At 40.1% G+C, this 144,179-nt stretch overlaps 2 protein-coding genes across 2 annotated transcripts in view; one reads left to right on the top strand and one right to left on the bottom strand.

The window, feature by feature from the left end:
• Nucleotides 1–87,900: 87,900 nt before the first annotated feature.
• Nucleotides 87,901–117,938, top strand: STMN2 (stathmin 2). The gene is made up of 5 exons (XM_060775522.2): nucleotides 87,901–88,250; nucleotides 109,384–109,479; nucleotides 109,986–110,158; nucleotides 114,389–114,580; nucleotides 116,393–117,938. The coding sequence occupies exons 1-5, from the start codon at nucleotides 88,232–88,234 to the stop codon at nucleotides 116,450–116,452; spliced, it is 540 nt and encodes a 179-aa protein (XP_060631505.1). The 5' UTR covers nucleotides 87,901–88,231; the 3' UTR covers nucleotides 116,453–117,938.
• A 21,682-nt stretch (nucleotides 117,939–139,620) lies between these two features.
• Nucleotides 139,621–144,179, bottom strand: part of HEY1 (hes related family bHLH transcription factor with YRPW motif 1) — a 9,052-nt gene continuing 4,493 nt past the window's right edge. The window contains exon 5 of the mRNA XM_060775523.2: nucleotides 139,621–141,865. Within this exon, the coding sequence (XP_060631506.2) occupies nucleotides 141,282–141,865 (584 nt within the window). The 3' untranslated portion in view covers nucleotides 139,621–141,281. The remainder of the gene's footprint in view (nucleotides 141,866–144,179) is intronic.

The following is a 144,179-nucleotide window of genomic DNA, read 5'->3' as shown; positions in this document are numbered from 1 at the left end:
CATTTCTCTATAATATCCCTATATGAAAGACAAAGCACTGTACAAAATGAGGGTTGTGCACATGGAAGTCAATAACTCTGTTCCTTGGAAGTGGAGGAGAGTGCTTCATGAGCCTCCATTCTGGGAAGAAAAGAGTTATTGTCTTCCATGTGCACAAGCCACTTTTTGGATAGTGCTTTGTATCCCCCCCCCCCTCATCTGAGGAGTAAAGTTAGTGACTTCAATGTGTACAAGCCCCTAAATGAAAGAAATTCCAGAGAGTAGAACTATTAACTACTATGTATGCAGGCCTTTTTTTTTTTTTTTGAGAATGCTTCCAGGAAGCAGAATTATTTACTTCTACATGCACAAGCCCCTCAGTTTCCTCTTTCTTCATCTCTATACTCCTTGGGCAATCATAAATATTATAATATTATAAAGGTAAAGGTTTCCCCTGACATTAAATCTAGTCAAGGCCAACTCTGTGGGGTTGTGCTCATCTTTATTTCTAAGCCAAAGAGGCGGCATTGTCTGTAGATGTCTCCAAGGTCATGTGGCCAGCATGACTGCATGGAGCACCATTACCTTCCCGCAGAAGCAGTACATATTGATCTATTCACATTTGCATGTTTTCTAACTGCTAGGTTGCCTAACAGCACAAGCTCATTCTGCTCCTTGGATTCGAACTACCAACCTTTCAATCAGCAAGTTCAGCAGCTCAGTGTTTAAATTACTATGCCACCAGGGGCTCCTATAACATAATAATAAAATACAAAATAAAATCAGAAAAGAGGGGTTTAAAAACAATGGAAAAGCCACTTTCCCCTCCAAAACACTAGAAATGATCTGAGGCTTCTTTGACAGTGATTTCATTGGAACTCCTCTAGGGAGTACTAACCTGACTGCACCCATAAAATGCCCAAAAATGGATTATTTATGGAAGAAATCCATTCCCAAAATGGTTACAGAATTGATGCAGGAAAGCAGGAGTTAGGAACAGCTTATTCCCAAACACATTTTCAAAAATCTTGCAACAAAACAATACCTGGAGAGAAATGAGATCATGTGATAAGGCTGAGACAAGAATAGAATTAATGCATCACTATCATGCTATGATGATGTGATAATACCCTTTCTCTGTAAGAACATCAGACCAAATTCATCAAAAGAACATATCAACAATTGCTGACATGGGCAACGGAGACAGAACAAGTTAAACAAAACATGATCCAGTGGTCTAGAGATATAGGCAGGCCAATAAAAATGTCAGAATGGGAAGAGGTCTGGCGCCAAAAAATTAAATACAGATATTCGACCAATATGAAAGAAAACTGGTATAAATCATTTTACAGATGGTACTACACTCCTGAAAAGATATCCAAATTTAGCAGAGGGAAAACCAAAAATACATGCTGGAAATGTGGGAAACATAAAGGAAGTTATATCCACACATGGTGGAAATGTAGAAAAATAAAAAACTTCTGGCAAGAAGTCAACAAAACGATACAGACAATACTAGGAGAGAGAATAACATTCAAGCCGGAAACCATGTTGCTGGGAATCACAGACCCCCTCCAAAATAAAAATTCAGACAAACTACTCTTCTATTTTACAACTGCAGCCAGAACAGTTATAGCCAAGATCTGGAAATCTCCAGAAATTCCAACGATAGATCAATGGATGCTAAAAGTATGGGATATAATGAACATGGATATCCTAACCCATAAAATATCCCAAAATATGCCTAAACCTCCCAAAACTAACTGGGAAAGCTTTATAGATTACGTTAAAAGATGCAATAATGAAATTGATATCAGTATGGAATAACGAAAGCTCTCTAGGGAATGATATTAAACATCCGACGTATGATAAATAAACAGAATAGAAAGGAGACAATGCCCATTACGATAATAACTGTCCAGAACATCCTTGGAAGTGCTTTTAATGTCACTAGGGGTATTTTAGGTGGTGGGATTTGATGTAAAGGGAATTCACAATCTGCCCCCCCCCCCTAGGGAATTTAATCCTAAGATCTGAAATGTTACATGGCTTTCCTTTTTTGAACCAATATACCCAAACCCCCCTGCATATTCGATTTCCCTACCCCCGAACCACCGTCCCCACCCTACTATCTCCTAATAGCGTTGGAAAAGAGGAAGTGGAGAGAGGGGAGGTGAAAGTGGAAAAGAAATAAGAATAAAATACACGAAACCATGTAATAAGTAAAATTAACCATGGGGGGAGCAATGGGGGGATACCTCGGAATACGAATAAATATATTTATGTGTTAACTTGATGCCTTGCACAAAAACTATGCTACATTTACTATTATTCTGTCTGTCTTGTTCGTTATATGCACATGTATGTCGTGTTATTGCTACATGTCTACTATAGATACATAATTAATAAAAATTTAATTCAAAAAAGAACATCAGACCAAAAACCTCATCACATTGAGAGGGGAAAGCATGAGGGTGCTTCCTTTTAGCATAGAAATTCACCCCTCTTATATCATCAGTAATCCTGTTTTGAGTTCTGCCTCCCCATCACACACACATGGAAATTTAAGAGCTGGCAATACATTGTTCTTACATTCATCACACGGTCAGTATTACTTTTGTTTAATCAGGAAAAACAACAATATCTGAAAGCCAAGAGATCCCTCGTCCTGCCCAAAGCCCCTTACATTAAAGGAGACTGACATCAGTTTTAAACCACTACTTTCCATGGTATAAAAATGTTCTGCATCATATGATACAATAGACAGTGATCTAGGTCAAAAACATTTCTTTGAATGGGATAATATTGTTCTGTGCCAAATCCCATATGATACAAGAGACTGCTGAGACCATGGCAATGAAACAGGATGGGCAATTTTGATGGTTCCCATCCCACTTGTTTTTTCATTGGAACAATGGGTATAAAGCACAATAAGAGGTAGAATCTCTGAGCACGATTGCTGGCTCGTGTTCAGGGTTCCTTTCTTTCAGGACATTTCTGCCTCTTTTCAACCCCAAAACATGTGATCTCTCAATGCTTGAAAAGAGCCTGAAGTGTTCTATGAGGGGGAAATTTCTCAATGTGATAAGGTGGCAAGAGCTAATTTTGTCCAGCTTATTGACCCCTAAAATGACTGGCCACGTGATTACAGAAAAGCAGGGCATGAAAACAATGGATCTCAGCTGCTATTTGGCCTTTTTGCATCCTTATCCCAGAAAGTACCAGGTGAATGCTTTAGTGATAAATCAAATTCAGCCCCCCTCTCTCTTTCTCTCTCTCTCTCTCTATATATATATATACACACACACAGAGAGAGAGAGAGAGAGAGAGAGAGAGAGAGAGAGAAACATACAGACACACCTTTCTTCCAAAAGCAGGGGGGAAAGGAAAGTGAGTGGGTGGGTAAATAGTTAATCAACAACTTTTCTGTTGAAACAGCAAAAATGGTAACTAATACCTTTGATCTGCAATAACGGAAAACCTAATTGAAACTAACCCAGAACTAAGCCTTGGGTGTGCAAAGATCAAAATACGTTGAATATTTATTTTAAACTCTGTACAATGATATCTTTGGGGAATATACTGTGCTTCAAAAGACTTTTCCCAGCAGTGACAAAAACTGACTTTCTGTTGAAATTGAAGAATTAAAGAATTAGTTGCGGATGCAGGTTCTGAAATATTTATCACAGAAAGTCTTAATATTAACTATAGTATGATGGGGGTGATCAAATGGCAACAAATCCATAGCTGGAACTCGTACTTTTTGTTCCTTTCCCAAGGACTATATCTGAGGGGCGGTGATATTTCTAAATAATTGTCTGTACCATTGATTAGAATGGAAGTTGGAACTAAAATGGGAAGAACAGGGCAGATGGGTGAAACGTATCACATGCTATTCGCTGGCTTTGGTGTTCTCACTTATCTATCCCATTACCATTTTGAATTTCATTATGTATTTGAATTTTTCCATGAATGTGAATAATCTCAGATCAGTATACTTGTATATCAGCATTACACACCTCTGCATAACAGGATGGCTAAAGACACCTTAGGAGGAAATATGTATATTTGCATCTATGACCGGAAGAAAGAAAGCAAAGATGCCACTGTCATATGGGAAATAATTCCTTCTCACAAGAATGGAGTAAAGGCATCACCATTTATACTTTTGACCTATCCTTTGTGGTGAATTGAAATGTACTAAAGGCCTATCTTACACCTGGGGGAAAAACCCTTATTTCCTTTATATTTTCCAGATCCACATGGACCCCATGTTTGCCCCATTAGCACCATATGCAACAATCATATATTGGTGAGTTCATCCTAAACAGCTACATGTGTCCATTGGGAAAGTCATCTCAATATGAACTCACATCAATATGAATGGGAGGATAAACTCTTACCATTTGCATATTTGGTGGCCATATGGCAGTGGTGAGTTTGCCTTCCCCCTTATCATCAATGCAAGTATATGTTTTCCACTAAAGCATCTTGTTATGCAGAGGTAAGCAATACTGATAAGTATACTGATCCGAGATTATTCACATACATATTCATTATATCAGTAGAGAATTTAAAATTAAAAGGTCAGCAATGACCAAACCCATTCCTTGGACTAGGTGATCATGTGATCTACTGGCCCTTGTCACCCTCCACCAACCTGTTTGAACCACCCCTAACTCCTCCTCCAGTTCCAATGCAAAGCTGCTTATTGGGGATGGGCACACACAGAAATAATGCAGATCTTTAGCCAGAATGTGGGGTAAAAAGCCATTCTTTTTAAAGAGGCTTAAGGGCTAAAAACTGTTTTGGGATGTGAATTGTCATGAACATCATGTGCCAGGTACTGTTAGTAGCTAATAAGAGGTGAGTATGATTTAATTTTTAATGGGGAAAGTGTGGCCATGTAGACTCAGCCATAGACTTGCTTCCTGCCTAGATTGAATGTCTTTACATCTATTCTAGCATAATATAATGACAGCTGATTCTAAATCATATGGTTTTATTTATCATTTATTTATCTCTCATTTGGTATCAACCATTGGTTGAGGTTCTGGGTTTGAGCCTGCCACTTTTGGACTCTCGCTTGCTGAGGTGTTCCAGCGAGTGTCTCTGTAGATCTTAGAAAACTATTTCTAGATTTAAGTCGTTGACGTGTTGGCTTGAAGAGAAATAATAATAATAATAATAATAATAATAATAATAATAATAATGTTTTCTTTTTCCTCTCTTTCTTTTTTCTTCTCTTTTTTCTTCCCTAGCTCATACACCCACATCCCAGAGCACCACCCATCTTATCCCTTCCCAATCTTTTCCAACCCCTTTTCTCCCTTACATTTTACAGTTGTATATAAAATTTCTAATAAAGATATAGGAAAAAAATAAACTTTATTTATACCCCGCCACCATCTCCCTAAGGGGACTCGGGGCGGCTTACATGAAGCCAAGCCTGACAATATAATACATCAGTATAAACCAGCACAGCAATAAAATAAAACAAAAATAAAAATACAATACAAAACCATAATAAATAACATATCAGCAATAAAACACAACATTTAAAAAACACAAAAATCCAACACTGTGGGCAGGGCCTATTCTAATAGATTAAAAAAATTTAAAACACTGGGTGCGACAGCAATAAAATGAGTCTGAATAGAGGTTTTGAGGGTGAGGTAGGGTTGATTGCCCCAACAGGTAGAATAAAGTGCTTCAGAGGACATTTTGCAGAGAATTGGTCAGATCAGAACAAATGAAAATCTGAAAATTAAACATATTCCTATACATCAACATGCTTGTTCCATGACAAATGTCTACAATATACTAAACTGACTAAAGGATGCCATTGCCTTTCCTGTTGGACACTGGCTCAACTCCTTTGTGTCTTGTCCTTAAATGAAAGATGACTTTCAGTACCAAAAACACCCCATTTTGCTCTTCCTTTGTGCTATTATGTTCAATCATTGTGAAATGTCATCCCCCTCTTTTGTAGTTTGCTGCTTTTTCTCATTTAATGCACACAAACAAAAGATGTAGTGAATAACTAACTGGACATGAGTTTCCACTAGGGATTGAGGACTATTAGTAATCAAAATTCATCCTCTCTGGAAAAGATACCATGCCTTCTGAACCACTTTCCTGTCTTTATCCCTCCTATTTTGCAATTGCTGCCATTGTCTCCATTATGTGAGAATTTAAGATTTCCAAGATGAAAGATGTATTGTGAAGAAAAGAAATACTTCTGTTCTGCAGTACAGAGATAAAAACAGCATTCTTTATTAAGCAAGTACTCTTACTGAATGGTTTAATCTTTACACAAAATATTGAAACCTATCTTCCTAGGGCTAGAAGTAAATAGTAAAACAGAGTAGTGGTTAATGTTCTTCCTAGGAATAGAACTAATATTCCAACAATTATAAAGAAAAGAATGAGGCTATGGGAAGGATATCATAATGTAACCACAGAGCAGCATTTGCAATATCAAATCAGCACAAATCAAAGTGACTATTGGCCTACATAACACAACCTACAGAAATCCTATAGGTATTTGCATTTCAAGAATGTTTTTCTTAAGCTTATTATTATAAATTCACCATCCTTAGGAGATTTGTTTATTCCAAATGCTGCAGAGTCTTTATCATGTAGAAAATTCATGTTATGCAACCTTATCATTATAGGATTACATTGGATGTAATTTGGTTCTAGGGCTAAACTATAGATCAGGGTGGACATAGTCAAGCCTACAGGAAACACATGATCCCAGGACCACTCTTTTGTGATCCTTGAAACCCACCAACAGTACCCCAAAGCCTTCATTCCACCATCCACCCCATGTTGATATGAACTGGAGACACTTTTGCCCCAGAATCACACAGGAACTGTTGCGGTTTGTTAGTTTATATTGAAATTACACAGCAGTCTTCCCAGCTCCAGGCCCCAAGTTGAAGTACACAGGATTACAAATCAAACTTTTGTTGTTCACTATATGCTGTGAACATCCAGAGTCCACGTAAAATATGCCTTCATCTGTTGGACTCCCCTGGGACTTCACAATGCTGACATGCGAGGAACTCCTCCTCTGGTTCACCTTCTTCCATCCTTGCTTCTTCTGCTGCTGCTTTGGACAATTCCTCTTTAAATGTTTTGGAGACCCACGATTGAAGCACCTTCTCACCACACAAACTTTCTCTGTCTCCTCCTCGAGTGCAACTCCAGCTGACTGCTTTCCTTGAGAACGCCCTGCTGTATTTGCAGTCTCCAGGCAACGATCTCTTCGCCTTTCGCAATCAGCAAGAAGTCTAGCACAAATATATTGGAGGTTTAATTGTGCTTGTGGCAGTGATTCCAAGGAATTTACTATCCCGTCAAATGAATCATCCAAGGATGACAGGACAATGAAACATTTGTTTGGCTCTGTGAGATGGAAATCTCTCTCCTCCAATTGCAAAAACAAACTCTGCAATATCTGCAAATGGTCTTTCAGACTTTCATTCTTCTCCAATCTCTTCCTGTAAAGTCATCTTGCCAGTACAGCCACTGTTGCTGCCGAACTGGAAGTATGTACTTCTCTGAGTCTCACCCAAATTGCATTGGGAGTTGGCAGACTGCTTATATGAACCAATTGTTCATCATCAACTCCTAACATTAGAGTAGACCTTGCTCTTTCCAGAGCTCTCAGCTGCTCTGCTGTAGCTGGCTGCTGCACTGGGTTCTCTGTGCATTCCCACAAGGATTCTCTCCTCAAATAACTTTCCATTCTGACTTTCCAAATGGAATAGTTATTGCCATTTAACCTGGCCATAGGGAAAGCAAAATTCATTCCAGTATCCATCTTCTTGCTTTGCCAACAAAACACACAACGCAAAACCAAAATGTCTTCAAAACTGGAACTGGAGAAAAATAATATCCAACTGGGCAATCTGGTCAGACTGGGCAAACTGGGCAAGCTGGGCAGACTGGGCCCATAACCTGTTGCGGTTTGTTAGTTTATATTGAAATTACACAGCAGTCTTCCCAGCTCCAGGCCCCAAGTTGAAGTACACAGAGTATAAAAGAAAAATGTCTTTACTCTTGAGTAGTTGACACATGCAGCTTTATAAAGCAAAATACAGTAGCCTTGAAAACACATTGTCCATCATTGTCCATCACAGAAGAAAACAAACTTACAAAACAATGCATTAATCTGCTTCTTTCCAGCAAACCTTGTAGTGTAGTTCCATCTCTGATTGCTTCATTTCACCCACTACCTGCATCAAGAAAACTTCACCTGATATACATCCTAATCAGGGAGTGGTTCTTCCTCAACACACACATATACTCAAGAGATGATTCTTGTCAAGACTTACAAAACCATATACTGTAACAGGAACCACTCCCCCCAAATGTGTAAAAACGTATGAAAATGCCCGCATTCCACTAACACTTCAGAACACCATAGCACTCCTTGTATACTTCTGGAGTCTCTCAATTAACCTGGAAAAATTCATTTTGGGGGGGGGGGGGGTTGTTCTAGGAATTTCTTAAGCCCTTCAGGAGCTGCACTTTGGGGTCCCAACTAGTGTGTGCGGCCCATGGATCACATTTTGCCACTTTTGCTGTTCATGATGATTCTTGATTGTAGTATTGCAACCTGAGCATATTTACCTCTCCATTCCAGCTGGAGAACAGATGAGCACACCACCCATCACACAACATAAATGAAATTCCTGTGGAGGTCCGTTCTCCAACTGGAGGAGAAGTTTTGTATGATGCTTCCCTCTCAACACGGGAGCTAGCTCATTTCTGTGCCACCTGAGTGACTCCTCCCATGTGTGATGGAGGAATGGTCACTGCAAAGGAACAGCGTGCAGGGTGACAGTTCTGCCCCAGCTGTCCCTAATTCCAGTGGCAAAGCCAAGCAAATCAGGACACTTCACCTGGCTAATGTGATAAGGTGGTTGGTGTGAATACCAAAATTCCACATTAAGAGCTAACTATATGGGTTGTTTTTTTAAGATCACTCATTATAGCTGACCATAATTTTCTTTCCCTAGAACCTTGGAAATTCAAGAGAAGATTCATGAAAAGAAGTAGAGTTGGAGAAATGTCTAATAGTATCAGTGTACATCACAGTGAGCAGTCAGGATGGATAGGCAGAGAGAAGGACAGGTTACTCAGACTATATAATTCACTGTGAGGCATTCTTTTCTCTTCAGTTTCTGTTGCATTTACAACAGAAACATCCTAGGTCATGAAACACATATAAACTTGTAGCTGTCTTCCCCCTTGCCTAATTTTGTAGAGTTCTTGAGAAGTCAAAGTTGGGGCCAAAGGAAACCCATGTATGCCACCTTGAGCTTGCTAGTGGAAAGGCATGGTATATATGTAAGAAATAAACAAGGAAAATTAATATTCAACAGTGAACATAAGTGTAGCCACTTCTGCAACTCCTTCTGATACAAGCCTTACAGTATATAAATACTGTAAATAGTAAGAATAATGACTGTTAAAGTGGAAATAAAGGCTCTAATTGTGTAGTGTAAAAAGGCCCCTGGTCTAAGGCCCCTGGTTTAAGAAACATGATGCAGGAAAGTGTTGAGAGTGTGGTCAACCCAAGCAACATCCAACTACATTTAAACTATCTACACAATAGTTTAAATGTAGTTGGATGTTGCTTGGTTTCCACTACCCAATTGTAGAATTATCTTCCAAATGTTCTCTCCTAACCCACAGCACCAATTGCTCTCTGGCAAAAAAAAAAATTCTAATGACCCACCAATCTAAATACTCCAGGATTCACTAGGTTTCAAAGTGGCAAAATTATGCAGTGTACATCCACTGTAAGTATAATCAGTACTTACATGAGATTGTCTTGATATATATTGCCTTGTGTTTCTAATGAAACAAGATGTAAAGTGACAAACAATATTCCTGATACCAGTGTTGGGTCAGAGTTGTTATAACATCATTGCCAGAGAGAGAGAAAAAACCTCTAATATCTAATATTCTGGGAAAGGTTAAGCACTGTGCAAATAAATTAAAAGGTAAAATAGAAGAGTCTCTAACCCTTCAACCACCTTGAACACCAAATTGCTCCAGCAAAGGACTGAACAAGGATTATATGCACTGTTTGAATAATTTCATGCCAAGTGATTGAATCTTCCTTTTAAAAATGGCATGCTTTTATTTCATCAGTACATCTCTGTCTTAAACGCATCAGTGCTGTTAATATAGTAGCTATCTCCTGTACCATATTGAGAGAAATGGCCTTTTATTTTCCTGCTATCAAAGCAATAACTCAACCAGACCAAACGTAAACAGAAAATCTTCATAACAGATTTTGTCCCTTTGCTCTTGAAAATCTTTTATCCCCTCTCCCTTTCAAAAAAAAAATAGTTTGCTTTTGCAAAGAAAGGAAGGCAGGCAGGCAGGCAACAAGCAAGCAAGCTCTCCTATGGAATAAAATGGGGAAACCGAAGAAACTCAGAAGAGTGTGTTGAGTAATTATTTACAAAAAAAAATGAGTATTCTTCTTCCATTTAGGTTTTTAATGTGTTCAGATCAGGGGCAGGAAAGCATGATCTCTGTATCCACTGGGGCTATTTTCAAGGTCCTTATCTCATCCAGGTTACTGTGTTTGGACTGGTTTAGATGCTTCCTCTGAGGCCTGGCTTCCTTCACAGTAAAAACAAATGAAGTTATAGCTTTCCAACACTAGCCTAGTACTAAGCTCTTGTAAAATGAATGGTGAACAGGGGAACTTCACAATTGCAATTATCCAGCTGTTTTAAGAAAGCCAATCTACTAGTGCCTGTAGAATTCTAAAAGGGTGATTAGGATACTTATTGATACTAGTAAAACAAAGCTTTATTTAAAAAGCTGCTAATATTCATTTATCAGTATAAGAGCTTTTAAATTGCATACAGCTATTCATGTTCAGATCTATTATTGTTGCTGAGATTAGTTTAAATACTGAGAGAATGCTCTCTATTATTTTTTTCTAAAATAATCAATAGTTCATTCCAAACAATAAAACAAGTAGAATATATTTCCTGGAAGATGTTCAAAGATTCTGATTTATTATTTCTCTTTTTTATGGGCCTTCAAATATAAATTTCCTACTATTATTTTAAAGTTAGTGATAGAAAAACTTCAATGAATGTGGCTGAAGCAAAAGGTAGTGCAATATATACATCACACAAGCCTTTAAGCAGATCACAAAGCTGTAATAAATCACCAAAAATAACAGTGTAATATGTTCCAGCTGATTGATATTCAAAAGTGTATGTTAAGAATGTTCTCTCCCTCCCTCCCTTCCTCCCTCCCTCTCTCACAAATCCTTTCCACGGATTAAGAAAAACCAACCTTAGAAATGGCAGCAGGATTCCACAAATGCATCCATAGCCAAACGGAATATTGTATTTTCTTCTTTACATGTATGCTTTCTTTTTCCTGCAGGAAGCCTTCTTATCATTGTGCCCAGAAACTGAAATGTAGAGACCATCTCCAGTGATCATTATCTCTATTTAAACCAGAAATTGGCTTATTGGAATTCCTGGAAAAAATGCAAAGTATTATATGAAGCTTTTTGTGAATTTGGAGATTTTGCACTTCTAAAATCTCAGCATCTATCATTCTCACTTCTGATGCTACCTGCTATGTGACTCCTATGCTCACAGATATGTCCAAAAGATGACACACTGTGGTTGATGGCATCCCCAAATCCATATTTGTAATATCTTCATTGTTTATATGTGTAAGTCACCTGTAAGCCCCATGAATTTCATGGCAATTTCTTAGGCAAATAATACTGAGAGATGGTTTTGCCTGTTTTCCTCCGAAATGTAGCCAATGACAACAATTAGTCATTGGCAGTCTCCCAGCCAAGTATAAACTAGGGCTGACCCTGCTCAGTTTCTAAGAACAGCCAGATCTGGAGCCCTAAGAGCATTTAGTAGACATGTGTGTGAAATTCATTCCTACCATTTCTTTTGTGTCTTCCCTTTTTTGGAAGCATGAAATGGGAAGCCCCCTCCCCATACAAAAATCTGCTTGATACAAAAGCCTGCTTTCATGTGCATCTGAACTTGCCTCCTTGCCTTGGAAAGAGAGTGCATGTGTGGCGGGGTGTGCAAGCAGACCTGGAGCACACCTGCAACTGAGCTCCAGGCCTGCCTGCCTGTACATCCTGCCACACACGCAGAAAATGTGGTGGGGCATGTGTAGCGGGGCATGCAGGTAGGTCCGGAGCAGGCCTGCAGCTGAGTTCTTACTCAAGAGTAAGAGGTGCTCTGCTGCAGATACTGGCAGACATGCACGCTTTGCATGCCTTCACGCCCTACCACACATGCACTCTCTTTCCAAGGAGAGTTCATGTGTGGCGGGGTATGCAGACAGGTCTGAAAAGCATGCATGCCTGCCAGTGCCTAAAGCTAAGTGCTTCTTATTCTAGAGTAGAAACAGCAGGTGCCAGGTAGAAAAATACACACCAGGAAAGAGTGCCAGTGGGTGGGAATCCCCCTCCCCCAAAGGTCCATTTTTGGGCCCAGAAATGAAAGAACCAAAAACAACTCTCCCAGTTTTGACAGGCTTACAAAAAATGGATCAGGGGCCCCAACAAAAGCAGGACACAAAATGGGACAAGGCTTATCCCAAATGCACATGTCAAGTATTTAGTCAACCAAAAAAAGCATTAAAAACACTGAAACATTGCAGGACCAAAGATCCTTTCAACCAAGAGGGTTTGTTTTTTTTAAAAAAAAGGAAATGGGAACTTAGGAATGTACATTATGCTGAATCAGACTGATGGCTCATCTGGTCCATTATTGTCAGTTCTGCTTGGCATTGGTTCTTCCATATTTCAGATAGGATCTCTCTTAGTGCTCTATGGAGATCTCCCTGCTGGGCTCCATACAAGCGGCACTCTACATAGTGTCAAAATCAGACAGAATTGTGTTGTTGTAGGTTTTTTGGGCTGTATGGCCATGGTCTAGAGGCATTCTCTCCTGACGTTTCGCCTGCACTTTGGCAAGCATCCTCAGAGATAGTGGGGCCTCACTACCTCTGAGGATGCTTGCCAAAGTGCAGGCGAAACTTCAGGAGAGAATGCTTCTAGACCATGGCCATACAGCCCGAAAAAACCTACAACAATCCAGTGATTCCGGCCATGAAAGCCTTCAGACAGAATTCTTTTAGGATTCAGGGTGATATGGCAATTGAAAAATGATATGAATATGATATTGTATTGAAATGCTGTGGAATGAGGGGTTTTCAAAATGCTAGATAAGGCTTGCTGGGAACAGGAATGTCAGCCAACCTTAATTCTCCTTTTTGAAAATTCAAACACTTTAAGTTTTTGAGACTGAAAAGGCAAGATCCAGCATCAGAATATGCATTTTGATACAAGATATGCATTTCTCAATAAAACTCACCTTTCTAATGTGGCAGCCCCCATGGCAGTGTTGTGAAGATCTTGCTTCTGCCATTTCATCAACTTAGTCTTCAGATACTATCCTATTCAATATTTATCATGTTGCTATCTGGATTTCTCTATTAGCATGGTGTAGCATTCAAATCTCAATTCAACTAGGCGTCCTTGGGCAAATCACAGTATCTCAGAGAAAGATAAAGGAAAAGAAACACTGTCAAGAAAACTTCCTAATGGGGTTGCCATAATACAGAAATGACTTGAAGGCACACAACAAAATTGAGACTTATATGTGGTGCTGACTGATGACACATCCCACTCTCTCTCAGAAGCAGAAAGTGATGTGACAGACAACGACAAGGATATCTATGAGAGGACACTCTGGTGTTATAGTTACTACGTTCCACAATACAGGATCATCATTTCCTTTGATGTCAGCCAAATAAATACAGAAAAGTAAACACTTTCTTTTCTCTTTGTTCACAGTTAGTAGCTATCTTATGTTCTTCTTTTTTCCATTTTCATTTATCATATTTTAAGCACTGTTGAATTAAATATTAAAAATAGCATGCAACATCTAGTGTGATAAATGTGGTCTATGCAACTTCCTAATTGTATTTTGCTTGTGATACAAAATTTTAATTCATGCTGACCTAAATTAAACTGAAACACATCAAAAATCAAACACAGAAGAACATTACTATTATCTCGTTGGTTGTATTTAGAGACTTCAATATTCTTTCTTACTGGATTTTTTCTTACTACTAGATAACAATTATTCAAATAGCTTACTTTTATGAAAGAAATGTACTTGCTAAACTAGAGCATTTGCAGATTGTGTGTTGCAAATATCATGTCAAAAACTTAGTTTTCGCAGTCATTATTTTAAAAAATGATACTTGCTCAAAGGCTTAACAATGGTAGCTAATATAGCAATAGAATGTCTAAAGATGTGCATCTCCAGAATATCTCATTAGCTATTGATCTTTTCTTTTTCACTGCCAAGCAGTTTCACAGAATACTTGGTTAGCCAGGGTTCTCCCCTCACAGTTTGTTCCCCCCAAAAATGTATACTTGTTTTACAAAACAGTAGAATACAAAGTAGAAATAGCTATTCAGTGCTATCCCTGCTATTGGATATATTTGCAATTTAAGAATGTATGCTTAAAGACCACACTAACTATTATTATCCTTGGCTACCTATTAATATTAATGGAAGGCAGGCAATTAAAAGCTGCTTCCTACCCCTCCTGACCAATAAACAGCAGCAAGTGCCTCTCTTAGAGCTGGAGAGTTGCTAGAAATAGAGTGGGTATGTAACTGCACGGATAGATTGTTATAATCTGCCCACTCAGTGCAGGATCTCAGTCGTAGTTTACAATTCTTCAGGTGCTATTTTCATAGACTGTCTCCATCAGAGGTATCATCCTGTGCAGATGATATGATAAAATGTCACTCTACAGGATTGTCAGTAGACAACAAAAGATATTTTAAAATGAGCTTAAAGTTAACCTTTAAAAATGTGGAATAAACACTGAGAATTGGGAAGCCCTGGTCCTCAAGGATTCTAACTGGAAGTCGGCTATTACCAACAATACTATGGATTTTGAAGAGGCACAAATAAAGGACAAAATGGAGAAATGTGCCAAAAGGAAGGCACATTACAGTGACTGCTTTCCATCTGGAAATCTATGTCCTCATTGTGAAAGACCTTGTGGATTCTGAATACGTCTCTACAGTCACTTACAGAGCCATTACCAAGACTCTACCCTGAGAAGACAATCATACCTGCATTGAGTGATTGCTGCTACATGGATTGATGGATGGACAAGTGGACAGACAAACAGACAGATCAGTGTTCTGTAAGGAAGCATAAATTTTAATGCTGTTGCCAAAATTTGTACATCAAGAAGGGCCATGTTGGTCCAAATGACTCAGACCCCATCAACAACTGCCATATAATCCAGTTTATGAATACAGATTATCTGCATTGAACTGGATTAGTTTTGTCAGGAGTAATTTGATGGGATGAGGTGGTGGTGGTGGTAGACTGGATGATCCTTGTAGTATCTTCACACTCTAGGATTAAGCAATTTTATGAAAAAGATTCCTAGAGTAACGTTTTATTTCACCAACAACTTCTTTTTATGTTATCTATTCTGCTGTCCAAACAAAAATCTAGACTTTTTTTAACATCCTAGGAGTGACTGGTTGTAAAGCAGGCTTACCTGTTCTCTGCTTTCCTTTCTTTTTTCATATCCATATATGCTCAGTAAGGGATTTAGAAGCAGCTACTGTTTACCTGGAAGCTAGGCACATACGGCCAGAATAGGATTAGCTACAATACAATCCTATATTTTCCCCCTTAATCTTTGTTTAGTCATTCATCTATGGCAGACACAATGATGCAACCAAATGCCAAAGTTTTTGGCCCCACTTGCACAGCCATATAATCCAGTTTCTGAATCCAGATTATCTGCTTTGAACTGGATTATATGGTAATGTAGACCCATCCTATCCAGTTCAAAGCAGACAATCTGGATTCAGAAACTGGTTTTTATGGCAGTGTACATCCAGGCTTTGTTTCTCCTCTTATTCTTCAAATTCACAGTGACAACAATGATAAAAATAATAACAGGGTGAGGGTATTAGCCTTTCTTTCAGATGCATTGTTAACCGAGATGTCCCTGTACATTGTGGGAAACATGCATTTCCAAGGGCAGATATATTTCCTATGAGGAAATAATTATAGTAGAAAACCAATTTTTCAAAGTGAAGGAATAAAATATGCTTACAATCCTAACATATCATAATCTTGAGGAGAGTCCACATCTTAAACCAATGCAACTGAGCCATACAGTATCAGTACACTGCAAGATTTAACAGATATCCTTCTATAATGTTTATACCTCAATACCATAAATTTTATGTAGCAGCACAAAGAAATTGATCACAGTTTATTAAAAAATAAATTTGCAATTGGACTGCAGCATAATTTATGTACAAATATATATTTACAGTTGATCCAGATGAAAGTTTAAAAATGAAAGTCAGTCATCATTATTACTCTCATAAACCACAGAATGTTAAGTGTGGAGGACAAAATAATCACAAAAAAGAGAAACACTCTTTCTTAATAAAATTCACTTTTCTGTCTCACCTATAAACAAATAAATGATCAATAAAATAATTTCACTACTACTATTATTTTCAGCATGGGGATTCTTATTATCCTATCCATTTCCCAGAGACCCTTGGCTTTTCTTCCTTTCATTCAGTGTAAAAATCTGAATTGCACCTGATGGAATCATTTACTGAGAATGAACAGGTTGCTTGGCGATGTGCCTTGAAATTTTGTATAATATAAATAAGGAATGGAAGAGTGAATAGTTCTTTTGTGAAGAGTACAGGAATACTAACACTAGTTGTTTGACTATTTCTTGGGAAATTTAGGCTTATCTTTCATGTCGAATCCATCCTTTCTACCTAATATGAAACTCAAATCTGGTCACAGTACTATAATGATATCTATCATCTTTGTGTGTGTGTGTGTGTGTGCATGTGTGCATGCCCTTGTCTTTTTTCTGACAACACATCTGGAACATTCTAGAGGGCTCTTCAACATAGCTACATTATTTATTCTGAGCAAACCCCCAACTTCATTAAAATGAAACTGATTTTCTCTTTTTGTAGGAAGAGAGAGGTACTACTGCAGAGAGACTGATTAAAATATCACTGCTGCACAGCATCCTGTGTTTTGCATTGTATAACGTTTGAAATAAAAGGTCAGCATTGTGTATAAAGGGAATTTGTGGCAGCATTGCCAATTGGTCATATTTCCCCCTAACTTGCATAATAAAACATGAGTCTGAAAGAGCAACTGGACAAAGGAACATGTTAGGTAGTTTTCAAAACCCATTTTCTCATTCTTAGCTCTAGTTGTCATCACTGTCATCATCATCATCATCAGGGTACATGGAGCTTTACATTGTTAGTTTGGCAATTATCTTCCGCAGGCTTACAATCTAAAAAGACATACCACATAAGGAAAAGAGAATAGAAGTGAAGAAACAGATGAAGTCCAGCAGATTCTGCCTGCTTTTTTCTCTCTGAGCAACTACAGCACTGCAGTTAGGGTGGAAGGAGGGCCCTTCACCAGCTGCTAGATCTAACCATGATGGAGCTCTAGCTTCCAGTCCCTCTCTCCCTTAATGGCTACAGCAGTAGCAGGTGGGATGGAGGGAAGCTTTCCTGTGCTTCCCTCCTTGACACATTATAGCAGTACAGTATTCCCTCACTACTTCGCAGTTCACTTTTAGTGGACTCGCTGTTTCACGGGTTTTTGAAAATGTTAAATATTTACATCCAGTGGAGGCCAGAGAGGCCAGGGACCCCAGAAGTGCGGTGGCCTGAGGCACATCGGGGAAGACCTGCCTCCCTGGCCTGCTGCTGCCTGTATGGCTCTGGAGGCTCTGCGGAGGCCAGGGAGGCAGGCAGGCCTCCTTGGGATAGACTGGGAGGCAGGTAAGGAAAGGTGGGTAAGAAAATAATATATAATATATATAAAATAATGTATAAATATTAACATTAATATAGCATCCCTACTTTGCAGATTTTCACTTATTGCGGGTGGTCCTGGAACAGAACCCTCATGATAAGTGAAGGAACACTCTAGTGTTTGTGATGGATTGAGGGCCTTTCACCAGGTGGTAGACCTAGACCTGCTGGTTCTTCTCTCCTTAACAGACTGTTTTATTTATTTATTTATTTATTTATTTATTTGCTATATTTTTATCCTGTCCTCACCCTGAAGGGGACTCAGGGCGGCTCATAAGTAGGCAACAATTTAATGCTGCATAATTTACATAGCAATGGTAGTTGTGATAGATAAAGGGCCTTTCATCAGATGCTAGACCTGGACATGATGGAGGTGTGGCTGCTGGTTCTTCTTCCTCTTAGCAGCTACAGCATTGGCAGGTGGATCCCACTGAAATTGTCCTGTTCCCCTTTTCTTTAGATGCTACAGCCTTGATGATCGGGATGGTTAGAACATCTTTCATCAGCTGCTAGACCTAGGCATGATGGAACTCTGCTTGCTGGTTCTTCTGGCAGTTGGGATGAAGGGGTACTTTTTTTAAAAAAAAAAACCCTCATGAGACATGAGTGACAAACTAGTTTTAAAGTATGATGTATATATGGGGGATGAAATTAACCATATTTTAAAATATGCAATCAAACATTATTTCCTGCACTACTTTTAAAAACAGGGTCATATATGCAGAAATGAAAGGCGGCAAGGCCTGAAAACAAACTTGGGAAAGAGGGGTTAAAAGTCAAAATATAGATTACACTGAAGTTCCACTGAAGCCTTTGGAATAATTTCAGGGGGGAAAAATTACACAGGATTTTCACTCTGAACTATTAATATCTAGTCTTCTTTTCAAAATATATGTTTGCTTTACATTAGACATGTATAGTGCTAAGCTGTAAACATATTGCAGTTTGCTTTTGGGTTTTTTAAATCTGACTATTTGCAAACTAAGGTCTTTCATTCTGCTTATAAGTACATTATCTGAATATTTTCAGGTGGTGGGAAAGCTTCCCGCCAGGCTGCTGGCCAGCCAATCAGCAGAGGCCTCCTTCACCCCCTGATTTGCTGGGACCAGCCACCCACGAGCAGCAGGCTGCCTTTTTAAGGCCACTCATGGGCAACATGCTTTTTTATGTCCCATCCCACCCACCCTTCATGTTCTTTGGATTGATGGTTTTCATTGAGCTTTGTTCCTTTGTCATAACTTGCAGGAGTGCAGCATGGGTCCTGGATCTGGCTTGCTTATTCCCTCCTCCCATTGGAGGGGGTGGGAGCACCTGGTGGTTTACCAGGGGTGCAACAGTAATGGTGTCTCGGTATTGTGCCAGTTAGAAACAGCAGCACCCCCTGGCATTGTTAAGCGGGATTGGTCAGCAACGGGCTACCCTGATCCAGGGCCCATGTATGGCGGCCAACCCTGATTCTCTTTCATAAGCAGTAAACAAGTTGTGACCTTTTGGGTATCCCAACACTGTGTGTGTGTGTCATAATTAGGTTGCTAGCAGGAGGCAGTGTCGCGCATGTCCACACAATATAGAAGGATGGGTGCTTTGTTTTGCAGTTTGATTTGGGATGGCATTTAATTTTGTTTTACGATGTACACTGACAATAAAGTTGTTCTCTCTATTCTATTCTTTAAAATTAATTATGGAGTTCTCTGTTAAGAGACTATCATCACATTTTGACTAAGCAAGTCAATGCACTGGACTATAAGGATTTTTTAATCAACATTTTAACTTGGTAAAGGTAAAGATAGATTAGGTACAAAAATAGATACCCTTTATCATTTTGTCACTTAATTACACTTGACTTATGGACATAGTATTATATTTAGCAGCAATCAGATTTTTAAATGAAGACAAAGAAACTATCTGAAAAATAATACATTCACTGTGCCTACGATTAAACAAATGCCTACATTGTTTCATCAAGTGCATTTTGCAATATCTTTTTTCATGGTTTTCAGTTATGTCATCTATTAATCTAGTTCCTAAGCTTTGACCTTTCAAGATTATATTAAAAGTCTAATCTATCACATTATTTCCAGAAGAAGGTCTATTGGAAGTGTGACTAGCCCCCTTTCCCCAAAGATGGAAATGGGAGGCCAGCAGCAAAAAGTTTTAGGTTTTTGGAGTATTTCAGATTTTGGATTTATGGACAAGAGAAACTCAGCCTGCACTTCCTTTTATTTATTTTTTTCTATGGCAGCCTCTGCCAAGATGGTATCCTCTTGATATGCTAGATGTCAATTCCCATTGCACAGTGCTGTCACAAACTGGGTATAATGGGAATAGGGATCTATTATATTTGAAAGTGGCCAATTTGTCTTCTCCAACAACTAGTGGGTTTTTGGCAATCTTTTTATTATCCCTGACCCAGCATCTTTATACAGACTAATTGTTCCAGAAGAATATCCCATTGACTACTATTTTCTCTACAAAATAAACAGCCTGGATAGGAGAGAGGATAATGAAACTTTATGATAGTCATATTCAGCTATCTGAAGGGCTGGCATGTGGAAGAGGGAGCAAGCTTGTTTTCTCTTGATAGAATTTGACCCAATGATTGACATTAGAAGAAAGGAGATTCCAAATCAGGAAGGACTTCTTAATACCAAGAGATATTGGGTGGAAAACATTAATCAGATCTCATTAATGATGGACATGTGTGTGTGTGTGTGTGTTACACACACCTCACTTTTCCAAGTGGTGAGAAGTTCCAAGGGCTTTGACCATTTCTATTAAGTTTCTCTTAGAAGGAAAAAAGTTTGCTCCATCAAGTAACTTAAGTCCACAATAACTCCTTAAAATAAGACCACAAATTCAATTCATTCAACAACAGCCTAAAACCCACCACACAATCTAGATCAGGTGGGTGAGAGTTGCAAGGGAGAAGACAAACTTTCAATCTCTTCTCAACTATAGGAATGGCCCTGCCATTGAGTTGTATTTCTCTTCTATCCCATCCATCCTGGCAGGAAACACACTTATGAAAAAAAAAACCTTGGTGTGACATGTGCTGTGTTATGGGGAGCTGGAGTAGGCGATGTCATATAAAGTCTGAAAGGATGCCGTGAATCAATTATTCTCTATCGAACCCTTGAATACAACCCAAATCGTACAGGATAGGACACCATTCTGATACATTTTAAGAAGATTCACAAAGCTATTGGGAAAATATAATTTCTTGCATAAGCATACTTCCAGCTGGGTGGAACCTAATCTTTGTTTAAGTGGGATAAGATATGCCACAAAATGCCTTGATGCAAATGTTAGCACAGCTGATGGATATAAAGATTTCTATGTTCTGAAAATAACTACTGCATAATAAATATGTTGGGGAGGGTGAATAATAACAGCAAAATATTTAGCCAGGAATTTGTATGATTTATATTCATTGGCCATGTTGTATAGAAACTAAGAGAGAGAGAAAGCAAGACAACTGTTCCCAAGATTAATACTCTCATAGCTCGTTGCAGTATTGTAACTGGACAGTCATAAAACAAAATCCTAGCATAAAAGAAAAAAGATATATAAACAATTTAAAGTAAATTTACAACCCTCTAGATTAGTAATTTTTTCCCTCATTATTCCTTTCCTCCTCTTTCCTTTGCTTGCCTGAGAGGTTTAGACTGTAAGTTCCTTGGAACAAGGAATCATTCTCTTGCAGTTATGTATTTTGTGTAGTAAATTCGTATATGCTTCTCCATAAATAATTCTGAATTGATATAGTCTGAAAAATGTTGTGCAACCAGAGAAAATGGAGAGAAAGAATAGGAGGAAAAGATCATGATTTCCCCCTGTTTCATTTCTTAAAAGTTCTGTAGATATTATTATTATTATTATTATTATTATTATTATTATTATTATTATTATTATTATTACAACTATTTTTATACCCCACCACCATCTCCTTGAAGGGGCTCAGGGCGGTTTACATGTGGGACAAAATGTCCATAAAACATAAAAGCAAAACAATCCATAAAATAAAACGCAATAGAATAGGAGCATCATGAAATACAACAACCAAGATAAAACACACTAAACATAACAGAATAAAACAGATTGCATTAGAGCTCCTGTCAGACCGCTGTCAACATAAACCAATGACTGAATTTCTAATATGGGCATGACCAAGCTCTATGAGAACTGGACAAAGGATAGTGCAAATATCCTTGGTTCCTTCACATTTTTCCACATCATTGAAACTGTTTGAAAATATACATAGTTTCACTATCTCACTTTTAAGAAACTCCCATCAATGAAGTCCTTTCTTATTTAGTATTTTGACCACAGGGCCACACCCACTATTTCTCTACATTTACTGAAATCGGTATTCTTAAAGCCTTGAATGAATGTTGACTATGCTTGGCTTCCTCTTTCTGCTATATAATCAAAATCATGAATATGATTATTCTTAAGGTTCCTATCAGTTTCAGCACATCAACCAGGTCATCAGAATGAGATCTAAAATGGCTGATAGCCTGGATGTTTCTTCCAACTTTTGGACAATGTAGAAAGCATGGGTACATCTACACTGTAGAAGTAATGCAATTTGACACTACATGAACTGACAAGCCTCAATGCAATGGAATCATAGTTTGGTGTGGTGTGGTGCTATTTGTACAAGAAAGGTAAGAACCCTGTAAAACCGATTCCATAGCACTGATCTTGGCAGTTAAAATGGTGTCAAACTGCATTAATTATACAGTACTGTTCCATTCACATCTCGCTTATGGGCTTTCCATAGGCAACTGGTTGGCTATGTGTCAACCGAATACTGGACTACAGAAACCTGAGGTCTGAACCAGCAGGACTTTTCTCATATAGTTACGACACTTATGTAAAATAGTAAAGTGGCTGAATCAGTAAAATGTATTAGCCAGGAAAGCCACAAATGCTCTTTGTGTAGTCTCATCTAGCAACATTTAAGCAAATACTTATTATTTATTCCCCCCATTTTGTTCCTCAGCATGACATTTCTCTACAAGGCAGAACCAGTCATAGAAAGCTGAAGGTTTCACAGTTTAAAAAGACAGCCAAGTCAGCCGTAACATTTGAACACATCCTCTCCTCCCCTGAAAAAATGACAGCTTCATTTATGTTCAAAGCATCCCATCAGACAGCTTAGTGTTCAGCAAAACTCAGAGCAACAGATCATCTACAAATAACAAAGGAGAATAGAAATGACCTTCTGCTACATTTTTTTCCTTTTGCAAATCTTATTGTTTGAGGCACATCGATGGCTTCGAAGTGACCTCTGACTGCAGACTGAAGCATACCAAGAACTCAAGGCAACGGTGTTGTCATGGTAACACTGAAGAAGTGGTCCCAGGCATTTAGAGACTTACAAACAGGTAATTAAATCTACCCAGAAATGGGTTCGCCAACGTAGGAGGCCCTCCCTAATGTAATCCCTGAATCAAGGCAGCTTTTTAACCTCTCACCTTTGCATTGATAATATGTGGCTTGCAATTTTGTCCTTGTTTACACAGATTAATTTCTGATTGGTTTTCTACAAGGACAAACATCATATCTCAGTATTAGAATGACTGGGAGGTGATGATGGACAAAAGTTAGCTACATGGCTGTGTTAATCCATTTCTTACCAAGAACCTTGTTCATTCTTTAGAGTAGAAAATTTGTCCACAGCTGGTGTGCAACTAGTTCATGGCCATATGTGTATATCTATGTGTATACAAACATACACACTCATATCCAGTTTTCATATATATATAGAGAGAGAGAGAGAGAGAGAGAGATGCTTAATCACGCGAAGTGTTTGAAAAAGTACATCTCTGAGTAAATGAACCCTGTATCTGTGAAGGCTACATTTCTGAACTAACTGTGGAAACAGTAAACCATAGATAATAGCTAAATGTATTGAAATGAATGGATCCCCGGTGGCGCAGTGGGTTAAACTGCTGAGCTGCTGAACTTATTGATCGGAAAGTTGGTGGTTCGAATCTGGGGACATGGTGAGCTCTAGCTGTAGCCCAAGCTTCTGCCAACCTAGCAGTTTGAAAACATGCAAAGGTGAGTAGATCAATAGGTACCACTCTGGTGGGAAGGTAACAGCACTTCATGCAGTCATGCCAGCCACATGACCTTGGAGGCTGGCTCTTCAGCTGAGAAATGGAGAGGACACATTTCATTGGATATGGATAGGTGAAACCACAAATACAACTCAGGAGTTATACTAGATTCTTCTATGTCTTGGTAATTTTCCAACTCTGGGATGCAGAAGTTTTTCACTGGTTGTTCTTCACAAACAGTTCTCTGAAAGCTTATTTGATCTCTCATTAAACACTTCAGCTAGCCAAAATTTTACAAGTCTATAATTAAGGATAAAATATCTGCCACAAAGACACTCTGAGTTCAGTACTTCGCTTCTAAAACATTTCTGCATAAAAGACATATACACATTGCATGAATTACTTTTAGCCGTATCAGTTCAGAGCAGCACTCTACATTTCCAGCAACTCGCTTTGCCACCAACAAACAAAAGGCAAACTTGTTTGCATGTATATCCTAGCTTGCCTCAGAAGTTAAGAGCAATAGACAAGTGAAGCCTTACAGGCATCGTATTACTGGTATGACATTTTGATACATTTCACACAGAGAAAAGTGCTTTTGATTTGCTTTTAAACAAATGACAGGAAAACATTTCATTCTGACACTTTCTTCTCTTTAGCTTGGCAAGGCAATAGAGCTCCCTGGCTAAGAATGCTAAATACATCTCCCCTAAACTGCAGATCCCAAGACTCCATGGAAAGTTGCATTGATAGTAAAGAGCAAATCTGTGACCTCTTCACACAGCCTCTGGGGCCATGCCATTTTGCTGGAAGTTGCTGGTGAAAGGGAAGGTGTGCTAGGTGCCTCGTGGTACCCCATGTGCCCTCTCTCCTTCTCCCATCATATGGTAGGAACAGGACATGGTGCCATCAGATAAGAGAAAGGGTGGCAATGTGCATTGCCATGTCTCACATCATATGGGGAAAGGGGGCTACCAAAAAAAAAAACTCTCACAGCGCTTCCCCTCCATTTTGGGAGGAATGTGGGCTGGGTCTGCTGAGCATCATTTGATGATGCTCAGCAGGCCACATTCAGGCCCGGCCAAATCTGGGGGGGAAAGGGTTGAAACCCCCCTGTGTGAAGAAGTCCATAGTATCCCAGGCCCCGTCCACATTGCCATATAATGCAATTTCAGAATGCAGTTTAACTGCTTTGAACTGTAATATATGCAGTGTAGCTGCATTCTGAAATGGCATTATTTGGCATTGTGGATAGGGCCCCAGATTATTGTAACTCAATTTTGTGCCGTGGTTTTTATCCAGTGGTGCCATTCCAATACAACAAAACCTTTCCCTCTTGCAGGAATCCCATTTTTATCCCTACACAAGTGACAAAATCAATACTTTACCCATACTGTGAAGAAAGAGCAATCCTTAGAGATGTTTAGTTCTGTGTCAAAAAAATTCTAAGAACTGGGAGTAAGATCTACTAATTGGTGTAATGGCATTCAGATGAGTTCAAAAGGAAAAAGGCATGATTTCTCACAAAACTGCTCAATGTGAGAATGATGTGGCTATTCAAAATCACTCATTTTTCTAATGGAAAACAGAAAAAATGTCCTATGTTCAACAAAATCAAGACATCCCTCCCAAAACAAGCCTAACCCAATAGGTAACCGGAAATGATAGAAACGTTTTCCCACAGGGCAGCTACAATAGCCTACTGCACCCCTCCAGATATTTTGGAATCTCAGTTTTGTATCATGGGTTCTCTCCAGTGGTGTCATTCCAATAGGTAAAAAAACACCTTTCTCTCTTGCAGAAACGCTGCTTTGATCACCACACAAGTGACAAAAACTAATACTTTGCTCATACTGTGAAGAAATAGAAAGTCTGAAAATCAGGTACTATAAGCCTCCAGGTCCTAGAATCATGTCTTCTCTAGTTTTACATCATAGCCAAACTGTTGTTTTTTTTTTCTATACAGTGATAATAAACATCCTTCTTTAGAAATACTGTGTGTGTTAGTTATTTCATAGATGACTTGATACTAAATCCATCACCTTGCTGGCCTCTTGGCACATCTCTACTGAACACAGCCACTGGAACGTTTTGCCAATGAGACTTTGGATGCAGTTGCCTTTTGTCTCCTTTCATGGATGGTGTCCATGTTCTGGCTGTTCCCAGACCCAGTCTGAGATGAATACAACAGTTTCCATTAACTAAAGAAGGGTTTTTTTCTGTTCCTGTCCTGATTTAATCTTTGTTTTAAAGGGATATGATTTAACTTCAATTGTTAATTTAGTACTGTTTAATGTCAGCTTTTGTATGTTTTAACCATATGTGGAGTTGAAAGAGACAAGAGCTATCCAGACCAATCCCATTCTGCCATGCAGGAAAATACAATTAAAGTACTTCTGACTATCACCACTCAGCCTCTCTTTTAAAATTCCCATATAAGGAGATATCACATTCACAAACAGCGTATTTCACTTTTGAACAGTTCTTCCTAATATTCAGGTGGAATCCCTTTTCCTAAGGTAGTCTAATGTAACTGTGTGTCTTTAATAAGCAACCTTGAATCACAGTCTGAGAGGAATGTGGGATATAAAGTGATGAATGGCAGTGTGACCACTTTGCAGGGTTAGTATTCCTGAAAATCAATATGTAATTGTATGGGTTACTGGAAGCAACTATGAGTGTCTTCGACAGGCCTTCTTTGTTTGTTTCTTTTCACTGCTGAGATTTTTGGCACACACCACTGCATAAGCTGTTTTTCCAGTTATTCCCTTAAGCTGTTTCAAAAGCCATTAGTTTTATGCAACTAATTTTGACAGCAAGGGTATTTATTTATTTATTTATTTGCTATACTTATATACTGCCGTTTCTCAGCCTAGCCGGCGACTCAACGCGGTTTACAACAACTTATAACAAACAACAGTATACAGTTTAAAAGCATAAAAACACGATCCACAATACATATATCAATAAACAATCCAATTTATCTCTTGACTAAAATCGCGATCCAGTTTCGTCGTCCAAATTGCCAGTCCTTCAATCATTACACTTATTGCATTGAGTTAACCAAACGCCTGCTCGAACATCCAGGTTTTTAGTCTTTTCCGGAAAACCATCAATGAGGGGGCTGATCTTACCTCCATGGGGAGGGCGTTCCATAGCCGCGGGGCCACCACAGAAAAGGCCCTGTCTCTCGTCCCCGCCAGCCGCACCTGTGAAGCAGGCGGGATATGTTTGAGGAGCATAATCGGAATCTGAACTACATTATACAAGCAGGTTTCTGAAGGAAACAGATAATACACATACTAATATGGGATCTAATAGTAGGGAATATGCAGAAATTGATGTCTCAGACACTTTGGTTGTCAAAAACAGTGAGTGATAATCAATGTTCTTCATTTTATAATAAAAAGGTATTATCTAACTAGAAAAGTAGGGTTTCTCCTCAATCAGGGTTAGCAAACATACAAAGCTGGTATGGTAAGGAAACAGTATAGTTTTCTGACTCTGTGTTGGTGCCTGTAAAGGATATTCCCAATTATGTCTGATCAGAATTCTTGAATTCTTGTATTCATGTATTCTGTTTAGAGTATTTTGTTTCCTATAAACAAGGACAAAGACATACTTCACCAAAAAAAAAACTTTGCCTCAAATAGTTAAAATATATTGCTGCCCATCTTATAATACATTTTTAACATATCAATCATTTCAACTTTGAAAGATGGATGCTTTCCGATCCCCGAGTTTCCAAACTAATACAAAAAATGCATTTTAATAGCAGCAGAAGAGATTGATCTTCATGTTTTATACAGGAGTGTTTCTTGGCAGTGTCAGATGGGAGATTTACAAACCCTGTAGGCATTAGGAGAACAGCTATACATTTAGAGAATCTTTAAATGTCACACAAGCTCTGCTGCAATTCCTAATTGCAATCAGCCTTTTAAACAAGCAACCTACATGTCAAGAAGATCAACATGGCTGGGTCTGCTTTCATCTGTAGCACTGAAAACTGTCAGCCCTCCACATTAGCTGGAGATAAGATCACAGGGCGCCATGAACATGAAAAATCATGAATTAAAAAAATACTTGCTTTTAATCCTAATATAACAAATCTTGAGGAATCTCTAGATCTCTATGACTAACCTCCATCATAAGTGACCATAGCATTGTGCTGGAGGATATAAAAAGATCTAGAGAAGTGTTGTCTTTAGAATCCTCTAGGTCCTCCAGTATGACCATGATCAAATTCCAGTAAAGGTTGACTGGAACCTTGGGATTCCTAGGGAGAACATATTAACTAAATCCATGAATGGACAAATCCATAAAAGTACAATTTGCAAATGTGGAGGAATGACTGCATAGTGAAGTAAGGATGGGAAAAGTGGCTGGCTTAGAGACTGTTGCTTTTGGTCTGATGTAGGACTCTATATAGGAAAATACCACAGAAAATGTCTCACACCTCTCCTATGCAAAGACACAACCACATCTACTATACCCAAGTGTTTTTATCTGAAGATTCACACACATAATTAACAGATAGGTCAGACAACAGGTTGCACAGCATCTCAGGGGAACCCAAAGCAGAACCTTTCATGGTGAAAGTTAAGCATATGTGCCTCAAGAAAGATGTAGACCAGAGTATAACTCCAGGATGGGAGGGAGAGATAAGGGGGAATGAGGGAATTGTCCCTCCAAATTAGAATGAAATTTTCCTTCAGCCCCCAAATTTTAACATTTTTAAAAAGTAGGTCTTAAAAATATTCACACTTAAAAACCCTTCTATATGCTATGTTCACATTCACTTTGTATTTTGTTTGCCCCTTTTAAAATTTCTACATTAGTAGGACAGCAAATGCATTAAACATTACCAGATCCCATCTGATCTTGGAAGCTAAGCAGAGTCAGCCCTGGTTAGCTATAGGCTAGATTTCAAAGAAAGAAACTGGCAAAAACCATCTCTGGGGATTCCTTGCCTAAGAAAACACTATTTAACTCATAGGGTTATTGCCATACATTGAAAAGCAACTTGAAGGCACATACACACAGAGTAGCAAATCATTTCTGATTTTAGGTTGAATTTTAGAAGAGCTTTTCAGGATGCTGACCCTAGTTGATTGGATAGGATTTAGCATCTTGAATTGTTCCCTTGAAACTCAGATTAAAATCCACATCTCACTGTGGCTGAGATAATCCAGTTCAAAGAAGATATTTTGGATTTTCTGCCTTGAGGTTATAGGCTCTATGGATATGTGGAAGGGCCCTGAGTCTCACATCCCCACTACACTTTCTGTAGCACCCTTCATAAAAACGGCCAGAAATAGGGGAAATCGCAGCACACCATCAGCACATAAGACAAGAGACGAGGCAAAGGAAAGGCACATCTGCTAAACAACCAAAAGCAACTGGAACCACAGTGTGCCGGTACTGCAATGAATCCACTACTCTTGAACACAGCAGGTACAAAGCAAATCGACTTTTGCTTCCCTATTGATGCCAAACTTGAGGAGACGCATAATGCAATGAAACTGCAAACTGCTTTCACTCAGCTCTCTGTGTGACTTCCATTCAGCCTCTTATTTCCTGCTATGGACACAATGGGTATCTTAGTTTATGTTTGAGAGAGAGAGAGAGATTGTTGTAGCAGAGACTTGTCATTTTGAAAAGAATATTCTAGGGCATGCTCATACAATACAGAATTTAAGAGGTAGGAGCAGTTAAGAGTTACTGACTTGTAGACATACAGAACAAGGTTTTGTTCACTGTTTTCTCACTTCTGGAAAATATCTTTTGTCTAGATGGCAAACATACTAAAATGCAGAGCTAAATATGGTCAACCAACAAAAGGTTCTTGGTATACCCAGAGGGAATACTCCAGTCATGTGTTTATGTTCAGAGTTCAAAAGTCAGTGAGGAAATTAATGGAGAATTTAGAAACAGAGCCATTCCTATGGGAAGTCTAGCTGCTAATTGTCCACTTGATGACATTAGCTGAATGATTTACAAATCACAGAATTATAGCGGGTTATTCTTATCTAGCATCATCTGGGTCTCAGGGTGGATGAAATAATTATTCAAGCTTTTGAAGGCAATTGGTAATTTCATAATTGAGAACACTATATAATAAAACTTCACTGCCTATAAATTCACAGCTTAGAGGACTTTGCCATTAGAATCTTAAAAGATGATATGTTATTATTTAGGAACAGCATCATGTAACAGAAAGTCTAGGGATTTTGGCTGACCTATCCTTCCCCCCAAGTCATTGTTTAAATGAGACAAGAATGTGATATTACAGCTAAAAAGGATATCACAGTTCCATATATGAAAATGTGGTGTCTAGAATGTGAGACAGTTGTATTATGCTTTGGTCAAACCTCTCCTGAACTACTATGTCTCCTCTTCTGGGCAGTGCAGTTTAAGGATGTTGGCACAAACTCAGATGAGGCCAACAGAGATCATGAGAGACCTGAAGAACAAGTAGTATGATGAAATATGAAGGGATTGGTGACCACATCAGGGTCTAAATCTGTGGCATACACCAGTTGATCTTCTCTTTTGTGACAGAGCCCACTGGTTCCCATCTCACAAAGTTAAACTACTTTCAGCAGGGCTCCATTGCAAAAGGGAAGTATGCCGCTGAGGCAGCAACACATGGGGACTCCCGTATTCCATTGAGATCAACAGGGGGAAGCCAGGTGGTCTACTCTTCCCCCCCATGAGATCAGGCAACCAGTGAGTCAGGCAATGCAGGCTGTGGAGAAATGGATTCACCACACACCCCGATGGGCACCACTGGAATTGCCACAATCCCTACTACAAAAGTAATTTGCAGCCAGTCCAATGGCACATTTGATGAGGTCACAGGTGTGTTTGGGTTACAGAATACATAACTGAGATGGAAATGTGACAGTGATATTAAATATTAATGGAGCAAATTTGGGCAATGTGATGTCATTCAGAAACAGGTCTCAGAGCCAAAGTCCACCTTCAATATGTAAAATAATAAAGATACTAATTGTCATCTGTAGAGTTAAATATAAGGAGGGGAGGGACAAAACGTATCCTCATACAGTACAAAAATAAGCCCAAAAACAAAGAAACCATGAACAATTACCATCTATTTACCTTATTTTCGAGCCACATAGTGCTCCTCACACGGCCCACTGTACATAGCTGCATACCAGGGTTACCTATGTGCCCTGCCTGTTGGACCAATAGGAGAATAAGAATGCCGTCTGCCTCACCTGCTGCCTGCCTGCTGCCACTCTGCAGATGGAGTAGAAAACATCACAGAAATACTGACATCTTAAGCCCTGTCTTTAAACTCAGTTCTCTTCTGCAGATAGAGGGGGAAACATCTCAGGGCATGACCCAAACATTATAAAACTTGATGAGCAAAGAGTGGTAGATGTGCCCTCAATGTGTGGCGATTTTCACCACTCTAGCCCTAAAACTGAGGGGAAGGGGAGCCTGGGGAGCCCTCCCATGTTGGTCAATGGTCCAAACATTTCTGTTCTTTCAGATAGAGAATGAAAAAGTTCATTTGGAAAGGCACTCATTTTCAAAAGGAGTGCAAAAATGAAAATGGGGGAGGGGGACCTATGAATGAAAGAATAGCTATTCCACGAATAGCTATTCCATACAAATGCACAAGACTAACAGAAACAGAAAAATCATAATTGTAATCAGATATATAACATACAAACAATTATTCATGTTCTTGAACAATTCTTATAGTATAGCTTATATTTTGGCACACACACACACAAAAGATATGGAAAATTTAGAAACTGAGGTCTCATTTGGGAGATTTCCTTATGAGACATAATAATGATAGTCTCCTGACCTCTATTACATGCAAAAAAAACAACAACCTTTTCTTAGAAGCAGCCCTTCCAGAATTCTGTCATTTCCTAGTTGTTGAAGAGCATGGGGAGTAGCAGAAAAGCATCCAACTGTTTTTCTTTGAGCTGGACATACAGTGGCAGGCATCCACAGGGAGTACATGGGTCCTGTGGACATCTCTGCAGCTGATGTCATTGCTCTATGAAAAGCTATAGGAAGACAGCTGGATGCTTGCTTTTTACCCACCACCAAATGGCCAATGAGAAAAGTTGGATGAGGACAAATGTTGCTTGCTTGCTATACAGTCAATAGTCGATTCCACCATCAGCAATGATCCAGAAAGAGAGTTGCAATTATATATGTCTTACTTACTACAATTCAGCAAAAACAATGCCAGCTAATGTTAGGAGTTCCTTCCAATTGCATTTATTGAGGGCTAAACTTCTAACTAGACTTCCAGAAATGAGTGAGATTCCTTAATAACTGACTTAAATCTCAACAATTTATGTGACTAACATTAGATTAAACCCCAAATAAATATAATTTGGGGTGGGGTGGGGGTCAAAGAAATACATTTCTATTTACACATCCATGTACACATTTACTCTTACCTACCTTGATTTTTTGACCTACAGTGCTGTGGATTTATATAGCACACCAACCATTTTGGTGGCTTTTCTATTTAAAATATTGCCATAATTTAAATTCAATAGAGACCATTTGAAATTGGGAGAAGTGTGAAATAGTTATGAAGGACTGGTTTTAATTTCCCTCATGAATCTATATACTGTGTTCTTAAATAAAGCTTTTTGCTCTAATAATCTTAAAGGCATTTTAATAATCTTAACAGCATTGTCCTAATAGCTTCCCTACAACTGCTTACAGAAACATAGCTAAGTGGAAAACCTTATTGGTTCTTCTTGCTGGAGCATGACCAAAAATAAACCTTTGAGGCATGTGAAATTATATATTAATAATTAATGGATCTCAGAGGATAAATAGAACCATTATGTGCTTTGTTTTGGAGCTGTATATAAGGAGAAATGCAAGGAGCAAAACACCAGAGAAGCTTTATTCTGTGTGTGGATTTAGAGACACATTGGGTTGGACCCCATATCCTCCAACTTACATACAAAATGTTCTGATTTAACAGAAACAGATACCATGCCATTTCTTCAAAGTAGGTTAAAATATCCTGGTATTTTTCTTCTACTACTATTTTTCCCTACTACAAAAGTAATTTGCAGCCAGTTAAGTCCGCAAAGGGATAAGATAGGATGTGCTCTTGCCTTTCCCTACAGATTTAGGCAAAAACTAACTGCTGCAGCACTGCTAGTTCCTTCCTGATTGATAATTTTTGCCATTTTGACCATGCTCTGATGTCACTTGGCCACATGTGTCCTTCCTTTTATCTATGAAATGGTGGGTATGAGATCCCAGTCCAACAAACTAACAAATTAACTTCTGGGTTGCTTTGAGTTTTCTGGGCTGTGTAGCCATGTTCCAGAAGCATTCTCTCCTGAAATTTCACCCACACCTATGGCAGGCATCCTTAGAGTTGTGAGGTCTATTGGAAACTAGGCAAGTGAGGTTTATATATCTGTGAAATATCCAGGGTGGGAGAAAGAACTCTTGTCTGCTTGAGGCAAGTGTGGATGTTGCAACTGACCACCTTGATTAGGATTTAATGATCTTGCAACTTCAAAGCCTGGGGGGACCTTTGTTGGGAGGTGTTAGCTGGCCCTGATTAAGTCTTGTCTGGAATCCCCCTGTTTTTGAGTGCTCTTTATTTACTGTCCTGGTTCTAGAGGGGTTTTTTAAATACTGATAGACAGATTTTGTTCATTTTCATGGTTTTCTCCCTTCTGTTGAAATTGTCCACATGCTTGTGAATTTCAATGACTTTATTGTGTAGTCTGACATGGTGGTTGTTACAGTTGTCCAGCATTTCTGTGTTCTCAAATTTCTGTGGTCAATTGCACCATTCACACTTGCCTCAAGCAGACAAGAGTTCTTTCTGCCACCCTGGATATTTCACAGATATATAAACCTCACTTGCCTAGTTTCCAACAGACCTCACAACCTCTGAGGATGCCTGCCACTGATATGGGTGAAACGTCAGGAGAGAATGCAGCCCAGCAACTGAGTGATTCCGGCCATGAAAGCCTTCGATAACACAAATGCACTTCTATTTATGAAGGGGAGTGGAATACAAAGAAACTTCCCCACTGAAGGAAAGAAACAACATTTTTCACCAATTCTTCCTTCCAGAGCAACTTCCCACACTATTCCCTCAATTGACCTCTGCCAATATATTTTAATTACTACAGGGATTTACAAAAAGAAGAGGGACTGGGCAAAACTGACACTCACTGGTTCCCAAGTGTAAATGGTACTCCATTGTAATAGTGTGATATAACCCATTCTATGCTAACTCCCTCCAAAATAACCTTAATCAAAGTAATACCCAAGGCAATTTTAATAAACACTCAATGGAAAATTAAAATTTAATGTGTTTCTGCTATATGCAAAATATGCTTCTGAAACCTTGCGTTTAATTGTACAAAGTCAGAAAATTCTGCTTTATAGGATCCTGACACTTTCAAAAGATTTGTCAAAGTGTGATACAGATATGTTGAAAAGGAAAATAAATGGCTGGTGTCATACATAATAATCAACAACCCGTTTGTTCATTGTGATTTCTGTAATTGTTCTTCCCTCCGTCCTCTTTCAAAATATGTACTTGTGTAAAAATGTGTCCTGCCAGTCTTTCTTTTCTAAGGGTGCATTACACTGTAAAATTAATGCAATTTGACAAAATTTTAACTGTTATGGCTCAATATTATGGAATCAATGGAGTTGTAATTGTGAGAGGTCTTTAGCTTTTCTCTTTTTTTGCCAAGGATGTGGTCCTTTATTAAACTACAACTCCCATGATTGAGTAGCATTTAGCTATGGTAACTCAAGTGGCATCAAACTGCATCAGTTCTACAGTTCAGATGCACCTCTCCACACACACATATACACCCGAGGTTTTCTGCCTCCCTGTTGAGATCTAGGGAGGTGACAGTGTTGCTTCTCTCAGCTCCTTATCTGCCCTCTCTTTTCTCCAGCCCCTCGCCAACAGATATGCTGGATGATGAGGCATTTGACATGTCTACCTCCTAGCAGATCTTCCTATCTCCTACACTACAAGGGCCAAAGGAGTAAAACCCATTCACACTACAGAGCCCATTATAACATTACTAGTTCATTTTGAGTGTCATATTTCAATCCGATGGAATACTGGGGTTTGTAGTGGGGTAAAATACTTGATATATCTGGCTAAAAATTCTAAAGGTCCTGCCTAAACTACAAATTCCTTTGGATTTTGCCATGACACATGAAGTTTATTATTGTGTCAGAAGCAACTTGAGAAACTGCAAGTCACTTCTAGTGTGAGGGAATTGGCCATCTGCAGGGACATTGCCCAGGGAACGCCCAGATGTTTTACCATCCTGTGGGAGGCTTCTCTCATATCCCCACATGGGGAGCTGATAGTCAGGGGCTCACCCATCTCACGGATTCAAACCGCTGATCTTCAGGTCAGCAGTTCAGCTGGCACAAGGGTGCCGCCGCGGTTCTGTATCTCTACAATTGTGAGGTGTCTCTAGAGTTAAATAATAATAATAATAATAGTAAATAATAATAATAATAATAATAATAATGACAACAACAAAACTTATTTGTATCCCACCACCATTTCCCTCTGTCCTCTTTCAAAATATGTACACCATTTCCCAAAAGGGACTCAGGGCAGCTTACAGAGCAGCACATAATAGTGCCATAAAAACACACTTATAATACCAGCACTTTGCTACAGAAGAAAAGTCTGAGCAATTGAGTGAAGCTCATAGTTCATAGGAGAAGAGCAAAAGGGGATGGTAACAACTGTTAGTCCTTCCCCTCCCCAACTCTGACTAATTTATGTATGTGATGGGGGTTGGATGGGGGTCTTGCTTCAGAAGCTATTTTGCAATATTGATTTTCAACCATGACATTAAAGAAATGATTAATGTTCAATGCAAATTGCTATTTGGCAAAGTCTTTTGATTCTTGGATGAAATTTCAAATATATATACATAGCAACAGAGAGGCAGGTTATCTTCAAGAACAAAGCAATCATACTACAGCTCATTGTTTGGATCAGTGCCATACCTTTTTTAATTCCTTAAAACATTTTAGTTGCAACAGTTGTATTTCACGTGGGATGGTCTAATAACCAGGACCCAGGTGTTATGTGACCATCCCATTATTTGTGAAGCATGATCTTAAAAGATAAAGCAGTTATGATTGGTAGGTACAGTTTACATTGTTGCTGTGTGCCTTCAAGTGATTTCTGTTTTATTGTGAATCAATCATAGGGTTTCTTGGTATGATTTGAGGGGATTTTTAATGTATCTTCCTCTGAAGCTAAGAGTGTGACTTGCCATAGGTCACCATGGCCAAACAGTGACTTAACCTCTGTTCTTCAGTCATGGCTTACTACCAGACCACTACACCATGCTTTTACAGAGGTGTTTAATTCCCTGCAAACAAAAGAAAAAGAATGAAAAAGTAAAGTCAAATACATTAAATACAATACATTAGACATTAGACAATACATTAAAGTAAAATATATCACTGACTGAATCTAGACTGCCCTATCCCAGGATATGATCCCAGATTATCTGCTTTGAACTGGATTATATGAGTCTACACTGCCAGATAATCTGGGATCAGATTCTGGGATATAGGGCAGTGTAGATCCAGCCACTGTTACCAAAGAAAGATTCTGGATCAAAAAACATAGCTGCTTATGGAGGCAGCGAGAAATACATTCCACATATAATTTTAATCAATTATAATCCTTAAGGAATACATCTAACAAGCAGTCACAACAGATTTTTCTGTCATAATATCCAAATTAATCATATGCTGAACATACTGCATACAATTTGATTCAAATTTTGAATGATTTTGCCAATGAGCTACAGATCCATAGACACAAATTATTCAGGGTGTGTGCCTCTCCCTTTCACACAGTCATCTTTCAAAACACTGAAAACAATGCCTGGAGATCAGAATTCTCTTTAAAGGTGCAGACCTATCAGGATTTTACAGCTATGGGACCCTAATAGTACCCTCTGTTTTAATTTGCCAAGCTACTAGGCTGTAGTGCCATGAGAAATATATATTCAATAAGGCATGCAGTGCTTCTCTAGGGAGGAAGCAAAATGGTGCTTTATCAGAAAAGCAATCAATTCTAAGAAAGGTTGTTTCCTGCATGAATCCAGGCTGCTGTTTCAGAGAAGAACTCTCTATAAAAGAAAAATGGCATACTTCAGCAACTACCCATTATAATTTAATGGGAAATTACTCCAAAAAAAGACACATTTATAAAGGCCTCTGCATTAATTATCCTATATTTTGGAATGAAAGCATCTGTGGCATTTTCAGATATCTAAAGCTAAGTTACAATTTCGCAATTTAGCTTTCCGTTGGAAAATAGGTAGAAATCTCAGGCAAAGCATCTGCTGTGAGAGTACTGTGGCTAAACACATACAATAAAAAAGCATTCTCTCCTGACGTTTCACCTACATCTATGGCAGGCATCCTCAGAGATTGTCAGGCCTCACAACCTCTGAGGATGCCTGCCATAGTTACAGGTGAAACGTCAGGAGAGAATACTTCTGGACATGGCCATACAGCCTGAAAAACTTACAACAACCCAGTGATTCCAGCCACAAAAGCCTTTGACAATACAAAGACCCCAGAGATTCACCTTCTTCAAAGGTTCACTCTTTTATAATGGGGAAGATTCTTATGTCTGCTATGGGCTTTGCATTTGACAAAGCAAATGGAACCTGACTGATATTTCTGATTGGGAAGGTGAGTGGGCCAGAAGAGAATCTCCTTGTGATCATTGATAACTCCTTTGGAGACACTTTGGACAGAAAAGAACAGTTTTGCTGCTGGGTCAGAGCAAAGATTCACAACCACTAACTCACCAAATGTTTCGTTTCTCGTTCTGGGTTCTGGGAAGACAGCCAAATCATTTGCAGCTAGAGGTCCATCCTAACTCAAAAACAGGACAGCTGAGGAGGATTACAATGGCACAGAGACATTCTTTTCCCCTGCAGAGCATACCTCTATTGATGGGGAGACCTCTAACAGTGGGTACTGGTACACTTGCAAGAAAGCCCGACAGGTACTAAAGAACTATAGGTAGCTTTTCACAATAGAGGCCCAAAATGTGTGTTAATCCAGCTTTGAATGCAATGGCCCTTTGTTTCAAGAGGTGCATGCCTGATAGATTAGTAGCACCTTAATTTTGCCTAAATGTAAAATCAGTAATGGCCATTAATTATGCTATTTCTGGGTATTCTGTATCACTTATTATTAATAAAATAATTAATGTCAATTCTTGATTTCACCTGTAGGCACATTCAGGTACAACTAATCTATTAGGCATGCTCTGAGGGGGAAAGCAATCTCACACAGCCTTGGCCCAACTATAATTTTATTCTCTTCCCAACTTTTTTGTCCTAAGCTGCCCTACTACCATTACAGTTATTTTATAAAAGGGAGGCTTGAATAACACCAGGAAAGCTTAAAAAAAGCTGCTCATTTCAATTCAAGTTCACTGAACAACTTCTCTCAGCCTAACACACCTTGCAAAGTTGTTTTGAGGATAAAATGGGAATGACCACATCTGCTGTTGCCATGACGTCCTTAGAAGTGTTCAATGAAAATATAATAAAGAATGAAGGCTATAGGCCCTTCTACATTGTCATATAATGCAGTTTGAAATTGCATTATATGGTCAGTGTATTCATAATACAGTTCAATGTCATAAACTCTGTTATATGAGTCTATACTGACCATATAATGCAGATTTTAAACTGTATTGTATGGCAGTGTAGACTGGGCACAGTGTAGACTGGGCATTCAAAAGACTGATGTCTTTTGGATGCTGGCCAACTTCATTTTTTGTGGAAATGCTTTAATATCATAGTGGATGTCCTTCCCAATAAAGAATTCCATAACTCAACATTTCCTGTATCCGTATATCACAAAAGGTAAGGCCATTTTAGTCATTTAATTTATGCTGTCTCCTCTGTCTTCAGGACCTTGGACTGTACATTTCATTCCAGTGAAACTCAAATGGATCTTAGTTAAGCATTCCTAAACTCACATAGCTTAAACAGTTTTCAGCCAGTTTTTCACTTGTGAATGGGTGACTTAAAATGCCACATTTCAAGGCAGTTCAGGGCCATTTAGTGTGTTTTCTGTTGAAAATTCTCCCAAAACAAAGATTACTGAGAACTTTGGCGGTCTTATGGTAGGCTGACAGCTACAAGAAAATGCTCACAGGCTATACTTTGCCCCTCTGCACAGTCTGGAAGTGGCCACAGAAACTGTAATAGTATCCCATGTACACAAATAGCCACCAAAAAGGCCCTCTCCTGTGTCTTCACCAGACATGCCTTTAGTAGTGGCAGGAATGAAAGACATGAAAATGGTTGATCTACTAGTTCTTGAGTTTTGAAATTAGCATGCATTCCCTAGGGAACTCTATACTTATCTTTCCTTATGCTCCAAGACATTGTTTAGTGTTCAAGAATTCCCTGCAGAGTCATTTTGAGTCAAGTCTTATCGTGTGGCATGATGAAGTCATTGTGGTGAGCATCTTATTCCAGGAATTCAAAGCATTAGCTTGCGAAGAAAAGGGTATCTTAAAGAGTCAGCAGATTCCATAAAATGTTGACTCATGAGGCTTGTGTCCATCTCATTAATTATTTACTGTTATTGGTTAATTTAGTCTTTTGGCTGCAATAAATGGTGTTTTCTTTTAGCTATGACAATATAAAAAAGAACTGTAGTCTATATATTAGGCCGAGCCATGCTGAGTCTCCTCTTAGGAATTCCATACCACCTCCACATATGGTGGAATGGCAGGTGCATAAAATCATAGAATTGATGGTCTTTTGGACAAACCGATTGTGCTATTTGCAAAACTGTTTCATCTAAAAGGAATCTCTTCTTTGACTATTATTAGCACCATCATATCTGTTGCTATGACAAACTCAGTTACTGCTGTACCACCCTGAATACTCTAGTCAGTATGTCTGAGACCTATAGTCCAAAAATAATGTTTCTATGCTCTGAAACACATCAGTGCTGGAATGGTAATCAATACAGATCTGTTAATAAATATAGATATATCCAGGATGTTATTAAGTGCTATTTGGAGACTGGAAAAAAATGTGGATTTGCGCATTTGAGTATTTGCCAGGTTCTGTTCACAAGATACAAAAAGCATGTGAATGGTATCATGGGACTTGTCATTTCAGTTCTACTCATCCTTCCTAATGGTAGATGTAGTGATACTGTTAGTAGTGATGGCAGCTGAATTACTTGCAGCATTGTAACTAACACACTGCTGGAACTAAAAAGGTGATGGTAATAAGATTATTCCAATTACATGTACATAGAGAGTTACCATTTTTTGGAGTCAGATACCTTGTCTATCTTGCCTCATACTGGGTTGCTGTAGATTTTTCGGGCTGTGTGGCCATGTTCTAGAAGCATTCACTTCTGACATTTTGCCTGCATCTATGGCAGGCATCCTCCGGGGATGTCTGCCATTGATGCAATCAAAACGTCAGGAGAGAATGCTTCTAGAACATGGTCATACAACCCAAAAAAATCTACAACAACCTAGTGATTCCAGCCATGAAAGTCTTCGACAATACATTGCCTCATATTGTTAATTGTACCTGAGGGAAGCATTCTAGATTTTAGGCAGTAGATTCCCGCTGTTAAGGGAGGGGAGGATATTGAAACTTAGATATGGCATTGCTTTTGTTCCAATACCAAACAGTCCTGAATGGAAGCATCAAACAACTGACTCTCCAGTGCCCCATCTGAGAAGGCCTCCTCCCACATCCTGACCCACACACAGTGTATAGGACACAAAAGAGCACCTTCTCAGCAGATCTCAGTTAAACATATATTGAGAGATGCACCTCCAAGTTATTGAATCCCCAATCCATTTAGGGAGTTCATCAAAGGTTCCTTGAATTCTGACCAGAAATGTATAATGCATTGGCAGCCTGTGTGATTCTGTTAAGACTGGAATTTTTATATGGTGTTTCAGTCAGCAAATGAGCAGCTGTATTTTGCAGCCATGCAACTTTCAATTTATCTTCAAGATTCATTTGGAGTCTATTACAGGAATCTAAGTGGAAGATTACTTGTGCATGAACTAAGTTTCTAAAGTTATCTCTGTCCTGAAAAGACTATAGTTAATAGAGAAGTTGAAGATGGCCTCAATCCCTCCAAGTGACTGAAATGTCCCAAGCTACATGCCTTACTTACTTAGGCGATCCCTCATTGTCCGAGTAAGATTGTCCTCCAAGTGTGGTGTCCTGGTGGTGGGTATGTAGGTGACTGTGGAGCCCTATTCTTGACTCGCATGTTCTCCCGCAGTGAGGGCATCAGTTTCCAGTTGGAAGGCAGTCCCGGTAAGGGTTGGCTTGATGCACCTTCCTCTTCGCATGTTTCTCTCTTTTGCCCTCCATTCATGACTCTTCAAATTCTACAACACTGCTGGACACAGCTGACCTCCAGCTAGAGTGCTCAAGGGCCAGGGCTTTCCAGTTCTCGGTGTCTATGCCACAGTTTTTAAGGTTGGCTTTGAACCCATCTTTAAATCGCTTTTCTTGTCCTCCAACATCCCGCTTTCTGCTCTTGAGTTCAGAGTAGAGTGACTGCTTTGGGAGATGGTTTTAGAAGCTACATAGCACCCAGGAACTGGTTACTCAATACCCAGACCTGAGATTCAATAATCTGCAGAGCCTTTATCTTATCAGGATTCAGCTTTAGTTTATTGGCCATCGTTGAGCCCATTACAATATCTAGGCACCGGTCCAGCACTTGCACAGCTTCAGCTGAATCCAATGTCAAGAAGTAAAGTGGAGTGCATCGGCATACTGATAATAACTGACTCCCAAAGCTCTTAATAACCTCCCCCGAGAGCTTCATATTTAAAACATGGAGTTTCAAATCGAGCACCGCAGCACTCCAGAGTTTAATAGGCACTGGACAGGAATTCTCCAAAACCACTTTCTGGGATGGGTTCTGTTGGTATGAGTGGGGCCAACGTATCACAGTGCTTGCCACTCCTAAGTAAAGCAGAACAATAGGACTAAGCCCCAACTCATTGAAATAATGCAAAATAAACAAAAATAGGTTATGGATATAATGTGTTTATCTGTTGTAATAAATCACTAAAATAATCAGTAATTCAAATTTAACAATCCATAGTCCACACTAGAAGCAGCAGTATAAAAGAAAGTCCCTAAGACATAAATAATTCATTGCAGGAAAAAGAGAATCCTAAATTCTTACCTGATTCTTCATTAAAAGAAAAGCCAGAGCGGTTTTGGTGAGTAGTTTTCATCAGTGGCCAATGTAAATATTACATTATCCAATACTTCTGGGAGAGTGCGGATTTATTCAAAATATACTGGAAAGAGAAGCAGAAGAGGCATTGTATTTTGTTTAAGATGTCTCGGTGAATGATTTCCATCCAGTGTGTCTTCTCCATTAGTATGAAATGTATTTTTTTAATTTGAATAATTGATTATCTATTTCAGAATCTTCCCACTCCCAAGAGAGGATGATCCAAAAGCTCAGTTGCTGTGGGTTTTCTGGGCTGTATGACCATGTTCCAGAAGCACTCTCTCCTCACATTTCACCCACATCTATGGTCAGCATCCTCAGAAATTGTGAAGTCTGCTGGAAACTAGGCAAGTGGGGTTAATATATCTTTGAGACCTCACAATAGACTTCATAACCTTTGAGAATGCCTGCCATAGATGTGGGTGAAATGTCAGGAGAGAATGCTTCTGGAAATGGCCATACAGCCCAGAAAACTCAAAGCAATCCAGTGATTCTGGCTTTGAAAGCCTTCAACAACACATTGATCCAAAATCTTCCAGTTGTAGAAAGGACCCAAAGCGAGATCATCTTTTAGGTGATACTTCTTACTCAAACCACAGTGACACATGTCTTTGCCTATGACAGCTGAGGTAGTTGTCCTCTGTTCTCGCTTCTTGATGACCTTATTGACCAATCACATCGTAACTACACTACAATCCAATAAATATGAAGAAAGAGACTGAATAAAATACAGCATACAGTAGACCAAAACAATCATGTCTTCAATTGCAGACTAAAGCAATAAAGTGCCAGAACAGTAATGTGCTAGGCAGTAAAGTGCTCAAAAACAGCTTTGTGTTAATCTAATAAAGGGTCATGTTATTAAAATGCCAAAGCAGTAAGACAATGTAAATGCTAAAGCAGTAAAATGTGGGTTAGAAGTTGACATACACTGTAATAATCTAATGATAGCACAAAACAAAGCAGCTTTGATGAGTAGAAATTCAAAGACCTTTCCTCCCATACACAGGTTATCCATGCACCTGTCTCTCACCCAGAAACGCAAATGTAAATGAGCCTTCCGCTGCCTGTGTAAAAATTATGTAGGACTCACAGGCAATTACCACCAGTCCCGGCTGAATCGACTCAGATGACTGCATTCTGTGTGAGTTTAACTCTTTCCTGCATATTACAGTCACTGCACTGCCCTATGTCTAGAAAGCTTGGGCTAATCTTAGCAGCTGATCTCTCCCTTTCTGTGGTGGTTCTTCCTCTCTCAACATCAATCCTCTATGGCCCCTCCATAATACAATAGCTTTGCATTGTAATAGGAAGAAGAGGCCATAGAGGATGGATGTTAAGAGAGGAAGAAATTCCCACATCAGCTGAAATCCCCACATCACTGAGAAGTGTATCTGCAGGATTCTCTTCAGCCAGGTACTCCCATTCTTGGCATTGCACAGTCTTTTCACGGTCATTTAGATATAGGTAAAGGTATTCCCTGACATTAAGTCCAGTCGTCTCCAATTCTGGGGTTGGGCGTCATCTCCATTTCAAAGCCAAAGAGCCTCCAAGGTTATGTGGCCAGCATGACTGCATGGAGCACCGTTACCTTCCTGCTGAAGCGGTACCTATTGATCTACTCACATTTGCATGTTTTCAAACTGCTAGGTTGGCAGAAGCTGGGGCTAACAGCAGGAGCTCACGCCACTCCCTGGATTCGAACCTGTGACCTTTTGAGCAGCAAGTTCAGCAGTTCAGTGGTTTAACCCACTATGACATCTAGATATACATGAAGACAAAGAAAAAGACACATTGAAATAATACAAAATAGCAAAAAGTCATTCACTTCCCTTTCATACAAGTCATTCTAGTCATATGTTCATAAATACATTCAGTTTCCATACCAAAATCCTGGAGTTGGGTTAGAGGTATTTTCCAATCCCACTTTCTGGAATGTTTTGCTAGGAGCTGATGCCTGTCCTTTGAAATAGCTTTGTATTGTAATAGAAAGAAGCAGAAAAAGAAGAAAAAAGAAATAATAATAAACTACACATTGAAAGTTCCATGATATAGCAATTGGAGTGTTGTATTAAGGAGACCAGAATTCAAATCCTTGTTGCAGTGTGCCTTCAAGTTGTTTCCAACTTAAGATGACCTATCATGGGTTTTCTTGGCAAAGTTTGCTACCATCTTTCTCTTAGATTGAGAAAGTGCCATTCCCAGTGGGTTTCATTACTTGAGTGGGGGCAGCTTGAGGGCACACTGGCCTACTGAAATGTTAGCCCAACACTCAAACCCTGAAGGGTTTCTCTACTGCTGGCATTTGTGAAACATCATGCTAATTTGTCTCAGCATAGCATTTTTATATTAAATAAACTAAATTGAACACACGAAAAGCTATCTTTGTGTTCACTGTATCTTCCTATGCTTGTTTTTTTATTCCCCAGCAAGACTGTCACATTATCTGTTTCATCTGTAGCCAGGAAATTATCTGCACCTGCACTGAGTACTTGAGGAGTACTACATTAAGCCTTACTTTAAATGCAGCACACGATGGGTCTCCATTATTTCTCTTACAAGACTATTCAGCAGCCTCGCAGGCTTTGTTTTATAAATGTTTCTTTTTTCTCTTTCATCCAGACTTTCTTCTAAATCTTCTTATCTGTTCAAGGTTGGAATATTTGTGATATCGATAATGAATTATTGCTGCTTCCTTGTAAAATAACTTTGTTGCTAATGGTCCATAAACTATGACTCTGCATTAATATGCTCGTAAATGATTGCTTTTAGATTCATATCAGTAAAAAAAAAAGCCTGAACACTCACAAGCCAACTCTCAAAGCATTCTCAAGATGATAATTTTATTGATGGAAAAATATGTTGTGGTGACCAAAAAAAAAAACCATTTGAAAATGAGCCTCAATTTGTAATTGTAAATCCCAATTTGTAAAACATTTAAAATATATGTTAACTATTTACTAGGGCCCACGGCTGGCACAGCAGTTTAAACCACTGAGCTGCTGAAATTGCTGACCAAAAGATTGATGGCTTGAATCCGGGGAGCAGGGTGAGCTCCCACTGTTAGGCCCAGCTTCTGCCAACCTAGCAGTTCAAAAACATACAAATATGAGTAGATCAATAGGTACCACCTTGGCAGGAAGATAACAGTGGTCCATGCAGTCATGCCAGCCCCATGACCTTGGCGGAGTCAATGGACAACACCTACTCTTTGGCTTAGAAATGGAGATGGACACCACCCCTCTGAGTCAGACTCAACTAGACTTAATGTCAAGGGGAAACCTTTACATTTACTTTATTGGTTAGCAGTTACTATTAAATAAATGATTCTGAGCTCTGATATATATATATATATATATATATATATATATATATATATATATATATATATATATATATGGAACAAAATTTTAGTCTATTTCAATCACACCACTATCTTTGTGGCAGTAGTACACCTGTGTGTAGTGCTTTAGGACTCAAGGACAAGTTTTAACCCTGTTCAGATTGCAGGCAACTCTTGGGTTTTATTTCTAAATACACTTACTAAGTATATTAAAACAAGCTGTAGACAAACTGGTTAGTTTTGCTTTCTTCCCTATGTGAATTTTGGAACATTCAAATTCAAATGACCTGCAGTGAAAACATTTTCCCTTTACTAAGGGAGTGGGTGAATCTGCTATTTCACTTTTCCTCATATTTGAATTTTTCAGATTTTTTCTTTTACAAAATCTGATTGAAAATGAACTGAAACAAATTTTCTCCCTTCTCTAAGGGATGAAAACATATGTCACTCTTACTTGTTCTCACATTCATCATTTTACAGGTTTTTGTAAAAAAAAATTCTGTTCCAAAAATTCAAGTCTTCCCAAGAGTAAACATGCCCTGGATTGTGTTTAGATTTATTTGCAGAGAAAAACGTAGATTTAGGATCAAATAATGCTGATATGGGGACATGGAGCTGAAAATCTAATCAACAGTCTACTCACCAACTGAAACAATGAATAGGTTATTTCCCAGGAAAATATGCATTACTACAAATTCACCAATGTGCATGTGAATGATTCTGAAAGGCAGCCAAGATGGGGAAAAACTTTCAGAAAATCAGCACAGGGCTTCCATTGGGATCACAAAAATATTCTGGATGGGAGCTGTATGAACTGCATTTTCAGCAAACTGTCCAGATTCTGATTGTTGTCCAGATTGTTCATGTTTTTGTATTAAAAATAAAAAGCCCAAGTCCATATAAAATGCCAGGTTTTCAACTTCACTAAACAGGGTGGGGGAGGAATATTATTATTCAGAGTTTTTTAGAAAAGTTCCTCTCATTTCCTCATTTTCCTACATAAGTTTTCACATATCTTCCCAACAGATTCATTTCTAGGCTGAGCCTATATTCCACTCACTAGCAAAATTTGCTTCCACTCTAGTTTGGGTGTTTCTCACCAATCTGAATTAACACATAAGGAGGGAGACATTTGGGCCCATCCACCCACTCCATTGTAGCTTTCCTTATGTGCAAAGTGGCAGCTTCTGAAAAGGAAAAGTTCCTTTTTGCATGGACGCTCTCCACATGAGTGAGGTCATTGGAAAATTGTTTGAAGTCTGGGATGTTGTATGGTTTTTGGGCTGTGTGGCCATATTCTAGCAGTGTTTTCTCCTGATATTTCACCTGCATCTATGGCAGGATTCTCTGAAGATGCAGGTGAAACATCAGGAGAAAATGCTGCTAGAACGCAACCACACAGCCTGGAAGACACAAAACACTCCAGTGATTCTGGCTGTGAAAGTCTTCAGCAATACATTTGAAGTCTCCTTGCATGAATAGAGGAACTTCACCGATTCAGATCTGCCACTTTCCACAAGAGAAAAGTGAAAAGATAGTAGGGCAAAATATTCCCCACTTTTCATGTTGATTCACACAGGTAAGTAACACCTGTAAGTAACACAGGTAAGTAACACCAGAAATCTAAACGCAATTGTTAAATATGGAAAATGTGGAGGGAATTTGGTATGACAAAGCTGCTGAAAATAATAAAACCAACATACATCTTGGCAGTCAAACCATTTATTTTATTGAAAATATTTCTGAGCAAAGTGTCTGCAAATCATGCATACTGTAATTATCTCTCCTCTCAGACTCTTACTGTTTTTTAAAAAACAGTGCTGCTTCAGTCATGCAAGCTATAAATTTTAGTCAAGCAAAACTGCATAGAGGTTTGTCATCAGGAATTCATTCCGTGTTACTTGCACAGACTATGAATTGACTGTGCACCATTCCTGTCAGCCTCCCATTCACTCTCTTCCCTGGGAGCAGGAAAAGCCCTGCCTTCAGACCTGGGTTTGGAGTTCTGCCAGAAACCTAAGCAATGAGCATAATCGTAATTAATGAACTTGCAAGTCTACAAATAGAAATGAGAAATCAGTATATCATAATCATTTTCTCTTTCTCAGTGACTGAAATGCCCAATATCTGAAAAAATAACTTACTGATTCATTTTCAAACTACTAGAAGGTGGTTGTGTGATTTTTTTTCTACATGAATTATTGCTGAGTCATTTAAAAAAATACCTGCATAATTCAGATTCAACTGAACTGCACCTACTATGGTTACTATTAGTATCATGTAGTTCAGTATTTCTCAACCTGGGGGTTGGGACCCCTGGGGTCAGGGTCACGAGGGGTGTTAGAGTGATCTACTATACAATATCCCAGAGTACTTGTAGGGTATCAGCACAAACACAAAACAATCTATGTATAATGTCAAAATATAATGTCAAAAGAGCATATAGTATGCTATTTAACAAAATCCCGAGTACATAGCTCAATTCAGTGGCCCAAAACAAAATCAAAAGGAGCAACCGCTCTCAAATGTAACAGGTCTACACAAGGGTACCACTGTATATAGGCTTCAGGGATACATACAATGAGACAAATCATACACAAAGTAAGAATAGAGTCATGAGGCTATATGTATACTGAAGTCAATAATGAAGATGGAGCACCACTCTCAAAAATCTTCATGGAATAAATCCAAATTAAGTCCAGTGAAAATGGAGCACTGCTTCTCAAAATAAGTCTCTGTAGGAAAAGTCCGAATGGCATTCAACAGGGGTGCCCGGGTATTTTTGTACCCTGTTTCGGGGAAAGCAGTCCCCTTCCTCAGGAGTTGATAAATTCAGCAACTCTAGACTCTTATCTATAACAAAACATAACATCACATAGAGTAACAAGTATTTTCCAGCACAATTACAGTAGTCAAGATAATGGATACAACAAACATATAACATATACTCACATCATGCCAGTAGCTTATACAAAAAGTGACTCTGCTTGAAGTAAATTCACACTGCGAGTAATTCTGAAGGGTCATCCACAGGTTTATAAAGAGTAATTAGAAACTTAAAGGAAACAGCTAAAATTAAGTGACATCTGGGCATATTGAGTATTCATGCCACGTTTGGTACAGATCAATGATTGTTTGTGTCTACAATGCTGCCAGGATGTAGGTGAACTACAACTCCAAAGCTCAAGGTCAATGCCCACCAAACCTTTCCAGTATTTTCTATTAGTTATGCAAGTTCTGTATGCCAAGGTTGGTTCAATTCCATCACTGGTGGAGTTTGAAATGCTCTTTGATTGTAGGTGAACTATAAATCCCAGCAACTACAACTCCCAAATAACAATTCCCCTCCCCACCAACCCCACCAGTATTCAAATTTGGGCGTACTGGGTATTTGTGCCAAATTTGGTCCAGTGAATGAAATTACATCCTGCATATCAGATATTTTCATTACTATTCATATCAGTAGCAAAATAATGTTATGGTTGGGGGTCACCACAACATGAGGAACTGTATTAAGGGGTCGCAGCATTAGGAAGATTGAGAACCACTGATGCAGTTGGTTGTTTTGTCTCTTCATATAATTTTCACCTTACAGTGGCCCTAAAGTGAACCTTTCATGGGATTTTCTTATAACTTGCTCAAGGTATCCAGTCAGTATCTATCGCTGTACAAGGAATTGAATTTCGGTCTCCCAGAGTCTTAATACAACACTCAACGCTATATCATGGGACTTTTGATGTGTAGTTTATTATTCTTTCTTCTTTTTCTTCTTCTTATTCCTCTTCTTCCTATTACTATACAAAGTTATTTCAATGGACAGACACCAGTTCCTAGCAAAACATTCTAGAAAGTGGGATTGAAAAGTACCTCTAACCCAACTCCAGGAGTTTGGTATGGAAATTGAATATATTTAAACTTGCTCTCAGAATTTTCTAGCTTCCTATACAAGAGATGGACATGGTGCTGCAGCTTGAGAAACAGCATGGCTCTGAGAAGCTACATTTCTTGACTACAGTTTCCAGAATTCCCCGGTCAAGATGACCAGTAATTGTACTGTCTAGAGAATTGTAGAAGTTGTAGTCCAAAATGCTTTGGGAAATGCATCTTGATTTTAGAATGATTCAAGTACTGTTTTTTCACAATATTTATATGAGGACTGGCAGGATGAGAATTTTTTTAGGAGAAGCATAGGCAACAAGTGTTTCTCTAGCATGGAAACATTTTTTTTCTTTGCAGTTCTATTCATGCTCTTCCAATTCTTTGAGAACAGAAACCAAAGGAATACAGTAAATTTCATTTGAACTTCACTAGCTCAGGAACTACCCTGTTAGTTATTAATCTGTACAGGTTTCTTTTTACTTAAAGAACAAAGAACATGGACGTTGACCAAAAAGTACCACACAACAATTGATGGTTGCCTTTGGCAACTGACCTTGGTTGCTGTTGAAGTTATTCACTGAGGGGATGCTGTGCATTTTAAACTCTGGTGTTTAATCTTTTGTGTTTTGACTTGTTTATATCTCATAATTACATCTGTATATATCCTTGATCCAGCTCAAGGTCTGAGATGGCATTTCATATCGTTCTGATCCAAATTGATCTGGAACCATCCCAATCCAGAGTCTGAAACAAAATTTGGAAATGCTGATAATTTTCCTCCTGTTGCAAAAGCTAAACCATTATAATTTTTTACTTTTTCTTCACACGTCTCTGTGAATCCTGACCCCGATTGTAACATGTTCTTTGGAGAATTTTTATTTTGTTTTTTCATGCCAAAAGCAACTTGAGAAACTGCTCTTAAGACTGTATCTGTAATTTTTTTTCCTGAACAGGTGTATTAATTCAGAATGGCAAAAAAAGCATATAGTGGCAAAATTTCTGAATGGACCAATGGTACATGGTGAACACTGAAATGAATAAAGGTCTGCCTAATTACAAACAGTCCTTCATTATTAGCCATGTACCTTGATAAGGGGAAATGACTCTCAATGAAACATGCACATATAAAAGTCCATCCTAGTCAAAAACAAACAAAAAATCAATACCGCTAACACTTCCAGTCTAGCAGTAGCAGTCCCTATTAATCCTCCATTCTCCCTTTTCTTCAGCTGCTTTTAAAATCTCTGTCTCTCTTTCCCTCTCCCCCCTCTCTCCATCTAGCCACCTCTCTGCCCCACTTTCCCACTTTGTGCTTACTTCAGTTGGATCATTCAGAGTCACAGAAAAGGGAAATTCATTTTTCCAAAAAACAATTGCAGTCTACCATGAGATAAAATGACCAACAGCTTTCCAGTGATGATGGAAGCATAGAATACAATGTAAAGTAGCAAGGAGTGTAGTAATTGGCCTAATTTAAAGTGTTTCTCAACACTCTCTGATTCCCTGGACACCACAAACCTACTCTTGCTCCCTGGACAGGATTTTGTGCTCAGTATGTGTATGTATATGTGAGCAAATGCAAGGAGAGTTGTGCCATTCTGTAGTGCTGTTAACAGTCTGCGTCTTTCTGCCATCTTCACTAGATATAGTCTCCAATTGACTTTTTCCCATGGAGCAATAACCCTTCTTAGGAAAAAGCTGCCTGTGTCTGATTTAAAAGGGGGATGAACTATACCTCTACTCCAATCCAGTCAGCTTTATCTATTCACTGAACCATGGATAGACTACTAGGTTTCTTCTTGCATTAATGAAGACCTTAGCCAACTGCTAATTTAAATTTAAATTATATAGCAAATAGAATGCCATCCCAAGGGCCTTAGCCGCAATTGCAAGAAACCATCACCACATCATTTGAATTTCTGTTCTGGGATTGCATCTACAAGGATGGGGGTGGAGGAAGAGACTTCAATGAGAGCAAAAGAGATAATATTACAATTTATCTTATTTTTGTTGTGCTGTGATATATCAAATTTAGTTTCCAATCTTTGGTAATGATGTATTCTGTGATATTTAGTAATGGCATATTTAGATATGAGTATGTGCTACACTGTCAAAAGTTCCTCACATTGGCAACATGGAGTGTCCTGTTCTACAAGGCAGAGGTGAGGAAACTCTAGTTGCAGATTCTTGACCCTGTTTGTTCTTCTGATCCTCCCCCTCTGTTTCTGGACCTCACAGAAATTAGAGTGAAACCATTGGTCAATGTGTGGCTATGTTGTAGAGTATCTTGCCATAGAAAATAAAGCATTACAATGCTCATTTATTGTTGTTGTTTTTTGTTAAGTCAATTTGGACTTATGATAACCATATAAATACAAGGGTTATCCAGAAAATAAGGTTACAAGTTTTTTTAAAAAACACCAAGAATGAATATATTTTAATAAAACTTACATGGATTGTAGCATAGGTCCTACATTATTTTTCCACATAATCACCATTCAGTTCAATACATTTTGACATCCATGGGATGAGTTTTTTGAGGCCTGTGTCATAGAAGTTTCCCTCTGGCTTTTTCAGCCAGTTCGTCACTTCGATTTTCACCTCATTGTCATTGGAAAAGTGTTTTCCACCAAAGTGTTCCTTCAGTTTAGTGAACAGATGATAGTCACTGGGTGCAAGACCAGGGCTGTGAGAGAGGTGCCTTAAAACATCCCAGTCAAATGAAGTCAATAACTCTTGTGTTTCATGAGCAGTGTGCGGACACGTATTGTCATGGAGGAGACAGGCTCCTGCCATCACCATCCCATGACGTTTGTTTTGGATGGCTCTGCAAAGTTTCTTCATGGTCTCACAATATATTCCATGCCCATTTTGCCACATGCTGCCTTGACATTAAGTTCTCTCCATAAACTGGAACAGTTTTGTGATGATTCACAGAGGCATTCATGCCCTTAGCATTTAGGTAGTGTATTACACTTGGTGGGAAACGGAATGAGGACACTCATCTCTAACCTTCACCACACCAGTCGATGAATTACTGATGATTGACACTGTTCATTCACTTCGAATGGCTTCCTGCCACACGGCAGTGATACCAACTTCCCCCGCAAAAATTCCCCACAAGAACTACGAGCCTTGTAACTTTACTTTCTGGATAACCCTCATAGTGGTGGTAATAGTAGCTTGCTTTCTGACCAAAACTGGGAATGAATGCAGCTTAACATTTAGAATAAATAATATTGTTAAAACATACAAAAATGAACATTAACAGGGAATTAAACTATTCAAGGTAGTAAAACCTAAAAGGCCTCCAAAATAACCAGATGCCATACTCGGGTCAAGCAAACCTAGGTTCATGGATGGCTTGACTAAATGAATCCACCTGTAATGTGTTTTTTTTTCTTTTCCTAGTGCCATCCACTTCACCAAAAACTGTTGTCTTTCCCATTGAGTCTTGTTGTCCAGATTTCAAAAGGCCAAGTTCAGTTATCTTCATATTCAGGGAGAGTTCAGGCTTGATGTGCTCTATGAAACACTCATTTGTCTTTTAAGGCGTTACTTGTTTCTGTGGAAGCCGTATCCAGCATCACATTTCAAATGGGTTTGTTTTCTTCTTGCCAACAAAATGATGTGCTTGGGCTTTATTTCTTCCCATCCACAACCATCCTCTCCAAATGATAAAAGACTAAAAATCTTCCAAAAATGAAAAACTAGTTTTGCTTTAGTTTTCTTGTCAGCTTGCTTAGCTGGATTTTATGTTCTGTTCCTAGTGGTAGGAAACCATGTACATGTATAGTCAGCTATAAAGGGAGATGATTGCACAGCAGTCTCATGAAGCAAGCCAACCATTTGATGCAGATCAGTCTGTGCTTAGTTGATTTTAAACAAGTAACCATAAATATAGCAGGCTGCATAAGGAAATTCAGCTGAACTCTCCGTAAACGATTCCCACAAATTATATTGAGGATCAAGAGTCAGACCAGAGCAAGATAGAGTAGCAAGTTCATGTCTAGACTGCAAAAAGCTCACAAGATTTAAGAAACTGCAATCCTTTATGAAGTATGGCATTTCATAATCTCAAGGCACAAATCCCACACAGAGAGAAACAGCAGGAATTGATTCAAATAAGACTGACAGGAGGCAGCAAATTTTAATTTCAGGGCCAGAATGGAGCTGTAAAAATAGTGGCAATCTAAAACCAGAAAGAGAAAGAATTTGATTTAATCGTGTTTCCTGGGGCTAAAGCAAAGTTTAATCAGGCTCTTGTTTTCCTTGGAAATAATAGATTCTTCAAAGAAAGGAAGTGTTCATTAGAACACTTACTCTGTGTTGGCCATTGGAATTCCAAGTTTCAACCACTTGGGTGCCGTCTGTCTCTTTTTGTCTTATTTGGCATGAAAACTACAATCTATGCCATGCTTTATGTTGTGCTTTTTTCCTTCATCATAGTCTCTCTCCATGATACATCACTTGGAGCTTCATTACCCTTCCTCTCTCCTTATTATGCTCATTTTTGTTTTTGTTTTTTGTTTTTTTGTTTTTGTTGTTTGTTTTTGGCTTCTGAGGCCTTTAACACCGCTGCTACTATAGGCTGTTTGGCTTTTCTTCCCCAGTGTTGTAGGTGCTGGCCACACTGAAAATGGTAATGATTGCATATAGCTAATGCTGCTCTTTTCTTTTTTAAGAAAGCAGTGTATAGCCATGAAGGCCCATCTATTGTTGTGAGGGAGAAGCAGTTTTGCTAGCAATCCGCTTCCCAAAATAGACAGGACACAATGTCAGGTCCTGGGTTCTGATCCAAAAATGTATAACCTTAGGCTTCACTCTGAGATGCATAATTTCAGAAATTTTGTCCCAAATCCAACCCTCCCAATTCGGCACTTTATCTGTTGGCTCAACCCTTCACTTCCTGATCCTTGTCTTATTCTAGTAAAAATTTCATTTAGTGGATTAGTGGTTGGGAGTCACAGTACTGTCACACTCAAAAGGCCCATTTCAGTTTCATAACGTCAGTCTGGGTTAGATTTCGACAAGTATTTCAGCACAAATGCAGAAATACTTGGGAGCAAAATCACGGAGGTCAGGACAATGGACAGCTCCAAATAGGACTAGAATCAGAGTAGGCCATCTCTATGTTGTTCCAACATAGCCCAGATTAAAACTGATTACATGTTTAACATCATTTATCGGAAATTTTGGAACACTCCAAAATGTGATGTTGTTCACATGTGTAGCTGAGAGAGTAACAGCTTTACTTTCAGATGTTTCAAAGTATGAAGATTTTTTTTCATGCACAATTTTAACAAATAATGTGTCTAAAATTACCTGAAACATCCATTAATTTCATGTTGAAACCTGAGTCCCATTTCAAAGCTATCTCATGATGTATGTATATGGTAAGGATTCCAAAAGCTTGAGGGGCGGGGGGAAATCACAAATCCAAAACAGTTGTGGTCCAAGCCTTTTAGATAAAGGATACCTTACAAGTCAATAGGAAGTTATTATCCTTGGACCTAGTTAACTCATGCTGCTGAAGGATCAGTCTTTCGTTAAATAAATCTGTGTTATATGGCCTGTATTATTTGTCATTGTCTCCATTGTTTGTCCAGATTTCAAAAATGTGCAGATATTTAGAATTCTTGTGTTTGTTAGCCAAAGGACTGAATTTTTTTAGATCATTAAGCATAATATCACCATTATAATCCCAGTTTTACCTGTAAGCTATATACCAATTCAAAATTGTTAATATGGAAAACAACTTAGCTACTGATCATGAAGTATCACTAACTCAACTGTTTAAAAATCTATGAGAAGTTAATTTGATTCATGCTATTTTTCATGTGGCTTGTAATAAGCAGCAATAGTTAGGACCAACACAAGACAATAATATCTGACTTATTGTTTTCATTCTTTTTACAGTATGCTCTTCCAACCACTAATCCACCAAATGAAATTTTGGCAATTATTTTTCCTGTATTTCTTTCCATTTTGAAGGAACAGAGACATTGGTTTGGAGGAAAACAATATACTTGAAGTAATTTTATTTTGTTACAGCTGATACTATTTGACATTATTGCTCATGTCTAATTGGATAAACTTTCACAACTAATATACTGGCAATTTATAATGCATTTGCAGTGAAGCTGCATCACTCACAATGTTACAAAAATGCCAAGGAAAGCTGAATGAACTTGAATTCAAAAACTTTTCAGAGAAGAAAATAAAAATGGCCTTGGTTTAATATTAAGTTTCTACATTTAACATTTACACCCCCTCAAAGGATTTTTATTTTGTCATGGTGAGGGGGCTTGTGTGTTGCAATGAGTCTGTGGATGCAACCATCGGAGTCATGTATTCACAGGAGGGGCTCCAGGGAAGGTTCCAGACCAAACACAATCTGAAGACCTCAACGGCAGATCAGGAGGAAGACAATATGGTACATGTTAAAATGGCTGTGAAGGCAGAAGAAGGTTGCAACAGATTGAGAAGCCACCACTGTCATGTTAACCATGCTACTGGTTGGGACCCTCATTCTGTGAAGATTGTGTTGATCAGCCGTGCACCAACCTCCACACAAAACAAAAAAAAACCTTATGCACAGGCATCCTCCAAGGAAAATAAAACCAAACCAACAAAAGTCCCATGGCAATCGGCGAGTGGCAATGAGGCAGGACTGTGAAATCTGGAAGCTCCTAGTCACAGACTGGTACATGGGCAGTTGATATGGATACAGTCATTCTACCTCAAGGTCTGAGGCAGTTGCGTTCTCTGGCAGCTGTATCCATGACTGAGCAGCCCTTTTTAGGATCCGCTCTGCTCACTCCATACAAGGAGAGGGCTAGAAAAGGTGCCCTAAACATAGTCTGCCTTTCTTATCCCTGACTAGACTGTCACATGGAGAGAAGTCACTACCTTATGGCCAAAAAAGAAAAATGAATTGTCTAAGGCTTTCATGGACGGAATCACTGGGTTGTTGTAGGGTTTTTTGGGCTATATGGCCATGTTCTAGAGGCATTCTCTTCTGATGTTTCGCCTGCATCTATAGCAAGCATCCTCAGAGGTAGTGAGGTCTCACTATCTCTGAGGATGCTTGCCATAAGTGCAGGTGAAACGTCAGGAGAGAATGCCTCTAGAACATGGCCATATAGCCAGAAAAAACCTACAACAACCCAAGAAAAATGAACTTTGGAACATGGAATGTATAGACACTGTTGGATAACATAGACAGTGAATACCCTGAACACAGCACTGCTGTTATTGCAAGGGATCTGGAGTGCTTTAACATCCAACTATCAGCACTTCAGGAGGGCAGGAGAGGGACAGCTGAAGGAAGAAAAAGGAGGCTACACCTTCTTCTAAAAGGGACTGCCTGAAGAAGAACGAAAAATACAGAGTCACCTTTGCTATCCGAAATGACCTGGTGAAGCAACTGTCCAAAGCACCCATCAGAATTAATGAACAATTCTCAACCCTTCCAATTAACCTTGCCAAAAACCAACAAGCATCGATCATAAATGCCTATGCACCAACACTAGATGCTGATGAGGACATCAAGGAAAAAAATTACTGTCAACTGATCAACACAGTCTTCATGGAATGAGGGTGTCAGCTGGACACCATCCTATCGGAGATACCTAAGAATGACAAAATTATCCTTTGGGAGGATTTTAACACAAGAGTTGGACAATACTTCCTATGGCCAGGCACCATAGGAAAAGACGGAGTTGGAAACATCAACTCAAATGGCATCCTGTCTCTTACCACATGCATGGAACACAACCTTGTCATCACCAGCATGCTCTTCCACCTGAAAAACAAGCTCAAGATATCATGGAAGCACCTCCAGTCAAGGCCGCCACAATGTGCTTCTCACAAGAGCCATGGCAAGCACTGATTACTGCTGGACAGACCACAGGTTAATCTGATTCACAATGGCCATCAAGATCACCCTGAAACGCAGACTCCAAGGAAGAAAGATAAGGCAGAAAATGAATACCCAAGCCAATCAAGAGCCTTCCAAATGGGTCATTCTCCAAACAACACTCAAGGATCATCTACCTATGGAACAGCCTAAAAATGCTGAGGAACACTGGAATAACGTGAAGACCTTTGTCATCACAGCCTGTGAAGAAACTATTGGATACCAAACTAAGAAACATCAAGACTGGTTTGATGAAAATGATAAGGAGATCCAACAGCTAATTGATAAGAAAACGAAAGCCTTACAAGTATGGCAGAGAGACAGCAAGTGTGCTGCTAAGAAAAAGCAGTGCAAAAGCTGAGATCCAAAGAAGTTCCAGAGAACAAAAGAACATCTGATGGACCAAAAGATTGGAAAAATCCAACACTTTGCAGATCTCCATGGTGCTCAGGGATTTTTTAAAGCCACAAAGTTCATCTAAGAAATTATGGCATACACCCCCTACACTCATCAGATGGAACCAAACATTTGAAGGACAAAAGAACGATTGCATTATGTTGGAAATAGCACTACCACAACCTCTTAATTGAAACTCCAATATGACTGAAGATGTTCTCCTGAAAATCCCGCAACAACAAAACAGGGATGAGCTTGCAGCACTGCCTAATTTGGAAGAAGTCAGCAATGCCATCAGCCAACAAAACAAAAAACAAAACAAAAACAAAAACAAAGCCAGCAGACCTGATGGGATCACTGCCAAAGATTTGAAAGAGAGTGGACCTGAGCTGACACAACAACTCCATCAGCTCATTGAAAAAGTGTGGGTGACCAAGAAAATCCCAGCAGACTTCAACGGTTCCACCATCACCATCCTTTTCAAAAAGGGGGAAAGAACAGACTGCAGAAACTATCAAGGTATCTCCCTTTTAACCTCCACTGGAAAAATTCTGGCAAGAATCCTTGCAAACCACATTCTACCTGTCTCAGAAGACACCCTTCCAGGAACTCAGAATGGCTTCCACCCCTCCAGAGGAACAGTGAACATGATCTTCACAGCAGCTCCAAGAAAAAGGCAGGGAACAAAATGAACCTCTGTGCATAGCATTCATTGACCTTGCAAAGGCATTTAACACAGTAAACCGCAGTGCTCTCTGGACCATCCTCCAAAAAATTGGATGCCCTGACAAATTTGTGAACATCCTGCAGCTCCTCCATGATGACATGATGGCAACAGTCTTTGACAGCAATGGCTCCCAAAGTGACCCATTTAAGGTGGAATCAGGTGTCAAAAAGGGATGTGTTATTGCCCTAACCTCGATGTGTGGCATGGAAATCATCTATCGGACAGATGGCAAGCTATTCAACTTCAGCAGACTGAAAGTCAAAACCAAGATCACAATAACATCTGTTATAGCACTCCAATATGTTGATGATAGCACAGTCTCTGCTCATTCAGAAGAAGATCTACAAGTCACTGTAAACACCTTTATAGAAGCATACAAAAAGTTTGCCCTCTCACTGAACATTGGGAAAACCAAAGTGCTCTTTCAGCAGTCACCAGACATTTCCTCTGTAGTTTAATGATGTAACATTAGAAAATGTTGACCATTTCCGCTACCTTGGTGGCCACCCCTCCATAAAAATCAACATTGACACTGAAATACAACACCACCTGAGCTCTGTGAGTGCAGCATTTTTCCAAATGAAGCAGAGAGTGTTTGAGGATTGGGACATCCATAGTGATACCAAGGTTTATAAAGCTATTGTCCTCCCAACCCTGCTATATGCCTGTGAAATGTGGGCCATCTACAGGCGTCACATGCAACTCCTGGAACGATTCCCTCAGCGTTGCCTCCAAAAACTCCTGCAAATCTCTTGGGAAGACAGGCGGACAAATGGCAGTGTGCTGGAAGAAGTAATGACCACCAGCATTGCAATGATGATCCTCTGTCATCAACTTTGCTGAACTGGCCACATTGTTCAAATGCCCGGTTAACCATCTTCCAAAACAGTTACTGTACTCCCAACTCAAGAACTGAAAATGGAATGTTGGTGGATAGGAAAAGAGATTTAAAGACTGGATTAAAGCTAACTTTAAAAACTATGGCATAGACACCAAAAACTGGGAAACCCTGGCCCTTGAGTGGTCTAACTGGAGGTCAGCTGTGACCAGCAGTGTTGTAGAATTCAAAGAAGTTCGAATGAAGGGGGAAAAGAGAGCAATGTGCCAAGAGGAAGGTGCATCAAACCAACCCTGACCTTGACCACCTTCTACCTGAAAACCAATGCCCTCACTGTGGAAGGAGCCCCCAGTGGCGCAGTGGGTTAAAGCCCTGTGCTGGCAGGACTGAAGACCGACAGGTCGCAGGTTCAAATCCCGGGAGAGGCGGATGAGCTCCCTCTATCGGCTCCAGCTCCTCATGCGGGGACAAGAGAGAAGCCTCCCACAAGGATGACAAAACATCAGAAATCATCCGGGCGTCCCCTGGGCAACGTCCTTGCAAACGGCCAATTCTCTCACAACAGGAGCAGTTGCTCCTGACATGACAAAAAAAAAAAACTGTGGAAGAACATGCAGATCAAGAATAGAGCTCTACAGACACCTACGTATCCACTGCCAGGGCACAATACTTGTTATTACTTCCTTACCTAGGCAATCCCTCATCAGACAATGAGTGATTGCCTAGGTAAGTAAGTGATAACATGTATAGTTAGGAGTTGGTTGTTTAAAGTGAAATTTGGAAAGGTTGGGGAGGTGAACCTCATCTTCCACGATCCCCCAGCCAGCACTGCTGTTTTCCTGTGCTTTACTCAACCCATATCAGCCTCAATAAAAGCAGTCTATGAGATCAGCTTTGATGATGAAAGACAAAAGGAAAGTCAGGACTGTAAAATGTTAACAAGGACCCTTGCTAATCTCTGACCATATTTTAACCATTTAACAAGGCAAATTGTCAGACTGAAGCAACATCATTTTATGGCTAATTAATCTATCAATTAGCATAAAGAACATTGCTTCAAAACAATGGTGCGTGGCATGTGGCATCTGTCAGTGACCAAAGGCCATTGACATGCAAAGAAGACTACTAGCAGACGGTCGTAAAGAGGCTCTCGGGTGAATCACCGACAGTTGACACTGACAGAATTATGTTATCGCAGTCCCAACTGCCCTCCTGTCCTAAGGGGAAGAATGGTTTCAGGAACAAAGTGAAAAGAAAAGGATAATTGTTGGAGAAATTGAGCTTTGGGATGTTTCCCAGTCAACATCTCATTTCAGAAATGCAGCTGTTTGTAAATCCTGCAATCAGTAACATGGCAGACTGGTCTGTGTGGAGATATTATGCAGTGCCTTAAGCACAACATTTTCTGAAAGGTATTCCTGCTAATCTTCAGAGATCATGTAAAATTTTCCTTTTATCTCCCCCTCTGTAGTCCTATTTTTGTGCCATATGTGTGTGATCCATGGTAATGTGGAGCAAAGCCACATCAATGCAGCCTTGTTCTGCACTATCTGCACAACAGTTTCAGGAAGGCCCAAATTCTCATGCAGAATTAGAGCTTTCCCCTAACTTAGGGCCAGTGAGGACAGTGGGCCAGTTTCCAATAGCAATTGGCCACAACTATCCTGAATGCCATCCCTTGCTCCCATGGGGTGAATATCCCTTCTCCCTTTGACAACCTGTTGCTGTGGCAAACATCAGTGCAAGCCATGAGGAAAGGTAGGTCACATGTCATGGCTGGAAATTGCTGAACACAGGGACAGGGAAAATTAAGACATTTAGTATAGCCACTGAGTGACACTAAACTGTGTTCAGCACCTCCAGGCAGTGGGGACCCTTCCTACCTCTGTGGCAGCTGGAGAAGCCCCTCTGCAGGCCCAATCTCAGGACCAATACAGCCACCAGTATGCTAGGTCAATTTGGATGTACCCTGAGAGAACAACGTCCTGCTTAGGACATCATGGTTCCTCAATTTTGAAATGGTAATCTATCTACAGTCCTTCTGATAACAATTTGAGCTGCACTAGTTATCGTGTAATGATATTCCATGTCTGCTCATTTTCCCATATCAAGCCTCTGTTAAGGGCCCAGAAGCATGTCAAAGCATTTTTTTTCTCTCCAGTCCAGTAGTGATCTTTAAAGGGTTGCTACGGATTTATGACTAAGGTGATAAATTACAAATCGCACACCTCTACTAACTCTTCTATAAGACAAGCACCAATTACTTTGCACATTGTAAAGCTGTATAATGCACAATTGAAAGTAATGCACACCTCAATTTTGAAGGTGTACATTACAAAAAAAAATGATTTCCTGTTGAATGTACAATAGAGTCTTGCTTATCCAACATAAACAGGCTGGCAGAACATTGAATAAGAAAAAATGTTGGATAATAAGAAGGGATTAAGAAAAAGCCTATTAAACATCAAATTACATTATGATTTTACAAATTAATCACCACAACATCATGTTTTACAACAAATTGACAGAAAAAGCAGTTCAATACATGGTAACGTTATGTAGTAATTACTGTATTTACGAATTTAGCACCAAAACATCACAATATATTGAAACAGCTGTGGATCCAGGCAGAAGGCAGACTGTGTTGGATTATACAGAACACTGTATGAGCAAAGGTTAGATAAGTGGGACTCTACTGTAATGTGAGGTGGTGGTGGCTGTGAAAAGGCTGGTGTACACCACACCCCCTTTTGAGGCCTTCCCAACAGTCTTTCAGAACAACCATAAGCTTCCCACAAGCCTTTTCATAGCCACTTCTGCCTCTCCTTCCTCAGTCCCAAGGTGGAATCTCTTGTCCACAAGTGCAGATGGGTTTACGTGCTTGATTCTAATGCACCATCAAATCTAATGTGCACTTCAATTTTAGCAATGTAATTTAGCCAAAAAGGTAAGTGTTAGACTTGAGTAAATATGATGTTTACTCAGTAAAACCATTCACAAACTCCCTTAATGACAGGGTTTCATTGTGCTCCAATGGTCCAGTGTGAATGGGCAGCAGTCATTTTAATCATGCTGGATCTTATCAAAAAATATTCTAGGTCATCCTAGAACAGAGGCTTCAAATTGACCTCAACTAATGGCAATCCTGTCATAGAATTTTCTTGATTGGTTTCTTCAGGGAATGATGAGTACTGCAGTCCAGCATCATCTGAGACCCAATGGTGAGAATCACTGCACTAGAACTCATTGCATATTTCTCTTTGGCTTCCAGATTTCTGCCCTGTGGACTCTCCTCAACAGTACTGCATCTTCAGCTCTACTGACACCCATTGCTGTGACTCTGGGTTGTACTATGGCCTTTAGCCTGTTACATTCTTTTTCTAGATTCTGAACCATAAACTTACATTTGCCACAGTCCATTGTTCAAAAGCTTACATATTAAGCTAATCCTGTAAATGACTATGGTCCTGAGGTCCTGGCACCATTACACTGACAAAAGTAACAACTGGATAGAAATTATGGTCTGCTCTAGTCTTTGGCTCAGCGATAGATCATGTAACCACATACTATGTGCATGTGGTTTTTTGTAATTATTGTCAAGATTCATGAAAAAATAATGGAAGTTAAGCAGACATCTTGAAAAACAGAAACACTATTAACATTTCTGCAATATATATGAGTGGTCTTAATTGCTCATTGAATGACTATTTTGCAAAACCAAAAGGAAATGCACAAATAAACTCACATGAAAGTATTAAATAATGAATACAAGCCTCCAAAGAAATCAAGTGGACAAAACTATATAAGAAACAGTAAGTCTAGGTTGTGTGTTCCTCTGCAAGGTAACATGTATAAAATGACATCAAAGCTGCAATGTTTCTAATAGTACATTAACTGGAGGAGAATGGGTAGGGATAATAGAACTATTCAGTTTTGTTCAGCGTGGTTTGATGAAACAGGATTAGATGAATACAATGTTTTTTTCTACCATATTCTTCATTTGACAACAGTCCAAAAATCAGGTTTTTTCATGCAAATAAGAAGTATCTCCCACCCTGCCTGTCCAGTTAGATGAAAATAGCATGATAACTCATACATGACCATCCCTATACTGATGGCATTTTTAATGTATGTCAATTTAAGATGATCCCATTACTTTTGTGGGGTTTTCTTGGACAAGGAATATTCAAAGGTGGTTTTGCCAGTTCCATCTTCTGAGGCTAAATAAAATCATAGAATCGTACAATCATAGAGTTGGAAGAGACCTCATGGGCTATCCAGTCCAACCCCCTGCCAAGAAGCAGGAAAATTGCATTCAAAGCACCCCTGACAAATGGCCATCCAGCCTTTGTTTAAAAGTCTCCAAAGAAGGAGCCTCCATCACACTCCGGGGCAGAGAGTTCCACTGCTGAACAACACTCACAGTTAGGAAGTTCTCCCTAATATTCAGGTGGAATCTCCTTTCTTGTAGTTTGAAGCCATTGTTCCTCATCCTAGTCTCCAGGGCAGCAGAAAACAAGCCTGCTCCCTACTCCCTATGACTTCCCTTCATATATTTATACATGACCATCATGTCTCCCCTCAGCCTTCTCTTCTGCTAGCTAAACATGCCCAGCTCTTTAAGGTGCTCCTCATAGGGCTTGTTCTCCAGACCCTTGATCATTTTAGTTGCCCTTCTCTGCACACATTCCAGCTTGTCAACATTTCCCTTCAATTGTGGTGCCCAGAATTGGACACAGTATTCCAGATGTGGTCTGGCCAAGGCAGAATAGAGGGGTAGCATGACTTCCCTGGATCCAGACACTATACTCCTGTTTATGCAGGACAAAATCCCATTGGCTTTTTAAGCTGCCACAGCACATTGTTAGTTCATGTTTAACTTTTTGTCCATGAGGACTCCAAGATCTTTTTCACATATACTGCTGTTAAGCCAGGCAGTGTCCCCCATTCTGTATCTTTGCATTTCATTTTTTATTCCTAAATGGAGCATCTTGCATTTGTCCGTGTTGAACTTCATTTTGTTAGTTTTGGCCCATCTCTCTAATCTGTTAAGATCGTTTTGAATTCTGCTCCTGTCTTTTGGATTATTAGCTATTCCTTCCAATTTGGTGTCATCTGCAAACTTGATGATCATGCCTTCTAACCCTTCATCTAAGTCATTAATAAAGATATTAAACAAAACCAGGCCCAGGATGGAGCTCTGCAGCACTTAACCTGTCACTTCTTTCCAGGATTAAGAGGAAGCATTGGTGAGAACCCTCTGGTTTCGTTCGCTTAATCAATTACAGATCCACCTAACCATAGTTTTGCCTAGCCCACGTTGGACTAGTTTGTTTGCCAGAAGGTCATGGGGGAACTTGTTAAAGGCCTTACTGAAATCCAGGTACACTACATCCATGGCATTCCCTGCATCTACCCAGCTTGCAACTCAATCAAAAAATAAATAAGTGAAAACCTTCGGGTGTACTTTGGCCTTTTCTTCCAGATATCAGTTGGATTCTGAACTCAAAGTTCCAACAGCACCAGAATCTTCTGAAAATCAACCTCAGTATGCACACCTTCCAATGCCCTCTTTTGAGAAAGAAAAGATTTTGTCCTGCCCTGCTAACCATGATTCCTCTTATGCCTGGTTTTTTGGATGTGCCAGAACATAGTTATCTGTCAAGAAGTTCCAAGAAAAGTAATCTTTAAACAGAATAGACAGCAGAGGAATTAAGGAAATGAATCCAGTTAGTTAATGGATCACAGAGAAAAGCAGTCAAGATTATCCTGCAAAGAGGACGGCTGTAAAGATGGATTATCTGTAATAAGATTACTCCCACAGCTGAATTCAGCTCAAAGGTGGGAAGGCAGCGAGACAAGTGTTAGGGCCATAATACAATTTAGGTTCTGAATCTATATATATGTAACAAAATAAAACTCACAGACATCTCTCCACTTCAGTTAATATTTTGTAGTAGGTCAGCAAGACATAAATAATATTATGAAGTGGTCATTTAGTTTATGCAGGATTTTGCATTATTCACTTGAGCATTTCACATGAAACTATTAATGGCACATACGCACAAGGCTGATGCTAGTTCTTTCCTTGAGTTTCTCTGAATGATATCAAGTTCAAGGTTGTCTTTCCAAGTGTCATTCCAAGTCATTTTTGCTGCTTCTAACTGCAATCACTACCATCTTCCTAATCCAACCATGCATGGCATGGATATCCTCCACAGTCCTTTTTCCTGTTTGCAATAGATAATACCATATTTCACAGCATAATGGTCATATTTTATGCCTTTTTGTTGAAAAGGAGAGGGATGTTAATATTATGCAATGAAATAAAATGTGCCTTGGGTTCACTGCTTTATGTAAGATAATCAGAAAGAGGCAACAAGAAGGTCTATCTCAGTGATTCTGTCTTGGCCTTCAACTCCTAGAAATCCTAAGAACTGGTAAACTGGCTGGGATTTCTGGGAGTTGTAGGCCAAAACACCTGGGGACCCATGGGTTGAGAACCACTGGTCTACCCCCTTTTTGAATTAACAAACCTTATACTTTGAAGGAGCTATCCAAGGTACTGAAATTATTTTCCATGAATGCTCAGCATCTTGAACACAACACTATCTTCAACATTTAGTCTAGAAAGTAACTACTTTCTAGCATAAATTTTGAAAATAGTGTTTTGTCAGAAATTTCCAGAATCTTTTTAACTAAAAAGATTCTGAAAATGTCTGACAAAACTCTCGCTCCAGCCACCCAGTTAATACTAAATGCTTGAACTGTGCTATGTAAATGACCAATACAGTTAAGAGAGAGCATTGCATAAACCTGACATTGCTGCTGCAAAACAGATCAATCATCTTGTTTAAAGAAAACCCTGTCTCAGTATTTTTTGATAAGCCTGGCTGACAGACGTGCAGGGAATTTGAGTGTGTAGCTGCAGATCTTGGGCATTAAAAAGGAAGGGGGGCATTCCAACCCCTACCGTGGTCAAAAATGGGTACAATGAACTTACATGTTTGGTTATCCCTAATGGGAAGCCAGACATATCTTGCAACCCTGTTGGATGGTCCCAACAAGAGTAGATTGATTTGAAAACAGTATGGGCCCTTTGACACAGCCATATAACCCAAAATATTAATGCAAATAATCCACAATATCTGCTTTAAACTTGATTATCTGAGTCCACACTGCCATATAATCCAATTCAATGTGATTTTATACAGCTGTGTGGAAGGGGTTTATATGTGAAAGAAATTGAGGAGTCTTAGACCATAAACGGAACATGAGTCAACAGTCTGGTGTATCAGATAAAAAGTTAATGCAATTCAAGGTTGCTTCAATATGAACATTGTGTCTAGATTGAGAGAAATCACTATTCTACTTTGGTTAGACTTCATCTAGAATACTGTGTCCAGTTCTGGACACCGCAATTCAAGAAGGATATTGACAAGTTAGAAAGTGTCCAGAGCAGGGCAACCAAAATGATCAAAGGTTTGGAAGCTAACCCTATGTGGAGTAAATTAGGGAGTTTAGTTTGAAGAAGAAAAACTTGAGAGGGGACATGGTAAACTGCAGAAAAACAGATTCCACCTAATCATTAGAAAAACCTTCCTGGTGGAATATGCCATATGGCAAGCTATATTTGAAACAGAAAGTGGAATTTGCTGTCTTGGAGGGTGATGTAGTTTTTCTGGTGGTTTTTAAACAGATGTCAAATGTCCATCTATTGAGAGTGTTTGTTTGGGTGTTCCTGCATGGCGGGGGTTGAACTTGATGGCCCTTGTGGTCTCATCCAATTCTATGTCTATGATTCTATGACCTTGGTGTTTGAACATATATGTTCCCAAATAAACAAGTGACCTAGTAGCTTCTTTTGCCACACCTACCAGATTCTCCCAAGCAATGTCTGAATAGATCTTCCCTCTAAACTAGCCTAGGTCCAGTCCATGCCTTCTCATAATTAGTTTGTTGTTCAGCAGTACATTTTATTTCTCCTTACCTTCATCCTCCATGCCACCTGCTCATTTTTAGGAAGAAGAGTCACAGGGAGCAAACAAGAGTAACAACAAATACACAGGCAGCAAATGGAAGTGGCAGCATGACTATGAGGTTTCAAGGATTGACCATCAGTCCTCTCGGGGACTGAGGGCTTTGACTGGTGTTACTGATGTCAATTCCTAATGACAACCCAGAACAGAATGTATGCAATGGCATATAACAAATTGTTTTTCAGACCCGTTTCAAATATAGCATGCCATATGACTTGGCAGGAATAGAGAAATACTTATGTTTGAGAACTATGGAGCTTCTATAAATATAGCTGTGTGATTTCCTTGTCTTCCACTCTCAACCTTATAGAACATTTCAGGCCTTGCTAGAGCTCATATGTAAGCCACATTCCAGTAGTAAATCCAGGGCAAACCAATAGAATATCCACATAGGTGAATGCATTAGTTTCACGTGCAGATGTCCAAAACTACTTATCTAAGGGCCTTCCACACAGCCATATAACCCAGATATCAAGGCATAAAATCCCACAATATCTGCTTTGAACTGGGTTATCCAAGTCCACATTGCCATATATTCCAGTTCAGAGCAGAAAATGTGGGATTTTATTGAACTGCATGGAAGAGGCCTTAGACATATAATCCAAGCACTTTTGATATATTTTCTAATGGCAGGACTAAATTTTGACTCATTTGCTTGTATATGATCATTTCAATTTTTCTTTGACAAGAGGCTACAGTTCCATATATAGACCTAATACCATTTTACAGTTTCTGATTCCGGTTGCCACCAGCATAGAAATCCACAGTGCTGCCATTGCCAAGAAAACTGAACCAACAGCATTTGGTGTTCAAGCAAAAAAAAAAGTCACATTCTCTATTCTTTCCAGAAGGAAAAAGACGTTTGGCCCAGAAAATAAGCAGGATTCCATGGTACATGAAGACCTTCTAGCTATCTTGGACACCACAGAGAGTGGAAACATGTGTCACTGAATATTGGGAGCAAGTGTGGTGATGGCAAACTCAGCAGCAGCCACTGTATTTTGGAGGCAGTTGTGGTACAGGGCCCATGGACTGGGGAAAGTCCAGTGGGTTTCCTGATTGTAAGGGTATTTTCACTACCGTTTTAGACTAGGGCTGGGCAAACTTTAGGTTTGTGGGATCTTCATTTATTTTTACTATATCCCTCAGTTAACTGAAGCAAAGAGATTCATAGTGGGACACTGTATCTGTCAATGAGACAGATATATGCTTACAAAAGGGATCAAATGTATGTCTGAAACATGCTCATCTCTAGGATTTGTTCTATCAGTTTTGAATCGCACAAAGAGTAATTCATGAATGCCTTCCCCCACAGGTTTTCTTTGTTTCAGCAGCCAGAAAGAAAAGCATTTATTTGCTGCTATTGTTAAACAAACAATCTTCTGGCAGATCCATGGTTGTGCTGTCGCAATTGAACCAGAGATTTATCATCACAAAATTATAACCCACAGGTCAGTTACTGCAAAATCTAAGGCCAACAAACAATAATCTATTGAGTCTGCTAGAGAAATTCCATGTTCTCTAAGAAAGGAAGAGTTAGCTTCATGCAGAACACAAACATCTGGATACCAAGAGAATGTTATGTTGTTGCTAATGTGCCTGAATGTTTATTACCTTCTTTTTATTGCTCTTTGTATCTAATCTGTATATAAATAAAAGAAAAGACCTCTTCCTGCATTGAAACCCATCTTCGCTGACAACATCACAGACAGAATCTAAGTGTGTGACTCTAACGTCATCACAATTTTTCTCCTATAGGAGTATTAATAGTTTTGCCTGAAGAAGTCAGTAAAGCTTCAAAGGTTTGCATAATGTATTTTATGCTTTGGAATTGACCCAATTGCTGCTTGTAGAGTTTGGATTTTGTTGGATTTTGAGGCATGTTCAACATGGCTACCCCAAATATATATTTTTCCTGGATTTCTAGGTCTTTTACAGTAGTTCACAAACTAAAGAATAATAACATTAGACATTAAAACAACAGGAGAGCATATGCACCAGCATCCCACTCCATTAAATAAACCTAAAGCAGAAAATCTGAAGAACCAAAAGCAAACAAAAATGGCTCCCCCTGGTTTTGAGATGATATTGTAGTCAACCAAAGATGAGTTTCTTGTGGAACATATGTATATTTTTATATATTTGTGTGTGTGTTTTTTGTTCATTAGGCAATCCCTTGTAGCCCGAGGATGATGGTCCTTCAAGTCTAGTGTCTTGGTGGTGGGTTCATAGGTGGCTATGGAGCCCTATTCTTGATCCGAATGTTCTCCTGCAGTGAGGACATCAGTTTCCAGGTGGAAGGCAGTCCTGGTCAGGGTTGGCTTGATGCACCTTCCTCTTGGCACATTTCTCCCTTTTACCCTCCATTCATGCCTCTTCAAATTCCCCAGCACTACTGGTCACAGCTGAACTCCAGTTAGAGCACTCAAGGGCCAGGGCTTCTCAGTTCTCAGTGTCTATGCCACAGTTTTTAAGGTTGGCTTTAGGCCCATCTTTAAATCTCTTTTCCTGTCTACCAATGTTATGTTTCCCATTCCTGAGATGGGAGTATAGTAACTGCTTAGGGAGACGGTGATCGGGCATTCGGACAATGTGGCCAGTCCAGAAGAGTTGATGGCATAGGAGCATTCCAGCTTGTACTATTTGAGGAATGTGATTGATATTTCCCAGGTTTTATGCATATTGCATTTTTTTTCATTTCCACAAGATCAACAAATAGGAATAATAAAACTAATATAACAGTAAATAAAACTAAGGCTAATAAGCAAACGTCAGCTTGAAAAAATGTCATTAAAATGCATGAGAATTTTTCCCTTCTATCATTTCAGTAATTTTGCAAAAGTCTTCTTCTCCAAATACAGTTTTTCCCCATACAGTTATAGTTTTAGGTGATATCTAAAGCCTGTTTTATGCATGTTCTTTGTTAATTTGAAAATCTGGAAATGCCATATAATAAAATAACCTTTTGATTGGATATATTATTAAACTTTACACTAACCAAATGCTGAGCTGAACTAAAGGAAAATATCAAATTTAACATTTGGAATAGGAAAAAAAACAGAAAAAGAGTTGTTCTTTTTTTGAGAGGCAGGTCATAAATGTCTTCATAGGACATGACTGGCACCTCAGCTGGACACAAAAATGGTGCAGCAGGCAGGTCTGTAACACAGGGTGCATCCGCATTGTAGATTTATTGTAGTTTGACATCACTTTAACTGAATGGTTCATTGCTATGGAATCATGGGAGTTGTAGTTTTACAAGGTGTTTAACCTTCTAAGAGTGTTGGTGCCCTACCAAACCATAACTCCCCTGATTCCACCACACTGAGTCATGGTGGTTAAAGTGCTGTCAAGCATTAAATCTACAATGCAGATGTACCCTGAGATCTTTTCGAGGCATTTTCATTCAGAATGGCCTTTGGCAAAGGGCTGCTGTGGAAGGTAGTTTAAACAGCATGGCCGTTGTTCTTCCTTTGGCTGATGTGTTTTTAATCTATGTTATACTTACATTGTATGTGCTTTCTTTCTAAATATTATTTAGGTAATATGGTTAGCTAAATATTATTCCTATTTGTCATGCAGAGAGAACAAGGAGTATTTAACAACAAATATGCCAGATACTTTTCAACTTGGCAATCTTCTCCAATGGCATATAAAGGACATTTCGCTACAATGCATTACTCACACTGAACTAAATGGTACTTACATTTGAATAGCTATTACAGCATTGTACTCTAAACAGATTGCATGCTAAATAGATTAATTATTCTAGAATTCAGATTTGCTAAATTAAGAGTCATTTTGTTGAAATAAAAACATAGCCTTTTAGGTGTTTGTTGGGTTATTGTTTTTACAAAATTCTGTTTTATTCAGCTTTCAGACAATGTGTAGATTAAAACATGTTCTAAAAATCAAATTTGTAAAATAGCAAATAAATTAGGTAGGGAAAATCATTTTTACTAAAATAATGATTAAGAATTAAAATAATTCAAATGATTGACAGACCAAAATATTATAATGGTTACAAGAGAGTTCATCAAGAATGTTCCATAACCAAGGTGCTCACTCCCATTCACCTACTCAACATAATCTCTCCTACTAACAGGTCTTCTGAAGGTGGAGGAAATAACCCATTGGATGTTCTATTTCCAAACTATTTTTACTACTTCAAATTTCATGTAAAAGCTATCACAATAGTAAAACTTACACATTGCAAAAGCATGCAGTACCATTGCAAGTTCTGTCTCACATAGCAGATAGTATTGTATCAGTTCGTCAAAAAGCAGGGTTGTAATGAATAAAACTCCCAGATTGTAAATGCTTCAAGTAGGGAAATCGTAAGTCATCATCCACAAAAGAATCCACCACTAGCACCACTGCAAAGATCTAAGAAATGAGCAACATGATATCTAACTTTCAATTTCAATCTGTTGATTAATATAAAATCATTCAATGGCATGACTAATTCATCTCAGAACTATGAGTCAGGAGAGGATTGAGCCACCCAAAACTATCCTAAGGGGTGCTAAGCCTCCCCTTGCAAAATTGGATCACTTTTTGCTTAGGGCAGTTAATTTCATGTATGGCTCAGGCATTTCAATCATAGAGTTGGAAGAGCCATTTTTTGAGTCCTAATCCAAAGCAGCACCAAAATAGTATTTTTAAGGTCTACTCCTACCCTCTTAAGCAAAAGCCACTGACTTCAGGAAGCCTCAGCTGTAAGGTCCTGATGCAGCTGTGGCCCAAGCTTAGTAAGCCAAGGAAGCTAATGAAAAAGAAATCAGATGGCACATTTCTCCTTAATCAATGATGTTCAGCTAACGAGTTGGAATGCTGTGCTAAGTTCTGTCAGTGCAATAATTAAACATGAGGGAGTGAATAATTAAACAAGACAGCTTTTGACATTCTTTATTTCCAACCTGAAATGAGAATCTTCACAGGACGGCAATATAATTGTTTTTGCATCATATAAACTCTGGTGATGGACGTGGTAGCTTAGGATTGTTTTTTTTAATTCTCATTTTATCAGTGGTGATTTACTGTTTTGATTGGTTGCTTCGAAGTAGTTCATATTAATAACAGCTTGCTGTCTTTTATCAACTTTTTTTTTAGTTTAATAAGAATCTCTTTTATTATGATTTGTAGCAGCAGTTTCTTTCCTCTCGGTCATCATTACTGCATTCAGATCTAAGCCTTCAGAAACAACAGAGGAAACTGTTTCTACAATGCACTACTAGTACTCAATTAGGTTCTAATTTCATGGAGGGGATTACATTACATTTACATGGTGGTATATAGAACACTATCAGAACAGATTCACTGGAGTCTTTTTTCTCACTTAAAAATGTAATACATTTCAAATTTTAATGTAAAAAATACATTTATAGATATCTCTAGTATTTTAAAACAGTAGTTGATAACCTGCTGGTTTGGAAAGGCACTGCTATGAAATGGTCAAGTTCTCCAGAAGGGAGCATTGCTATCGGTGTGTCATGGGACCATTATGCAAACAGGGCAAGCAGCACAACCACTGCACACCCATCACACAATGTGTAATAGCATGGCATTTTTTCAGCAGGCTGTTCTTGCATAAGGAGATGGGACAATGGCTCCAACAGATCTATGGGCCCCAACAGAGCCATGAATATCCCAAACCGGAGGCAGTGGGAAATTTTGGGTGCCCTCTGCTAAGCTGGAAACATTTCCCTGCCTTTTGCAGTCTCTCATTGTGCAGCAGGACCTGTCATTTCACAACAGGACAACTTGAACAGTGCCTGCTGTCATTCAGAACTGGTGTGCATCCTTGCATTCTGTAACATATTTGCCTTTCTTGCCAGCAACATGGCTTCCCCATGGCAAAATTGTGCATTGATGACTGTGATGCAGAATCACAGCCAGTGTATTTTTGCTTTGTTTTCATGAAGTTGCTCCTTTAACACTGCATTCAGGCATGGACGACAATCTCTTTTCTATTGTGGAAAAAATACAAAAAAGTGTTTTAGCAGGATAAATCAAAATGTCATAAGTAGGGAAGAGGATTTTTGCTCACAGGAGTTATTTTAACGCTCGGGTCCAACCTATCTTCAAGACCAAATCACCTTCTATGAACTGGCACAGGCACTAAGATCTACCAGAGAGGCCCTCCTATCGGCCCTGCCTCCATCTCAAGTGTGGTTGGTGGGGACAAGAAAGAGGGCCTTCTTGGTGATGGCCACAAGGATTTGGAATTCCCTTCCTAGTCCCCACTCTCCAAGCCTTCCATATACAATTGAAGACATGGCTTTTGAGACAAGCCTTTGACCATGTTTAGAAATTTGAGGACCCAGAGATTAGGTCACCATGCACTTTATGAGACTGATACTGATTGCGGTTGGTTTTGTTCTGCAGCTATTGTTGCATTTTACTTTTTTAACCAGGGGGGTTTAATGATGTTTATGTTAATTATTATTGCTTTGTGTTATTGTCTTTCCACTTTTGGTATTTTGTGTGTTTGCACCCTAAGTTCTCATGAGCTGTCCCTCCAGGAGATGGTGGTGGGGTAAAAATAAATTATTATTATTATTATTATTATTATTATTAATTATCTTCAAGACAGGATGCTCAGCAAAACACAGTATAACATTTTGCTCATTCCAGTTTGAGAATATTATATTACAAAGTGCAGACTCAGTTTTTAAAATCATTCCCAACAAAATTTGTTAAGAACTTAAAAGCTTGTGCACATCATTGCAGCATTTTAGCAGGACTTAATAAAGGTGTTGTTTCTGAATCTATTTACATTCTTCAGTTTGTCAGCCCAGAAATCAATTTATGCATCATGAATCAGTGTTATTAATCTGTAGTACAGTAATTTTGTATTTCTAAGAATGAAAGCATAAATGAAATCAGATGTATTTGTTAAAGAATAACTAGCATCATAGAATTGCCTCAAACCTTTGAAGATCAGCATTGAGATGCTCTGTGAAAAGTTGCTTAATCCTTTCCCCCTGTCATTGCCCTTTTCATGATTTAATTCCCCCCCCCCCCCATTTAGCTGTGGGTATATGGAAGTAATAGTATCTTCAGAAAGTAAGTCAGGCATCAGTTAAGGCACCTTGAACTGCTCCAAAAGTGACATCTAGAATCATGTGACCCACAAGTTCATGATAAAGAAGGTTAATGAGTTTTAGATGGGCTAAAGGTCAAAATGAGTAGAATTGTGTTTTCAAGGTTATTTTCAATATCTTCTAAAGAGGCAAAAAAATCCTATTAGATGATAATCATCAAGATAGTGAAATGTAGAGAATCAGATTATATTTTCTATTTAAAAGAAAGTAGGTATTTTGGTGTAATATGGGTGGCAAGCCAAAATGGTGTCTTTCAAAAAGATAACCGTGTGTGTTAGGTTCAGAAAGAAATGGGAAAGGGTATGCTCTTGTAATTCATTCAAGGCTTTCAGATATCCACAAAAACCATAAGCTTTTTCAAGGTGTTAAGAAGAATAACTGGCCATTTTCATCACACCTGGAAACAAACAGGGAGCCAGGAAAGATAATATAAAATTGTAATAATATATTATGGAAAGCAAATTCCAGGGATTACTCTGTGTGCTTCTTGCAGAGACATATTTAGGGTAGTAGATTGGGATTTTAGGGTGCATCTACATGGGCAGGAAACCCTGAGGCTGGTGCAAAGTGCAGTACTTTGCATCAGCTCTAAGGATGGTTTCATTGTAGGCATCTATTCTGCTGTGGCACCAGGATGGAATTCTGACTGTTCAGTGAGATCAAATCTGGATCAACTCTGCTAGATGGCAACCCTTACCTCAGTGGTTCTGCCAACTGAGGTAGTTTTGCAAACCTTCTTGCAAACATAAGCAATGGCACTCCGGGATTATGTTTAGCACTAATGTCTTAAGTTGGGAATGAGAAATGTTTGTGTGCTATAAAAAATGACACAAGGCCGATTCTCACCCAGAGGTTATATGGCCTCTGTAGGAACCATATATGCCCAAACCCACACATCTAGAAGGTGAAAGCTATGCAGAATTCAAGAGATCTCTTCAAAGCACTCTGGGCACTAGATTAAAAAGCAGGAGAGTTCGCTATATTGCTTAGCCTTCAACAGCTCACACTAGGCTTGTAAAACTCGGCTGGATGGCGATCGGTTTTGAGTATCCGAATTTCATTGGGTACCCAGATCTGTTTTCAGCTAGGCAGCTGAAAGATCTGGGAAGATCCAACCCATTGATGACAATGAGGAAATTACGAGGCTCCCCTTTTTATTCCTGGGATCCTTTCCTTTCTTCCTTTCAAGAGAGTCTGGGTTTGAGGAATGTGATTAAGGAAGTACCCTTCCTGGGATCCTTTTCTTTCTTCCTTACAAGGGAACCTGGATTTGAAGAGCAGGGTTAAGGAAGCATGCACTGCATGCTTCCGAATAGAAAAGAAGAAGCCACACCCAGCAGCCACAGGGGCCATTTTGGGAGGAAAAAAACATGGTGGCTGAGCCCTTCCCATTACGATGGTCCAGAGAAGCCAAACAAGCTAATGAAGCAAAAGGAAAATGGCTAAAACAGACCCATGACCAAGTCTAGCTCACACCTCAACCTGTATTTTTTTAACCAATACCTTGACTTATTGTTAGACATAAAATGGAGACAATCTTGCTGTGCAGATCTTATTATCTGTATCTCAGTTGTGTGGAGCCTTGGTTTATTCATATTAATTTGCATAAGACCATGACATTGTGCCTCTATTCATACAATAGAGCTATTGTTTTTTTTCTTCTCTTTCATCCCAAAATTTTACTGTATCTCAACCTAATCTGATACATGCCATTAACTAAAGATATGCAAACACTCCCAGTGGCACATTTGTTTGACTTCTCAGTGCTTTGATGTAATTTTTAATTATTGTTTTCATTGTTTTATCTGTGTGGTTATTTTGATTTAGAAATGCAGCTCAAACACTTTTTTGTATAAACAAAAATATATTATTTAAAAGAAGGCTGAGGGTGTCTTTGTTTTAAAGGACCTGTATTAATTGAAAGAGACTCCACCAACTTGAAGATTTCTAGATATGTTTGACCACAGATCTCATTAACCTCAGATGCTGGACAAAGAATATCCAACACATCTGAATGGGACAAGGTTGGAGAAGGGTGGATCTAGCCAGAAGCCCATGCAGTTTAACCTTCTCTCTCCAACAATGGTCAGTGTTTTCAAATGTGTAGTCCTACCTCCCCTTGATAAACAGGCCCTGAAGATTTGAACCCAGCATCCTCAGAGTAAAACATAAAAAGAACTAGGCCTATTCCAAACCTTCAGGTCACTTGGCCTGATCACATAAGTCCTTTTTTGTTCCATGTCTGCTCCATCAAGCAGTAATTAGTTCAATGTAATATATATATTAGACAACATGGATTTATTCCAGATGCTAAGATAAGTATATTTGCAACTTGAGGGGGTTTTTAACACATGATTTTATCCAGTTGCATAATATGCCATATAATCTATTTGTTTTCACTATATTGAATAAACATTTGATAATTTAGAATGCATCTACACTGTAAAATTAATGCAATTTAATACCACTTTAACTACCATGTCTCAGTGATATGGAATGCAGTAATTTGGTGAGACATCTGCACCCTTTGGCAAAGAAGGCTAAAAACATTGCAAAACTACAGCTGTCATGATTGCACCCTTAGACACAATTACATATTATTTTAGATTTGAATACATGATGCCCTTTTGTAAAACAACAATATACTCTATGCAAAATCAAGGTTTCTATTTAAGATTAGCCCCTCACTACATCTGAATAATCATTAAGAGTGAACAGTTTTTTCAAAGGGTCATTATGAATTCCTGTCTTAATGTTTTATTATCCCTTTCTCTGTATGGTTCACAATATAAAAGCTGCACAGCAAAGAGTGCTCCCCAGGCAGCCTGATAACAGCCTCCTATAAATAACTGTAAGCTACAAGTTGAACATGACACTGAGTGTCATGTAATTTCTTGAACCCGGATTTTGGCAATGGAAATCTCTATGGCATAGAGGCAACTTCTTTCCTCTTTCTATCTGGGGGCAGACAGCTTTTTATGTGGGTGACAAGTTAATAAGGTGGCATGTTACATTGACACATTTTCTTTTCAAGTATGGAAATTCACAATCTGTGCAGCAATCCACAATAAGCAAAACCCTTCCTCTCTTTTGGCCTTTACAGTGTTCCCAGAAACATCCCAGAGAACAAAGAAACTGCATCTGAACAGTCAAGCATTTCTCATGTTATCACATGAATATCTGCAGATACAATTGTTCATACAATTATCTCCTTTCATGTTATATTCTTGTAAAGAAGATGGTTGGGAGCATATGGAAATAATTTTTCACAAAATGCATTATTGACTATGAAAGTCACTGATTTAACACATTTGGGTTCCAGAGTTTGAATTGTAGTTGCTATGAGCTTTCAAGTCATTTCTGATTTACAAGTCAATGACATTTTGTACAAAAAGCCTCAAAGATAGACATGCAAATACAGGACTGAATCCCAATATATGGATACAAAATTGGATTCAGTGTGAACTAGATGTATTTATGTGACACTAATAAAAACCTTAGAGGCTGTGGTGGCACAGCAAGTTAAACTTCTAAGCTGCAGAACTTCTAAGCTGATTGGAAGGTCGGCAGTTTGAATCCATGGATGGGGTGAGCTCCCATTGCTAGCCCCAGCTTCTGCTAACCTAGCAATTTGAAAACATGCAAATGTGAGTAGATCAATAGGTACCTCTTCTGCTGGCCACATGACCTAGGAGTTGTCTACGGACAATGCCAGCTCTTTGGCTTAGAAATGGAGATGAGCACCACCACCACCACCACCCCCCCCCCCCCCCAGAGTCGGACTCGACTAGACTTAATGTCAAGGGGAAACCTTTACCTTTAAGGAAAATCTATCAGAGGGTTTTCTTGGCAAGATTGTGTGGGGAAGGTTGCCTTTGCCGCCTTCTGTGAGAGTGTGACTTGCTCAATGTCATTCAGTAGGTTTTCATGGCTGGGCAAGGAGTCAAATTTTGGTCTCCAGAGTCATAGTCCAATACTCAAACTGCTACAACATGCTGACCCTTATGAGGTCTTATACCTCTCCTCAAATAAAAGGTCACAAAAAGAAATATCTATTTGCTTCATTCCTTCTACAATCCATCTATCCATATTCATCCTTCAAGCCAACTGAAGCAAGGATGAAAGCTGAATAGCTTTGAAGTGATAAGATGCTGAAGGAATCTGCCAGTTTATTTGAGACAAAATGGCAAACAATGAAGCAATGTATGTACACACCATCATCCACAAGCCACACCCCAATTCATCATTTTCTTCCCAGTTTTAGACATCACAGTGATGAGGCAAACTACCCTATGCCTGGAACAATTTATTTAAGTGGTTCAGTCTGCTCTGTAATGATTTGGAAAGCAGTAGGATGTTTCAGGACCAAGGACAGCTTCAACTCCAGAGCTTGTTGAGTACCAAAATCCAAGCAAAAGTTGAATGTAGTCACAAGCCAATAATTATGACTCTTCCATTCTGCCTTTGCATTTTCACTTAGAAACCCCTCACTTCACCTAGATTTTATATGCTCAAAAAAGCAGGTCTATGAAAGGGGGAATTATTACATGGAGAATTTACTATTCAGCAAGCCTGGGGCTATGGTTGATATAAAAAAGTACACTCTCTTTCTATCCACCACACTGCTGTCTCAATACCCCCAACAGAGAAAAGGCAGCCATACAAACCAGCTCTTGAACAGATAGAGCTCTTGCTCTATCTGTAAAAGATAAAAGCAATTAACATTGGCAATAAATTGCAAAAGGGAGTGCTACTGTCCCTTAGTCTTACATTCTCTCATTAGGTTGCAATGACAAATACATTTTCTGTTACTGGGGGAAGGTGTTGGTTATTTATGACTAATTATTTTCAAACGCTAATCTAGCTATCAGACTAATTCTTGGTGGACCTGCCTGTAAGTTGGTACCAAATGCAATGCATGGAATGTATAACTCCAATATCACATGATCCTTGTTTATGTAATGTTTTAAAATTATTTATTATTCTATTTATATCCCAACCATTTTTTTGACCAGGGACCACTTAGCCAGGGTCAAATTTCCAAAATTAGTACCAAAAGGGTTACAAATCAGGTTTTGGTCAACTTTAGATTTGGTTTGGTTACTTACTTACTTAGGCGATCCCTCATTGTCTGAGTAGGATGGTCCTCCAGGGTCAGGGGGCTGTGTGTGGTGGATCCATAGGTGACTGTGGAGCCCTATTCTTAATCTGCATCTTCTCCCGCAGAGAGGGAATTGGTTTCCAGGTGGAAGGCGGTCCCGGTCGGGGTTGGCTTGACACGCCTTCCTCTTGGCACATTTCTCTCTTTCACCCGCCATTCGTGCCTTTTCATATTCTACAACACTGCAGGTCACAGCTGACCTCCAGCTGGAGCACTTAAGGGCCAGGGCTTCCCAGTTCTCAGTGTCTATGCCAGAGTTTTTAAACTTGGCTTTGAAACCATCTTTCAGTCTCTTTTCCTGTCCACCAACATTCAATTTTCCATTCTTGAGTTTGGAGTAGAGCAACTGCTTTGGGAGATGGTAGTCAGGCATCTGGACAATGTGGCCAGTCCAGCAGAGTTGATGGCGGAGGACCATCGCTTTAATACTAGTGGTCTTTGTTTCTTCCAGTATGCTGACATTTGTCTGCTTGTCTTTCCAAGAGATTTGCAGAATTTTTCAGAGGCAGCGCTGATGGAATCGTTCCAGGAGTTGCATGTGACGTCTGTAGACAGTCCACATTTTACAGGCATATAGCAGGGTTGGGAGGACAATAGCTTTATAAACAAGCACCTTGATATCCCTATGGATGTCCCGGTCCTCAAACACTCTCTGCTTCATTTGGGAAAATGCTGCACTCGGAGAGCTCAGGCAGTGTTGTATTTCAGTGTCAATATTGACTTTGGTGGAGAGGTGGCTGCCAAGGTAGTGGAAATGGTCAACATTTTCTAATGTTACACCATTAAGCTGTACCTCTGGCATTGGAGAGGGGTTGGCTGGTGACTGCTGGAAGAGCACTTTGGTTTTCTCAATGTTCAATGACAGGCCGAGCTTCTCACATGCTTCTGCAAAGGTGTTTAGAGTGCCTTGTAGGTCTTCTTCTGAATGCTCACAGATGACGTTGTCATTAGCATACTGGAGTTCTATAACAGATGTTGTTGTAACCTTGGTTTTGGTTTTCAATCTGCTGAGGTTAAATAACTTGCCATCTGTCTGATAGATGATTTCCACTCCGGTGGGAAGCTTCCCATCAACAAGATGAAGTATCATAGCGATGAAGATGGAGAATAAAGTTGGGGCAATACCACATCCCTGTTTGACACCTGATTCCATCTTAAATTAGTCACTTTGGGAGCCATTGCTGTCCAAGACTGTTGCCGTCATGTCATCATGGAGGAGCCATGGGATGTTCACAAATTTGTTAGGTCACTCGATTTTTTGGAGGATGTTCCAGAGAGTGCTGCGATTCACTGTGTCGAGTGCCTTTGCAAGGTCAATGAATGCCATGTACAGAGGCTGATTTTGTTCCCTGCATTTTTCTTGGAGTGAAGATCATGTCCACTGTTCCTCTGGAGGGGTGGAAGCCATTCTAGGATTCTGGGAGGGTGTCTTCTGAGAGGGGTAGAAGGTGGTTTGTAAGGATTCTTGTGAGGATTTTTCCATCTGAGGTTAGAAGGGAGATACCACGATAGTTCCCGCAGTCTGTTCTTTCCCCCTTTTTTGAAGAGGGTGATGATGGTGGCATCCTTGAAATCTGCTGGGATTTTCTCGGTCACCCACACTTTTTCTATGAGCTGGTGGAATTGTGTCAGCTTTGGTTTGGTTATTTGGGTGCTGATTCAGAATATTGCATTGGATTGACCACATCAGCTGTACTTTCTGATACAGAGCATATGCCATCCAGTAGTCGCCATCTGCTTGCCCACAAAAAACCATATTTAATCATCCTTGGCACTATAAGACGTTTGCAAGATCAGTCACTCTCATTGCAACAGTGTAGTAACAGTAAGGCTGTGGACCATATTTTAGTTCTTGCGGACCAGTGGTAGTCCATAGACCACAGGTTGGGAACCACTGCTTTAAACCATTGGAACGCTGGCTAATCCCACTTATATTATATGGCTGCCATGATATATCTTAAATGAACACTAGTGCTAGCCATTTTTAACATAACTGTATCATAATTGGTTTTATGGTTTATGTTGCAATGTTTACTCATGTTTTAGTCTACTGTGTCTTACTGGATTGTTCTTTTATATTTTTTATTTTGATGCTTAATCCTTAATTGCAAATCCACTATTATTACTGTGCTTTAACATGCATTTTTTTATGTGTTAGTACTCATCTGAGGCATTGAATATTTGCCTTTTTGTGTGTGTAAACTGCCCTGAGTCACTTCTGGGAGAGAGGGAGGTCTGGAAATTTATTATTATTATTATTATTATTATTATTATTATTATTATTATTATTATTATTGGATAGCAAACCTCCAAATGTCTTTTCTTACCATGCTTCCTTGCCTTCCATTTTATGTCTACCAAGATGGGTTTGAGTAAAAAGAAGTCATGAAATGAGCTGGTGAATTGATATACTGAGATTGTTTAATGTCTACTCAAGATACAGTGCCACTTTGTACAAAAGGCTGCACTCAAAGGCAGACATGCAAATACTAGACTAAAACCCCAAATATAAATGGAGACAAAATTGAATGTAGCATTAAATAGGTGTGTGTCTCTCTGTGTGTATGCATGTGCATGTGTGTGTGTGTGTTCCTTTCAAACATGCAACAAGGATGGTTGAACATGCTTTGTCGTACTAAGACAAGGCAGGGAGAGAAAGTGTGTGTTCATGTATATACTCATATATTATGCACATTTTCTCACTCTGCCTTGACTTATTAGCACCACAAAGCTGCCATTCCTGCATGTTTCAAAGATATATATATACATATATATATTCCTTTAGACAAGGCAGGGGAACAAAGTGTGTTTACGCACATGTGTATGTGTGTTGTGTGTGTGTATGTGTGTGTGTGTGTACACACACACACACACACACACACACATATATATATTGTGTGGATATATGGACAAATTGACAGGAAATTTGGACACAATACACCTATCAGGCCAACGAGTGACCATCACTCATAAAACACTGAAAAATACAGCAGAAAATACTTTAAAAGCCAAAAAACAAAAAAAATACATTACAACGCATATGCAAAACCACAGATGTACACAAACACACATATATAAACATATACAAAATATATACAGAAATATATACACACATATAAGCACACACAAAACACATACATAGAAAGGGGGAAGGAAGGAAGGAAGGAAGGAAGGAAGGAAGGAAGGAAGGAAGGAAGGAAGGAAGGAAGGAAGGAAGGAAGGAAGGAAGGAAGGAAGGAAGGAAGGAAGCAAGGAAGCAAGGAGGGAGAGAAAGAGGGAAAGAAGAAGGGAAAAAGAGAAGGAAAGAAAGGTAGAGATGGAAGGAAGGAGAGAAGGAAATAAAAAAAATATAAAGAGGGAAGGAAGGAGAGAAGGAACGAAAGAGAGAAGAAGGAAGGAAGGAAGGAAGGAAGGAAGGAAGGAAGGAAGGAAGGAAGGAAGGAAGGAAGGAAGGAAGGAAGGAGAGAAGGAAGGATGGAACCAAAGAGCAAGGGAAGCAAGAAAAGAAACATGTACTTACTTACTTAGGCGATCCCTCGTTGGATGAGTAAGATGGTCTTCCATTATGGATTTCCTTGTGGGTCCGTATGTGGCTGTGGAGCCCTATTCTTGCTCTGCATCTTCTTCCGCAGTGAGGGCATTGGTTTCCAGGTGGAAGGCGGTCCCGGTTGGGGTTGGCTTGACACGCCTTCCTCCTGGCATGTTTCTCTCTTTCACCCTCCACTCGGGCCTCCTCAAATTCTACAGCACTGCTGGTCACAGCTGATCTCCAGCTGGAGTGCTCAAGGGCCAGGGCTTCCCAGTTCTCAGCGTCTATGCCAGAGTTTTTAAGGTTGGCTTTGAGCCCATCTTTAAATCTCTTTTCCTGTCCACCAACGTTCCGTTTTCCGTTCTTAAGTTCAGAGTAGAGCAACTGCTTTGGGAGACGGTGGTCAGGCATCTGGACAACGTGGCCGGCCCAGCAGAGTTGATGTTGGAGGACCATCGCTTCAATGCTGGTGGTCTTTGCTTCTTCCAGCACACTGACATTTGTCCGCTTGTCTTCCCAGGAGATTTGCAGGATTTTCCAGAGGCAGCGCTGATGGAAACGTTCCAGGAGCTGCATGTGACGTCTGTAGACAGTCCACGTCTCACAGGCATATAGCAGGGTTGGGAGGACAACAGCTTTATAGACAAGCACCTTGGTCTTCCTACGGATGTCCCGGTCCTCAAACACTCTCTGCTTCATTCTGGAAAATGTTGCACTTGCAGAGCTCAGGCGGTGTTGTATTTTGGCGTCAATGTTGACTTTGGTGGAGAGGTGGCTGCCAAGGTAGTGGAAATGGTCCACATTTTCTAATGTTACACCATTAAGCTGTATTACTGGCATTGGAGAGGGATTGGCTGGTGACTGCTGGAATAGCACCTTGGTTTTCTCAATGTTCAGTGACAGACCGAGCTTCTCATATGCTTCTGCAAAGGTGTTTAGAGTGGCTTGTAGATCTTCTTCTGAATGCACACAGACGACATTGTCATCAGCATACTGGAGTTCTATAACAGCTGTTGTTGTAACCTTGGTTTTGGTTTTCAGTCTGCTGAGGTTGAATAACTTGCCATCTGTCCAATAGATTATTTCCACTCCGGTGGGAAGCTTCCCATCAACAAGGTGAAGTATCATAGCGATGAAGATGGAGAATAGAGTTGGGGCAATAACACATCCCTGTTTGACACCCGATTCCACTTTAAATGGGTCACTTTGGGAGCCACTGCTGTCCAAAACTGTTGCCATCATGTCATCATGGAGGAGCCGCAGGATGTTCACAAATTTGTTAGGGCACCCGATTTTGTGGAGGATGGTCCAGAGAGCGCTGCAATTCACTGTGTCGAATGCCTTTGCAAGGTCGATGAATGCCATGTACAGAGGTTGGTTTTGTTCCCTGCATTTTTCTTGGAGCTGTCGTGCAGTGAAGATCATGTCCACTGTTCCTCTGGAGGGGCGGAAGCCATTCTGAGATTCTGGGAGGGTGTCTTCTGAGAGGGGCAGAAGGCGGTTTGCAAGGATTCTTGCGAGGATTTTCCCAGCGGAGGTTAGAAGGGAGATACCTCGATAGTTTCCGCAGTCTGTTCTTTCCCCTTTTTTGAAGAGGGTGATGATGGTGGCGTCCTTGAAATCTGCTGGGATTTTCTCGGTCACCCACACTTTTTCTATGAGCTGGTGGAGTTGGTGTGTCAGCTCAGGTCCTCCCTCTTTAAAGATTTCAGCAGGGATCCCATCTGGTCCACTGGCTTTGTTATTCTTCTGTTGGCTGATGGCATTGCTGACTTCTTCCAAACTAGGCAGTGCTGCAAGCTCATCCCTGGTTTGTTGTTGTGGGATTTGTGAGAGGCCACATTGGAGCTGCGGTTCAGGAGGCTTTGGTAGTGTTCTTTCCAACGTAGTGCAATTGAGTTTTGGTCCTTCAGGAGTTTGGTTCCATCTGATGAGCGTAGAGGCTGTATGCCATGGTTTCTTGGACCGTAGATGATCTTTGTGGCTTTGAAAAATCCCTGAGCATTATGGGTATCTGCCAGGTGTTGGATTTCTTCGGCCTTCTTTGTCCACCAGATGTTTTTGAGTTCTCTTGTCCTTCTTTGCACCTCAGCTTTTGCACTGGCATAGATCTTTTTCTTAGCAGTACAGTTGATGTCTCTCTGCCATGCTTGGAAGGCTTTCCTTTTCTTGTCAATTAGCTGCTGGATCTCGATGTCATTTTCATCAAACCAGTCTTGATGTTTCTTGGCTTGGTATCCAATAGTTTCTTCGCAGGCTTGGATGATGGAGGTCTTCAGTTTGTTTCAATGTTCCTCGACATTTTCGGGGTGTACTGTGGGTAGATGGTCCTTGAGTGCTGTTTGGAGATGGGCTCGTCTGGAGGGCTCCTGAAGGGCCTGGGTGTTCATTTTGCACCTTGTCTTCCTACCTTGGAGGCTGCGCTTGAGAGTGATCTTGATAGCCATCGAGGATCGAATTAGCCTGTGGTCAGTCCAGCAGTCGTCAGCACCTGTCATGGCTCTTGTGAGGAGCACGTCATGGCGGTCTCTGGCACGTGTGATTACATAGTCTAAGAGGTGCCAATGCTTTGACCGGGTGTGCTTCCATGATGTCTTGAACTTGTTTTTCTGGTGGAAGAGCATGTTGGTGATGACAAGGTTGTGCTCCGCACATTTGGTGAGAAGCAGGATGCCATTTGAGTTGCTGTTTCCAACCCCGTCTTTTCCTATGGTCCCTGGCCACAGGTCGAAGTGTCGCCCGACTCTTGCATTAAAGTCCCCCAGGAGGGTGATTTTGTCCTCCTTAGGTATCCCCGATAGGACAGTGTCCAGCTGACAGTAGAATTTCTCCTTGATGTCTTCGTCAGCATCTAGTGTTGGTGCATAGGCACTTATGATGGTTGCCCGTTGGTTTTTGGCAAGATCGATTCGGAGGGTTGAGAGTTGTTCGTTGATGCCAGTGGGTGCTTCGGACAGATGTTTCATCAGATCATTTCTGATGGCGAAGCCAACTCCATGCATTCTTTGGGCTTTTTCGGGCAGTCCCTTCCAGAAGAAGATGTAGCCTCCTTTTTCTTCCTTCAGCTGTCCCTCTCCTGCTCTCCGGGTCTCCTGAAGGGCTGCTATGTCGATGTTGAAGCGTCCCAGCTCCCTTGCAATGATGGCAGTTCTGCATTTGGGGCGTTCACTGCCACTGTTGTCCATCAGAGTCCGTACGTTCCACGTACCGAAGTTCATTTTCCTTTTTTGGCCGCAGGGTAGTGACCCCACTGGATGCGGCAGTCCAGTCAGGGATAAGTGAGGCAGACTATGTTTAGGGCACCTTTTCTAGCCCCCTCCCCATGTGGGGTGAGCAGAGTGGGTCCTCAATAGGGCTGCTCAGTTGCGGATACAGCTGCCGAACTACTCAACTGCCTCGGACCTTGAGGTAGAACGACTGAGTCCGTACCCACCGCCAATTTACCAGTCTGTGACTAGGGGCTTCCAGATTTCACAGTCCTGCCCCCGTCGCCACTCGCTGATCGCCATGGGACTTTGGTTGGTTTGTTTTTATTTTCTTTGGAAGACGCCTGTGCGTGGGTTTTTTTAATGTGTGGAGGTCAGTGCACAACTGATCAACACACAGACTTCACAGAGTGAGGTTCCACTGGTGATGTAGTTTAACACAATGACCGTGGCTTCTCAGTCTGTTGCAGCCTTCTTCCGCCTTCGCAGCCGTTGTAACATGTGCCATGTTATCCTCCGCCTGCTCCGCCGTTGAGGTCTTTGGGTCTTCGGACTGTGCTTGGTCTGGAACCTCCCCCGCGGCCACTCCTGGGAGTGCACGACTCCAGTTGTTGTGCCTACAGGTTCATCGGAACGCGCAAGCCCCCTCACCACGACAAGGTGACAGTCCATTGAGGGGGAAAAGAAACATGTAGAGAAGGAAGAAAGAAGAAGGGAAAGAAAAAGAGGGAAGGAAGGAAAGAGGGAGGGAAGGAAGGAGAAAAAGAAAGTAGAGAAAGAGGGAGGGAGGGAAGGTTGGCCAAAGCAATGCGTGGTGGGTACAGCTAGTATATACATACACACACACACACACACACACACATATTGTGCACATTTTCTCACTCTGCCTTGGATTATTAGCACCACAAAGCTGCCATCCCTGTATGTTTTATATATATATATATATATATATATATATTCCTTTAGACAAGGCAGGGGAACAAAATATGGTTATGTGCATGTTTGTGTGTGTGTGTGTGTACTGTGTGTATATATATACACACACACACATAAATACATACACAGAAATACACATATTATGCACATTTGCTCACTCTGCCTTGGACTATTAGTACCACAGAGCTGCCATTCCTGCATGTTTTAAGGAATATAAGACAGGGGAACAAAGTGTGTTTATGGGCATGTATATATAACTATATACATCCATTTTCTCCCCCTGCCTTGCCTTATTAGTACCACAAAGCATGTTCAATCGCCCTCCCTGCGTGTTTTACAGATAGCAACAGCCAGAGATTTCAAGACCAATGGGCTTTTCATGTCAGGCGTGGTGCATTTGACATGGACTGTACTACCCAAGCCCGAGTCAAGGGGGGGAGCCCACCGTCCGGAGCCCATTTCCACTTCAAACTGGTTCCTGGCCCTTTCTCCTGGGGCACCGGGGGCAGATCAATATTTCATGCTGGCAGATCCCGGCTCTGCAGGAGTCATGTCAGGGGAGCTGGGGAGCCAATCTGCTTGGCTTGAGGAGTGATCATTATTCCGGCTCCTGCCTGGGGCTCCTGCTTTCGCTCAGCCCTCTCTGCTGACTCAGTGCCTTAGTCTCCTCGCTCGCCGCCCCTTCCTTCCTTCTCTCTCTCTCTCTCTCTCTCTCTCCTCTGCCGTCGCCGGACAGACCTCTCTGCCTGCCTGCCTGCCTGCCTTCCTTCCTTCCTTCACCCCTCGGAGCAGCACCCTTCCACACCCCACCATGGCGAAAACTGCAATGGGTAAGGACTGGAGCGGGTTTTGTCTCCTTCTACATCTTTCACCAGAGCCTGGTTCGACTGCCGCATTTCTTGACTCCCAACCTCCCGCTGTCCTTGGTGCTGAATTCAGGCATCAAGGAGGAAACTAAGCCCATTCCTTTGACCACTCCTTGGGTAACTTCTCATCGAAAAGGAGAACCAAAATCGCTGGATAATAATAAGTCGAACTCTTGAGCTTGGGATACACCTGAGAAGGATTCTCTGGGGGGGGGTAATTGCAGTGGGAATGGATCCTTTAGCACTAAATCCTTGCCCATAACACAATCTTCTAGAGACGTGAAAGGATAGCTCGAACTATGGGCATGTGGCAATTCAATAGGGGGGAGGATGGGGGTTATGCTTTCTGTGGCGCCGTTTCTTAGAAGGGCCCCGGATCCTGCAGCAATGTTGAGCAGTCTAGCCAGAGGGCCAGAGGGTGAATGCCAAGGAGAAGGGCATGAAAGACTAGAAATACATGAGTGGCCAAAGGGATGGTGAGAAGAAGAAGAGCGCCCCGGCTTGCAGTTTCTTTGTGTCCACAAAAAGGAGAAATATGGATGGATTTGGGTGTTGTTGTTTGTTTGTTTCCGTGTGGGGTGGGGACGGGGAGTGCCTGCCTGTGGTGGGCGGCGTGGGCTTCCTTTGTGTCAGTGGCGCCGGGCGTTTCCGAGCAAGGCGCACCTGCAGCAGAGATCACGCCGCCCCACGCCACGCCACGCCACGCCGCCCCCGGCTCAGCAGCATCCTCCCCGCACAATGCAGAGCAGCCCCACCCAGAGCCAGGGCTCCTCCGCCAACGCCTTCTTGCCTACTGCCACGCCAGGAAAGAAAGTCCACACACACACACATTCCTTTTCTCTGCAGGGCAGTCAAGAAAACCCTCCTTTCTCCTCTCTTCTAGATCGCTCTGTCCGTCATATATCAGGAGGGTTTTTTTGGGCTCCCTTATTAGTGTCCTACTGTCCTTTCTCCCCTCGCAGCCTTGATCCTGCACCACCTGGAGGGACCCTTGAAGTAGGTCACCGGCTTTGGGACCAATTCCTCCTCCTCTCCATCCCGACACAATGGCCCCACTCTTTTGTATACCTCCCCATCCACTTTGTTTCGGATCCCACCCGTGATTTGGTGGTGATTTTGTCTGGATAGAGGGAAAGTTTGGGTTTTTCCCCACTCTCCCTCCCTCCTTCCCTTGGTGCAGGCTCCTGGCAGCAGCCACACCCCTGCGCGCTCCCTGCCTCCCTCCCTCCCTTCCTCCGCCTGCCTCTCTTTCCCTCTCTCTCCCTCCAAAAAAGGACCTTTGCAGCGCCCCCCAAGGCCTCCTCTAAAGTCGGAGAGGGAGCTCAGACCCACCAGCAGCCTTTGAGATTTATCCCCGGGAGGGAAAAAGAGTCTCAGATCAGCAAAATGCCCCATATAGCCAGGGGTTGGAAGAAGACAATGGCTGTCATTGCCTCAATTTCACACCCTTGTCTTTCTTTTCCTGTTTCTATCTCACTACTAGGGAGCTTTCCCCCGAATCTGCAATAAACCTGATTTGTAGTGGAGAAAAGGTTATTGCGTGGGGCAGTTACAAAGAGCATTGGGTTGGTTACCTTCACACCTTGAAGGGATTTTTAAAATTCATTTATGACATTTCTACTCCTCTGTTCTCCAACCTGAAGGGGACTCAAGGAGACTCAAAAATCCAATAATTTATTTCCAAAAGGGGATGGGAAAGGTGTCTGGAAACTGGGAGAGGCAAAAAGGAGTTGAAAACCCATCTTTCAGGTACTATCTGGTATTATCTATAGACACACTAAGGTATAATCTCTTCCCTGTGTTGTCAAAGGCTTATTTGAGAACACAGAAATGCTGGACCACTCTAACAATCACCATGTCAAGTCACAGAGAAGCCAGTTTCAACAGAAAGGAGGAAACCATGAAAATGCACACACTCTGGCTACCAGTATTTTAAGAACTTTTAAAAAAAATCAGGACAGCAATTGAAAAACAACACTCAGAAAACTGGAATTCCAGACAGACAGAAAATAATCAGGGCCAGCTAACACCTCCCAACAAAGGATTCCCAGGCAGCAAGCAGTCAGGCTTTGAAGCTGCAAGGCCATTCAATGTTAATCAAGCTGGCCAATTGCAATATTCACACTTGCCTCAAACAAATAAGGGGCTTTTTTTCTCCCACCCTGAACTTTCCACAGATATATGCACCCATATTGCCTAGTTTCCAACAGACCTCACAACCACTGAGGATGCTTGCCATAGATGTGGGCAAAACGTCAGGAGAGAATGCTTCTGGAACATGGCCATACAGAAAACCCACAGCAACCCAGAAATATCTTCCAGTTCTTATTCTATTATATTTAATACCCTTTACTTCCTTCCCTGGGAACAAAAGCTTTGTTCCTGAGGCTGACCAACCTCTTTGTCATTTCTTCCTGGTCCATAAAAGATGCTGGCGTTTCATGAAACACCCAGCTTCTTTTGGGCATAGAGGTGCTCTCCTCCATTTGGAAGCCATGCCCACCTGGTGGCAGAGAGGGCTTTGTTATTCGCAAGGAAAAGGCATGAGATTGCTGTTTGTGCAACGGCAGCCAGACAGGAGCCAAAAGAGTCTGGCCAGCCCTGCAATGCCAGGCTGGTCTTTTTCTCCTCGCTTCCCTTCCCTTCTCAACATTGATATTTGTCCTCAGTCAGCAATTGATTGCTTCTGCAGGAGGCTCCTGATCAGAATTCTGTTGCCATGGCCAGAAAAATGGCTCTTTTTTGTCTGAATCAAGGAACCATAGCATGTAAGCCTAAATGCAGGCAAAGTGTGGGTGGTGATCCTTAAATGCACCCAGTGATGAATCCAGCCCTGGCACCCTATTATCCCACCCTTCTTTACCAAGACTGATTTGCCAGCCAAGATGCTTCTGAAATGACCCAAAGATAATTAATTGCCTCGTCTTAGAATCAATGCCTTTCTTCTCTTCTTCCTCTTTACATTATATATGGTTGTTGTGTGCCAACTGGCAAGGTTGGGTACATGAGACTGATTCTGCAAAACAATCCTCCATTTCTTCCTTCCCTTAATGTGGATGAAAAGGGTATGGCTGCCATATTATGTCCTCACTGGGTTTCAGTCTCTTATCTATGAAAACATATTGCGATTGGAAGAGTATTGTCTGTTCAGTGTTACACCTTGAATGCAGCTCTTAAAAGCAAAAGGGAATACAAATTGTATTGGGAATACAAATTGCCAGAAAATGTCTTAAAGCAGAAAGATGAAGCAGATTTTCTGGAGAAAACACAGAGAAAATAGCTCTCGTGCCATTCATTGTTTTGTGTATTTTTTGGAATGTGTCACAGAAAATTCAGTCTACCAGAGGATTACTGATACATGATGAACTAAATATAGACTTTGCAAAAAATGTATACTATTATTGAGGTGTGCCAATGTTTTTTCATGCATGTAAGAGGTTAGAAAAACCAGCTCAATGGTGAAAATATGAATTCTGAGCCTTGCAGCTCAATCAAGTTTTGTTCATTGCCTCAGTTCCTGTATTATGATGAAAAATGGGGCCCATTCATACACCACATGAAGCACGTTAACTACTGCAACAATATATATAGAATCCTGGCTAGACCTCTAAAAATCCTTCCTAAACTGCAAATCCTAGAATCCCATAGGATGAAATCACAGTGAAAGGGCCCCTAGAATTTGCCCCAAGTCAAATCAGAGTAGGTTATGGGTACTGCGTTAGGATGGGAAAATGTGTCCTCCCTTTATATCTAAAGGGAGGAATCTTGCTCAATGAAGGTCTAGACTGCTGGGTGAGATGAGTACAGCTGGACAGATGCTTTTATAGACCTTACCAAGCAGAAACAACAGTGAATGCCTATTTCAATGTTTTGCCCTATCATCTTTTATTATCCAGATACTATATTTTCTTCGAACATGGAACAATTTAGCTGCTTTCTTGGAAAGTGAGTTACCCTTTGTTTAGAGAATCATACTGTTAGGTATGAGTCACTACAGAACTTGAAAAAATTACATCTTAGACTTCAGTGTTCTGAGGCTATGCTGCAGTCAATGGAGGAGGTCCTCTTTTTCAGTAAGACCATGAAAATTGTCAATTTTCCCTCTTAATTGTAGAATGAACAGGGTTGTGCTATGTAAAACTCATTAGTTTGGTGTTAGCAAAGATAGTGGTAAGCTGGTTCTGGAACACTCCTTTGAAGATACTGCCCTTAGTCACCCAGAGATGGAAAAATCAATTTCTCTTAATCCACCAATTAAGATGTCTATGGGCCAACTCTGATTTATTAAATTGTAGTGCTTTATTCTCATTTTTATGGTGTGTTCCTTTTATTGGTTTGTGTTTACTGTAACTGGTTCAGGTTGTCTTTGCTTTATAAAAGAGGGAAGTATTAAAAAGAAGGTTAATGGTTTGTGATTTTTTGGGAACCTAGTTCATTTGATAAATATTATTTGTTATTTTCTGATTGATCTCTGGCCTTTGGTTGTTGGTTTTGGCAGTTTGTAATGTTATTGTTTATAATATATAGCAAAACCTAGTTTTTGGTTCAGTCACATGTTCATGTAATAATAATAATAATAATAATAATAATTTCTATTTATTACCCACCTCTCCTTACAGCTTACAGACAGTTATGGCTTTTGTTGCTGTAGAAACATATCAGACACACAGTTTCAGAACATGGGGAATTTCTTTTAATAAGAATATAATGCTATGCCATGTCCTTAACTGTACAACTGCTCCTAAAGCATTATTTAGATACCATCTAGATATGGATGGCAATAGCATGCCACTACACTAATTTTGCTTAAAAATAATCTTCCAAATAATGTGATCAGCCTAGTCCTACCATTTTTAATTATGGGTATATCTACACTGTAGAACTAATTCAGTTTGACACCACTTTAATTGTCGTGGACAAATGCTATGGAATCATGGGAGTTGTAATTCAGTGAGGCACAAGTATTCTGCCAGAGAAGCTAAAGACCTTGTAAAACTGCAGCTCTTACGATTCCAAAGCATTGAGCCATGGCAGAAAAACTGTTGTCGAGCTGCATTAATTCTATAGCAGTGATTCCAAACCTGTGGTCTGTGGACAACCTGTGGTCCGTGGACCACCGGTGGTCCACAAGAACTAATATGGTCCACAACCTTGCTGTTACTACACTGTTGCAATGCCCCATGGACCACACCCCCTTCCTCGTGGTCATGCACACGTGGTGAGAAGACGAAAGAAAGCTGTTAGGGACAGTTTCTTGAGTCTCACATTCTGCTTATTGTATTATTTCCAACCTCACCCCCCTCCCCTTCTTCTTTTTATATGAGCATTAATAAAATCCATGAATAACAACACAGTTCAACCAAAAAAATATATTGGTGTCTCTATTTTTAGGCTTGTTTCTGGGATTATTTCGGGTGTTGATTCAGAAAATTGCTTTGTATAAACCACATCAGCTCTAGATTATTAAATATGGTTTTCTGTGGACAAGCAATCGACAACTACTGGATGGCATATGTTCTGTATCAGAAACTACATCTGATGTGGTCTGTCCAATGCAATTTTCTGAATCAGTACCCCAGTGGCACAGTGGGTTAAACCCTTGTGCCAGCAGGACTGATCACAGGTTCGAATCCGGGGAGAGCACAGATGAGCTCCCTCTGTCAGCTCCAGCTCCCTATGTGGGAACATGAGAGAAGCCTCCCACAAGGATGACAAAACATCAAAAAAATGTTCAGGCATCCCCTGGGCAACATCCTTGCAGACGGCCAATTCTCTCACACCAGAAGTGACTTGCAGTTTCTCAAGTTGCTCCTGACATGAAAAAAAGCACCCCAAATAACCAAAATGAATCTAAAATTGACAAAAAAACTGATTCATAACCCTTTTGGTACTAATGTTGGAGAGTGGTACCCAGTCAAGTGGTCCCTGGTTAAAAAAAAAAAGGTTGGGAACCACTGTTCTACAGTGTAGATTCATCCCTTGACGTCCCACTGATTTAACATTTTAAGCAAGTCCATAATTCTCGCACTTAAAGAAATGGAACTTAAAACAGTTTAACTGGCTAAATCTTCTTCCCAATGCTTTCCAAATATTAAAAACATCAGTATGGCCTGACAAATGGTTTGCAATACAATGGAACTTATTCCCAGGAAAATCTATAGAATAGTTGAGTGCATAGACTAGGGATGGGCCATTTTCATCCTATTAAATATGTTTCTCTAAAAAAAAACACAGAAGTCCATTGTAAACAATCAATTAAGATCTCTGGAAGGAGTGGTCTGTCCTACTGTTGGGAAGAAAGGAATAGGGAGAAACAAAGGAGGAGCCAGGGTGGTATCAGAAATACAGAGAAAGATGAGATTGCAGAAATAGAGATCAAGGGCAGATTCTTCCCATTCCAATTTGAGTCCTCATCCACTGCTGCCTTACAGGTCCCAAGTTCTGACAAATTATCCCCAATGGAACATGACTCTCAATTGCTTTTTAAACACAACCATTTTTATTATCTTACACAGATGCAGGCTAATGGATTGTGTGCTGTCTACCAATAGTATTCATGTCAATTTATGGTTTTAGTAGCCTTAATGTTGGGGGGGGGGATCTAAGGCCATAACTCTCACAATGCTTCAGCCTCCAATTTGTACATGGTTCCATGGAAAAGTGCTGATACAAGTAATAAACTTGTTTCCATAAAACAGTGGAGCAGAATTTGACCTAAATGCATTTAGAGCTCTTCCCTCACCACCCACAAAAGTCCATTATTCCATTAATCTTTGGTATTCATGATCATGTGCAGTTTGATTCTTTTAGATATTTTTTTAAGTCTCAGTCTTTAAAAGAGGCCAGTAGACTACTACTGCTCCATTAATAGGCATCTGAAAATTAACCTAACCTAGTAAGTCAAGTAAGTAGCTTTCCAGGCTCATTGCTATGCTCCAAAGGAGAGACCAAAAGGCAAAAGCTATCTTGATCCACATTTACAAATAATATTTAATAATAATTTTCATCTTCACCAGGAATAGGTATTTTGAGAGGCTACTGTATTTTAATGACTATTTCAAAACCAAGCTATCAAATGCACCTGGAAGACCAAAGGCCATAGAACAAGGATGTCAAACTCATTTTCATCAAGGGCTACATCAGCCTTATGATTGTTTTTAAAGGGCCATTGAATCCATGGATATGAAATCTATAGATACAGAGGAAATTTTTACATAGTGATTGGTGCTACATGGCTCTGGGGTTGAGGGAAGATTAAAATACATTTTTAAGTCAGACATCATATCCACAAGCCTTGTTTCTAAATTCAAACCCTACTATCCTGACTGAGCAGATCAAACTGCAAAGTTCTAGGTGTTTCTGTTATTACAACTCCCATCAACTTTAGTTAATGGCGAAGGAGCTGTAGTCCGACATTTGGAGGGCCACAAAAAATGGCAGGGCGGGCCAGATTTGGTCTGCAGGCCTTGAGTTTAATCCATATGCTCTAGAAGTTTACTAACAGTACAGAAAGTGACAAAAGCAGGAATTGAATCTGGGTTTATCCAGTATTAGTCTTCACGAAGGTGGGAATCATGTATATTGTTGTTGGACTATATGTCCCAGAATCCCTAGTCAGCCTGGTCAATGGCAAGAAATGCTGGCAACTAGAGTCTAACATCATTTGTGTCTTTCCTTTCTTCATTTTTTTCCTCTTCTTAAAATACATTCTTCCAGGAAGGTAGAATACTGTAGTAGTGCTGATAAAGGACACAAATGAATCTATTTCTATGAAAACACAAAGCAGTTACCCTTCAAAGAAAATCTATATGATATATATGAATAAATATAACACCATCTTGTTCTTCTTCTTAAAAGCCACCCCTCCCCTACTCACCAGTCTATGATATGCCAATTGTTGTTATTGTTATGTACCATCAAGGTGACTTTGACTTATGGTGGCTCTGTCAATAAGAGATCTCCAAATATCCTGTTATTAATAGCTCTTCTCAGGTCTTGTGAACTCGGGGTGACAGCTTCCTTTACTGAGTCAATCCCATCTGTTTAGTAGTCTACTTCTTTTCCTAATACCTTCAGCTTTTTCAAAGCATTTTTAGCTTTCTGGTGAGTCATGGTTTTTGTTTTTTTCATACTATGCCTAAAGTTAATCAGTCATTTTAGTTTTAAATAGAAAATCAGGTTTCATTTGATCTTGAACCCTATTCTTTGACTCTCTGATGGCCTATAGTATTCATAAAACTATCCTCAAGTACCAACTGTCCTCAAAAGAGACATTGTGTGATCTCAACTTTTTAACCAATGTCCACCAGCCACTAAATGGTCATGTGGTCAAAGGGGTGGAGATTATTCAGGAAGGGAGGTGGTAGACATATTATACTCCCACCATGGTGGACCTTTACATGAAATTCCAATTTTAAAATGGAGTTACATTTACAGGATAAACAAACAAAGAAAAGAAATATCAGCCAAGGACCAAGGATGGATATGGATCAATGGGGGGAAGTATTTAAAATATGATCTACCTATAACACAGTTTACATAGCATTAGAAGCCACATACTCATACTGTGGGAAGCCATCTGAATCAAAGAGTAGCTCCTATCAACACTTTTGCCAGAAGCACTTTATTTCAATGTAAAGGATAGTGTCATTTTCTGCTGCTTGGCAGATGGAAGACTGAGCCATTTCTCTCCACCCACCATCACTCTTTTGGGACAGGAAGGAAAGGGAGAAATATGAGGAGAAAAGGTGTTTATATTCTGAAAATCAATGAGAGTGAAAAAGAGGGTAAAAGAGAGAAAGGGAGAGAGAACCATGTGGCTGTTGGCTTCTACTGCAGTAGGGATGTAGCTTTCAACTTAGTTTTAATTAACCCCACAATAAGTTCAGCACCTTGAATAGGTCCTTCAAAGCAAAACTTTTCCAAACTACATTTTATGGCAGACTCACCCCCCTCACACACACACAGTTTTATTATTATTGTTTTCCCATAATTTCCTCATGACTCACTATGGAATGGTAGCTGATGGTTTGCAGACTGACACTGGTCAGTAAGCTGCCACTTTAAGCTGTACAACTTTAAATCTCAGGTTGAATCACAAAGCAGATTCACAGGCCCAAAGACACAGAAGCCACCAGTCCCAACTGGCAAGAAATGCTTCTAGTCACTGCTGACTGGTGGCCCTGGAGGGATTGTGACTCCAGAGAGATTGCTGCCTTTTACAGGAAGAAAAATCTCCTTCCTTGTTAAAGAATCACTGACCACACTTCCATCATAGAATTACAATTCATAGGAAAAGACTGGGAACCATTTTTAAATTTTATTTGAAAACAAAAAGACACATAACAATTGATCAAGGGCTTCAGATAAGTTTGAAACAGGAGTAATTTTACATTAGAAATATCTAGAAACAACATTCAGCTCGGATTTAACCTAATGTTATATTCATCATTCATTTCAACTTAATAACATCTCCTCTCCAGGAAACAGGAAGCCAGCCGAGAAGATCAAGAGGAGAAGCAACTGTACTGTTGTATTACATTTTACTGTGAACAAAACATGCATTGCCTATAATACAGTTTGGGGGGGGGGGGTAAAAATGATAACCGGAAAAACTACAATTCATAAGGTTCCCTGGGAAGACCAGAATGATCAAAACAGTTCTAACTGCATAGTGTGGACATTGAAGACAATAAAAATGGCACAGAGAAATACATTATTGAACATTGGTATCAAAATATCCATCAGGAATGTATCCCCATACTTCATAATTGCAGTTGTTTAATGGAATTCTGGGAACTATAATTCAGTGAGATACTTGGAGCTCTTTGGAAAAGAATTTCAAGTACATTATGAAACTACAAATTATAGAATCGGGCCATGGTGGTAAAATGGTATCAGATTGCTTTATTTGTGTCCTACTCCATACTATTGTGAAATCAATGTTCTTGTTCACTTCAAAAGCAGGTATCAATAACTGAATAACATGATGACCTTGGACAAAGCACAATCTCTCAGCCTGAAAGGAAGGCCGTGGCAAATCCTCTCTGAGCAAATCGTGCTTAGGAGACCCCACAATAGGATTGGCCAAGGGTCATCATAAGTCAGAAATGACTTGAAGGAACACAACAGCAACAAATACCTTTAAGAGATTTAATCAGTGCTGTAGTTTCTTGCTGATGTTTCTCTGTAGACAGGTCATCAGATGGCAACCATAACAGGTGCCACTGAAGCCATATTTGAAACAGTGCCATTTTATAGAACTTGGCAGAGAGTCTCCTGTTGGGATATCCTTGAAGAAAGGTCATTTCTCTGCAGTCATGATGCAGCAGATATTTAATATATAATAGAATTGCTCCCAGACTATTAGAAGTTGCCCATCATTGCTTCCAAATAATTTGCTTAAATTCAGCTACACTTTTGCCTATAGCTGCAAGATGGCTTTTTAAAAAAACAAACAGTTGCTCAGTAGATGTCAGAGCTGGCCTCTCATAATATCATAAATGTCTTACTCTAAAGGATCACAAGAGCTAGATATTGTAAGTGGTGAGGCCTAGGAAGTCAACTTTGCTGTGTTGGCACATGCAGTATTCAAAAGGGACCCACTTACAGTGGCTTGCTCTGAAGACAGGACACAAACTAGTGATAGGACAAATATTGGAAACGAATCAACCCAGTGTTGGAAAGGGAATTCTCAGTTATTGGGAACCCCCAACAAGGAGAACATACCCTATGTAGTTCAGGATTTCTCTACACAAGAAAATCCAGCCAGGTCTTTGTTTGGTTGGTTTGTTGTTTCAGAAAATGGCATAGTCTCAACTGAGAAGGGAAGAATGTTATCTGCACAACAAATGAAATCACTGTGCAGAAAAAAGCCATATGGGACAGGATAAATTTGGGTCAGGATAAATTTCCCCATCTCCCCATCTTCCCTTTGAAGAGATGGTGATGGGATATAAATAAAGCTTTATTATTATCCTCACCCACTGGGATGAGAAGGAGCAAAGGTTCCTTCTTTGTTGCTGTTATGTTCCATCTTCAATTCAACTCCAACCTGCAACAACCATGGGCAAGTTTTATTCAGAGGAGACATTCTGCTGCTTCCCTTTGAGTCTGAGTGTGACTCACCCAAGGTTCCTCAGTGGGTTTCCATGGCTGAGCGAGGATTCAAACTCTGGCCTCCAGAAGTCCTATCTCAACACTTAAACTACTATACACATTGCCTCCCAAGCATTCTTTGATATGGGAACAAGCCAGTTCCCACATCAAGCTAGTTCTGTGCTCCAAGACTGATATCAACAAGAAATGTTTCTGATGAAAGGCAATCCCAACTTCTCTTCCACTGAGTGATAGAAGAGCTTGGATTGCCACTATGAGATTTAACAGAGTATCTATTTTCATGTCCCAGTCAGTGTCATATGTGGTGAAAGGAGCTGTGCAGATTTATAAAATTCTAAAAAAAACTATATCTTCAAAGCATGTTGTTGATATATCTCAGTGAGGTATATAATGTTTTATATATTGTTGTTATATCTCACTGAGATATATAATCCTGACTATTTCTAACCATATATTAAGTTAATTCTTTATCCCTGAACATTTTTAGTGCTTCAAAAATCTATAAAGCATATTTTAAGCAGGAATATAAATGTATATATGTACCAACAGATAACAAAAAGCATTATCATTCCACTTTAAAGGATTTGTTAATATGCAGAGCCTTTAAAAACAAGATAGCAGCTATATGAATGTGTATACATAAACCATTCCGGTTCACTGTCAACCTTCTTCATCTCTACATGGCTTTAGACATGCATTGCTTTGTTCTTCAGATATATTTTTTTCTTCAGATATTTGCTGCCGTAGATCTTCCACCTTAGTGGGGGTTAGTTGTGCAAAACCATCATGAAAGTAGAACAACTGAATTAAAAAAGCTACCATTTTAATCTAAGACAGGCCCTATATCTCAGGATCTGATCCCAGATTTTCTGTTTATCCAAGATTAGCTGCCATTGTGGACTCATATAATTCAGTTTAAAGCGGAAAATCTGATATCAGATTCTGGGATATAGGTTCTGTCTAGAAGGGCTCTTAGAGAACCCATCTCTAGGAACCTCTATGTCCTCCAGCATGGCTCACTGGAAGTTGACCATAGAGTCACATTAGAGGATGTAAAAATTTTTAGAGAGACCATATTAATCAAATGTGTAAATAATCAAATTCACCAAAGTTAAATCCTCAAGTGTGAAGGACTGGCTGTATTTCAAATTTGAATGTTCTCATGATTTAGCATACTGCACATGTAGGACCTTGCACATGCATTTGCATGGTTTGTGTATCATTGCCTCAGGCCAAACAGGAGACCTATCTGAGGAACTGCATTTCAGTGGCATGTAGAATTACAATGATGAGCTTTTATATCTTGTTTGTATGTAAAAGCTAAATGTGTGGGTATGCTTTCTAACCTAACAATTCAGAAGGGCAGGAAGAAGGGTTTTGTAGGGATGTCTTAGGGAAATCAAAAAATAAACCCAGGACTTCCTTTTATCTCTCTTTGTGCTCTTATACCAGTGCAGTTATGTCAGAATATAATAACATTTAGAGAGGAGAAAAATAGCATTGAGAATAATTATTATCATTTTATGCAAGTTACTAAAAGTGACACTTAGAGATTAAGGGGATTATTTTCTCAAAAATAGAATTTCTTTCAGAATAATCTGGCATTAAGCAGCACTGTAAAATACAAGTAATTTTAGTTCTTTATCTGGGTTAGTTAGCAGTTAGGCTACTTTTGTATATCTTAGTCCAATCAGTCATCATTAAAGTGGATTTTTTTGGTGCTATAATAACGGGGGGAAACTTCTAAAACCCCTCAGCATGCCTCAAGAATGACAAAGCTGAGCTTATTATATGTGTTTTGTGACAATGCATTTTATCATTACCATTTTTTCTAGACTTGCAATGATCTGGAAAACACACAGTAATTGCCCACAAGTATTCACTTAGACTGAGTGCTTAGGCATGGATAAGTGTGACACAAAGCACTCATTAAGCTCCTGCGGCCTCCATTTGGAGAGACTATTGAGTCACTCGGGTGCATCCATGGTATCTTAACACTATTGCACAGCTTTTATGATTTATAGAAACATTGTTTGCATCACTTAATAAATGTCAGGTGCAATATTTCAATACAGGTGGGGATCCTTTATCCAGAATTCCAAAATATTAGAATATTGTCCACATGAGTGATTAAAGTAGGGGCACCTTTGCCTTCTGATAGTTCAGGGTATGCAGACTTTGTTTCATGCACACAATTATTTAAAATATTGTTTAAAATAACATTCAGGTTATGTGTAAAAAGAGTATATGTTTGGACTTAGGTAGGTCCCATCTCCCTTCCAATTCTATATTTGTAAATGAGATTACTGTTATAACCTTTATTGAGCTAGATATTCCTTGCACTAAAGCTACTTACACAGGTAGCTGTTCCATAAGTATTAATGGAACTGCCATGCCTCCTATACTTTTTTTCTGCTCCTGACAAGTAAAACAAGAACTGATACCTTCAGAAGGGAAAAAGGAAGTGTGTGTGTGTGTGTGTGTGTGTGTGTGTGTGTGAGAGAGAGAGAGAGAGAGAGAGAGAGAGAGAGAGAGTCAATATTGAATTCAGACCACTACATGTGTGTGTATTTTCCATTTGCCTTTCTGCTGCTTTTGGCTCATGGTGGTTCCTCTCTGCTGCCCTTCTTGGTGGTCAGAAAGCAAAGCTGTTGCTATTGGAAAATTTTGGATTTTGAAGTATTTTGGATTTCAGAAGTTCAGATAAAGGAATGCCCAATCTATATCAAGTAGCATAAATTATCATGTCAAGGATGCAGCTAGTCAATCACTCCTTCGAAGATTTTAAAAACATAGCCATCAAAGGGATGTGAGGATGGCTGGCTACAGAGAGAAATTGCTCTAGTTCTTTCAATGATATCCTTCAATTATCTCTGTATATTTTTTGTGTAAAAGTTGGTAAGGCACCAACAATATTTGGCAGTGAGGGATAAAGACCTCATAAAACCCCAACTCCTGTGATTTCATAGCATTGAGCAATGGCTGTTAAAGTAATTTCAAATCCATTAATTCTACAGTGTAGATGTCATAGAATCATAGAATAACACAGTTGGAAGAGACCACATGGGCCATGTAGTCCAACCCCCTGCCATGCAGGAAAAGATATGTCCAAAGACAGGGCTATGGGTAATATTAGGAACAAATAGGATAATGAATAGGTTTTCAGTGACTATTTGGTTATGCCTACAGTTCCTAAAATGACTAGACGGAATATGAGTGGGTGGGTATGCATACACATGCTTTCAAGTTGTCTGTCAATTTATGGCAATCCTAATCTTATTGATGCAGCCTAGAATCCAATTGGCTATTTTAGCTGCCCCATCACACTGCTGACATGTCAGCTTGTGGCTTATATCCTATATCCCTTTTATATATAGGTGTCACATCCTGTATTTGTGTGTTTCATTTTTTTTCCTACTTAAGTGTAGTACCTTAGTATTCCTCCCTTCTGAAATTAATTTTGTTAGTTTTAGCCAGCCTTCTAAACTGTTAAGATCATTTTGAATTCTGATCCTATTCTTTGGGGTATTAACTACCCATCTTAATTTGAAATCATGTACAAATCTGATTTTTTTTTCATGCCAGGAGCGACTTGAGAAACTGCAAGTTGCTTCTGGTGTGAGAGAGTTGGCTGTCTGCAAGGATGTTGCCCAGGGGATACCCAAATGTTTTGATGGTTTACCATCCTTGTGGGAAGCTTCTCTCATGTCCCCACATGGGGAACTGGAGCTTACAGAGGGAGCTCATCTGCGCTTTCCCTGGATTTGAATCTCTGACCTGTCAGTCTTCAGTCCTGCCGGCACAAGAGTTTATCCCATTGCACCACCATGGGCATCTGATCATTATGCCTTCATTAGGAATATAGGAATAATGCAAGTAAATGCTTTTTTGCAAATAGAATAAAATGGTGGTAGCTGGTTACCCCCAACTATTGATCTCAGCTGCATTATGTCCCAGTATGACTTGTGTAATGTGTCCTTTGCCCCTTAGTTTGATGCTAAGGGCAACATGGGTGATGGAAACTTGACAGTGCCCAGTGTATCCAAATCACTTAACCTTCAAACTTGGAGAGACTGTCAGCAGAATCACCATGAAATCGGTGTAAATACAGTTCTGGTACATTAGAGGAAATGTGACCCTCATATGCCCTGTATTTCATGCGCCATTGAACTGGACTCTTTTACTTTTTCCTCTTGTATTGTCTCTCCTAAAGCAGAAGATTAAATTAGATTCAGGGTCAGGAGCTCAGGCACAAACTTGAAAGTTTACCAAACAACAAAAGATATCCCTCTATGTCTGCAGCAAGTAAGAATGCAGATACTCAAATAATTGATTAATAAATTACTTCAAAGGCAGAACCCAGGACCTGAAAATGTACATCTAATGAGAGAACATTTCCATTTTCAGTCTTGTTTAATTTTTGAGAAATGGAATGACTTAAAATATATTAAAGGTATGTTTATTCCAAAAAGGAATGAGAATACTTACCAACGAGTAAACATTTAATACATTTATTTATTACAGAAAAGTAGCCATGCTGCCATTCTTTATATGTACTTTGCTAAGGAAATGTTATTATTCCCAATCACCCCCAAAATCATCAAAGATTCTGAACAACTATAATTACACAAGCCATTTCTTCCACACACTCATTACATATGTCACAGGCCTTGAAATCCAAATCACTTAACCTTCAAACTTGGAGGTTAGAAAAAAAATTAGATTTTTTTTCCACTTCTGCTTTTTAAGAAATCAGATAATGAGGCAAAATAAGGCTCACCTTATTTTATCTCAAAAAATGAGTTCGCTGAATTGTTCTTAGACCTCTCATGAAGCACAGGATGGGAGCTACCAGAATGACCACAGGCTACATTTAGTTTCTGGTCTAAGCACACTGAGCATGTCTCAAAGGAGGCAAGTTTGACCTCAGACAGAACATATGCACTTTTCCCTGCCCAATTGGAGTTCTGTAAAATCAATCAGCCAATCCAGTCCTTTAAAAAAAAATGAATGACCTCCTCCTGGCAATGGAAGCAAACTTAAGTCTTCCTTTCCATAGTCCTATTCAGAAGGAAAGAGAAGGAGGTTCTTCACTCACTCTAGTGAAATGTGAAATTCTCCAAATAATCTATATTTATTTACCACATTTATATCCCACCCTTCTCAACCCTGAAGGGGACTCAGGGTAGACTTACAAAGGCAACTATATATATATATATATATATATATATATATATATATACATACATACATACGACATGACATATATACATATATATTTGTCGTGTCAGGAACGACTTGAGAAACTGCAAGTCGCTTCTGGTGTGAGGGAATTGGCCGTCTGCAAGGACATTGCCCAGGAAACACCAGGATGTTTTGAGGATTTTTACCATCCTTGTGGGAGGCTTCTCTCATGTCCCCGCATGAGGAGCTGGAGCTGATAAAGAGAGCTCATCTGCACTCTCCCCGGATTCAAACCTACGACCTATTGGTCTTCAGTCCTGCCAGCTCGGGGGTTTAACCCACTGCGCCACCATGGGCTCCGCCATATATTAATATATTGGTAAAAAAACAAAATCGTTAAAACCAAGCCCATTAAAAACATAGCATTAAAACATCAATCTAAATGATTCAAATCACATTCCAAGGTCAATCCGAATTGTCATTTTTATTAATTTGTCTTATTAATGTAATGTTTTTAATGAATTATTTAAAATGTATTCTATTTATACATTTAAATGAATGCCTGTTGTGAAGCCGCCATGAGTCCCACATCCCCCCCCCCCGGGGGGGTTGAGGAGGACAGGGTATCAATATGTTTAATTAATAAATAAATAAATTAGTAGTCTCATATTGCACTACTCCCATTAGTGGCCAAAAGCCTGATCCCAGAGCCATGTTTTCAGTTTTTCCTGAAGGTCAGGAGGGATGGGGTCAAGGCCTTAGCCAGAGGAGGGGGGGTGTTAAAAGTTCAACCTTGCCTTGAAATGTGTCAGGTTAAAAAAGAAACCTGGTTTACTCATAAATTGATTAACCAGTTAAAATTCATGAGTATACCAGGCTTCGGGGGGGGGGGGAGAACCCTTTGGGGGAGTTAGAACCCATTACCCCCCCCCTCTCCGGCTATGGCCCTGGATGGGGTAGATCTAATTTCACTGGGAAGGGACTTCCATAGGTGAGGGGCCACTACTGAGAAGGCCCTGTCTCTCGTCCCCACCAGTTGCACTTGTGAGGGGGGTGGGATCGAGAGAGCATATAGACAATATGTTTACATATTAAAGAAAGAAACTGGGCCTGAATTAAACTGTATGATTCTGAATTTATGGTTAAAATCACAGTCTTATTCCCAAATGGATCAAGCTCATTGAACCAGCTGGATTTAAGATATGTTTTGAGTTGTCATTCTAAATTTGATTCAGTGACTCTACTCTGGTTGGATCTAACAATTGGACAGGTGACCCTATGTATGGGGGGGGGGGGCACCAAATCCCAGTGGATGCTAAGAATGCACTGTATTTCTTGTGAAACTGGAAAAAAAATATTATGAAGCACAGCTAAAGTGTTTGACAAGGCTGGTGGATATATCCAAGTACAGCTACCAGCCTTTTCTGCAGCGATATCGCAAGAGATGAAGTGACAGTACAATGGATGCCAAGATGCACATTATATTTTTGTATTCTAAATTGTAGTGTCTCTTACTCATTGAAAACTCTCCTTCCCTGTATTAAAAATTTAAGCTGCTTCTTACATTATGCTATTCTATAAACAGAAAAGGAAGGAACAGGTACATTTTAGTTTCACTCTTAGATGAGAAAGTTGTACTTGTGTCTTTATTAATACATGTACTGTACAAAATAGATATTGTGCAATCTGTTCTCAGGATAGAACTCTTGGTGCAAAAGTTTTCATTCTGTAGCACACATGATTGTACATTTTGTGACTGCCTTTGTAAAAAAAAGATTTTTTTTCACAGTACACACACATTTCAGCACAAAAATGTTGTCTCTTCTTATGCAAAACATCTTTTTCTCATATTTTTTGCACAAATATTTCACAATAAAAGCCCTAAAATGCAGAAAGTCTCATAGTAGTTGGTTTTTTGTTCTTTTGGATAGGAAGCTTTATCAGGATGAGATAATTTGTGAGTAACACACAATAGCATATGTGGGCAAGCATCCTATTGATATCTTATCCCCATGCAAGTACCCCATGGAAGCATTTTATGTAAGGAAGAATTGTTGTATTCAAACTGAGGTTTCAGAAGTAAAGATGGCACATGTGATGTCATTTCACATGGATATGTGTTATACATTGATACATATTGTGTAGCTAGATGTAATGCAGAATTGACATTGCAATTCCCTAATGAGGAAGTATTGAGTAACTCTGTGACCATAAAGTTATGCTCCATCTCCTTGGTGTAGGATCTCTACCAGTATATACACACATCCTTTCCTCCTGTATATGAAAAGCATAATTTTCACTCTTCACACAAATCTATTTATGCCCTTTTATGGCATTATATTATAGTTAGTACAATTCTTTTGCATTTTTCTCTCTGACTTATGATGCATTTACAGAGCCCACTGTCTGCCTCCCTTCCACTGGGGGAACATGATGGAGTCTAGATTGGCCAGTGGGTCAAACACAGTTTGGCCATTAGGGTTTTTTTATTCAGCTTGGTAATAGCCATGGAGCTAGAAAGACCTCCTGGCCATCACTTTGCACCTTTATCAATGTCATCAAAGGCACCCATGTACCTTGTAAGGGGAAAGGCAGGAGTGTTTTCCCCTTCCCTCTCCAAGTTGCATGAACACTTTTGCTGCCAAGCAATGGCCAGAAGCTCTTTGAAGCTCCATAGCCACCATTAAGGTGACAAGAAAGACACAGATAAAAGCCATTCCATTTTCTCTGTACCACAGAGCCTAGGGAAAGTGTAATGGCACTGCAAATGGCTGCTCAGAGCATCAATGAAATCTCAAAACATTCCCTGACTTCATCCCACATGGGGGAAAACCATGTTAAGTGAGTTTGCCCAACATTGGGGCAAGATGGCCCTGTGCATCATGTAAATGCCACAAAGCAGATTCTTTCCCATTTCAGAATACATGGCCCATAGATATAAAAAATACATGTTTCTGTTGGACAAAGACTGGAAAATATTTCATTATATCTTAAATTCTGAACAAAAATCTGTGGTTGATGTCTTATGTTAAATCATGGGAATTGTAGCGTTTCAAGATATTTAATCTTTTCTAATGCCTCACCAAACTACAACTTCCATGATTTCCTAGCATTGAGCCATTGCAGTGAAAGTGCATTGATTTTACAGTGTGGTAGATTCACCCTAAATTAATCTCTGTATATTATCTAGCAAAACTGTTCTTAAACAGAGGAGAGTTTTGGAAATAATGTGTGACACCGGGATTGTGGCTCAGCTGGCTGAGTGTCAGCTGCATTAAGATCACTCTGACCAAGAGGTCATGAGTTCGAGGCCAGCCCGGGCTGGAGTGGGTGTCCAGCCATTGTGTAGCCCGTTGTCGACCTTTGCAACCCGAAAGACAGTTGCATCTGTCAAGTAGGAAAATAAGGTACCACCTTAAAGTGTGGGAGGCTGAATTTAACTAATTTATGAGGCCATAAAGAAAGAAGACTCCGGGGAATGTGGAATGCGGAAGAACTTCATCGGTGTCGTTGATGGACGATGAAAAACAGCAGCTCCCCTGGCGGCCAGAAAAAAAAAAAGTTAAAAAAAATAGCCTTGGTGTATTTGTGTGTTAAATGTTGTTTGTCAAACTGGCATTGAATGTTTGCCATATATGTGTTTACTGTAATCCGCCCTGAGTCCCCTGCGGGGTGAGAAGGGCGGAATATAAGAACTGTAAATAAATAAATAAATAAATTATATGTCAATAAAGAAAGAGGAGAACAGGCTGCCATTCAGAAGAGGAATAATAAAAAGTACATGCTCCAAATATTTGTTTTGAGTTCCAGCCAAGGTGCATCTTATTAACAATCCTGACAGCATGCAGGCAGACAAGACACCAACATGTGCCTCAAGGCAGAGTGTTAAAAAGGAATTACTCGTCTTGGAAGTTTCATGTAGGTTAGGGAAAGAGCATCCATGCAAGCTGCTCTATCAGGATTTTCCTTCCATCATTTTATTATGTATTTGTTTATTATATAACAAAATCTCAAAGGGGTAAGTTAAAATCCTAAGCCATGACAAATACAAATAAACCCCCCATAAAACATGTTTAAATTAGATCATTAATTAAAATTAATACATCACTGCTGGCATTATAATGTTGAAGCTTGGCTTCACCGGTGCAGCTGGATGTGCATTGCTTATTCAATTTTTCCTCAGCTGATTGGCTTCAAAGTACAGCAAAGACCTGTAGATTGATTTCAATCAGAAAAACCTACATAAGCAGAAAAACAAAACAGGTGTTTGAGCACATCAGAAGGAAAGATAAGGATTCTGTCCTTCATACCATATGTTCTGGTGGCATGGGAACTGGGCATGCGTTACTTGTATAAAGGGGGGGGGGGATCAACCATTTCTAAATACATATGAAATTATAGGAAGGGCCTTTCCCTTTGTCAAATAGCTTTGCAATCTTAAAAAAAATCATTTTGTAAATTCAGTTTTCACTGAAATTAAGTATTCTGTAAACTAGGAAGAGAAAACCTAAATGTCCTAAAGGCATGCGATTTTGTCTGATCTTGGAAGGGAAGCTTAGCTACTACTTCTAAGGAAAATTTGTAATGAATCCCAATGCTGTAGGCTATATTTCAGATAAATGCCACCTCTTAATATTCCTTGCCTTAGAAAGCTCTATGAAGAATCCATTGGGTTGCCATAAATTGACAGGAACGTTGAAAGCACACGCACGTGCACACACACACACACACACACACACACAAGCCAGTAATCTGCTGAAGTAGAAGACACTAAAACAGTCTTTTTTCATTTCAGCCTACAAGGAGAAGATGAAGGAACTCTCTATGCTGTCTTTGATCTGTTCCTGTTTTTACCCGGAACCACGCAACCTGAACATATACACATATGATGGTAAGAAACAGTCAGTGGGTAACGTCATCTTTAGCAAAGGATTGTTTGCATTATCCTAACAAAGGTCTTCTTTGGCTCTCAAATCATCTACTTCTCATTTTGTAGGAAATGTCACACTCCTTTGTCCCTCCTCTTCTCCAAATTGTCCTTCAATTTATCACAGTGAATGTCTGATCTTATTACTATCCCAATACAAGCATAATTTTTGAAATCATCTATGTTTTAATGCAAGACAGATTTAACTCAGCTTGAAGGCTCTCAGACTGAACAGCCAGCTCTTAAATTGTTTTGATTCATTGCAAAAACTTCCGTTATATTTATTATATGGTTTCATCTTATCAGAGCTTCTACTTTGTTCAACATGTTCCCTTTTAGAGCATAATAAAATTACTTTTTTTAATTGTAGCTTTTTCAGTTTCTTGCACTCATTAAAGATAACCTAGTATTGCTATTACAGGCCTATCATTGATCTGTTTCTTTATATATTTTTAACTTTGTCTTTACAGATATGGAAGTTAAACAGATTAACAAACGTGCCTCTGGCCAAGCTTTCGAACTGATCTTAAAGCCGCCTTCTCCAGTCTCTGAAGCACCACGAACCTTAGCCTCTCCAAAGAAGAAAGATCTGTCCCTCGATGAGATCCAGAAAAAGCTGGAAGCTGCAGAGGAGAGGAGAAAGGTACAGTACAAAGGGGGAAGATGTCCTTCAGGTTATCCCTTTCATCAACACTACTAACATGGAAAATTGTTATGTACCTATTACAAGCTCAACATTACACGTTCTATTAAGTGTATGTTGAGAAAGATAATGGGGACACCATTAAAATTGGTACGAAGCCCCACCCACAGTCAAGTGAAGCTTAAAGCGCAGGTGGGCATTTGAAGGCCTCCATGACCTTGCCAGCCCAACCACATGATAGGGGCAGAGCAACAAGCTATCTGAAGCTGTTCCTTCCTCCTTGTCAGTCAGTCTGCTTTGTCTCTGCATCAGACTGGGAGCAGGAGATTGGGGTCCTGGCAGAGACAGGTGATCAGGCTCCTTTCAGACATGAGCATCACTGCTGCATCAGGTTTAGTTATTGGTGGGGAGATTAGAGCATTTCTCCCTCTACTGGCTAATAACTTGCTTCACTTGCTTGTTTGTTTTTGTTGCTTTTTTTTTTTTACTAAAACCCAGAACAGATTTACCACTTTTGTGATGAGAAAATCTGCAAACATCACTGAGCACCTCTTGCCAAGTCTGACAAAAAAAAAATGTTAGGACTTTATCACATGCGCCAGATATAGTCCACTAATGGCAGGATAAAAGCACTTTTGAAAATGGCTTACTACATGACTTCATGTGTGTGCAATAGTCACATTGCACTTGAATCATGACTCTTTTCATTAATGGGAAAGCCCTGCCAGTGAATCCAATAATGTGTCCACTACATTCCCAATGGAAACATCAAAACTGTACAACTGTGCAGTTGCAACAAAATGGGGGGGGGGGGGAGATAGCTGTATGGATAAACATGAGTAGAAAAAGATGATGTGCAGAAGACTTATGGAAATTTGCAGGGTACTGGAATAAAAACAGTCTTTGCTTGCCCTAAGATACAGTCAGCCCTCTACATTCACTCGCAGGACCCCCCTCCCCCCCCCCCCGAAAGTGGAAATACAGTGTTCCCTTGCTACTTCATGATTCACTTTTAGCGGACTTGCTGTTTTATGGGTTTTTGAAAATATTAATATAAATTATAAAATATTTACATCTAATGGAGGCCAGGGACCCTGGAAGTGTGGTGGCCTGAGGTGTGACAGGGAAGGCCTGCCTCCCTGGCCTCCACAGACACCGGAAGTGCAGCGGCCTGAGGTACAATGGGGAAGGCCTGCCTTCACGGCCTGCTGCTGCCTGCATGGCTCCAGAGGCTCTGCAGTGGTCTGCAGAGGCCAGGGAGGCAGGCAGGCGCCCTTGGGATGGGGCAAGAGGCGGGTAAGGAAGTGCGGATAAGAAAATAATATATAATATAATGTATAAATATTAAAATTAATATGGCGTCCCTACTTCACGGATTTTCACTTATTGCGGGGGGGGGGGGGTCCTGGAACGTAGTCCCCACAATAAGTGAGGGAACACTGTACCTCAGAATGAAAAGCTGCTGATTTTTTTAAATGAGAAAACACCTCTCTAGAAATGTCTAAGTCTTCCAGTGTGCCTCTATGGTCAAAGAGAACTTCTAGGAATCTTAGGTCCTCAAACACAACTCTGTGCACCATAAGTTGACAGACAACTTGACAACACATACACACAGCTATAAGGATATGTAGATTAGCATGGCATTCTGCTATTCCTATCATTTCTCAGTCATCATAATTGCAAAAATAATTCATTTAAATCCAAAGGCACAGTGGCCAAAGCAGGAAGAAGTGTGACTGTTACTTCCTGAGCACGGACAACAACAGAATTAACAGAACAGACTTTTGTCTAATAAGTGAGAAGCAAATGTTATCTTTTACTCATGGGGGGGGGGGGACTAACATGGCTACCAGTAGCAGCTTCCAAAGTCTTTAAACCCAAAATCAAGTTGCACAGTGGAATAATCTTTAATCAGGACATTAATATGAAAATTATATTCCAAAGGGAAGCATCTTCCTAATAGTTTTTGGATTATGGCACAGAAATTAGATGTGATCCTATTAATGACTTTGCATTTCTGTGAAATATAATTGGGGAAATCCCTGCTGCTTAACATCCCATAGACTTGAGGATAATGATCACTATATTAAATATTCATGCTGTCAGCTATTCGCCGAACACCATGTATCTCATACTGGTTAATGTTACTTACCAGAAGGATTATGTGCAAAAGAGGTTCCCACATAATTATGACAAAAAGTCTTGATACAGGAAGTGGGCAACATTTCCAGATCCTCCTTGTCTGGTCTGTGAATGCCAAAGCAAAACAAGGTCTTAAAACAAGACAATCTGTGAAAGCAGGGAGTCTGCCTCAACTGCAAACTAGTCAACGTCTAATGAAAGTTGACTTTAGAGTCATGATGGAGTCATGATGGAGGACCTAGAAATTGCTAGAGAGGGGTTTTCTCCAAACCCCAGAAGGCTGACTGTAATCTGTAATCAGTATTTTAACATTGAAAGTACACAACTTCCTAGTGTGCTTGTCATACCAGTTTTTCCCTAGAGCAGTGGTTCTCAAAGTGTGCTCTATGAAGCCCTTGAGGCTCCACGAGGCACACTGAGGGATTCCACATTTTCCTCCTCCTTCTTCCTCCTTCTCCTCTTCCTCCCTTCCATGCTTTCACTCTTCTTTCCTGTTCCTACTTCTCCCCCCACCTCCTTCATCACCAAAAACCGTTTCCCCCTTGGCCCTCTTGCTACATAAAGCCTTTTTTCCTCCCCTTCCTTACTACCCAGATCCTTCTTGCTTCCAAAACCCTATTTCCCTCCCACTGCTCAGGGGTGTTCTAATTGTGTTTTTCCTGCATGGCAGAAAGGGGTTGGACTGGATGACCTCTGGGGTCTCCCACTGAAATACTGTTAAGCTTATGTTGATCAAAACTTTGGCCCATGCCTTATACACACACACACACACACACATTGTGTATAGCGCTCTCTCTATACACACACACTGTTAGGCCCAGCTTCTGTCAACCTAACAGTTTGAAAACATGCAAGTGTGAGTAGATCAATAGGTACTGCCTCTGTGGGAAGGTAGCAGTGCTCCATGCAGTCATGCTAGCCACATGACCTAGGAGGCGTCTACGAACAACACTGGCTCTTCAACTTAGAAATGGAGATGAACTGCACTCCCAGAGCTGGACACTATGTCAGGGGAAAACCTTTACCTTAATCTACAAAGTCCAAATCCTCCTCAATCACCTGAAGGGACGTCCAATCCACTAAGCCCTTTACTGTGCCATCTTTGCCCTTCCCCTTAAAAACATTTGGTTTAACAAAATCCAGCATGAAGCAGAGCTTTTTAAAACTCAAAAAAGGCTATAATTTCAAGATTTTCAGTTGGCCATAACAAAGACATTATGGTACCATTATAATATCTATTATTTGTAAACACGTTCCTGCTCATTAGTTTAAAATGATAGTTAAGACAAATTTCCATAACTTGGAGGTTTGAAGCCATATTTTTCAAACAAAACAAAACCAATGCCTAAAATACTGAGACAAATTGAAGTCTTGATTTCCTGAGGCCATTTTAAGGGAATTTTGTTATATGTCTTCAAGTTTTTACTGAGCCTTAAACCCTATCATGGGTTGGTTTGTTTTGTTTTGTTTTGTTTTGTTTTTTTCAAGATTTTTTCCTATGTGGTTTGCCTTGCCTTCCTCTAAAGCTGAGAAACTATAACTTCTTAAGGTAATTCAGTGGTTTTCCATGGGATTCAAACCAGGGATTCAAACCCTGGTTCTTCAGAGTCTTAGTCCAACACTCAAACCATTGTCCCTCAAAAATATTATGGCAGAATATTTAAGAAAGGATTCATCAGCACCAATCTCATAAATTCTCAAAAGATCTATAGCAGAGATGAGCAAAATATGTCCCATAGCTTCCCCTCCCCCCAAATCCTTCATCCTTCCAGATTCCTAGATCACCTTTGTAAAAACATATGTGAATTAGCTCTTCCAAAACCTCTGAAAGCAGCCAGGCTCTTACACTGTTAGCATTGTTTCAAGGTCAGAAGTAGACCTCGGACTATGTCTGGTTCGTGTTGCTCTTTGGAACTTGTTGCAGTTAGTGTGCTCAGAATTCATATGGGGATCACCCTTCCCATAGCTACACCAGTGGATCCAATCCCTTGAGATAACAGTCATGTAAATTCTATTCTTTCAAACATACCTGAATGCTATTTCAAACTGAGCACAGCTGCTGATCTCTTTTATTTCCACATGCCATAGTCCCAGGAGGCCCAGGTGCTGAAACAACTGGCAGAAAAGAGAGAACATGAACGAGAAGTTCTCCAGAAGGCTCTGGAGGAAAACAACAACTTCAGCAAAATGGCAGAGGAAAAACTGGTACTGAAAATGGAACAGATCAAAGAAAACCGTGAAGCTAACCTTGCTGCCCTTGTTGAACGTCTTCAGGAGAAGGTAACCAAGCTGAGACAGGGTGGACAGGGAGAAGGTGTAGTTCAGAAATGTGTGACTTCCGTGGGTCATGAAACCAATTAAACCCTATTGTGGGTCATGTCTGACCATGCTCTCCCTCCAAAACCCAATTTGTATCATGGAGTACAATGTGCCATTTCTAGAGCATTTCCCCCACTGGGATTTATTATTTATTTATTTTATTTTTATTCCACTTTTCTTCTAATATAGGGACCCAAGGCAGCTAAAAGCAAATATAACACAATATGGGATTAGAGAGGATGGGAGAGCACACATGCCCCTGGGGCAAATGCCCATTCCCAGTATAACTTGCTTTTAGATGTGCACACTTCAGTATAGAAGAAAAAATGAGCATCAGGCAAAGATAGCTATGCCCAGGCAAAATGTCCACTGCCCTGTTTGACTAAAAAGTGGTGTAGAAGGAAATCCAATGTGACAGGCATGCACTCAGCTGAGATCAGATAAGTTGTAACTCCCTTTTACATGGACCAAAAAATAACAAACCTGGCATCAGAGCAAGATATTGACCCATCCCAGTTTTGTCCAATTGTATTTATCTACCTTTTTTTTTACTTTAGTTACTAGAAGTCTTCAGCCAACTGGGCCATTTCTAATTACTTTTTCCAATTCTATCCTGAGTTGATGGATAGACATTGTGGAAGAAGCCTTAGTCTGTTCAGACATTCTCCAGACCTCCCAGGATTACAAATATTTGATGAAATGGACACAGATGGGAGGAGGAAGGGAGATGCATTTCTGTGCAGATGGATTCTATTTGCCAACATTTGTACATTCAACATAAAGTTTGGGAAGGAATTTCTGTGTATTTGGGATAATGTTAAGTGTGTTCTAGTGGTTTGAGCATTAGACTGAAGAGCAGGTTCCCCACTCAGCCATGGTGACCAACTGGGTGATATTGGGTGAGTCACACACTCTCAGATCCAGAAAATTTCATAATAGGTTTCCCTTACGGTCACCATAAGTCAAAAACAACTTGAAGGGACACAACAACAAAGTAGCCATGGGATAAGCTGGTTGGATGATTCTAGGAGGAGCTATCTAAACAAGAAATCTAGATTGAGGGAAGTCTTGGTGCCTTTGTATTCTTCTTTGGTTAGATGTCACCCAGAATTCTGGGCAGCACAGTTCAAAAGAAATATTGACAAGCTAGAAGGTGTTCAGATGAGAGCGACTAAAATTATCAAAGGTCTGGGCACCATTCCCTATGAGGAACATCTTAAAGAGATGGATATGTTTAGCCTGTGGAAGAGAAGGCTGAAAGAAGGCATGTATAAATGAGAGTATTATAAGGAATAGGGAGCAGACTTGTTTTCTGCTGCCCTGGAAATTAAGACTAGGAGCAATGGGTTCAAATTACAGGAAAGGAGATTCCACCTGAACATTAGGAAGAACTTCCTGACCATATGAGCTGTTCAACAGTGGAACTTTCTGCCTCGAAGTGTGGTGGAAACTCCTTCCTTGGAATCTTTTAATCAGAGATTGAATGGCAATCTGTCAGAGATACTTTGCTTGTGCTTTCCCTGCATGGCAGAGGGTTGGACTAGATGGCCTTTGTTGTCTCTTCCAACTCGATTATTCTATGATTCTATGAAGTTTCTCAAGCTCTGCCCTTTCTACACTAAGATACATGAAGCACATTTGGTTAAATGTGCTTTTTTTCCAGTTTTTGTTTTGTTGTGTTTTGCTGGGAAATGATAGCAGGGATAATGTTAAATCTATTCTTGACTCTCCTTCCTTCCTACCCACCCCACCCCACCCCACCCCACCCCACAGGAGAGGCATGCTGCAGAGGTCCGTCGAAACAAGGAGCTCCAGGTGGAACTGTCAGGCTGAGCCCAGTAGCAGAGAGAGTGGGGTCAATTCCCATCATCCCTCAAACTCCTCTGCCTATAATATTACAGATCATGAGATACTAGTATGGGAAATGTATGACATGGTTTAAAAAAAGAATCAAGAACTCAATAAAAACAAAACAAAAAATAAAACAATACAGTCTTTGCAGAATGATTTGCTTGATGTTTAAAAAATAAAACTTGGATCTTATTTTGTAAATACTTACATTTTTGTTAAAAAATACAAGTATTGCATTATGCAAGTTATTTCATAATCTTTACATGTCCTGTAACAGGCTTTTGATGTTGTCTTTCTTTCCGTTCAGTTGAATTTGTTAGAACTTTGCTATGACGTTCCCTGCAGCAAAAATCCAAACTGAGCGATATTCATTCCAGCTGAACAACCAAGTCAGTAAGAAGGTCTATGGTGCTAAAGTCCATTGCCTAATGTCCTCGAAAGCTTTGCAAATCAATATAATACTTCCTCAAGAGGACAAGCAAATTTATAGGTATTGTGGTTTGACACTGGTCTTGGAAATACAGCCTTAGAACATTAAGCAATCATAACTTTGAGATAGCAGTGGTTCTATACTTTACCAAAAGGCAAGGTGCATTGCACTTTTGCTAGGTGCAGATGTCCCACTGAGTTAAATGGAATTGGCACCTGGGTATATATGCAGGGGAGTGCTATTTATTGATGTCTTCCCTGCTGAATACAGAGGGACTTATATCTCAATAAATACACCTAGTATTGCAAATGGCATTTGCAGTAAGCATTTCTTCTATCTTCAAAAGATTGCTGCTGTCTTTCAAAACAAATGCCATTGACAAAAAAGTTAACAATCACCATTTGGATTTTTTTTCTTTCTCACATGCAATTGAGAATGAGCAATTATATCTGGGCCAAAATAGATACTACTTTTAAAACATTTCTGTTCCTAAATGACTCGGGTTTGCCAGTTTAAAATTCACTGCTTGAGAAATTCTTTAATTCAAATCAAGGAGCTGATAGGTATAGATAGTGTGACCTGTTCTGTTTATCTTAGGCAATAGTCCTGTCTGCAGTGGCTGAAATCAGTGGGGACCAAGAGGTGGATCTTTGCGGGTAGGCTTCCAGCCTTAAGCTGCTCTGTTTTATTATGGTGTATGATGCTGTGTGTAGTATTTTTCATCAGGACTCAATCAGCCGGTTGTAATCCTGCTGACCTCTCCAGTGTTTGTCTGTTCTGCCTGGTTTTTAAAAGATGCCTAGAGTGAGGAGGACAGGAAAGCAGCAGGGGTGACTAGCCAGGGTGCTTGTGCCAAGTCCAGTCTCGCCAAAATCAACACTTATATTCGCCCCCAAATTGCTGCCAGTCAGAAGTTGTCTTGAACCCCTCTGGAAATTGCTGCCTGCATATTCTACTCTTCATTAGTGCTACTTTTCTGTATGTCATTGTGAGCAAGCTGTGATTAATAAAGAATTGGGGTTCTGTGAACTGAAAAAAGTGTGGCCTTGTTTTCTTATTTGAGTTCTCCTCCCAGTGCAATGGATATTGAGGAGCAAAGAAAACTGATCATTTTTCATTGCTGTCAAAAAGGATCCATCTGGGTCAATATCATTTCAATTAGCCACTTTGATGGTCTTCTACTGGCAGTCAGGTGTCATTTTATTCTGGAAAAGAGGGCTTTAAAAAGTTATTTTTTGGTCTTACACATATTTTAGCTGAAAGAAATGTAAGTTTTCTAAGCTCTAAACAAGCTTGGCATGTTCTGCTGTTGGGGGGCTTTTACTGGCTGGAGTTGGTGTCTTATTGTGTTTTTAATCTATTTGCATCCACTTGCTTTTGTGTTGTTTCTAAAGATTTTGTTATTGTTGACCATTTCTTGAATGCCTACGCTGGCAGAAAGGTAGGCTTATAGATTAAATAAGTACATTGTTATAACTAATGAAAATACAGATTTACCGGTAGATTGGTTTCTGCACTGGCATCACAAACAAAAGCCTCTTTCTTTTCGTCTTGCTATTCTATTTAATCTCTTAAATGAATTTCATTTTATTTAAAAAGCTTTTTATTTGCATCTTGTTGGCAGTTCAAGTCCGGGGAGCGGGGGTGAGCTCCCACTGTTAGGCCCAGCTTCTGCCAACCTAGCAGTTCAAAAACATACAAATATGAGTAGATCAATAGGTACCGCTTTGGCGGGAAGGTAATTGTGCTCCATGCAGTCATGCCAGCCACATTACCTTGGAGGTGTCTATGGACAATGCCAGATCTTCAGCTTAGAAATGGAGATAAGCACTCCCCAGAGTTGGACATGACTAGATTTAATGTCAAGGGGAAACCTTTACCTTTACCTTTGAGCCAGAAACAAATCTTAAAAATAGCACTGCAAGTGGACAGAGGCGGCCCTAGGTAATTTTCAACGCAAAGCAAAGAGTATTTTGCCCCCCCCCCCAAACCAATCACTGATATATATATTTTCTGTTTGTTGTGGGAGTTCTGTGTGCCATATTTGGTTCAATTCCATCATTGGTGGAGTTCAGAATGCTCTTTGATTTTAGGTGAACTATGCATCCCAGTAACTACAACTCGCATATGTCAAGGTCTATTTTCCCCCAAGAGCGCCTGAAGAGCGCCCCTGAGTAAAATAAACTATACTGTGAATGCTTACTTTGCGTAATAGGTTGAGCCGCCCCTGCAAGTGGAGAATCTTGAGAATGACTGAGGCTAGGGGCTGTTTGTAATCATTTGAAACTTTAACAGTAATCATTTGAAACTCTATGCCCCACTTTTCAAGTGCTAAGAGTTTCATTCATGGGTGGTTTGTGGTTGCAGAGATGCTGTGATTTCAAATCAGGTCTGTCTTTTTGCAAGAACCTGCATACTGGTCAGGCTTTTACCCAAAGTGGTTGGAGTTTCCTTCATCACCACTACCACCATCATTTTATTTCTTCTCCTCCTCTCCTCAATGCTTGAGGCAGGTAACAAGACAATTAAAAACACATCATTATAAAACATGATGTAAAATGCATATATTAAAATGTATTTCTATGAAATACATTTCTATTAACATACACAGAAAAAAATTAAAGTAAACATAGTAAACACAGTAAATTATGAGGAGGGTACATAGAATGAGGAGAAGGAAACTACCAGTAAATTCTCTAAAGGGTATATTCATTATTCACTAGGTTATTCGCTAGGTTATCCCAGTTCAGTTTTGAGCCACATTGTGCAATTGTGATCAAAGCCCAATGTGACTTCTCTACCTTGGTCCTGAGGAAATCACTTAGTACTGCCTTTTCATGCACCTGAACAAGCTGACATTGCTGCAATGCCCTGAGCATTTGCCTCTGTTCATGTGCTGCCTACTGTGAAAGCGGTTAGCAATGCTGTGATCTGTTCCCACCTCAAAAGTCTCCCAGATTGCCTTTCTTGTGGTGACCCAGACTTCCTTTCTTCCCGCTATATCTAACAAAAATAACCATGGGCAATGTCAAGACAGCAGGCTGTAAATGACAAGCTAGGGGAGAAAGACACATAGAAGATTAAAGCGGGCAAACGCAAAATTAAAAGATTCATAGAGACGAATTTGAGATTTCAAAAAACTGCCTCTCCACATCCTGTGCATTCAATGGTCATATTACAATAGCCAGACACAGGCCAAGGACCACTTCTACTGAGACCTGGAGGGATCTGTGTTGTTGTAGGGTTTTTTGGGCTATATGGCCATGTTCTAGCAGCATTCTCTCCTGACGTTTTGCCTGCATCTATGGCAGGCATCCTCAGAGGTTGTGAGGGATCCTTTATAGATCTCATTGTCCAATATCATCAGTTCTGCTCCAGTTCTTCAATCATCTCTGCTGTGCATCAGTGAAGTACTGATTCATATGGAAGCTTTGGACATTGTAGAAAGAGTAAGATAATACTGACATCTTCAATGACCTAACAAAAACCTGCATAATTGTAAAGTGGATATATGCTTGCATATGCCACTGGCAGGATATTGACTGTGTCCAGAGGAGGGCGACTAAAACGATCAAGGGTCTGGAAAACAAGCCCTATGAGGAGCGGCTTCAAGAGCTGGGCATGTTTTGCCTTCAGAAGAAAAGACTGAGAGGAGACATGATGGCCATGTATAAATATGTGAGGGGATGTCATAGGGAGGAGGGAGCAAGCTTGTTTTCTGCTGCCCTGAGACGCAGAACAATTGTTTCAAACTACAGGAAAGGAGATTCCACCTGAACATTAGAAAGAACTTCCTGACTGTGAGAGCTGTTCAGCAGTCAAACTCTGCCCAGGAGTGTGGTGGAGGCTCCTTGCTTTTAAGCAGAGGTTGGATGGCCATCTGTTGGGGGTGCTTTGATTGCGATTTTCCTGCTTCTTGGCAGGAGGTTGGACTGGATGGCCCATGAGGTCTCTTCCAACTCTATGATTCTATGATTCTATGACTATAAAAAAGAATATTGTTTCTGATAATGCATTCTCGCAATAAGATTTTCTCAAAACATCTGCCTCATTGATCAAATGTATATTCTTTTCAAGAGCAATCACAAAACAAAGATATGTGAATGCAAAATATGTAGGATTGAACAGTCACATGCTATAACTAAGAGATGCCTTTCACCACCTGAGGGTACAGTTATAAAAATGAGCTAAAACATATCTGGCTTGCGGTGAGTTTTCCAGGCTGTATGGCCATATTCCAGAAGCATTTTCTCCTGACATTTCACCCACATCTATGGCAGGCATCCTCAGAGATTGTGAACTAAACATATCACTTGATTTCACCTTCTAACAGGTTTAATTCTCACAAATGATAATGAGATGGCAAACATATGCTCATGTTATGTGACTCACATAATAAAGTGGTTCTCCATACAAAAGAATATATTTGCTGTGGCTTCTATTAATGTGTTTTCCACCTCATTAATAACCTTTGTCATCTTGACAGTACTCTGATAATGCTTGGCCATGTACATCCCAGTTTCCCTCTGTGAGATTTGGGGGGGGGGGGGTGGTATGATTTAGAAGCTAAACAAATCCATGCTTCATTGATGCTTGGATGGGAGCCACCAGTTTTTCCAAGGAAAGCGCATGAATAATTCTTGCCTGAAATCCTAGAAAGCTTATGCCAGTCTGAGGTAACAACACTGGACTATAAAAAGCAGAACACATCTGATTTTCGATATTTCAGCACATCTAAAAGGAGCTGAGGTAGCATGATGGATTAAACACTTGTGCCAGCTGAACTGCTGACCTGAAGGTCAGTGGTTCAAATCTGCAAGATGGGGTGAGCTCCCATCTGTCAGCTCCAGCTTCCCATGCAGGGACATGAGGGAAGCCTCCCACAGAATGGTAACACATCCGGGCATCCCCTGGGCAACATCGCTGCAGACAGCCAATTCTCTCATGCCAGAAGCTATTTGCAGTTTCTCAAGTCGCTTCTGACATGATTTTTAAAAGCACATTTAAAACGTACCCAGATAGGAAAAGCAGTTTTAGCCACTGAACAATTTATGAGCCAGTCCATCTTCCAGAAAACTTTTGGGAAGCTATTTAACGATACAGGTTTTACTAATAAAAGCAGCCACGTGATCACTCTTGTGTGTATTAATAGCCATTTAAAAACAGACAGGAATAGTGTGTCTTTTTTGATAAAAAAAAATTGTAAAATCCATTCTCAGCACCAGAGGGCAACACTGGATCATTAAATAAGTGGAAAGATAAAGGAAAGGAAATATGACAAGGGAAAGAATTATTAAGTAGGGACATTAAATCTGAATCATTCTTATGTTTTATGTTCTGACTGTCCTATTGTGAAGTGACTAAAGGAAGGATTAATAGATGTGCTCTCCACTTAACAGAAGTATGCTTGTTTCCAGAATCCCCAATTTATACACACACACACACACGAAATGACAATAATATTAATAATACTATTATTAACTAAAATAAGCTTTGTACCACTTTGGAATTTCCCTCCTCCTTGGAAAAGAAGAGCAAGTCTAACACTCACATTAATAGATATGGATAACCACATTTGGGATGTCCTAAGCAGCTTAAGAACATACCTAAAAACAGCAGTGCTTAATCTGACAAACATATATTACTGGATTCACATTCTTTTCCCACTCTAACCAATAGGAAACATATGGGAAGCTTCCAGAAAGCACATTAATACAATAATACCCTTCTCCATGTATTCTCCTTCCTATTTATCCTGCATGTAACACCTTATATAATCTTCCAGATAATAAAAAAGCAACATAAGATCCAGTGTATCAAATACAAGATTATGCAGCCACTCAGCAATTCTAGGAAATGACCCCATGATTTCATTTTCTGCACACTTGATTTAAATATGCATGTTTTTTCCACATGCTCCACTCATGAGCAAATACCAGGCACATCAGTAGCAAAAAGACATGCAAGTGGGAAAGTGGTCAGTCATTTTCCCCACATCCAGGTTTTTAGAAATATAAAAAATGTAATTCCAGATTTTTATTTCTTACAGCACTTTTGAGATAATTGTATATGACAAGGAGCCAAAGGATTTGTGTAGCATAGGGTTTGTGTGGCATGATTACATTAGGCCCCCAAAAATGTTTGGTCTGGTCTAATGACTGTGCTTAGTGGAGTATTCTGAGAAGTCCAAAAAAGTGGCTTTTTTTCAAATACAGCATGCAAATCAGCATAGGAATCTTAAATGTTACCTACCTCCATGAATTTACTTTTTCTGTCTCTCTATCGCTGAAAAGCAGGCATCCCATTAAACGCTGTCTGATCTATTTTACTGCTCATGGAGTTCGAAATAAAGCTTCAGCAATGCTCTAATAAAAGAACCAGCGGAGAACAAAATAAACCTGCCATTCAGAGCCCCTCTCAGAGACCAGAACAACAATGAAGCACAACACTGAAGCTCATTAAACTTTGTGTGCCGTGGTGTGTTCAATGCACGCTTGGTGACCTACTAGTAACAGCATGGCACAGCTGGGCTTGATTCTATCACATACTGGAAAAATTCTTTCTCAGGTAATGTAGCTTGAGAGAACTGAAGCTGAAATAAGAGTTGCTATTAAAGGCCACGTGATAGATCAAGTCACATTTATCTGAGATGTGAATCGTTTCTGCAAAATCAACTGTTTGCAAGAACCGCTTTCCTGTTTAGATTTGTTGTCAAGATGAGTTACGGGCTGGAGCCATCCATGGAAGGGAAAGGCATCTGTTTTGGACAGCTGCTCTTTCAACGTTTCTGTCCTATCCCTCCTCTCCTTCTTCGTCCCCATGTTATCATATGTTGGCAGACTGACACTAGTCTGGCAACATATTGCAAGATCTTGTGCATTTTTATGAGATTAGGGTTTCATTCAAGGAAGACACCTTGGGATTTTTTTCTTTATCTTTTGTACACTTTCAATCATTATGACCTCAAATACAAAATCTCTTCAAACATGTGAGCCTGTTTTGTGTCCATCGCATATTTCTAGCTATGTATTAATATACATCCTTCAGATGAAAATTATAATCCACCCACAGTCCATCAGCTACCATGCTTTCCAAAATATTGCTATTTCTTTGGCTCATGGTGTATTGTCAAAATTGCCTTTTATCCCATATTCTCCTTCTTCTTTTGTGTCCATTTATTCATTCTTGGTGTTCATTTTTATATATTGTTTGTAATTCATCAGTGCTGCTCTTTTTTCATGCTTGGAAAAGCTTTGCGAGAAAATGAGTGTGAAAGAAAAAGGCGGTCAGAACATTGGCCAGAATTCACTACAGCATTTACAGTGCATAAACTACTGTAATTATGTACCAATGAGGCCTAATCCCTCAACCCAATCCCATTTTCCAGGCTATAGCTACTGCAATTCAGAAATCTGTTCCCAAAAGGATTAGGAAGCAACTAACTTACGGTTTCACCCATTCCTCTTGTGAGCAATCCCCCTTGCAACAATCAGAAGCAGAGTCCCTGTCACAATTCCCCTTTGCACCAGAGATCGCTTCTTTGAGAGGTTGGGTGAGAACATCTAATTAGCTGCCTCAATAAGGGAACAGACCCTGCCATTTGTGGTTGTTGCTTCCCAAAAATTGAGTATTTGGAGATTTTCATGGTTGCCTAAATTATAGGGACTATGAACAGAAACCAGTCTTGTTTGCTGTGAGAGTGACCTGGAAACACCATCTTCTTCACTCCCCAGTCACTACCTGAAAGGTCCTCCTTTGCTCAATGCAACTGAAGGCTGTTAAGGCAGGTTTGTAGAGCACTTACTGTATTCAGTAAGACTACATTGTCTTACTGGATACAGAGTAGTAGTTGTTGCTTATTCATTCAGCCACTTCCAACTTTTTGTGACCTCATGGGCCAGCCCATCAGCTAATCACCACCCTAGCTCCTTCAAGGTCAAGCCAGCCACTTCAAGGATAACATCCATCCATCTTGTCCTTGGTCAGGCCCTCTCCCTTTTTTCTTCCATTTTCCCCAGCATCATTATCTTCTTAAAGCTTTCCTGTCTTCTCATTATGTGGCCAAAGTACTTCATCTTTGCCTCTTGCAGTTGGGCATTATTTCCTGGAGAATGGACTGGTTGGATCTTCTTGCTGTCCAAGGCACTCTCAGAATTTTCCTCCAACACCACAGTTCAAAAGCATCTATCTTCCTTTGCTCAGCCTTCCTTATGGTCCAGCTCTCACATCTATAGAGAATACAATTGCTTTAACTATGCTGACCTTCACTGCTCATGTGATGTCTCTAACTATTTTATTGAGATTGATCATTGCTCTTCTCCCAAGAAGTGAATGTCTTCTGATTTCCTGGCTGCAGTCTGCACCTGCAGTAATCTTCGCACCTAGAAATACAAAGTCTGTCACTTCCTCCATGTTTTCTCCCTCTATTTGCCAATTATAAATCAGTCTGGTAGCCATAATCTTGGTTTTTTTATGTTTAACTGCAACCCAGCTTTTGCATTTTCTTCTTTCACCTTGGTTATAAGGCTCCTCAGCTACCCCTCACTTTCAGCCATCCAAGTGGTATCATCTGCATATCTAAGGCTGTTAATGTTTCTTCCAGCAATTTTAACTCCAGCCTTGAATTCATCAAGCCCCGCATGTCGCATGATGTGTTCTGCATACAAGTTGAACAGGTAAGGTGAGAGTATACAGACCTGCCATAATCCATTCCCAATCTTGAACTAGTCTGTTGTTCCATGATCTGCTCTTGCTGTTGTTACTTGGTCCTTATACAGATTTCTCAGGAGACAGACAAGGTGACTTGGGCAATACACAATCTCAGCCTGGGTTAGTTCATAGCAACAGTGGGAGCTGGATCCTGCCATCCTGTCCACATTTTTTCTAAGTACTCTCTCCTTCTGGAATGAGAATGTATTTACCATCATAGAAATCACCTCTGGTGAGCTGTCTGAATAGAAACTCAGCATATTACAAGGATCCAAGTTTGCTATGTACCTTAGTGTGCCTTTTATACCACACACCTTGTGATCTTCTGAGACATACGTATGGTGCAAAAAGCACACAGATAAATGTGAAAACATAATTCCTTGAAAACTCTCCCTCCAAACAACTCAGTGATGATTTTTTGAAAAAAATTGCTTTTTTACTTACATTTCACCTTTTAATAAAAATAATAAAAAATATCTTTCATAGAAAAACAACAGAACAGTAATAAACTGTTAAGTTTCTTTCAAATATTGAACAACACCCCCATATAGGATTATACTTATAAATCTTTGGAGAAAAAATCCTCAAAAGTTGAGGAAGTGACTTCTTGGGGGGATGGTGTTTCTATACCTGTGGGACTACTATGGAATTGACCTTATCATGGTACCTACAGCTGTGATATTGGTTATATGGGTCCTGTGCTAAATTAAAAATCAGGTTTTCACACAAATTTAAGCTGTGGATGGTGGACCAGAAATGCTCAGGAGGATTCTTATGGACTATAGGAACTCAGTAGTTGTCTATGCCAGCCAAATAAACCAAGCACAGTTCAGAGTATTTGGCCCTAGAGCTGCCTTGGATCATATCTATTTGTAATATATTGCACTGACATCATGTTGGCGACTATATAGTTTCCCTACTCAAATTCAGGATCACATTTTCCCCTTCTCCTCACATTCGCCAGTCATTGCCAAGCTGATCACTGCTATGAATGATACCAATGGTGAAAGGATAGACTGAACAAACACAAAATTAACTGTGACTATGTCAAGTTAAACGTGAGCCAACAATGTGATGTGGTGGCAAAAAAAGTCAATGGGATTTTGGCCTGCACCAATAGGAGTATAGTGTCTAGATCCAGGGAAGTCATGCTATCTCTCTATTCTGCCTTGGTTAGACCGCATCTGGAATATTGTGTCCAATTCTGGGCACCACAATTGAAGGGAGATGTTGGCAAGCTGGAATGTGTCCAGAGGAGGGCAAGTAAAATGATTAAGGGTCTGGAGAAAAAGCCCTATGAGGAGCAGCTTAAAGAGCTGGGCATGTTTAGCCTGAAGAAGAGAAGGCTGAGGGAAGATATGATAGCCATGTATAAATATGTGAGAGGAAGTCATAGGGAGGAGGGAGCAAGCTTGTTTTCTGCTGCTCTGGAGACTAGGACGTGGAACAATAGCTTCAAACTACAAGAAAGAAGATTCCACCTGAACATTAGGAAGAACTTCCTGACTGTAAGAGCTGTTCAGCAGTGCAACTCTCTACCTTGGAGCATGGTGGTGGCTCCTTTTTTGGAGGCTTTTAAACAGAGGCAGGATGGCCATTTGTTGGGGGTGATTTGAATGCGATTTTCCTGCTTCTTGGCAGGGGGTTGGACTGGATGGCCCATGAGGTCTCTTCCAACTCTATGATTCTCCTTAGGACCGTTGCAGTATCACTACTGCCTTCCCTGACAAGTTGATTGCTCTGAGGTCAGAACAGGATGCAATGTCCTGATCCATTGTATCTGGTAGCTGAGTAGTGCTCCTACAAACCTTACTCAGAACAAGTGTTGATGTCAGGTTGTTCTCATGGTGTGTATTATGAGAAGCTGGTAAGATGAGAACAGAAGTTGCATTCCCCTTACCTGATTCCCCTATGTTATAAAAATCCAGCAACAGCTCCACAATTTTCACTGTTGCTGTGGGCCCATAGTCTTGCAAACTCAACTTTAGTCCCACTCCCTTTGTACAAAGCGCTAGTGTTTATCATGCTGTCTGAGTCCCATAACCTATAGCATTGGAGTATACACATTCAAACAGTTGTAACCAATCAGCCAGTCAGGAAGGGGTTTCTTTTATTTGAAACTCTTCTGGGACAAGAGGGTCTTAATGGCCACTAGAGAAAAGCAGGAGAGAGAAAAGAAAAGGCGAATGGTGACCCAAATATGTGTCATTTTGTTTGCCCAAAGCTTCCTCCTGTTATAAAGAAAGTTAGTGCTTAAGAATTCAGGTATGAATACTTCAGCACAGAAACAGATAGGCTCAGGGAATGACACAGGGGAATAAGGTAGCATAAATAACAGCATAACACTTCATTTAAACTGCTCAGGCATCATTCAAATGTAAAATACTGTTTTAAACCACAAGAGGCTTATGCTAAAACCTGTTTAACTCACACACAAGAAACCGTACAAAAGCCAATCCTTCTGATATTGAATTCCAAAACTTTACATCATTCTCTGGGGCAAAAACAAAATCCTCCATTACAGGGTTTTTAAAAAAAGATCTGTAGGATCATTCAAGGGTTCTTTAGAGCGGAAACTTCAACTGCACATGCCTTTTATTTCTTTGCTATTTCTTTTCCAAATTGGACAGGTAGCATATTAAATTGTTGGGAAATTATTCTCCATAGATCTTAAAGGACTTATCATAAGGTAGTACTGCAATGTCTTCTGGCCCAAACCCCCTCCCAACCTTCCTTACCATGTAACTATTGTACCAAGAGATGAGGATCTGTTCAGGTAGCAATTGGGTCACAGGAATATAATATTTCCACTCCATTCCTGTCAGAGAGCAAGGTTGTTACATTTAGAAGAAAGACCCCTATCTTAATTCTTTGTCACTGCCTTACCCATTGGGGGGAGGTGAGTGAAAATGTCGTGACCCAAGGAACACAGATTGTCTCAAACAAATTCCTCTGCTTCTGCATCACTCCTTCTTCTTCTCCTACTACTAGTAGTAGGTATGGTGCCAGAATGCTGAGTCTCAACAGAAAATGTCATACGTGCTCCTGTGCCCCAGTTGTCCAGATGTCCATTTCTTGGTGGGGTTGCTATCTAGTAAAATAAGTTTGAGAGGATATTTAGTACCATGATTGTGAGTATTTAATCTTAGTAAATATGGAGCAGTTATGGATCTGTAACTCTAGGTTATGGATGCTAAAAGGCAATACACTTGAACGGCCTTTTCTCATGGACAGTTAGTTCTCAAAGCTCTATCTAAAAACAAGTGTTTGCCTACCTCTAGAACAGGCATGGGCAAATTTCAGCCCTCTAGGTGTTTTGGACTTCAGCTCCCACAATTCCTAACAGCCTATTGGAAATCTTAGGTGAAATAAATATATCATGGCTCCATTGGGTCCAACTGGACCAGTGGTTCAAAAATGGGAAAGGAAAGAGCTTGTGGGAAAGAAAACCAACAAAATTTGAAAATATAATATTAAAAGAACAGGCTAAAGAAGAAAATGAGCATCGAAAAGGGATAACGAGTATAATATACAAAATATTAATAGAGATTAAATGGGGGGAGATGGGATACAAACAAGGGAACTATGGGAGGAAGAATTGGGAATCAAAATAGGAGAAAGAAATTGGGAAAAATTATGGAGAGCAAGGCACCTCAGAAATTTATCAGTTAAAATAAAAGAAAACTACAAGACAATATGGAAATGGTACCTGACCGTGACAAAGTTACACAATATGAATAAGGGTTGTTCAGAAAAATGTTGGAGGGGTTGCCAAGATATGGGCATGTATATCCACATGTGGTGGCAATGCAAATATGTACAGAGGTTCTGGGGAAAAGTTATAGTAGAAATAGAAAATATTATGAAGAAAAGAATTAATATAAATCCGGTGACTATACTGTTATCTATTTATAATACAGATGAATGGAAGGAAAATGAAAAGAATCTAATAACAATGTTGTTAATGGCTGCAAGGCTACTAATAGCCAAATATTGGAAAGGAGAAGTGGAAATTAAGAAAGAAAAGTACAAGGAAATTTGGAAATTAGCATAGATTATAAACTAACATGCAATCTAAAGCTTTGAAAAGGCCAATGGAAGGATAATGATTTTGAAAGTATATGGAAAATATTTATTGAAGAAACATTAAGGAAAGAAGATGGGAACCAACCCCCACCAGAAGAAATGAGGTTCTGGTGGAAGCAGAAAAAAAAGAAAAACTCCAGAGATGAGGAGCACAAGGGATAGCACAATGGGGGAAAGGAGAAGAAGTAATTATATGAATTGCAGAGATGGGTTTTTTTTGTAATGAAATGAATAAAAATGCAATAAAAAAATTTTTTAAGGAATTGTGGGAGTTGAAGTCCAAAACACCTAGAGGGCCAAAGTTTGCCCATGCCTGCTCTAGAAGAATACAATGTAAAGTGCCAGACTAGCCTTTCTAAAGAACGAATTCATGAACCTGAAAGAGCTATTGAGAAGGTCTTCTTCCATGTCCCTTGTAGTCAGGAGCTACAAGGGACATGGTGTATGTATACCCCTTGTGTATGTATACCCAATGACAATTATTAAATTGTAACAGTTCAATGTCCATCATTAATGTTCTAATATTTTATAGCCATAAGTTGAACATGGCAACCCTTTTTAATTCTTGTACCATTCTAGGAACCCTAAAGTACGTATTTATGCAGGGATGTAATTATTATGAAGACTCTAATTTTTCAGTAAAGTGCAAGGCTCCAAACAAAAAGAAAAACTACACTAAACATGGCTTCAGTCGGGAAAGCACAGCCCTGAGTTTGTGAAACTAGAGCAGGGTAATTGAAGACTGGAGCTCTTGGGAATCTCTCATTCACAGGATCACCATAAGTCAACTTGCTGGCAAAGAATAACAATAATGATGATGATGAAATTAAATGCATGAGTTATGGTTTTCAAGGAACCCCAGCTTCCTCCTCCTAGTCCTTAATGCCGATCTTTTGGTGGGGAAGATACTAATTAGAGAATCACTTTCACTGGAAATAACTGTGGGGCAATACTTACACACAATAACATTTCCCCCACCCCCAAATTAAAATCTGACCAGCTCCTTCTTGAGTAATTCATCTCTTTCATGAAGTGTTGTGCTGACTACATATGCTTCCCACCAGAAGGGAAGTTCCTTTTGAATAAGGACCATTCAGTACTAGTACGGGATTTCCTCTTGTTGTTGATAGCTTCCTTTAAAAAGACGATGCAATAATGCCCAAAGAAAATTCAAAGAGAGACTCTACAGACAGCAAGGCATCAATATGATGTAAAGGACATTGTTCAAACTTAATTGATGTTTTCCTTAACAAATTAATACAAAGAACAACTATTTTTAACACACAAGAATGCTGGCTGCATTTCCGCCGAAACACTGTATGTGAACTCAAGGATCATGTAACTAGTTTTGAAGGGGGGGTCAAAATTGCCAGACAGGTTGCTGTTCATTTGACCTACTTGCAGATACTTGCAGAAGGAAGGCAAATTACATGTCCAAGCCATGATCACAGAAGCATTCTTAAATATGAAAACTCTTACAAACACAGTGTGTATTTACAAAATCCCCACAAGTATATGGTATAATTTACTCCCAATAAATGCACAAAAGAGAGGTTGCAGACAGCCTTTATTATTTCTGGGAGGGCTCAACAACTGCTGTCTTGATATGATTTCATGCTTGATCATTTAGTATTCTTCTGAGTGATAATTCCTAAGAGGGATTTGCTGCATAGGATCTTCAGTAGTCCAATGTTACCAGGTTTCAGGAAGGCTAAGACACACATAGAAACACCATGGCCCATTTGCTACTCACTACAGATTTTAAAGGGACAGTGTAGTGCAGATGTTTGAGAGTGGGACCGTTCCACACAACCCTATATCCCAGAATGTCAAGGCAGAACATCCCACAATATCTGTTTTGAACTGGGTTATCTGAGTCCACACTCAGATAATGTAGGATTCCCTGCCTTGATATTCTGGGATAGGGCTGTGTGGAAGGGCCCTCGGACTATTGCAGGCATGGGCAAACTTTGTCCCTCTAGATGTTTTGGACTCCAGCTCCCACAATTCATAACAGCCTGTTAGGAATTGTGGGAACTGAAGTCCAAAACAACTTGAGGGCCGAAGTTTGCCCATGCCTGGACTACGGTGATAGAAATCAGGGACTAAATCCCACTTAACCATGGGAACCCACTGGGTGACATTGGACAAGTCATATTCTCTCAATCTCAGAGAAAGGGAAGGGCAAAAAAGTCCTTTGAACAAATGTTGCCAAGGAACATTTAGCCTAGGATCACCATAAGGTAGACATCTCTTGGAGACATATGATAACAACATAAATTGGGGGGAGCAGGGTGTGGCTAAGCATACCCATAGTAGTTTGATTGAGGGTGCAGTTTATTTATATTCTACTTTATTTCCCCAAAGGGACTCAGAGAGGATTACAGTACACATGTAAAGCAAACATTCAATGCCACTTACACAAACAACGACATACAATACACCAATAAGGTAAAGGCTTTCCTCTTTTCTATCTCTGTAGTCTGGAGGTGATGCTCAACTTGCGGCAATAGGGAGGTGTTCTTTTCCATTTTCCATGCAAAAAATGTCAGGGGAAAACCCTTACCTTTACCTTATGCTGAAGGGGCCTGCTGTCCATAGAAATCTCCAATCTTTTTGCCGGCATGTCCTCATGTCTGCATGGGGCTCCCTTTTACCTTCTTGCTGAGGTGGCACTTATTGATCTACTTGCATTGCATGCTTTTCAACTGCTAGGTAGGCAGAATCTAGAATTGACAGTTGGGAGCTCACCCCGACTCATGGCTTCAAACTATTGACCCTCCGGTCAGCGGCCTTTCCTGCAGCTAGCAGCTTCAACCACTGTGCTACCACTGTAGATGATTAAGCAACCATGCAAGTTACTTAGGCCAGCTTACTTGTCTGAATGTATCTCCCTCTATGACCCACTTCAAAGATGAAGGTCATTGAGGGAGGCCCTGCTCTCGAACCCACCACTCTCGCAACAGCAGCTGGTGGGGATGAGAGACAGGGCCTTCTCAGTGATGGTCCCCCGGCTGTGGAACACCTTCCCTAATTAAATCAGATCAGCCCCCTCCCTTCTATCCTTGAAGAAGAAAATTAAAGCATTGTTGAAGGATCAAGCATTCGAGCAAAAGATGCATCAATTATGACTTGAACTTGGTAAAATGTATTTGGTTAAATGTAAATTGTTATTATAATTGTCTTTGTTTGGGCATCTAATGGTTGCCAGTTGTGAGGCTGGCTTGAGTCCCCTCCAGGTGTGAGAAGAATGGGATATAAATGTATTAATTAATTAAATAAATAAAATTCATAGTAGCCAATTGTGCATTTTAGTAATCAAAGACTGATAATGGTGCTAAGCTTTTTGCAATACAGACATAAATATTTCTCAGTTCATGGGACTATCTAGATTCAGGAAAGAGAACTAACCATGTTGTTTCAACTGTCTGAATATCATCTTGGCAGTTTACTTTTGTAAACCACAGGGCAAACATTAGTGAATCATATTTTTATTCAGTTATCCCCTCCCCGCACCCCATTTTTCTCCAGAGAACTGTGAGTAGAAGCTTTTCTCCCCATTTATCTCAACTGCCTTTGGAGCAATACATAAAAGGCCATGAATCATTGTATAAAGCTGAATTACACATAGGCTACAACTGGAGGAGCAAAGTAAACTCTCTTCACTGTCTTCACTGCCTCTCAGGAAACTCACTAATGGCCATATGGTAGTGTTTGGTTGTATTTATCTGGCATTTTCCTCCCTTTGGCCTCCAGCATTCTACCAAGAAGCTTGAGATCAGAGGTACCCATGCCCTGGAATTAGATTGAGCAGGGCGTGTCACTTAGGTTAGCAGTGAGAACCTGAGTTGCCAATACAATGGACAAGAAGAATAACTGTCTTTCGTGCCCTGGGCAATAGGAGAAGATAATTAGCCCAGTGCAGGGCTGCTTGTTACACTATAAACACAAGTGTTCACCCTTTGAGTGCCCTCAAGTCCTACAGCTTGCTCCTTCTAAGAACAATGAGATCAGAGGTGGAAGCTGAAAAGGATCACAGCTCATTATACTTTCCACGTTTTCTAAAGAGTGTGCATAGCATATGTCTCTGCTCTAATTAGCACTTGTGTTGCCTCTTATGTGGCACTGAAATTGTCTTTCTCAGAATATCAGCTATGCATGGGAAAGGGAGAAAGCAGTTCCATTATCTACCATTAAATCCCCAGTCCTACAGACTTAAGCACAGACCCTATTAATATGATCAAGACCAATTGCATCAGAAACAATTGTTTTCTTCTGTCCAGTTTCCAACAAAGACCACATCTGTGGTTTTATCAACAGTGTTGTAAATTAATAAACTGTTATGGTTTTAATTCACCCACACTTTATGATTAATAAACCTTAAGGCAGCTGCTTTGAGTTACCTTTCTTGTTACCTCTCATAAGGATTTGTCCAATTGCTTCCAAATACCCAGTTTCACATTGATCATTACAGATGTGGCTAAATTCCTCTTTCTCTAAGCTTATGAGAGTTCAAGTAGTAACAAAACACCTGGAGCTGAAACTTAATCTTTCTTCACAAAAGCTAAGATCACACGGTTTTTCTGAATATTGGGTGCACTGGGTCATGGGGGGAAAAAAGAGGATGAAAGGCAGCACAGAATAGTATAACATTTTATGTTTGCTCATTTTTTTATAAGTCAAAGCCTGAAAAGTTGTTTTCTAGAAATAATTATTTGCAATGTGTGCACATATTAGGGTTGTGCATTCGGAATAAACCCTGACCCCTTTTGTGTCCCAACTTTCAGTGGGGGCCCCAATCCATTTTTGGGAGCTGCCCAAAATCAGGGGCGCAGGTATCTGTTTTCGCTCTCTGGTGCTGAAAGATCCATTTTCTATTGAGCCATTATTTGGGGGGGAGGGTACTACACAGGCGCCCCTTCCTGGCATGCACTTTAAGGAGGCTTCTTTTTACCTGCTGTTTTTACTCTAGAGAAGGCACTTGGCCGCAGGTTCTGGAAAAAGAGTGTGTATGGTGTGCAGACCCAGAGCGCCCATGACTGCCAGGGCCTGCAGCCAAGTGCCTCTTACTCTGTGATGCCAAAATCAGGCCAGGAGCCGGGATCCACTTGCTTTTGTGTCGAGCTGATTTTTGTAATGGAAGAGGCCTTCCTGTTCTGTGCTCTCAAAAAATGAAAGAAACGAAGGAAATGGGAGAAACGAATTCCATGGAGAATAGGCCTGTCGGTTTCGTTTCGTTAATTCGTTATTTCGTATTAAAATCGTTATTTTTTGCATATCCGAAGCGATATCAAAACATATTTTCAAACCCGGAAGGGTTTGAAAATATCGAAGCAGCAGCCCCATTTTTTTTACGAGCGGAAGCTCCGCTCATTAATGGGATGGAGGCTGCTGTGCTGCAGTGCTGGTGCCTGGGAGCCAATCCGGTGCTCCCAAGCACCCCAGCAGTAAATGGGGCGGGCGGGGCGAAGGGGCGGCGCGAGGAGGAGGAGGGCGCAGGAGCGCGCACGCCATCCGATCGGCTCCGGCTCCTGCGCCCTCCCCCTCCTTCTCCTCCTCCCAGCTGTGTTGCAGGAAGTGTCAGGAGGAGGAGGAGGAGGAGGAGGGCGCAGGAGCCGAGCCGATCGGATGGCGCGCGCGCTCCTGCGCCCTCCCCCTCCTCCTCCTCCTCCTCCCAGCTGTGTTGCAGGAAGTGTCAGGAGGAGGAGGAGGAGGAGGAGGAGGGCGCAGGAGCGCGCGCGCCATCCGATCGGCTCGGCTCCTGCGCCTTCCTCCTCCTCCTCCTCCTCCTGACACTTCCTGCAACACAGCTGGGAGGAGGAGGAGGAGGGGGAGGGCGCAGGAGCCGAGCCGATCGGATGGCGTGCGCGCTCCTGCGCCCTCCCCCTCCTCCTCCTCCTCCCAGCTGTGTTGCAGGAAGTGTCAGGAGGAGGAGGAGGAGGAGGAGGAGGGCGCAGGAGCGCGCGCGCCATCCGATCGGCTCGGCTCCTGCGCCCTCCTCCTCCTCCTCCTCCTCCTGACACTTCCTGCAACACAGCTGGGAGGAGGAGGAGGAGGGGGAGGGCGCAGGAGCCGAGCCGATCGGATGGCGTGCGCGCTCCTGCGCCCTCCCCCTCCTCCTCCTCCTCCTCCCAGCTGTGTTGCAGGAAGTGTCAGGAGGAGGAGGAGGAGGAGGAGGAGGGCGCAGGAGCCGGAGCCGGATGGTGCGCGGAGGCCGCTTGTGTGACTTTTCAGGGCTGTATATGACCATGTTCCAGAAGCATTCTCTCCTGACATTTTGCCCACATCTATGGCAGGCATCCTCAGAGGTCTGTTGGAAACTAGGCAAATGGTGAGTTATATATCATCTAATATTATCTATGGAATGTCCAGGGTGGGAGAAAGCCATTCAATGCTAATCAAGGTGACCATTACTGCAACATTCACACTTAGCCTGTTTGATCAAGAAAAATTTTTTTTCTAAAATGTTTTGTAAATATTTACGAAAATTCGTAAATAACAAAACATTTTTTTGGAAAGTTTTGTAAATATTTTAAATATCGAAACAAAAAAACACCCCAATTAAGAATCGAATTTAGAAACAAATTTTTTCTTGATCAAACAGGCCTAATGGAGAACTATAGCTCACATACTAGTAAATCTTAACCAGTGATACTACCAAGAAAATTGGGGGGCAGGTATACTTATTAAGCTGTATGTTATGTTTCCATTATGTTAAACATGGAATTGATAGATTGGTGTGATACTTGAAAAATCCACTCAATAACTTAAAATATATTTAAAATATACATTCAAAATAGCTAAATTTGTTACTCATTGCACATAATGAAGTCGTTCTTGCTTTCAAAATTACCTTTGAAATGCAACTGTATCATGCACTTGTTGAATAGACACCAAGAAATTGCAGGTAGAATAGTAATATGTTAATTGTGAACCTTTCTATAGATCCAAATTTAGAAATAATTGGAATCACTAATAAAAAAATAAATCTTACCAACGGGAAACATTGTCTGTCTACTTGCTCCTATCTGAGTCTGAAATGCAGATACTAACAGTTAACTATGAGCGTCAAGGCTCTAATTACGGTGCCTAAACTTTAGGCTGTGAAGTGCTTGAAACAAAATAACTTTTTTATGGAGGGCAATCTTCTCTTTAAAGTTATTTTATATTTAAAGATAGCCATACTACCTGCAACCAGATTTGTATTTTGTGGATGAAGATAATCATGACTGAGGGAAGCAGAGGTTTCTTTTTTTTTAATCCAATATAGCAGTTTCTGCAAGACATGATCATGTTTTAATCTGCAGCTGATCTAACCATACTTGTTTCCATAGATGGATCATGATTTCAGACTACCATCATCTCCCCACATGTTGGTTTTAACTTTTGTGGATTGTATTATTCATATATTTGATTTCAAATGTTCTCTCTAAGAATCTCTAGGTTCTCCAGTGTAACTCTATGATCAAACTAGTTTTTTTATATAGAGAGAACACGCCTATCGAGGATTTTATGACCAGCTTCCAGTCATGCTGGAAGACCTAGACATTCCTAGAGATATTTTCTCAGATTTTAAAAAATAGGCATTTCTTTATTTGTGTGTGTGTGTGTTTTCGTTTTTTTTGTTTTTTGAGGTTCCTGTACCACTAACGCAATGAATATGGATAGTGACTGTATTCCTTTTTTCCTGGCAAAGCCTAAACAATCTTCAGTCCATTGCACAGTTGCTGCTCCGTTATTGCCCACTTGTCCGCTTTTAAGAACCCAGCTCCAACAAAGAAGAGCATTTTGAATCCTTTCACCTGCTTGAGTCCAGCACAAACCATGCATTACTGTGTTCTTTTCATATTTTCTATCAGGACATTTTTGAAGATCTGAAGTTTAAGTGCATTGAGACACACAATGTTTTGGTTAGAGGGGTGGAGAGAGAGAGAAAATGAGTCTACACCATTTTGGAGGCATTGGTCGAAAAGTAGCCTTGAAATATTGAGATAGGTCCAAATTAACTATTTCACTTATGAAGGGCCCCAATATAGAATCATAGAGTTGGAAGAGACGACATGGGCCATCCAGTCCAACCCCCTGAAGAAAAGCACAAAGTATCCCTCACAGATAGTCATCCAGCTTCCATTTATGAAGCAGAAACTACTGTCATGGAGGAAGGGGCAGAAAAGTAGCCAGTGCTGGTTCCCTATTTCCCCCTGAATTCTTGAAGAAGGCTTTCCAAACATTCAGAGCAGCTCTGGGAGAGTCTATAGAAAAGAGAGAAGGACTCAGTCTTCCCTTCTACTTCTTTTAATATGAGGAAAACTCCACTACAGACTTCTCTGAATAGGTTCATTCATCATTATATTGAGCTTCCTTTATCAATGTAACACAAAACTATTACTGAAATAATGGTGGTGTAGTGGTTTGAATGGCAATTACATGAACTTACCATGGAAAAAGGAAATTATAGGTAATGGTGTAACATATTGATGAATGACTTCTCTCACACAGTTGAAATGAATGACTTACCATAGAGAAGTGTCCTTCTAGGTATTTGCTAGGTTTTCTGGTAGAAGCATAACACAGAATCACTTGGGGGAACTAGAAAATTCCTAGGGAGGACATAGAATCACAGAGTTGGAAGAGACCTTGTGGGCCATCCAGTTCAACCCCCTGCCAAGCAGGAAAATCACATTCAAAGCGCCCCTGACAACTGGCCATCCAGCATCTGCTTCAAAGCCTCCAGGGAAGGAGCCTCCACCACAGTCCAGGGCAGAGAGTTTCACTGCTGAACAGCTCTCAGTTAGGAAGTTCTTCCTAATTTCAGGTGGAATTTCCTTCCCTGTAGTTCGAAGCCACTGTTCTGCGTCCTAGTCTCCAGGGTAGCAAAAAAACAAGCTTTCTCCCTCCTCCCTATAATTTCCCCTCACATATTTATACATTTTACTTATTTATTTCAAACATTTGTACCCCATCCTTCTCAACCTCCCAGGGGTGGGTGGTGGGGACTCAGTGTGGCTTACAACCAGCAACAATTTGATGCCCACACATACAAACAACACAGTATAACAAAACTAAAAATTAGTTAAAACGTTAAGATATCCATTTAAAACATTATTACCAACAATATAGCCACATCCAAATCTGATTCAGCATCCAGAGACCCAGTCCAAAGCCTGTCCATTGTCAGTTTCCAGTCCAAAGCCCATCTCATGTCAGTTATAGCCATCATGTCTCCTTCTCTACCTACGTCATATTTTATCAGGCGTAGGTAAATATGAAAGGGGGGGGGGGTCATCCTGTATGTTCAAACCTAATTCTGAGGCCCCATTTACACTGACCATTTAATGCATTTGGAAATTAACTTCAAACTACAGGGACCAAATAACAAACACTCACAAACGTGCATGAAAGAAAGTCCTTAGTACACATCAGTGCTCTGTGGTTAGCGTGATTCACTTTTCGGGCCTCACACTAGTTTTAGGATTTCTTATATAATCACTTGCACAGTGAAACCACTTTCTTCTATACCGGTGTGACACGCCATTAAATGGTCAGAGTCAATGGGGCCACACATGCAAAATAAAAGTGTGTGAATAGTACATATCAAAGAATGATTTTCAAATGCAGAAATGGATGATCATATTATTTTTAAAGGGAATCTTAATTTTGCTGTTCTCATCCTTTTATTAGAAGCAAAATACAAAACAGATCAAAACCAATCAGGTGGAAACATCTGTACAGTACCTATTTCAAAAACAAGCCATATATATATATATATATGTCTTGTTTTTGAGATATATATATATATAAGAACCCATTCCAAATTGAGGTATTGCCTTTGCATTTGGTGGATTACTCCAAGATAAAGTCCTAAATATTAAAAAATAATTATGTAAAGGGGCATCACATTTGAGGAAAAACGGCACATTATAGAGCGATTCACAATCCTTTATTTTTGGTTACAAAAAGTTTATATCCAATTGAGCCCACCTCTGGTAGGGCAGAATCTCTCTCCAATCTTGTGTGATCCCGATCCATTCAAGATAATTCAGAAACCATTTGAAGCATAATGGCAGGGAAACGAGGGAGCAGGAGAGATGAGGAAATCTGCTTAGGAATCCAACAGTTGTGCGTTTTTGTCCTTTCCTGAAGAGTACGAACTCGCAGCCTTCAGAATATGCGTTTTAAATGTACCAAGAAAGCTGGAGGAAAAGAAGTTGACTTCCCCCACCCATACTGCTCCCTATATAATTCAACCACTTCCATCCTTACATACTTGTGAATAAGATTTCATTTCCATGTTCAATCAAGAAGTGGCAGAAGACAGATACTTGATCGGTACATTCAAAAGTAAAGATGTAGAAAACTTGGGAGACAAACCGAATAAGACATGGAATCAATTATACCAAACTCAGATTGGATACAACCCCTGTTGCCTGGACTGAAACCTGGTAGCCCTTACTCACACTATATCCTAAAATTAAAACTAAATGTAGTACAGGACAATAAGGAGGAAACAGGTTGAAACAAAATTAAGTTTAATATAGTTTCTATTGAAACCAATGCGGAAGTTAATGAAGATCAACTGACCTCCCATTGATACATATATGGGGGTTATGTTAATTTATGTTATAGTCCTTTACACAATTACCTAGGGCCCTTCCACACAGCCATATAAGCCAGAATATCAAGGCAGATAATCCACAATATCTGCTTTGAATTGAGTTATCTGAGTCCACACTGCCATATAATCCAGTTCAATGTGGATTTTATACAGTTGTGTGGAAGGGGCCTTAGATATACGTCAACTGAACACAACAGGACTTAATTCAGAGTAGACATAGGACTGTATTGCTAAGCTTGCATGCAGCCCAATATGTCAAAATCTGGAGTGGACACAGTCCCAGAATTAGGACACTAATTGTCACCTTTCTGTGACCATTGCAGAAGTATCCCTCCCCGTGGCAGAGAACATCAATTTGGCACAGGAAACAGATCTGTCCCCATTACAGAAGAGAGAAGGAAGCAAAACCAAGAGTAACCACTGCACTGGTCACAGAAAGGATCTAGATTTCCTCTTCTTGTATAAAGCAGGTCCAGCTGATTTGTCAACGCTTTTGCTCTAAAACACAAAACTAAAAAAACATTTAAAAAAAGGTTTTCCTCCGTGAAAAACAACTCGGAATCACAAGAAGACAAAAACAGAAAAAATTGTTAAGGCTCCATTGCTCTTTTCCTTTTTAAAAAAAGAGTCTACTATTATTATGTTTTTAAAAGCCAGGATTCCCGATAAATAGGATCACTCGAGAAAAATACCACTAACATAACAAAACAGTCACCACAACTCTATTTGAAAAAAAAGTAATTGTCTATTGTGATGTAAAGATCTCAATAAACCTCTGGAATTTGTTTTTAAAATATGCTAAAACAAACAGTGAAAATGCGCTTTCGCTCTGTCTCGTTTTCTGTACAAACTCTGTTAAAAGTGAAAGATTGGTACCTTTTACATCAAAGGGTTAAGAGAGTTCAAAACAGAAGTTGGAAACCCTCCAGCTCAGCTGGATATTTACATGAATGCACACCCACTCCACCCTGCTAGAAGGCACCAATCTCAGTCCCCCAAGGTCTGTAGGGTTTGCCAAGGCTGGCTGGCTGCACTGACGTCGATGGACTGAGAGCATTAGGAGACAGGAGATGGAAGGAGCTGAAAGAAAAAGGAAATGCAGACAAAGAAGCCATGGAAGATAGCAAAGGAGGAGAGAGTTTGGTAGCAGAAGTGACCATGGGAAGCACCGGCCCAATGCTGCCATTAGGGGGCGCTCTCAGCGAAGGCGACTCAGCATGTGGAGCAGAGCTTCTGGTGGGGTGGTGGCCTTCTGGAGAAGAGGCAGATCCATTTGTGGCCGTATGCCCGTTCTGAGGCAGGAGCAACGAGTGGGAGATGTGGGGGTGATGTCCAAAGGCACTGCCCCATGGGATCTGTCCAAGCGCTGGGTGTGTGTTGCTTGCTGCTTCCCGCTGGGAGGCATAATTATTCAAGTGAGACACAAGGCGGACGCGGAGAGGATCAGCAGTGTCCAGGCCCTCAATTATGCTCAGATAGCGGGCTACTTCAGCCAAGCACTCTCGAAAACCTAGACTCCGGTAGTCCATAGCAAGAGCATGAGCATCAAAATAGCCTAGGAGAAAAAGAACAAGAGAAGGGTGCTGTCAAGATGGGTACTTAATTCCTATCGTTATCTCTTGACCATCTTCCTCTGTTGGGTAGCTATAACTCTCCCCATCTGACGAGTCAACAGTGAGAATCATCTGTTTGGATCTTTTGAGATCCAAAGTCATTCAGAGGAATTGCCAGGGAGGGCATAACAAGGGTGAACAGGGTCAAAGAAGGTTGTATCATATTTATTTATTTATTTATTTATTTATTTATTTATTTAGTACATTTCTATACTGCCCCTCTCAGCCTTCCGGCATCTCGAGGCGGTTTACAAGGCAAGAATTCAATGCCGTCAAAGACACAATTACAATATATAATTAAAAAAACATCAGCAATGATAAAATCAAACATTATAATGAAACATACTTCAATCGATAATCATTAAAACAATGTCCAGTTCTGTCATATAGTTATTCCATTATTGCATCCATTACTCCATATTTTCAAATGCCCGCTCAAATAGTCATGTCTTAAGATTCTTCTGGAATGACAGGAGTGAGGAAGCTGATCTAATCTCCCTAGGAAGGGCATTCCATAGCCGAGGGGCCACCACTGAGAAGGCCCTGTCTCTCGTCCCCACCAACCGTACTTGTGATGATGGAGGGACCGAGAGCAGGGCCTCTCCAGATGATCTTAAAGTCCTTGCAGCTCTTGTGCTCTCTTTCTCTCTCTTTCAACTCTATGATTTTAAGTGTTCCAATTTCTACCCAGAAACTGCACCCAAATCCAACAAAGGAAGCAAATCAATGAACTTCCCCCCATTTATACCATTTGGTTTTTACAGAAGGTAACAGCGCTCCATGAAGTCATGCTAGCCACATGACCTTGGAGGTGTCTACGGACAACGCTGGCTCTTTGGCTTAGAAATGGAGATGGACACCAACTCCCAGAGTCGGACACTTAATGTCAGAGGGAAACCTTTACCATTACCTACATAATAGCAAGTCAGTTCATATTAGACCACCTTGAACGAAGTCAGATCACAATTTCAGTTGGACCAACTCTTAGACAGTGGAGTGTAGACTGCAACATTATTTGGGAACAGAGCACCTGAAATCCCCAGGCATCATGACCATTAGTTGTAGGTTCTGGTAGCTGTCGTCCAACAGGTCTTGTTCCCCTCTCCCAGCCGCCCTGCTCTGAAATTTGGCAAGAACTTTCTAAACTATCAGGCTTCTACAAGTCTTTCTCAGCCTTGACAGTCTATTAAGTGAATATATTGGGGATGGCACTGTTCTGTATGCAAAGAATGATTTTTTCCATAACAACACATCTATACTCTCTCTCTCTCTCTCTCTCTCTCTCTCTTAGGAAGAGGGCTTACAAAAGGCCCCTATCCCACAGTTGAATAAAATCCCACAATATCTGCTTTGAACTGGAATATATGGCAGTGTGGACTCAGATAACCCAGTTCAATGCAGATATTGTGGGATCTTCTGCCTTGATATTCTGGGTTATATGGCTGTGTGGAAGGGCCCTGGGTGTTGGTAGATCCTCCAGGAGATTTTGTGGCCAATCTCAAATGGAAGTTGACCATAGAATTGTGCCTGAAGACCTAAGTATTTACTCAGTTTTAAAAAAAGTTTTCTTGTATTTGTGGGTTTTCTTCTTTCAAAGAAGTCTTTTACCCTATCACCCATGACAGTGGAGGGCTTAATGTTGTTCTTTCACCATGAAGTACCAGTAACAACAGGTCACACATAGCAATTCTTGTTTTCATTTCTCTTCACTGACCAATAGTGAGCATTCTAGTTAACAATGACTGCTATCTCCAATGTCTGAGAAGTAGTGAATCTATAATGGTTTCCCATCCTATCTTTAATGGAATTGTAAACAGCTTTCATGGTTTCCTCCTTTCTGTTGGAATTGTCCACATGTCAGACTACACAGAGAAGCCACTGAAATCCACAAGCACTGTGGCTTTCAAAATCAGAACAGTAAATAAAGAACAACACTCAGAAAACAAGGGAATTCCACACAAGAATCTATCAGGGTCAGCTAACACCTCCCAATAAAGGATCCCCAGGCAGCAGGCAGGCAGGCCTTGAAGCTGCAAGGCCATTACATGCTAATCAAGGTGGCCAATTGCAACATTCACATTTGCCTCAAACAGACAAGAGTTCTTTCTCCCACCTTGGACATTCCACAGATATATTAACCCCACTTGCCTAGATTCCAACAGACCTCTCAACCTCTGAGGATACCTGCATATGTGTTGGGAAAACATCAGGAGATAATGCTTCTGCAACATGGCCATACAGCCTGGAAAACTCACA

This window comes from Anolis sagrei, chromosome 4 (genome assembly GCF_037176765.1).
Source record: "Anolis sagrei isolate rAnoSag1 chromosome 4, rAnoSag1.mat, whole genome shotgun sequence".
Classification (NCBI taxonomy): Eukaryota; Metazoa; Chordata; class Lepidosauria; order Squamata; family Dactyloidae; genus Anolis; species Anolis sagrei.
Note: the sequence above shows the minus strand (reverse complement) of the source record. Positions and strands in the feature narration are given on the sequence as shown.

Bases quoted from the DNA above. Each gene is read 5' to 3' on its own strand.
- STMN2 (XM_060775522.2), top strand. The intron at 109,480-109,985 runs GTAAGAAACAGT...TTGTCTTTACAG, and splicing joins GAACATATACACATATGATG to ATATGGAAGTTAAACAGATT. The intron at 110,159-114,388 runs GTACAGTACAAA...CACATGCCATAG, and splicing joins CTGCAGAGGAGAGGAGAAAG to TCCCAGGAGGCCCAGGTGCT.